Source organism: Ornithorhynchus anatinus, chromosome 11 (assembly GCF_004115215.2).
Source record: "Ornithorhynchus anatinus isolate Pmale09 chromosome 11, mOrnAna1.pri.v4, whole genome shotgun sequence".
NCBI classification, from domain to species: domain Eukaryota; kingdom Metazoa; phylum Chordata; class Mammalia; order Monotremata; family Ornithorhynchidae; genus Ornithorhynchus; species Ornithorhynchus anatinus.
The window spans coordinates 12,376,562-12,490,274 of record NC_041738.1 but is presented as its reverse complement, the minus strand read 5'-3'; the positions used below and the strand labels follow the sequence as shown (position 1 = coordinate 12,490,274).

The following is a 113,713-nucleotide window of genomic DNA, read 5'->3' as shown; positions in this document are numbered from 1 at the left end:
TCCTATGGGGTCCCCCCCATCCCCGAGCAGACCGGTCAGTCCTCGGGAGGTTCTCTCCCACCCCCACCCCTCTCTCCGGGGAGTCTGTGGGGTCTCTGGCCCTGCCGCAGTCTCTCTGTCTCTGAGCCGGTCGTTCTGCCAGTCCTTGTTCGGGGGGTGGGTCTCCTCGTCTCTGTCTCTCGCTGTCTCTGTCTCTGTCCTTGACACCCCCCTCCCCCCTGCGAGAAACAGGGAGTCTGTCCAATCCCCACCTGTATATTCTCTCCCACGGCTTACTACAGTCCTCTGCACTTTAATAAATATTATTACAACTGCCACTATTCCTTCTATTACTATAAGCCCCGGGGGGGGGGGCACCTGATTACTTGGTACCTACCTCAGCGCTTAGAACAGTGCTGGGCACATAGTAAGCGCTTAACAATTACCTTTATAATTATTACTACTACTGCTACTCCCAGGGCTTAGTACATTGCTCTCCACTTAAATATTATTACAACTGCTACTATTCCTTCCACTGCTATAAGCCCCAGAGGGGACCACCTGATTACCTGGTACCTACCTCAGTGCTTAGAACAGTGCTGGGCACATAGTAAGCGCTTAACAATTACCATAATCATTATAATTATTATTATTACTGCTCCTGGTACTCCCAGGGCTTAGTACATTGCTCTGCACTTAATAAAAATTATTACAACTGCTACTATTCTTTCTACTGCTATAAGGCCCAGGGGAGGACCACCTGATTACCTGGTACCTACCTCAGCGCTTAGAACAGTGCTGGGCCCATAGTAAGCGCTTAACAAATACCATCATCATTATAATAATTATTATTATTATTACTACTGCTACTCCCAGGGCTTAGTACATTGCTCTGCACTTAATAAATATTATTACAACTGCTACTATTCCTTCTACTGCTATACGCCCCAGGGGGGACAACCTGATTACCTGGTACCTACCTCAGTGCTTAGAACAGTGCTGGGCACATAGTAAGTGCTTAACAAATACCATTATCATTTATTATAATCATTATTATAATTATTATTACTACTACTGCTACCACCAGGGCTTAGTACATTGCTCTGCACTTAATAAATATTATTACAACTGCTACCATTACGTCTTCTGCTATAAGCCCCAGGGGGGACAACCTGATTACCTGATACCTACCTCAGTGCTTAGAACCTTGTTGGGCATATAGTAAGCGCTTAACAAATACCATCATCATTATAATAATTATTATTATTATTACTACCACTGCTACTCCCAGGGCTTAGTACATTGCTCTGCCCTTGATAAATATTATTACAACTGCTACTATTCCTTTTACTGCTATAAGCCCCAAGGGGGACAACCTGATTACCTGATATCTACCTCAGCGCTTACAACAGCGCTGGGCACATGGTAAGCGCTTAACAAATACCATCATCATTATAATTATTATTATTATTATAACTACTACTACTACTGCTACTCCCAGGGCTTAGTACGTTGCTCTGCACATAGTAAGCACTTTAATAAATATTACAACTGTTACTATTCCTTCTACTGCTATACGCCCCAGGGGGGACAACCTGATTACCTGGTACCTTCCTCAATGCTTAGAACAGTGCTGGGCATATAGTAAGCACTTAACAAATACCATATCATTATAATTATTATTACTACTACTGCTACTCCCAGGGCTTAGTACGCTGCTTTGCACAAAGTAAGCACTTATTATAACTATTATTATTATATTATTACCACTATTATTAGCACATATTATTACAACTATCACCACTACCACTGCTACTATTGAGCTCCATGGGGGAAAAACGGATTACCTTGTATCTACCCTAGTGCTTAGAACAGTGCTTGGCACATAACAAATACCATTATTATTATTATTACTACTACTGCTACTCCCAGGGCTTAGTACATTGCTCTGCACATAGTAAGCACTTAATAAATATTATTACAACTGCTATTTTCACCACTATTGCTATTGTTAAGCCCCATGGGGGACCACCTGATTACCTTGTATCTACCCAGCGCTTAGAACAGTGCTTGGTACATAATAAGTGCTTAACAAATACCATTATTATTATTATTATTATTACTACTACTGCTGCCTCAGAGCTTAGTACATTATTCTGCACATAGTAAGCACTTAATAAATATTAGAAACTACTGCTACTATTCTACTACTACCGCTGCTTTTCACCAGGCTTAGTACAGTGCTCTGCACATATTAAGCACTTAAATATTATTAAACTCACATTAACACATTAAACAGACTCACATTAAACACATATAGATACACTCCACACTCATTCGATGACAGATTAATCCACATCAGCTTCCAGATCATGTCAAACGACCAACTGACCTCAGCATTTAGGGGTTTCACAGCGCTTGAATTGGTGACGCAGTTGACTTGTGACTATTTACGTCTGTTTTCTCATTCTTTGTCCTGCTCTATCGATTAACCTTCACTGTCTCCCCATTGGACAGTCAGCCTTTTGAGGGCAGGGATCCTGTCGTTGCCTTCTACCTCCCCAGTGGTCACAAATAGAACCCTGCACATGGTAGATGTTTATCTACACAATTCTGGTGCCCCTACACTGCACGCGTTTAGACCCAGGCACACACATGCATCCAGAGTTAAGTCCCCAAATACACACACACATACAGTCACACACTATTAACCTCTCCCAGACAGGGGTGAGAGGAGACTGGGAGGGTATCTGGAAAGGGAGAGGCAGAGATGGGGAGTGGGAAAATGAGGAAAAGCCCCAGAAGGGCTTGGGGGGGGGTGTTAATCATAATAATAATAGTGCTGGTATTTGTTCATTCATTCAATAGTATTTATTGAGCGCTTACTTTGTGCAGAGCACTGGACTAAGCGCTTGGAATGTACAATTTGGCAACAGATAGAGACAATCCCTGTCCAATGATGTGCTCACAATTTGTTAAGCACTTACCATGTGCCAAGTACTGCTTTAAGCACCCAGGTAGATAGAAGGTAATCAGGTTGAAACAGTCCCTGTCCCACATGGGGCTGGGGGTCTTAATCCCCATTTTACAGGTGAGGGAATTTAAGCACACGGAAGTGAAGTAACTTGCCTCAGGTCACCCAGCAGATATGAGGAGGAGCAGGGATTAGAACCCAGGTCCTTCTGACTCCCAGGCCCGGGCTCTATCCACTAGACCACGCTACTTCTCTGGGCGGGGAGGTGATCTCGCAAAGAGCCCCGGGTCCACTGAGGGCTGGAAGGGGCTGCTGGTGAGGCCCCCCCCCAGCCCTTCCCAAGCCCGAACACTGGCCTGAGTCCCCAGGGGCCTGGGGCCTGAGGGGTCAAAGGTCCCCCCAGCCCTCAGCCAGGGGAAAGTGCTGAGTGGGGGAAAGGACTTGGTACTTCAAAGGCCTCCCGTTGTGTGTGTGCTTCCTGAAGTGGGGAGGGGGGACAGAGGTGGGTCCCGGAGAATAGAGGCCATCTGGGAGCTGAGCTGCTTAGATTAGAGGCAAGGGCAGACTGGGGAGGAGGGGAGTCCAGGTGGGAGGCCAAGTGTGTATGTGGATGGGGCGGGGAGCTCAGCTGATCTTCCTTTCCCCTCCCCAAATCCCACCATCAGACAGCCGCCCCCCGGCCCCCCATGGTGCCCCCTTTCTCTGGCACCTCCTGAACCGGAACATCCTCTAGGGGAGGGAGAAGGGGTCACCTCCTGCAGTGCTGGATCTTTTATTCAGCAGTGGCGGGGGAGAAGAAGGGGGCGGGGGACTGGAGAGGGGAAGAGGCTGCTCAGGGTGAGAGGGAGGGGGCTGAAGAGGAGGTGGGGCTGGGGGGGGGAGACCTCTTGCCCCTTCCCTGCCCAGGCCCGCTCCCTTGGCCTTGACTGGAACATGCCACCGGAGGGATGGAGGACATTTACCTAGCTGATCCCTGCGTCCAGGGTAGAGGACAATAATAATAATAATAATAGTGGTATTTGTTAAGCGCTTACTATGTGTCAAGCACTATAATGATAATAATAATAAGAATGGTATTTGTTAAGCACTTAGTAGGTGCCAACCACTGTTCTGAGCGCTGGGGTAGATACAAGGTTATCGGGTTGTCCCCCGCAAGGCTCACAGTCTAAATCCCCATTTTCCAGATGAGGTCACTGAGGCATAGAGAAGTTAAGTGGCTTGGCCAAGGTCACACAGAAGACAAGTGGCAGAGCCGGAATTAGAACCCACGTCCTCTGACTCCCAAGCCCGTGCTGTTGCCACTGAGCCACCCTGCTTCTCTGTCAGTCTATCAGTCTATAGGTGGAAATCTTCAGGGTCTTGTTCTCCTCATCTGACCACAACGCACCTCCTCTGAGTCCCCTACAGCTAAATGACCCCCTCTCCCTGCCCCACACCACTTAGGTATATATCTGTCATTTTATTTATTTATACCGATGTCTGTTTATTTCTACTGCTGTCTGTTTCCCCCCTCTAGCGAGCTCCTTGCGGACAAGGGACTGTCACTCTTTATTGTTGCATTGTACTTTCCCAAGCGCTTAGTACAGTGCTCCGCACACAGTAAGCACTGAATAAATTTGATTGAATTAATACAAGCATATCGTGTCGGACACAGTCCCTGTCCCATGTGGGGCTCACAATCTCGATCCCCTTTTTACAGATGAGGTCTCTGAGGCACAGAGAAGTGAAGTGACTCACCCAAGGTCACACAGCAGGCAAGTGGCAGAGCCAAGATTAGAACCCATGACCTTCTGACTCCCAGGCCCGTGCTCTAGTCACTATGCCATGCTGCTTCTCTGGTCACTCTCCTCACCTCCAAAGCCCACTAAAAGCACACCTCCTCTAAGAAGTCTCCCCTGACTAAGCCCTCATTTCCTCTTCTCCCACTCCCTTCTGTCACCCTTAAACCTGGATTTTCCTGTTTACTTGTTTTGATGTATCTATATCTATAATTCTATTTATTTATATTAATGCCTGTCTATTTGTTTTGATGTCTGTCTCCCTGCCTCTAGACTGTAAACCTGGTGTGGGTGGGGATTGTCTCTATTGCTGAATTGTACTTTCCAAGCGCTTACTACAGTGCTCTGCGCATGGTAAATACGTAAATACAATTGAACGAATGAATGAATTTGCACCCTTTATTCACTCTCCCTCAGCCCCACACACTTATGTACATTTCCATAATTCACTTATATTAATGTCTGTATCCCTTTCTAGACTGTACGTTTGCGTTGAGGAAATGTGCGCATCGACTCTGTTATAGTGTACTCTCCCAAGCGCTTGGCACAGTGCTCTGCACATGATTGATTGATTGATGAGGGGTGAGGGGGTGCCCGTGCAGAGGAAGGAAGCCAGAGTTTTGCTCAGCCCTCATTCAGAGGAATCTTCTGACCCTCCGTCTTGGAGCTTCCCTGTCTCTCTTTTCTCGGTTTTGTTCCTCTGAAGTGGGTTGGAGTGGGGTTCGGCCGCTGAAGGGTCGGGGGGTCCGACTTGGTCTCTGTCCTGGGCCCGGGTAGATTTCCTTTCGAGAAGCAGCGTGGCTCAGTGGAAAGAGCACGGGCTTTGGAGTCAGAGCTCGTGAGTTCGAATCCCAGCTCTGCCACATGTCGGCTGTGTGACTGTGGGCAAGTCACTTAACTTCTCTGTGCCTCAGTTCCCTCATCTGTAAAATGGGGATTAAGACTGTGAGCCCCACGTGGGACAACCTGATTCCCCTATGTCTACCCCAGCGCTTAGAACAGTGCTCAGCACATAGTAAGCGCTTAACAAATACCAACATTATTATTATTATTATTTCCTGAAGGCCAAGTGCTGGAAAAAAAGATCTCTCAGGTTGGAGTTAACTCGGCGAGAGGCTTCCCCTTCAAAAAGTGCTATTCTAAATGATAACAGTTAATAATAATCATAATCATTATAGTACTTATTAAACGCTTGCTATGTGCCCAGCGCTGTTCTAAATGATGGGGTAGATCCAAGTTAATCTGGTTGGACATCGTCCCTGTCCACCAATGGGGGTCACACTCTTCTTACAGGTTTTACAGATTTTACAGATGAGGTTACTGAGGCCCAGAGAAGTGAAGTGACTTGCCCGAGGTCACACGGCAGATGTGTGGCAGAGCCGGAATTAGAACCCAGGTCCTTCTGATTCCCAGGCTCCATCCGCCAAGCCAAGCTGCTTCTCACTTATCATTTATCCCATACTGGGAGACCGACTGGGGGGTGAAGCAGGAGTCCTCCCCATTTCCCAAGTGATGAAACTGAGGCTCAGAGAGGTAAAGTGACGTGCCTGAAGCCCCCCGGCAGTCATGAAGCAGCGCTGGGGCTAGAATGGGGGTCTCCTGATTCCAGTTCTCTGCTTTTTCCACTACATCCACCCCCCACCCTCTCCCACCTGATCTTTCTCTAGGCCCGTGAAGGCACTTGAAGGTGTGACTATGTGTGAGGGCCCTATGTGGGTGAAGCCGCCTGTGAGGGGTGGTGAGGATTTGTGCAAATTAGCGAGAGGGCAGAGAATCTCCTTTCTTTCCTCCCCAGCACTCACTCCAGCCGGGTGTATATGCGTCTGTGTGTATACGTCCTGCTACCAGACTGGCAGACCCGCAGAGGGAGGGACAAACCTTGATCTCGCCTGGCTCGCCACCGGCCCCTCGCACGCCACCGGCCCCTCGCCCACGTCCTGCCTCTGGCCTTGAACGCCCTCCCTCCTCGTATCCGCCAGACAATGACTTTCCCCGCCCTCAAAGTCTTACTGAGTCCTCATTTCCTCTTCTCCCCCTCCCTTCTGAGTCACCCCAACTTGCTCCCTTTATTCACTCCCCTCCCAGGCCCACAGCGCTTATGTCCAGATCTGTCATTTATTTATTTATCAATATCTGTCTTCCCCCTCCAGATCGTAAACTCACTGTGGATGGGGAATGTGTCTTTTTAACACGTTGCATTTTACACTCCCAAGTACTTAGTACAGTGCCCTGCACACAGTAAGTGCTTAATAAATATGATTGATTGTTTGAAGGATGGATTGACCTGGGTTTCTCCTCCAGAGAAACTAGAATAAGTTCGTTATGGGTAGGGAATGTGCTTATTCTCTCGTATTCTCTCAAGGGCTTAGTACAGAGCTCTGAACATAGTAAGCGCTCAATAAACACCACGGTTTGAACAGAAGGGAGGGTGATGAATGTGGTAAGAGCAGGATGATTTGAGGGACTTCGAGCCCCAGGTCCGAGAAGCAGCGTGGTCTAGAGGGTAGAGCATGGACCTGGGAGTCAGAAGGACCTGGGTTCTAATCCCAGCTCTGACACTTGTCTGCTGGGTGACCTTGGGCAAGTCACTTTACTTCTCTGTGCCTCAGATACCTCATCTGTAAAATGGGGATTAAGACTGTGAGCTCCATGTGTGTGACAGGGACCGTGTCCAACCCGATTAGCTTTTATCCACCCCAGCACTTAGGACAGTGTCTGGCACATAGTAAGCACTTAAGAAATATCACCAATATTATTATTATTATTATTAAAAGGTTGTGGGGTGGACAGTCCAACCTACTGGAGCTTTGCTTAGAACAGTACTTGGCACATAGTAAGCGCTTAACAAATCATTCTGTTTCCGGGTCCAGACCTCCCACTCGCCCCTCTCCCAATTCCCAGCTTGACTGCACAGACCTGCACTCGCTAAATCCCTGTGTGGGGGGCAGGAGTAGCATGCTAGGGATTCAGACCCTACCCCTTTTTTTATGGTATTTGTTCATCGCTTACTATGTGTCAACCACTGTGCTAAGCGCTGGGGGTAGTTCCAAACTAATCAGGTTGGACACAGTCCCTGTCCCCCACGGGGTCACGGTCTTAATTCCCATTTTGGAAACGAGGGCACTGAGGGCCAGAGAAGCCAAGCGACTTGCCCGAGGTCACGCTGTGGGAAAGTGGAGGAGCCGGGATTAGAACCCAGGTCTCTTTGACTCCCAGGTCCGGGCTTCATCCGCTTGGAGATGTTGCTTCTCTGCCTCACTGCCATCCAGATGTTAGGGAGTCTATTATCTTTCCCTTGGGGGAGGCGGGGACAGACTCTGACCGCTTCCCCACTTCCCTCCCCTGGCAGCTGGGCAGGATGGGCATCAGCTTTGTCCCCAGGAATGGCTGCGTCAGAACGAACATGAATAATTTAGAAAGACACACAGGCTCACGAACACAGGGGCCGAGGCAGGGAGGGGGAAGGGGAGGCGGGCTCAGAAGCGGAACGTCGAAGGCAGGCAGAGATGCCAAAAGCATCCGTTCATTCATTCATTCATTGTCATATTTATTGAGCGCTTACTGTGTGCACAGCACTGTTCTAAACACTTGGGAGAGGACAGCAGAACAGTAAGCTTACACAATCCCTGCCCACAACAAGCTTACAGTCCAGAGGGAAGGGACCGTGTCTGCTAACTCTGATTGACTATATTCTCCTGAGCGCTTAGTACAGTGCTCTGCACCAAGTAAGCGCTCGATAAATAGAATTGATCGATCGATTGATTGCTACGATCATATGAAGCGTGGCCCAGTGGATAGAGCACGGGCCCAGGAGTCAGAAAGAGCTGGGTTCTAGTTCCACTTCGCCACTTGCCCACTGGGTGACCCTAGGCAAGTCACTTTGCTTCTCTGGGCCTCAGTTCCCTCATCTGTAAAATGAGGATGAAGACTGGGAGCCCCTCGTGGGACAACCTGATGACCTTATATCTACCCCAGCACTTAGAACAGTGTTTGGCACAAAATAAAAGCTTAACAAATACCATCATTATTATTCAGCGCTCAGCACAATGCCTGGCACAGTCAGCGCTTAACAAATACCATCATTATTATTATTCTTATTATTTTCTGGGCTTTGGTTACCTCAGCTGTAAAATGGGGATTAAGACTGTGAGCCCCACATGGGACAGGGCCTGGGGTCAATCTGGTTTGCTTGAATCCACCCCAGTGCTTAACACAGGGCCCGGCACATAGAAAGCGCTTAACGAATACCACAATTATTATTATTATTATGTGTCCTCTGTTCCCCTTCAGCTTCTCTCTCCTGAATATCTGACTTCTGCTCCACATTCAGGACCCACACTCCCAGCTACATACTTACATGTGTGAATTTATGTGCTCATACATGTCCACTCTCTCACGTGTGCCCACACAGACACACCCATACAATAACATGTGTGCACATGTGAACTCACACACATGCACTCCATACTTATACACCGTAATGTGCAGTCATGGGCGCAACATCCACATTCACAACAGATGTACCCAAATACATGAGTACTCGTGTAATAATAATAATTACAGCACTTGTTAAGGTACGTGCCAAGCACTGGTCTAAGTACTGGGGTAGATACAAGCTAATCAAGTTGGACACAGTCCCTGTCCCACATGGGGCTCACACTCTTAAGCCCCATAATAATGCTGGTATTAAGCGCTTACTATGTGCCAAGCACCATTCTAAGTGCTGGGTGGGGGTGATAAAAGGTGATCAGGTTGTCCCACGTGGGGCTCACAGTCTTCATCCCCATTTTACAGATGAGGTCACTGAGGCACAAAGAAGTGAAGTGACTTGTCCAAAGTCACACAGCCGGGATTAGAACCCATGACCTCTGACTCCCAAGCCCGGCCTCTTTCCACTGAGCCACGCTGCTTCCCACAGTCACCTGCAGGTCCAACTCTTCTTTGTATGCCAATACAAGTGGCCACTCACACGTTCACAATCTCCTGCCTGTGCGGACATATCGACATGAGTGTTCCTGTGTACACGCTCACCCTCCCTCACACGTTCCCCCATGGGGTCCAGGCACCTCCCCACTCGGTTTCTGGAGAGAGGTTGGGTTCTAATCCGGTGGGAGGGTTCGGTCAGTACAGTCAGTAGTATTTACTGAGCGCTTACCGTGTGCAGAGCACTGTACTAAGTGCTCGGAAGAGTCTTACGCCAACGAGTCTTTTCCGGCCCATGGTGACCCCACGGACACCTCTCTCTGAGAAGGCCCCGCTCTCCACCTGCAATCCTTCTGGTAGTGGATCCACAGAGTTTTCTCTGTAAAAATACGGAAGGGGTTGACCATCACCTCCTTTCTCTCAGTAAACTCGGGTCTCCGCCCTCGACTCTCCTTGGGAGACTCCACTAGAAAAATATAACAGACGCATTACCTGCCCACAGTGAGCTTACGGTCAAGAGGGGGAGGCGGACGTGAATAAAAATCAATAAATGGAGAATGTGTTGAGGATCTGCTTTTCACTACCTGGCAGAATCTGGGAAGGGCCGCATCTTGTGGCGGTGGGGAGGTGGGAGGGAAGACAATCAAGGAGCGGCAGGACCTGGACAACAGGCCACAGGGACATTAGGAATTGGGTCTTGGCTGGGTTTCCCTCTCCTTCCCACCCCCCAAACCCTCCTGCTTCCTGCCATCACCCCCGACCCGACCCTCGGATCCCGGAGGGTATGAAGGACCTTAGAGAAGCAACGTGGCTTAGCGGCTAGAGCCCGGGCCTGAGAATCAGGAGGTCATGGGTTCTAATCCCGGCGCCACCACTCGTCCTCTGTGTGACTTGGGACAAGTCACTTCGCTTCTCTGGGCTTCAGTCTCCTCATTTGTAAAATGGGAATGGAGACCGTGAGCCCCACAAGAAAAAGGGACTAGGTCCAACCTGATTGCTTGCCAGCTCTTAGTACAGTGCCTGGCCCAAAGTAAGCGCTTAACAAATACAAATATCAGTGTTCTTATCTGTAGTAGGAACATGTCTGTTTATTGTTAGATTGTACTCTCCCAGGCCCTTAGTACAGTGTTTCGCACACCGTAAGCTCTCAGAAAATACTTGTGAATGATTGAACGAATGAATACAGGGCTCGGCACATAGTAAGCGCTTAACAGAATACCACAGTTATTTTGTATATTCTATTCCTGCCCTCGAGGAGTTTACGGTCTAATGAAGATAATTCACAGCCCTCCCACCAGGACAGAACCCAGGAGGTCTTTAATTTAGACTGTGTCCAATTTGATTTGCTTGGATCTACCCCAGGACTTAGCACAGTGCCTGGCACATACTAAGCACTTAACAAATACCTTAGTAAATAAATAAAAGATTTTTTAAAAAAGAGGCCCTGCCACGAGGCCCTGCCGTCGCCTACACAGGTTGAGGCTGGTGAGGAGGGAATCCTTTGGCCAGAAAGGGGAGATCTTTTCAGGATGCAAACACCAGACAGAGAAGAAAGATTTGTAGATTAATTTTAGCCTCCAACTTGTGTTTGTCTTCAAAGGCGTTTTTTCCGAAGGCCTGAGAGCTTTCTGAGCCAGGTCAGGGCTGACCTGAGGTTGAATCTGCTGAGCTCCTGAGATCAAAGAGGCCCAGGATGGCCCGGGATTTGAACTTGCAGCCTCCCGGGGGTGGGGGGAAAGGATCCTCTGGTTCACACAACGGCTCTTGGGTCAGATGGCTGCATCTAGGAGCAGGGGCTCCGGGGACCCCAGAGGGAAGGATGAGTGGTCGCTGGGTAGACACCCCGCAAATGTCTCTCGTTTCTGTTTATCGTTCTGTTGTACTCTCCCGAGCGCTTAGTACAGTGCTCTGCACACAGTAAGCGCTCAATAAATACAGCTGATTGACTGACTGAATCCCCAATTTTCAGATGAGGGAACTGAGGCCCAGAGAATAATAATAACTATGGTATTTGTTCTAATCCCAGATCTGCCACTCGTTTGCTGTGTGAAAATAATAATAATAATGGTATTTGTTAAGCACTTACTATGTGCCAGGCAGTGTACTAAGCACTGGGGTAGATGCCAGGTTGGACAGAGTCCCTGTCCCACGTAGGGCTCGCAGTCTTCATCCCCATTTCACAGACGAGGGAACCGAGGCCCAGAGAAGTGAAGTGACTTGCAACAGGTTCGTGGTGGAGCCAGGATCAGAACCCAGGACCTCTGTCTCCCAGGCCTGTGCTCTTTCCACTAGGCTACGCTGCTTCCTCCAGCAGCCGGAACAGTTATAAATAAAATCTTCCAGTGCGTCAGCGAGGAGTCCCGAGATCGGCACTTTTCCAGATGCCAGAGGAAATGATTTCACTGGTGCAATTACAGAAGCGATGGAGAATTTACCGACTGACGGGCTTTTCCACGTCCGCTGGGTCATCGTGACTGTGAGCTGTGAGCTGGGTCCAGGCCTCTCTGCTCAGCGGATGGAGTCTTACGGCCCATGGGGCCCCGGTGACCAGGATGAACATCAAACAGGAGTGAAATTTCCTTGGAAAGGGTGGCTGGCCTTCAGGGAGGGTGGAGAAGGGTGCTAGCCCACATCAAACCCGGAACTCCATCGACCTCTGACGCCCACAGCTAATCAATCTGAACACTCGGTGATTTATTTGGACCGTTCCATGTGTCATTTCTTCAATCGTATTTATTGAGCGCCTACTGTGGGCAGAGCACTGGACTCAGCGCTTGGAAAGTACAATTCTATGTGTCAGTATTTTGATGTCTGTCTCCCCCACTCAAGTGTCAGCTTGCTGTGAGCAGGGAACTTGTCACCAACGCTGTTATATTGTACTCTTCCAAGCGCTTAGTACAGCACACATAGTAAGTGCTCCATAAATGGCACTGATTGATCAATTGGACTTTCCCCAATGGGGATTCAATAAATGTCAGTATTACTGAGAAGCAGCGTGGTTCAGTGGAAAGAGCCTGGGCTTGGGAGTCAGAGGTCGTGGGTTCTAATCCCGGCTCCGCTGATTGTCAGCTGTGACTTTGGGCAAGTCCCTTAACTTCTCTGTGCCTCAGTTACCTCATCTGTTAAAATGGGGATTAAGACTGTGAGCCCCATGTGGGACAACCTAATGATCTTGTGTCTACCCAGTGCTTAGAACAGTGCTTGGCACATAGTAAATGCTTAACAAATACCAAAATTATTATTATTATTAATTCATTCATTCAATAGTATTTATTGAGTGCTTACTATGTGCAGAGCACTGTACTAAGTGCTTGGAATGTACAGTTCGGCAACAGATAGAGACAATCCCTGCCCAATGATGGGCTCACAGTCTAATCAGGGAGACAGACGGGCAAAAACAGGACAACATAATCATGATAAATAGAATCAAGGGGATGTACACCTCATTAATAAAATAAATAGGGTAATAAAAATATATGCAAATGAGCACATTACTCTCAAGATCAAAGAAGCAGGTAGAGGAATTTTACCTCCATTTTACAGATAGGGACACTGTAGCCCAGAGAGGTTATATGAGTCAGCCCGAGATCACACAGCAGACCTGGGATTAGATTCCTGACTTTCGGACCTAGGCTGCATCCCTGAGAGGCTTCACTTCCTTTCAACCAGTTGCTGGTTACTCTCCTCGACACTCATCCTCCTGGTTAGAGATAGACCACCGCTCTCTACTCCATCTCTAACTCTCCCTCTAGGAACTCAGCCTAGCCCACCCAACACCTCCATCTCTCCCCTCTCCATCCCTGACTCTCCCCCAGTGATCCAGCCTGGACGACCCAAAATCCCTAACTCTGTCTAGTACCCCACTGTAGATCATCCAACACCACAAACTCTCCCCTCTCCACCCCTGACTCCGGTGACCCAGCTTGGACCACCCAACATCAGTCAATCGATCAATCGTATTTATTGGGTGCTCACTGTGTGCAGAGCACTGCTCTAAGCACTTGGGAAAGTACGATATAACAGAGTTGGTAGATTCATTCCTTGCCTACAATCCCTCTCCCCTCTCCATCCCTGACTCTCCTCCAACCCTAACTCAGCCTGGACCATCCCTAACTCACCACTTTTCATCCCTAACTCTCCCTTTACTAATAATAACTGTGGTATTTGTTTAGCACTTACTCTGTGTCAAGAACTGTACTAAGCACCGGTGTAAATACAAGATAATCAGGCCCATAAGGGGCTCACAGTCTAAGTAGGAGAGGGAACAGATATTGAACCCTCATTTTTGCACCTGAGGGATCTGAGGCACAGACAAGTTAAATGACTTACCCAAGGTCACACAGTAGGTAAGTGGCAGAGCTGGAATTAGAACCCAGTTCCTCTGACTTCTAGGTCTGTTCCCTTTCCCCTGGGCCATGCTGCTTCTCTAGTAACCCAGCAGAGACCACTCATCTTCTCAAACTCTCTCCTTTCCATCCCTGACTCTCCTCTAGTGGCCCAGCCAGGACCACCCAACACCCCAAACTCTCCCCTCTCGATCTTTAACTTTCCCTCCTGGACCTGCTCATCCATGGATCTACTCAACCCCCTGGATCTGCTGACATTTGTAACTGTACAAGTTTCCTGTAGGAATGAATTCCATGTGGTTGCCACTTGTCTAGAAGTGTTTCCTTTTCTTGGTTCTGAACCTGCCCATTTCAAGCTCCAGTAGGTACCCATTATCTGATTGATGTGCGATTTGTTGAACAACAATTCTGCTTTACACCATGTTAAGCCCCGTGTAACTCTTTCCATCCTTCTACAGAAGCTCTCTGTTTCCTCCTCCTCCTCCTCTGCTGTACTTTTGCTGAACCGAAGTTCCAGGAGCAGGGTGGCCTAATGGAAAGAGCACGGACCTGGGAGTCAGAGGACCTGGGTTCTATTCCCAGCTCTGCCACTTGTCTGCTGTGTGACCATGAGCAAGTCACTTCACTTCTCTGTGCCTCATTTACCACATCTGGAAGATGGTGATTAAAGCTGCGAGCCCCGTGTGGCGCAGGGACTGTGCCCAACCCGACTAGCTTGTGTCTTCCCAGCGCTTAGAATAGTGCTTTCATTTATTCCTTCATTTGATTGTATTTATTGAACACTTACTGTGTGCAGAGCACCGTATTAAGAGCTTGGGAGAGTACAATACAACAATTGACACATATTAAGTACTAAATAATTACCATAAAATAATTAAAAAACTGCCCCGGGTGTTCCCAGTGGGGGTGGATTGGGTTTTAGAGAGTGGTGTAGTTATGGCGTAAAGTCTGGCATTTTGGGGGCCTTTTTGATTGCTTGCTGTCACGCATGGGTCAGACTGCAGCCTGAAACCTCTTCTTAAAATGTCTCTCAGCACAGGTCTCTCTTTTCCTCAAAAACCTCCAGTGGTTACCCGTTTCTTTCCACATCAAGGAGAAACTCCTTACCACTGTGTTCAAAGCTCGCCACCCTTCACCATTTTGCATAACAGCTCTTTTTCACCCCTTAATTCCCAGTTTGCACCCTTTGCTCACCTTATTACTGTCCCTCTGCTCTCTGGCCTCAGATCTTACCCCTTGCATGAAACTCCCTCTCCCTTCAACGCAGCCAGACGATGGCTCTCCTTATCCTGAAAGCCCTTCAGAAAACCCACCTCTTCTAGGAAGCTTTCCTTAATTTCCTCTTTCTAAACTTGTGGCACTCCACCGGCCATCCTTAACATTTATGTATATGTCAATATAGCTACTACCTACTAGTATTCATTCGTTCAATAGTATTTATTGAGCGCTTACTATGTGCAGAGCACTGTACTAGGCGCTTGGAATATACCATTCGGCAACAGACAGAGACAATCCCTGCCCAATGACGGGTTTACAGTCTAATCGGGGGAGACAGAGGGACAAAATGAAGATAACATAATCCCGATAAATAGAATCAAGGGGATGTTCACCTCATTAACAAAATAAATAGGGTAATAAAAATATATACAAATGAGCACAGTGCTGTGGGGAGGGGAAGGGAGAGGGGGAGGAGCAGATATAGGGGAAGCCGCGTGGCCAAGTGGAAAGAGCACAGGCCTGGAAGTCAGAGGACCTGGGTTCTAATCGCAGCTCTGCCACTGGCCTGCTGTGTGACCTTGGTTAACTCACTTAACTTCTCGGGGCCTCAGTTCCCTCAACCGTAAAATGGGGATTCAAAACCTGTTGTCCTTCCTACTTAGACTGTGCTCCTCATATGGGACCTGATTATCTTGTTTCTAACCCAGTGCTTAGCCAATGTTTGGCTCAAAGTAAGCACTTAACAACTGCAATCATTTTTTATTATCATTACTGCTGATGGTATTCATTCTTCCACATGCTTAGTACAGTGCTCTGCACATAGTAAGCACTCAATAAATGTCATTGATGATGAACTTTCCATACTCCCTCTGCTACCACTTGCATCTTTTGTTCTCGTTCCAGCTCCCTTTCAATCAATCAGTGCTATTTATTGAGCTCTATGTGCAGAGCACTGAACTAAGCACTTGGGAGAGTGTAATACAGCAGAATTAGCCATCATATTCCCTGCCCATAATGAGTTTACAATCTAGAGGTCTACAGTCTACAATCCATAGACTGGAATCTCCTCAAAAACCCCTCTAGACTGCAAGCTCGTTGGGGATGGGGAATGGGCCTGTTTAATAATGTTGGTATTTGTTAAGCGCTTACTATGTGCAGAGCACTGTTCTAAGCGCTGAGGTAGATACAGGGTAATCAGGTTGTCCCACGTGAAGCTCACAGTTAATCCCCATTTTACAGATGAGGTAACTGAGGCCCAGAGAAGTGATGTGACTTGCCCACAGTCACACAGCTGACAAGTGGCAGAGCCGGGATTCAAACCCATGACCTCTGACTCCCAAGCTCGGGCTCTTTTATTGCTATAGTGTCCTCTCCAAGCGCTTAGTACAGTGCTCTGTGCATGGTAAGCGCTTAATTAGAGAAGGCTTAGTGGAAAGAGCCGGCTTGGGAGTCGGACGTCGTGGGTTCTAATTCTGCTCCGCCACTTGTCTGCTGTGTGACCTTGGGCCAGTCTCTTCACTTCTCTGTGCCTGTTTCCTCCTCTGCAAAAATGGGGATTAAAAAAATGTGAGCCCCGCGTGGGACAATCTGATTATCCTGTATCTCCCCCAGCGCTTAGAACAGTGCTCTGCACAGAGTAAGCGCTTAACAAATACCATTGTTATTATTATTATTGATCAATACGACTGAATGAACGACCCCCTATTCTACTCTTTCTAACAAGATATTGATCGATTGACTTTAGTGGATCATGGGCTCCATGGAGGGCAAGGTTGCTCCCACCTGCACCATCCTAGTGCTCACCGGGGTTGCCTTGGAAACGGGGGGGGGGGAGGGAGGAGGTCAGGAGAGCGGTCAACCTCGCCCCCAACCGGAAGGACGCAGCACTGCAGGGGGCGGGGTCAGGCTCACTATTGTTCTACTGTCCTCTCCCATACGTTTAGTACAGTGCTCTGCACACAGTAAGTCTTCAGTGAATGCGACTGGAATATGAATGAATGCATGCATGCATGAATGAATAAATGCATGCATGAATGAATGATTCCAGGGCCGCGGACAAGAGCGGGCGACGTCGTCGTCCTGGAAACCGAACGGCGCCGTACGTCCTCCGTGACGTCACATGCGTCGCCCCGCGTCCCCCGGGCGTGTTAGGCGCATGCGCACCTGTTACACGGACTCGGGGGCCTCGAGGCGGCCCCGCCTCCTTGCATGGAGGGCCTGCGCATGCGTGTTCCCGCTGGGGCGGGAGGCAGACAACTGTCATGTCATGTCCTGTCATATTCGACACATAGTTGCTCTCCCTTCCTTTAAAGCCTTATTGAGGGTACTTCTCATTCATTTATATTTATTGAGCGCCCACTGTAATAATAATAATGTTGATAGTTCTTAAGCGCTTACTATGTGCAAAGCACTGGTGGGGATACAGGGTAATCAGGTGGTCCCACATGGAGCTCCCAGTTTTAATCCCCCTTTTCCAGATGAGGTCACTGAGGCCCAGAGAAGTGAAGTGACTTGCCCACAGTCACCCAGCTGACAAGTAGCAGAGCTGGGATTCGAACTCATGATCTCTGACTCCCGAGCCCGGGCTCTTTCCACTGAGCCACTGTACTAAGCGCTTGGGAAAGTCCAATGCAACAATGCACAGTGACAATCCCTGCCCACAATGAACTGGCAGTCTAATAGTAATAATGTTGGTATTTGTGAAGCGCTTACTATGTGCAGAGCACTGTTCTAAGCACTGGGGTAGATACAGGGTCATCACATTGTCCCACGTGAGACTCACAGTCTAAGCCCCTTTTTACAGATGAGGTCACTGAAGCACAGAGAAGTGAAGTGACTTGCCCACAGTCACACAGCTAAGTGGCAGAGCGGTATTCAAACCCATGACCTCTGACTCCCAACCCCGTATTCTTTCCACTGAGTCACGCTGCAGGCTAGAGGGGGCCGACAGACATCACTACAAATAAATAAAATGATAGATGTGGACATAAGTGCTGTGGGGCTGGCAGGGGGGAAGAGCAAAGGGAGGGAGCCAGGGCGAGACAGAAGGGAGTGGGAGATGAGGAAAAATGGGATTTAGTCTGGGAAGGCCTCCTAGAGGAGATGGGCCTTCAGTAGGGCTTGGAAGAGGCGGGAGTCATTCATTTAATAGTATTTTTTGAGCGCTTACTATGTGAGCCTTTCATTGGGCAGGGATTGTCTCTACCTGTTGCCGAATTGTACATTCCAAACGCTTAGTACGGTGCTCTGCACATAGGAAGCGCTCAACACATACTATTGAATGAACAAATGAATATGCACAGCACTGTACTAAGCGCTTGGACCGTACAATTCGGCAACAGATAGAGACAATCTCTGCCCAATAATGGGCTCACAGTCTAAACGAGTCATTGTCTGTGGGATTAGAGGAGGAAGGGCATTCTAGGCCAGGGGCAGGATGGGGTCTAGGGAGTCAATGGCAAGACAGGTGAGATAATAATAGTAATAATGGTATTTATTAAGTGCTTACTATGTGCAGAGCACTGTTCTAAGCGCTGGGGTGGATACAGGGTAATCAGATTGTCTCTCGTGGAGCTCACATAGGGCTTCAGATGGAGGACAAGTGAGAAGATTAGCACTAGAGGAGCGAAGTGTGAGGGCTGGGTTGTAGAGGGAGAGAAGTGAGGTGAGGTAGGAGGGGACAAGGGAATTGAGAGCTTTAAAGCCAATGGTGAGGAGTTTTCATTCAATAAGGAGGTGGATGGGCCACCACTGAAGTTTTCTGAGGAGGGGGTGACCTGCCCGGAACACTTTTGTAGAAAAATGATCTGGGCAATGGAGTGAAGTATGGACAAGAGTGGGGAGAGACATGAGGCTGGGAGGGCAGCAAGGAGGCTGATGCAGTCACCCAGGCGGGATGGGATGAGTGATTGGATTAACGTGGTAAAAGTTTGGATGGGGAAGAAAGGGCGTATTTTAGCGATGCTGTGAAGGTGGGACCGAAGGATTTGGTGACGGATTGGATATGTGGGTTGAGTGAGAGAGAGGAATCAAGGATAATGCCAAGGTTCCAGGCTTGTGAGACGGGAAGGATGGTGGTGCCGTCTACAGTGACGAGAAAGTTGGGAGGAGGATCGGGTTTGGGTGGGAACGTAAGGAGCTCTGTTTTGGAAATAGTAACAATTACGGTATTGTTAAATGCTGACTATGTGCCAGGCACTGTACTAAGCGCTGGGGTAGATACAAGGTAATTGGGTTGGTCGCAGTCCCTGCCCCACATAGGACTCACTGTCTTAATCCCCATTTTACAGATGAGGGAACCGAGGCACGCATTGGACACGCATTTGCCCAGGGTCCCACAGCAGGCAAGTGGTGGAGCAGAGATTAGAACCCAGGTCCTTGTGACTCCCAGCCCCCTGTTTGTATAATTAGGTGAGTATCTGGGTACACCTGTTTGCAGCTGGAGATCTGGGTGTGTATTGTGTGTCCAGGATGAGGGCTGGGTTCCCCAGTTTATCATTGTCTGTCCCCCTCAGTGGTATAGTGGATAGACCACAGGCCTGAGAGTCATAAGGATTTGTATTGTTTTGTTGTCTGTCTCCCCCTTCTAGACTGTGAAACCATTGTTGGGTAGGGATGGTCTCTATCTGTTGCCAAATTATACTTTCCGAAGGCTTAGTACAGTGCTCTGCACACAGTAAGCGCTCAATAAATACCACTGAATGAATAAGGTTTTAATCTTGGCTCTTCCATTTGTTTGCTGAGTAACCTTGGGCAAGTCACTTCACTTCTCTGGGCCTCAGTTACCTCATCTGTAAAATGGGACTTGAGACTTTGAGCCCCATGGAAAACAGGGACTGTGTCCAGCCCAATTTGTATTCACCCCAGTGCTTAGTAGAGTGCCTGGCATCTAGTAAGCGCTTAAACCATAAAATACTATAAATTGTGGGCAGGGACCCTGTCTATCAATTCCATTTTATTGTCCTAAATGCTTAGTACAGTGCCTTGCACCCAGTAAGTGCTAAATAAATATCACGGCCTAATGGACTGATCCCCCGGAGGCCCAGCCTCCCTCCTGGCCGGCCCTAGCAGTGGGGGGCCGCCTGGGCCACGCCCAGGCCTCTCCCAGGCCTCAGTTTCCTTCTGGCTGCTCCTCTCCTTCCCCCCAACAACTGCTAGGAAGGGACAGGGCTGAGTCTCCGCAGTGTCAATCAATCACCTCTCAATCAACCAGGCGTATTTATTGAGCATTTACTCTGTGCAGAGCCCTTGGCGGGGGGAAGGCGACAATATAACAAAGTTGGCCGACTCATTCCCTGCCCACAACGAGCTTCCAGTCTCTAGGGTGGATAAATGTCCTCAGAGAAGCAGCGTGGCCTAGTGGTAGAGCCCGGGCCTGGGAGTCAGAAGGACCTGGGTTCTAATCCTGAATCTGCTGTGTGACTTTGGGCAAGTCTCTTCACTTTCCTGGACCTCAGTGACCTCATCTGTAAAACGAGGATTATGACAGTGAGCCCCATGTGGGTCTAGGACTGTGTCCAATCTGATTAGCTTGTATCTACCCCCAGTGCTTAGAACAGTGCTTGGCACATAGTAAATGCTTAACAAGTACCATTATTATTATGATCATTTATTCAATCATATTAAACGCCTACTGTGTGCAGAGCACTGTATTAAGTGCTTGGGAAAGTACAATCTAACAATAAACAGTGACATTCCCTGCCCACGACGAAGCTCACAGTCTAGTGGGGTCGGGGGGGAGACAGACCTCAATACAAATAAAATGACAGATATTCATTCAATAGTATTTATTGAGTGCTTACTATGTGCAGAGCACTGTACTAAGCACTTGGAATATATAATTCGGCAACAGAGACAATGGACATAAGTGCTGTGGGGCTGGCAGGGGGGAAGAGCAGAGGGAGCAAGTCAGGGTGATGTAGAAGAGAGGGGGAGATGAGGAAAAGTGGGGCTTAGTCAAGGAAGGCCTCTTGGAGGAGATGGGCCTTCAATAAGGCTTTGAAGGTGGGGAGAGCAATTGTGTGTGGGATTAGAGGAGGAAGGGCGTTCCAGGCCAGGAGTCGGTGGCGAGACAGGCGAGATCGGGGCCCAGGGAGAAGGTTAGCAGTAGAGGAGCGAGGTGTGAAGGCTGGATTGTAGAGGGAGAGAAGTGAGGTGAGGTAGGAGGGGGCAAGGGGATGGAGGGCTTTAAAGACAATGGTGAGGAGTTTTTGTTTGATAAGGAGGTGGATGGGCAACCACTGGAGATTTTGGAGGAGGGGGGTTGACATATCCCAAACGTTTTTGTGGAAAGATGATCAGGGCAGCGGAGCACAGTGTGGACTGGAGTGGGAAGAGACAGGAGGTTGGGAGGTCAGCAAGGAGGCTGCTGCAGTCATCCAGGCAGGGAAGGATGAGTGATTGTATTAATGTGGTAGCAGTTTGGAGGGAGATGAAAGGGCCGATTTTAGCGATGCTGTGAAGGTAGGACCGATGGGATTTGGTGACAGATTGAATATGTGGGTTGAATGAGAGAGAGGAGACAAGGATAACGCCAAGGTTCCGGGTTTGTGAGACTGGAAGGGTGCTGGTGCCGTCTATAGTGATGGGAAAGTCAGGAGAAGGACAGGGTTTGGGTGGGAAGATGAGGAACTCGGTTTTGGACATGTTATAAATTTGAGGTGACAGGAAGATATCCAAGGAGAGATGTCTTGAAGGCAGAAGGAAATAGGAGACTGCAGAGAGGGAGAGAGACCAGGGTTGGAGATGCAGATTTGGGAATCATCTGCCTAGAGATGGTAGTTGAAGCCATGGGAGCGAGTGAGTTCTCCAAGGGAGTGGGTGTAGAGAAGCAGTGTGGCTCAGTGGAAAGAGCCAGGGCTTGGAAGTCAGAGGTCGTGGGTACGAATCCCGGCTCTGCCACTTGTCAGCTGTGTGACTGTGGGCAAGTCACTTCACTTCTCTGGGCCTCACTTACCTCATCTGGAAAATGGGGATGAAGACTGTGAGCCTCACGAGGGACAACGTGATTGCCCTGTATCTACCCCAGCGCTTAGAACAGTGCTCTGCACATAGTAAGCGCTTAACGACTACCAATATTATTATTATTAAATGGGGAATAGAAGGGAACCCAGAACTGAACCTTGAGGGACCCCCACAGTTAGGGGGAGGGAGGCAGAGAGGTCCACGTTCCCCACACAGCCCCCTGCCAAGGGGACACCCCCTTTTCTCCTCCCCACCCCACCATCCTCCATTGCTCATGGGGATGCACGTGTTGCAGAAGCCCGAGGCAGAGGTGGGCAGGGAGAGGGGCCTGGTCACCCCCACAGTCTGGTCGCCCTCTCCTATATCTCTTCGCCTCCCAGGATGCCCCCGGCCACCTGGGAATCTCTCGCGCAGGACTCTCGTCCTCCATCCGCCTGCCAGGGCCCAATAGAGCGCTTTGAGATCTCCACCCTCCCACCCCCAAACCCCCAACCCTTTAGCCTCCCGATCAGCACCGGCTCCAGCCACCAGGTGGCAGCCAAGGCTCGGATCCATTCATTCATTCAGTCGTATTTATTGAGCGCTTACTGTGTGCAAAGCACCGTACTAAACGCTTGGGAGAGTACACAAGAACAACCCACAGACACATTCCTGCCCACAACGAGCTCACAGTCTAGAGGGGAGTGGGCTGGGGCAAGCCCTGGGCTGGGATGGGGGTGATCCCCGACTAAGAACAATAATAATGATGGCATTTGTTAAGCACTTACTACGAGCCAGGCACCGTACTAAGCGCTGGGGTGGATACAAGCTAATCAGGTTGGACACAGTCCCTGTCCCAGGCGGGGCTCACAGTCTCAATCCCCATTTTACAGACGAAGGAACCGAGGCACAAAGAAGTGAAGTGACTTGTCCAGTTTAGAACAGTGCTGGACACATAGTAAGCACCTAACAAATATAATTAGAATAATCACAGCAACAACCAAAAAGGAAACGTAGGCCCAGAGAGGTTGTGACTTGCCTGAGGTCACCCAGCAGGCCATGACAGGGACTGGAAGTCAAACTCAGATCTCTTGGGTCCCAGAGCATTTCTCTTTCTTCTAGGTAATGTTGCCTCCCAAGCCAGGAGCTGAAGAAGATGATTCTCGCGGCTGCCTGCAGAGTGGGTGGAAGCAGAGGAGGCTGTAGTTATATTGTACTCTCCCAAGCGCTTAGTACAGTGCTTTGAACACTTAGTCAGCGCTTAATAAAAGCGACTGAATGAACAGATGACTGGAGGCAGGGAAATCAGCAGGGTGGCTGATACAGTAAGCCAGGCAGAAAAGGATGAGGGCATCAGACCAGGAGTGTAGGATAAAAGAAGTGTGGCTTACTGGAAAGAGCCCAGGCTTGGGAGTCAGAGGTCGTGGGTTCTAATGTTGGCTCGGCTTTCTCGTCGGCTGTGTGACTTTGGGCAAGTCACTTCACTTCTCTGGGCCTCAGTTACCTCATCTCTAAAATGGGGATTAAGACTGTGAGCTCCATGTGGGACAACCTGATTATCCTGTATCCTCCCCCAGCACTTAGAACAGTGCTTGGCACATAGTAAGCACTTAACAAATACCATCATTATTATTATTATTATTATTATTAATTGCCCACTAACATAGCATCTCCTCCAAGAGGCCTTCCCTGCCTAAACCCTCCTTTCCTCTTTTCCCTCTCCCTTCTGCGTCACCCTGACTTGCTCCTTTTATTCTTCCCCCCTCCCAGCCCCACAGCACTGATGTCCACATCTATCATTTTATTTATTTCTATTACTGTCCGTCTCCCCCTCTAGACTGTAAGCTCTTCATGGGCAGGGAATGCGTCTGCTTACTGTTATACTTTGCTCTCCCAAGCGCTTAGGACAGGACTTTGCATACCGTTAAGCACTCAATAAATAATGATGGAGAAGGATCCAGATGTCAAGAAGAAAGCAGACCAGCAGCAACACCTTACTTGAGTCAGACCCAAGGACCACCCAGCCCATTTGGGGAAAGAAGAGAGGAGAATGGTTGAATTTCCCCATCCATCCACCCCGAATGGCCTGAGGTTGCATCCTGAGGAGGGGCTTTGAGATCCTCAGACAGGTTGCCAAGAAGGCAGGATGGTCAAGCACCCCCCAGGGCTCCACGGTTGACCTTCAGCGGGCTTTCTTCTCCTCTCTGCCGAGGGGTGGGGTCTGAGAAGGCTGTGGACATTAGGGAGCAACACTCCTACCGCCCCCCCACCCTTCTCCCCAGTCCTCACTTTCCTCTTTCTCCTCCTGTTCCAGCCCACGGCTGGTGACACACGTGGAATTAGCCACTGCCAAAATGGGTCGTCATGGAAACAGAAGGGAAAACTGCTCCTCCTCGCCCCTCCTCCCATCCCTCCCCTCCATCCCCTCAGCTTGGCTGGACGAGGGGGCTGAGCCAGCGGCAGCAGGTGAGGTGAGGTGAAATGATTTGCCCAAGGTCACAAAGCAGACAAGCGGCAGAGCCGGGATTAGAACCGAGGTCCTCTGACTCCCAGCCCTCTGCTCTTTCCACTAGACCACACTGCATCTCTCCACCCTGCAGAGTAGCCCAGTTCTTTCAATTTCACACATAAGAAAGCTGTCCCAGAAGCAACAGCATTTATTTTCTGGATGTCTACAGGGTGTTGAGCACCGTGCTAGGTACTAGAACCATGAAAGTAAAAATCCCTGCCCTTGAAGGTTTTATAATACTAGTGGATGAGACAAACCAAGTCAGACAAATGGAAATCCGGAGACCTGAGTTCTAATTCCAACTCCACCACTTGCCTGCTGTGTGACCCTGGGCAAGTCACTTAACTTCTCTGTCCCTCAGTTGCCTCATCTTTAAAATGGGGAATAAGACTGTGAGCCCCATGTAGAATATGGATTTTGTCCAACCTGATTATCTTGTATCTACCCCAGCATTTAATAATACCTGGCATGTGGTAAGCGTTTAACAAATACAGTTTTGTTTTTTTTAAAGAAAGAACAGAAGTTGCCAAATTTATGTGAGGTAAATGAGTACAAATGGTAAACACCCAGGGAACCAATTAAATGATTATTATCATTATTGTTGTTATTAATAGCAATACTATTAATAATAATATTAATAAAATGTGGTATTTGTGAAGTGTTTACTACCTAACTGTGGGCAAGCACTTGGGTAGATACAATACATTTAGATGAGACACAGTCCCTGTTTCCCAAGGGGCTCACAGTTTAAGGCGGAAGAAAAGGAGATGCTTAATTCCCAATTTAGACTCACTCTATCAATCAGTGGTATTAATTGAATGCTTACTGTGTTCAGAGCGCTGTGTCAAGGGCTTAGAAGAGAGTAATTCAAATGAGTTGGTAAACACATTCCCTACCCCCAAGGAGTGTATAGTCTAGAGAGGGAGACAGATGTTAAGATACATTTTGGATATAATAATAATGATGGTATTTTTAAGAGCTTATTATGTGCCAGGCTCTGTTCTAAGTGCTGCGTTAGATACAAGGTAATTGAGTTGGACAGAGTCCATGTCCCACATGGAGCTCACAGTCTTTATCCCCTTTTACAGGTGAGGGAACTGAGGCCCAGAGAAGTTGTGACTTGCCCACGGTCACACAGCAGACAAGTGGTGGATCTGGGATTAGAACCCATGACCTGATTCCCAGGTCCGTGATCTGTCCACTAGGCCATACTGCTTCCCGTATGTGAACATGTGTGCTATGGTGCTGAGTGGCGAGGGCTGAATATCAAATGTTTAAAATGAATAAAGGGAACAAGTCAGGGTGATGCAAAAGGGAGAGGGAAAAGAGGAAAGGAGGGCTTAGGCAGAGAAGGCCTAAGATGTTGGAGGAGATGTTGTCTTAGTGGGCAATTTATAACAATAATAATAATGATAATAATAATGGTATTCATTAAGTGCTTACTATGTGCCAAGCACTGCTCTAGGTGCTGGGAGGGATGCAGGGTAATCAGGTTGTCCCACATGGAGCTCACAGTCTTAATCCCCATTTTACAGATCCAAGCGCATAGGTGACACAAATGGGAAATGAGTAGGAAAAATGGGGGCTTAGTCAGGGAAGACCGTTTGGAGGAGATGTGATTTTGGGAGGGCTTTAAAGGCAGGAAAGGTGGGTGGTCTGTCGGCTTTGAAGAGGGCCGGCCTTCCAGGCCAGAGGCAGGACTTGGTCGCGAGGTCGGCAGCCAGAGAGACAAGATAAAGGCATCGCCGACTAGATTGCTGTGGCAGTCCTTGAAAACAATCACTGGTTTATTTTGAGGCAAAATTTGAGTTCACTCTGTAGATGAACTCTATAGATGATACCTGAATCCTGGCAAATTATTCTTTACGACCTAAGCTCTTAGGCCTGGTTGATGTTGAGGAGATAGCAGTAAAACAGACCAGTATAAAGGCTGCATGTGTAGGTAGTTCCACAATACCAAGGGATAATAAATGTCATAGGGATATAGTATATTTCCTATGTAATTGGGTGCAGTTTAGCAGTAGAATATTGTTTTTCCTACAAAACAGATCCAGGTGCTCTCAACTTCTAGATCTGAGTTTAGCTGTGGAGGAAAGAGAAATTGGAGGTGGAGAAAAACCAGGGAGCACTTGGTATTCACCCCTTCCTCAGCCCCACAGCACTTAGAAACATATCCATAACTTATTAATTCATATTAATGTCTGTCCACCCCTCTAGACTGTAAGCTTGTTGGGTATAGGGAACGTGTCTACCAGCTTTGTTATATTATACTCTCTCAAATGCTTAGCATAATTTTTTTTCATGGTACTTGTTAAGCATTTACTTTGTTCCAAGCCCTGTTCTAAGTGCTGGGGAAGATCCAAGTTAAGCAGTTTGGATACAGTCCCTGCCCCACATGGGACTCACAGACTTAATCCCCATTTTACACATGAGGTAACTGAGGCCCAGAGAAGTGAGTTGACTTGCCCAAGGTCACACAGCAGGCAAGTGGTGGATCCTGACTTAGAATCCAGGTCCTTCTGAATCCCAGGCTCAGGCTCTATCCAATACCCCATGTTGCTTCTCCAGGGAAAAGGAAACTTTTGGATTTATCTGTGCGTGTGGGTTTTTCATCATCTGTGGGGGCTCTGGCTGAGAAGAAGAAACAGGCCAGAGAGCAGGACTTGGGTGGGTGGGTGGGAAGGCAGAGATAAAGGCAGTCGTGGAGGTGGGAGGGGGCATCGGTGGAGAATAGAGTAGGGTGTGTGAGCGAGGGAGAGGGTGTGCGTGCTTGCACGCGTGTACTCTGCAGAGGGCCGGAAAGTAGGTCAGCGCAAGGCCGAGCCTGGGGGAGCTCACGGCAACTATCGATCCGGGGCGGGTGGCCGCAGCCGTGGCCGGGAAGGGCGGGTTGGCCGGTGGTGGCGGTGGCGGTCAGGGGATGGAAAGGATGAAGGTGAGGGACAGTCTGCTCTCAGTGCCTGGGGGTGCTCTTTCCAGCAGCCTAGTCTATCTCCCTGATTCCCTTTCTGAGGCTGGAAAGCAGCATTTCTTGTGTAGTCAGAGGTCCAGGTGGTAGCCTGGGACCCAGGTTCATTCATTCTTTCAGTCGTATTTATTAAGCGCTTACTGTGTGCAGAGCACTATACTAGACCCTTGGGAAACTTCAGTACAACAATAAGCAGTGACATTCCTTATCCACAATGAGCTGACAGTCTAGAGGTGGGGCGGCGGACATCAATACAAATAAATAAAATTACAGATATATACCTAAGTGATGTGGGCGTTAGTGGAGGGAGGAGGAAGAGCAAAGGGAGCAAGTCAAGGTGATGCAGAAGGGAATGGGAAATGAGGAAAAGTGGGACTTAGTCTGGGAAGGCCTCTTGGAGGAAATGGGCCTTCAATAAGGCTTTGAAAAGGGGGAGAGTCACTGCCAGAATTGAGGGAGGGCGTTCCAGGCCAGAGGCAGGACGTGGGCCAGGGGTCGGCGACGAGACAGGCAAGATGGAGGCCCAGCGAGAAGGTTAGCATTAGAAGAGTGAAGTGTGCGGACTAGGTTGTAGAAGAAAAACGAGGTGAGGAAGGAGGGGGCAACGTGATGGAGGGCTTTAAAGCCAATGGTGAGGAGTTTTAGTTTGATAACAGAGGTACATAGGCAATGACTGAGGATTTTGAGGAGGGGGGTGATGTGCCCTGAACGTTTTTGTAGAAAGATGATCCAGGCAGTGAATCAGGTGGTAGCCCAGGGCCCAGGCGGTAGCCTGGAACCCAATTGGCAGTCCAAGGCCCAGGACCACGAGTTGAGGGGAACCTAAGGCTCGGAGCTCTCTGGGCTGACTCTCGCCTTTGGAGTTGGGAGGTGAGGGTAATTTCCATAGCAGCATTCATTCATTCATTCAGTCAATAGTATTTATTAAGTGCTTACTATGTGCAGAGCACTGTACTAAACGCTTGGAATGTACAATTCGGCAACAGATAGAGACAATCCCACAGTGAACCTGTCACTTGCTCCTCCGGTGGGGTTGGTTGCCTTCTTTGGGAGATGGGACAGGTGGACAAGTAAGCGCCCGGGTGGGGCCGGGTGGGTATGTCGGACTACAGAGCCCCCCACCAACCCACTCCTCGGGAGGGTGGTGAAACCACCTGCACCCAAACCCCCGGGCCCGGCTGGTGCCAGGCTGACGCCGGGCACAGAAGCTCTCCTGAGTGGGTGGCAGTTTCTGGCTGGGCCCCAGGCCCGGTGCAGCCCATGCTCCTCGCCCGCCACCTCCTCCCCCAGCCCAGCTGGGGCTGCGGGACTGCCTCCCCCAGTGCCAGCTCAGGGCCCCCGCCAAGCGCCAACGCTTAGTTGGCTGCTGACCCACGGACCCGTCAAGGCCAGTGGTGCTTCCAACGCCCGCCCCCTTCCTCATTCACCATCTCTCCTCAGGTCTCTGCCACCAACCCCCCCCCCCACCCCCCAAAAAAGCTGGGAATCGCTGGAAGTGCTGGGGGAGGGGGAGGGGGAGGGGGAAAGGGAGTGGGGAAAAGAGGAAGGGGGAACAGAAGGGAGGAAGGGGAGAGGGAGGGAAAGGAGAAGGTGGAATGGGAGGGGGAAAGGGGAGAGGAAGGGAAAGGGAGAGGAGAAGGGGAAGGGGGATCAGAAAAGGGAGGAAGAGGGAAAAGGGGAGGGAAAAGGGGAGAAGGAGGGGGGAAAGGGGAGAGGGAGGGAAAGGGGAAGGGGGGATGGAAAGGGGGAGGGGGACAGAGAGGGGAGAGGGAAGAAAAGGGGGAGAGGGAGGAAAAGGGGGAGAGGGAAGGGGAGGGACCCACCCTGGAGGTGGGGATGTTTCTCTGTGACTCAGGTCCCACTATGGCTCTGTGAAGCCTAGGCTCTGTGTGGTGGGTGGTCCCTGGGAGGGTCAGGCCTTGCCCCGTGGAGATCTCTGCAACTCAGCCTCCTCTGAGGAGAGGAGGGATCCAGGCTGCAGAGAGACATCCCAGCTCCCTGAAGCTGACTTGGGCTGGGGCGAACCTCTGGCAGAAGTTCTGACCCCCCAAGCTCTGCCCTCTTTGCTGAGTCCAGCCTGTTTCTTGTAGCTTTCCATCCCTGTTGTTTATCCGTCTCTCACAGATCCCCTCCCCCATAGCCCCCCCCTTCCTGGGCCTTGCAGTCTGCCATCACGCTGCTGTCTGTCGCTCCTCAAGGCCATGGCTCCGATTTGCATGTTTAATATTTTATTGTGTGTGTGTGTGTCGGGGCAGGGACAGGGACCTGGCAGGAATGTCACGGCCGCTATTTTATTCTTTTTATGATATTCGTTAAGTGCTTACTATGTGGCGGGCGCTGTTCTAAGCGCAGAGGTTAATGCAAATTAATTAGGTTGGACACAGCCCCTGTCCCACACGGGGCTCACAGTTGCCACCCCCAGTTAATAGTTGAGAGAACTGAGGCCCAGAGAAGTAAAGTGATTTGCCCAAGGTCCCGCAGCAGATGAGTGGTGGAGTCAAGATTAGAACCCAGGTCCTCCTGGCTCCCAGTCCCATGCTCTATCCACTAAGCGATGCTGCTTCTCATTTTCTGATCACTTATGTTGTGCACAGCACTGTGCTAAGCGCTTGGGAGAATACAGTAGACAGAGTAGACCGGCTCCCAGCCCTCTGGGACCTGACAATCTAGTCCCTCCTTCGTGGGGTTGGCCAGAGGACAGATAGACCCAGGGCGAGCCAGGGAGGAATAATAGTATTTATTAAGCTCCTACTGGGTTCAGAGCCTTATTCTAAGCAATGGGAGAGAATACCCAGTAGGAAATTAGATCCAACCTCTGTCCCTCAGAGGGCTGGTGTTCTAAGGAAGGATTAACACGAGGGATTCTAGGAACATAGGGAAGCTTGTTGTTGGCAGGGAGGGAAAGGGGAAGGGGTGGGGGGAGGGAAAGCCTGAGGCTGGGGTGGGGGTGGGAGGCAAGGAGCAAGGAAAGGACATCTCTGTTTCGGCCCCCGCTGGGGATGCACACAGACACTGCGGCTCTTTTATTTCAGCTCCTGCCTGCCATGAAAGGATGAAACGTCCGATTGTGGTCCTAGATCTTCTCCCCCAGGCCTGGGGCTGGGAGGTCAGGATAGCAGGCGACGACGACGCAGGGAGCGGGAAGTGGGGGGCACGGGCAGGGGGAGCTGCCCTCCCTCCTGGGAATAAGGTCTCGGGGCTCCGGCCAGGCAGCGTGGCTCATTGGATAGAGCACGGGCCTAGGAGTCAAAAGGACCTGGGTTCTGCCATATGTCTAGTTGTGTGGCCTTGGGTGAGTCACTTCACTTCTCTGTGCCTCAGTTACCTCATCTGTAAATTGGGGAAAAGAGCGTGAGCCCCATGTGGGACAGGACTGTGTCAGACCTGATTAACTTGCGTCTACTCCAGCGCCTAGAACAGTGCTTGGCACTTAGTAAGCGCTTTACAAATAACACAATTGTTATTATTTATTATGCCGAGACAGAGAGGCCGCTTCTCGGTGGGGGCTGGGGGAAGATGTCCTTTCCCAGGAGTTTTGGGGAGATTTGAAAAGGATTAGACTGGGGTGGAGGGGCCTAGGGGCATGGAATCCCTCTAGAATCCAACACGATCTGTGCTGGTGATGTGCCCCACCAGATCATCTTATCCAATCCCCTGCTTGGGGGCAGAGCCTCACTCCAGGATGGGTCTCTCTAGAAGGAGGGCACCTCCCTCTCCCCCATCACTGCCCCCCTGCCCAATTCCCCCATCCTCATTGGATCCACTGTCTAACCCCACCCTCTGGGTCAGGATGTCCTGGCTGTCTAATATCTATCCCTCCTGCTGCAGCTTTCCCTGAGAGGTCCATCTTCTCGGGAGATGGGGACCAACTGGGAAAGAGGGCACTCCCCCACTTTGGGGTGCTGAGACTGAAAGACTGCGGGGAGGAGATGTACAGCTCCTCCTATCCTCATCCACTCCTTGCCCCCAAACTGGGTCTGTGCCCTTCCTGGGAGGCAGGTAACTCTCACACCTCCGCCCCACCTCCACATCATCCTTCCCCCCCGACCCCAAATTAATATGACTGAAGACAGGGTACAGATGGGGACAGCTAAAATATCCGTGACATATTCCAAACTGGCCTACTTTCTGCTCCTGGGAGAGAGGGAGAGCCCGGAGGCGGGGAAGGGAGAAGCCTGTTGTCACCCCAGCTCCATTAGCTAAAAGGATTGACTGTTGGGGAGGTTTTATCAAGCTGGTCATACCAGACTCCTCCCTCCGACTCCCTCAACGGGATTCTCCCGAGCTCTTGCCCCACGCCCAGACCCCCTCCTGTCCCCCCCGACCTCTGCTCCCCATCGGTCCAACACCGTGACCAGCCCTCTCTGCTCAACACCTGCTGCCTGGACAGGTTCCAAAAACTGGCCTCCCAGCCGCCACCAGAGTGGCCAGATGGATGGTTTTGTGTTGTAGGGGTGACCTGAATGTGGTCTCTGTGGTCATGAGCTGCTTTTTTAAAAAATGGTATTTGTTAAGTGCTTACTATGTGCCAGGCACTATTCTAAGTGCTGGGGTACAAGGTAAACCAGTTGGACACAGTCCCTGTCCCACATGGGGCTCACAGTCTTTATCCCCGTTTTCCAGATGAGGTAAGCAAGGCCCAGAGAAGAAATGTCTTGCCCAGGGTCACACAGCAGACAAGTGGCAGAGCCGGGACTAGAACCCAGGTCTTTCTGACTCCCAGGCCCATGTTCTAACCATTAGACAATGCTGCTTCTCACAGAAGTAGACCCCAGGGCCGGGCCACAGTTTCCAGTTTTGGGAGGTATGGGGGCTCAGAATAGATCCAATTTCTCTCTCTGCCCACCCCTACCCAGATCTGGGGGGGTCGTGAGGGCAAAAATGGGAGCACTGTGGCATTTTTTCTATTACTGATAGGTAGTCTGACCCGAGGCCACTGCAGACAGGACTCTGGTCTGGAGGCTGTTCAGGGACAGAGAAGAAGATACAGCTTCCGCCCTCAGGGATGACCTGTCTGTTGGAGAGACAGAACACAAGCTCACACTCTCACACATATGCACAAAACACACTTGCACACACAAATATACACACTGTACTGAATCCTGGAGGTAGAGACGGAAGGGACAGGCACACGGATAGGCTCAAGATACAACAAATTACAGAAGACAAAAGAAACCTGACTGACCCATAATTGCAAAAATGCCCCGAAATTTTGGGACAGGTGAAGGAGAGTCGATCAGGGGAGACTTTCTAAAAGAAGTGGGCTATAGTTGAGTTTTGAAGGAGGGTAGGAATGTGTCTTGGTGAAAAAGAGTGGGGAAGACACACCTCCCTGACCTCCTCACGTCTATTTGTGCCACTGATCATCATCATCATCATAACAATAATTATGGTATTTGTTAAATGCTTACTATGCGCCAGTCACTACTGAGCACTGGGGTGAATACAAGCAAATCGGGTTGAACACAGTCTCTGTCCCATGTGGGGATCACAGTCTTAATTCCTTTTCTACAGATGAGGTAACTGAGGCCCAGAAAAGTGAAGTAACTTGTCCAAGGTCACACAGCAGATACGAGACGGAGCCTGGATTAGAACGCAGGTCATTCTGATTTTCATGCTGCTTTGCATCATCATCTTCATCATCATCATCATCAATGGTATTTATTGAGCCCTTACTGTGTGCAGAGCACTATACTAAGCAGCTGGGAGAGAGTAATACAGTAGATCTGGCATTACTACTGATGATGATAGAGATTTCCCTGGAGATCTCAGAGCACCACATGCTGGGCTCACATCTCTTCCATCCCCTTGAAGAGGAATGAGAGGTCCCACTGCCCATTGCACAGATGGGGAAAGCCGAGAACGGGGAGGAGTTAGGAAATTGCCTTCAACTCCCCCAGAGAAGCCAAGGGAGAGAGAAGAGGGGGAGAATGCAGAAGAAATCTCACTGGGGTGCCAGGCCTTCTCGCTCCCTTTCCCTCCCCGCTTCCCAGGCTGTCTCCACCAGCCGTGAATTTGAATCATCTCCAGCACCGGCCTCAAAGCTGCGTCCTTGCCAGAGGCTGGTGGGATTTGGGATTTTTTTTTTCATTTCTGGAAAGTGAAAGCCTCTGAAGGTGTTGTTTCTTTTTTCCAAATTTCCCTCCCTCTCTCTTATTTTGAAAAAACAAAACAAAAAACAACCAAAAAACCCAGGAGCATCTTCCCTGCAAGGGATGGTACAGTGAGAGGCTGGTGATTGGCCATATTGACCTCTTAAAGGCCTATGGTTGGAGGATTCACTTTGCCCCTGAGTAGTTGTGTGTCTCCTTCGCTCCTGAAACCCAGCGGCGATGAGGGTCCGTAGGCTAGGGGCAGAGCTGGGATTAGAACCCAGGTCACCAGATTCCCCATCTTGTGTTCTTCCCCCTCTAGCCTGTAAGCCACATGGACAGGGAATGTGTCTACCAACCCTGTATATTGTACTCTCCCAAGTGCTCAGGTCGGTGTTCTGCATACAGTAAGCGCCCAATAAATTCAATCGATTGGTTGATTTCCACACCTCCACACTGCCACAGTTTGCTTTTCGTGGCTGATTCCTACAGCCCGTGGATCTTCCGACCTGCAGGGGTTGGAGTGAAGGAAGCCAATGGTAACTGGCCAGTTCCCCTTTGTCTGGGTGCCTGGGTTAAATCCTTCTGGTCATCAGCTGCGCGGGGATGCCAGGCTTTGCCAGTCCACTTTTGGACGAGGGAGGCCATGGTGGGCAGCCGAACTCCCACTGGCTCCCGAGGAGACCCCAGACACTTTCAGTCAGTCAGTTGATCGTATTTATTGAGCGCTTTGCGCAGAGCACTGCACTGGGCGTTTGGGAGAGTACACTAGAACAATAAACAGGCACTTTCCCTGCCCACAGTGAGCTTGAAGTCTAGAAGGAGCTTACAGTCAGAGCTGGAATGAGCTGAAGGGACTCCCCTCATGTCTCCCCTCTTCCCCCCAAGACTGTAAGCTTGTCGTGGGCAGGGAATGTGTCTGTTTATTGTTGTATGGTCCACTTTCAAGTGCTTAGTACCGTGCTCTGCACATTAAGCACTCAATAAATGATGAATGAATGCTGGTGATGTTAGTCCCAGCAGGGTTTTAGGGGTGGGGGGTTGGGGTGTCTTTCTGCAGCCCAGCCCCCCAATCCAGTGAGTCTCCGCGGTCCATCTGGGGATCTCTACAGCTCAGGCTCCTCTGGCTGGCGGGGGCAACGGTCTCTGAGGCCCAGGGTCTCTGGCACCGGAGCCTTCCAGGAGATCTCTGTAGCCTGGGTCTATCTTGGGGGCGAGGGGGGGTCTCCCTATGGCTTGAGTCCCTCTGCAATTCCCTGCACACTTGGGTTCTTTCCCTGCACTTGAGGAGCAGCATGGCCTAGTGGGTAGAGCATGGGCCTGGGAGTCAGAAGGTTGTGGGTTCTCATCACGGCTCTGCCACTTGTCTGCTGGGTGATCTTGGGCAAGTCACTTGGCTTCTCCGTGCCTCAATTTCCTCATCTGTAAAATGAGGACTAAGACTGTGAGCACCACCTGGGACAAGGACTGTGTCAAACCTGATTTCCTTGGATCCACCCCAGCATTTAGTACAGTGCCTGGCACCCGGTAAGTGCTTAACAAATACCACAATTATTATTATTATTCTGTAGGAGGAGAGCAGGGGCGTTCTTATTCCAGCCTTTGGCCCTTGCCCTTCCCCAGGCTACTCCTGCACCTCTTAGGTTTTGCCCTGCTCTCAGTCACAGCCAGCTGCCCTCTGCCCCCGTTACCTGATCCTACTGGCCCCTGTATGTCTCTTCTCCCAGCTACCCACACTGTGCCACTCAGTTTATAGCTGCCATCTCCAGAGTCGGTCAGTCATATTTATGGAGCGTTTACTGTGCACTGTACTAAGCGCTCTGGAGAGGACAATATAATAGTATAACAGACACATTCTCTGCCCACAGTGAGCTTACAGTCTTTTCAAAAGCCTGGCCTCTCTGCACAGAAGGTGTCTTTGTGGAACAAGTTGGATTCTTCCATTCTTCCAAACTGTGTGGTAAAGGATGTTTCACCAAATTTCACGCAAGATTGAACCCAAAGTATATGTCGCTGATACTGATTTCCTGGAATTATGAACTTGATTTTGAAAAAAATATATATATTTGCTTGAAATGCAGTTAGGGGTCACATCCCAGCCTCTGAACTCCCCCACTCAATCAGTCCCTCGTTTGTAAAATGGGGATCGAGACTGTGAGCTCCATGTGGGATGGGGACTGTGTCCAACCTGATTTGCTTGTAACCACCCACTCATTCAATCCTATTTATTGAGCACTTACTGTGTGCAGAGCACTGTACTAAGCGCTTGGAAAGTACAATTCGGCAACAGATAGAAACAATCCCTATCCAATAACGGGCTCACAGTCTAGAAGGGGGAGACAGACAACAGATCGAAACAAGTACCCGTCGCTTAGTACAGAGCCCGGCACACAGTAAGCGTTTAACGAATATCACAGTTATTACTATTATCAGTGGCATTCGTTGAATGTTTCCTAAGCACTTGGGAGAGTACAATACTACAGAGTTGGTAGACAGGCTCCTTGCCCATTACAAGCTTACAGTCTAGAGGGGAAGACATATTAATTTAAATAAATTATGGATATGCTCAGAGAAGCAGTGTGGCTTAGTAGAAAGAGCCCGGGCTTGGGAGTCAGAGGACGCAGATTCTATTCCGGCCCTGCCACTTGTCTGTTGTGTGACCTTGGGCAAGCCACTTAACTTCTCTGGGCCTCAGTTGCCTCATCTGTAAAATGGGGATTAAGACTGTGAGCCCCACGTGGGACAATTTGATTACCTTATATCTATGCCAGTGCTTAGAACAGTACTTGGCACATAGTAAGCGCTTAACAAATGCCATAATAATAATTACTATAAGTGCTGTGGGGCTGAGGATGGGGTGAATAAAGGGTGCAAATCCCTTCCCTCCCCCAGACCCCGCTCCCCACCCTTCGACTAAGGGATCGGGGACCCAGGGTTGGGTAAAGGGCTGAGCCCAGACAGGTGGGTGGGACCATGCCAGCTGCTGCTCCTCCCTCCCTATCAGATACCCATGCCCCTCCTCGCCCCACCTGCCAGAGGTGCCTAGGTATTTCCTGGAGAAGCGAAGAAGTTTGCCTGGGGGCGGGGCGAGGGTGAGCCCAGCGGGAGGTGACCGGACTCCCAGCTCCGTCCTGGCTCTCTGCACCTCTCTAGTCTGAGGGTAATGATAATAATCAATGCGGCATTTGCTAAGCGCTTACTAGGTGCCAGGCACTGTTCTAAGCGCTGGGGTGGATACAAGCAAATTGGGTTGGACACTCTACCTGTCCCACATGGGGCACACACTCTTAATTTTCATTTTACAGCTGAGGCATAGAGAAGTTAAGTGACTTGATCCAGGCCACACAGCGGACAAGTGGAAGAGTCAGAATTATTCATTCATTCAATCGTATTTATTGAGCGCTTACTGAGCCCCGTACTAAACGTTTGGAAGAGTACAGTATAAGAAGAAATGGACACTTTGCCTGCCCACAAGGAGCTTACGGTCTAGAGGAATTAGAACACAGGTCTTTCTGACTCCTAGGCCCGTGCTCTAACCACTAGACCAAGCTGCTGGAAGCTATCTGACAGTCATCCATCTCTGTCTCCTCCAAAACCTCACCTCCAGCCACCACTTATTCTCTCCATGATGGCAGCCCTAAGTGGGGGGCACGGTGGTGGCGGGGGGAGGGGGGAGGCCGGAGCGAAGCTGGGGGTCTCCACTGGGAGAAAAGAGAAAAAAAATTCCACCTGAAACCAGTCCTGTCCTGACCAAGGGTGGCGATCTAGACTGTAAGCTCGTGGGCAGGGAATGCATCTACCAACTTTGTTATATAGTTACGTTGTGCTCTCCTGAGCGCTTAGTACAGTGCTCTTGCAGAAGTGGCTAGAGCCTGGGTTTAGGGGTCAGAAGGACCTGGGTTCTCATCCCTGCTCCACCATTTGTCCATTGTGTGACCATGGGCAAGTCTCTTCACTTCTCTGTGCCTCAGTTTCCTCATCTGTAAAATGGGGATGAAGACTGTGAGCTCCATGTAGGGCAGGCACTGGGTCCAACCTGGAAGGTTCCGGGCAGAGGTGGCTGACCGGGGCTGGGCTGCTGGAGAAGCAGCGTGGCTCAGTGGAAAGAGCACGGGCTTTGGAGTCAGGGCTCATGAGTTCGAATCCCAGCTCTGCCACTTGTCGGCTGTGTGACTGTGGGCAAGTCACTTCACTTCTCTGCGCCTCAGTTCCCTCATCTGTAAAATGGGGATTAAGACTGTGAGCCCCACGTGGGACAACCTGATTCCCCTATGTCTACCCCAGTGCTTAGAACAGTGCTCGGCACATAGTAAGCGCTTAACAAATACCAACATTATTATTATAATTAAGTGCCGCCGAGTCATTTCCGATTCACAGCGACTCCATGAATATACTTTCTCCAAAAGTCCAGTCCTCTGCCATAATCCTCAACCTTTCTAACGGCTCTTCCGTTATCGTTGTTATGGTCTCTATCCATCACAGCTGCCAGTCCGCCGCTTCCAGCTTCCAGCTTGGACTATTCCTAGCATGAGGGTCTTCTCCAGAGAATCAGTCCTCCTGATTATGTGTCCAAAATATGCTAATCTAAGTCGAGTTACTTGGTCTTTCAAAGACCACTTTGGTTTAATTTGCTCCAAAATCCATTTGTTTGATTTTCGGGCCGTCCATGGTATTCGTAAAAGCCTTCTCCAACACCACATCTCAAAAGAATCGACATTCTTTCTATCCTGTTTTTTCACCATCTGGCTTTCAGATCCGTACCTTGTCACTGGCAACACCAGAGAGTTGACGATTCGTATTTTTGTAGGTAATTGTTACATCAGCACATTTCGTGACTTTTTCCTGGCTCTTCATAGCAAGTCTTCTTAACGTTAATAATAATAATGCTGGTATTTGTTAAGCACTTATTATGTGCAAAGCACTGTTCTAAGCGCTGGGGGATACAAGGTGATCAGGTTGCCCCACGTGGGGCTCACGGTCTTCATCCCCATGTTACAGATGAGGGAGCTGAGGCACAGAGAAGCTAAGTGACTTGCCCAAGGTCACACAGCTGACAAGTGGCAGAGCCGGGATTCGAACCCATGACCTCTGACTCCCAAGCCCGGGCTCTAACGTTAATCTTCGGTGTAATTCTTGGCTACTGGCTCCAACTAGTTCCTACTAGCTGGGGCTGCGTGGAGACAGGGAAACTCCAGCCCCTTTCCCAGAGTTAAAGGGGGGACGGGGCAGAAGGTTGGCGGGTCCTGGAGGAGCGAGAGAGCAAGGACCTCTGGATTTTGAAGTGAAGTGGATGGCAGATTGGGGAGGGGGTGGGGGCCTGCTCCCTTCCAAACCTTGTCCCATCACTCTCCAGGGTTCCCCATGTGGAGCCCCAGTTAAGGGTGCCTTTCCCGCCTGGAACACTGCCCCCCTCCACTTCTGCCCCCTTCCAGGGCCTTCCCCGCCTCCTTGGGCCATCCGCCTTCCTGAGCCCCCTCCTCTTCTGGGCCCCCCTCCTCTCTGGGCCCCCCGCCAGCCGCTGGCTCCGGAGCCAGGTCCGGGCAGCTCGGACCAGGCTGGTCACCTGCAGCCGGGCAGAGCCGGCCAACTTGGCAGCGGGCGGCAGAGCGGCGGACGGGCGGGCGCAGGCTGGCAGGCTGGCGGCGGGCGGCTGGGCCTGTGAGAGACGTTCTGTGGCTACCTCTCCCTCCTCCTCCCCAGCCCCCGGGACCAGCCTGAGCAATTCACTAATCCACTGTCCAGCTCAGGGAGCCGAGGGCCGGGGGAATAATAATAATAATAATGTTGGTATTTGTTAAGTGCTTACTATGTGATGAGCACTGTTCTAAGCCCGGGGGTAGATACAGGGTAATCGGGTTGTTCCACGTGAGGCTCAGTCTTCATCCCCATTTTACAGATGAAGTAACTAAGGCACAGAGAAGTTAAGTGACTTGCCCACAGTCACACAGCTGACAAGTGGCAGAACAGGGATTCGAGCCCATGACCTCTGACTCCCCAGCCCGGGGTCTTTCCACTGAACCATGCTGGGTTGGGGGAGAGATGAGGGATAAGGGGGAGGGGGAAAGAGAGAGGGGGGAAGCCAAGGAGGGAGGAAGAGAAGCTACCAGGAAAGTTTGGATCGGGACAGGGCCGTAGGGCTGTGGGCCGTGAGGCCACCGGTCTGCCCTCGGGCACATCTGTTCTGCTCCATCCTGGCATCTCTCCTTTCTGTTGCCCTCCCAGCCCTTCCCGAGGATAATAATAATAATAATGATGATGATAATGGTCACTGTACTGAGCGCTGGGGTAGGTACAAGGTTGGACACAGTTGGATACAAGGATTGTTCACAGTCCCTGTCCCATTATTATCATCATGGTATTTGTTAAGCACCTACTATGTGTCAGGCACTGTACTAAGCACTGAGGTGGATACAAGCAAATCAGGTTGGACACAGTCGCTGTCCCACACGGGGCTCACAGTCTCAATCCCCGTTTTACAGATGAGGGAACTGAGGCCCAGAGAAGTAAAGTGACTTGCCCAAGATCACACAGCAGACGAGTGGCAGAGTCAGGATTAGAACTCATGACCTTCTGACTCCCAAGCCCGAGCTCTAGCCACTACGTCATGCTGCTTCTCCGCATCAACAGGACCTTGTGCCCTAGTACCAAGGGACATGAGGAGTGGCCAGTGTCCCCTCACCCCCCCGACAAATTTAACTCGGTGGGTGGGGGTTAACGGGGAGAGAGGCCCAAGTTACACAGGGATCGGAATGTGGATAGGGATTATTTCGAGGGTCCGGACCAGAGCAGGGAGTGGGGACAGGCAAAAGCAGCGGAGAGGATGCTGAGGACCGGGGGCTGGGCACAGGGCGTTGGTGGGGGGTCGGGGGAGGGCGATGGGCTGTACTTAGTGACAATGTGACATTCCCCCCTTCTAGACTGTGAACCCGTCGTAGGCAGGGATTATCTCTATTTGTTACTGAATTGTACTTCCCAAGCGCTTAGTACAGTGCTCTGCACACAGCAAGCGCTCAATAAAATACGATTGAATGAATGAATGAAAGATGGAGGGGCAGAGGGATGTAGAGAGGTGGGGAGGAAGCCCCCTTTGTCCAGAAGAAAGAGGTGGGGGAAGCTGGCGGCGAGGTGGGGGTGGGGGTTGATATTGGAAGATAGCGGAGTGGGGGGGCGAGATCCAAAAGGGGACAGGAAAGGCTTAGCCGAGAATTTCTGGGGTGCCAAAATTGCAGCCTCCCTTGAAAACAGCGGATTTTAACCCCCCCCCCCCCCACTCCCCTGGGACAGTCCGGCCTAGCCATGGTGCTTGCGCCCCAGCCTTAATTCTTTTTCAGCCCCTGCTCCCTATGCCCCGCCCCCTCCCCCGCTTTTCCCATTCTGGAAAACCTGTACATCTCTGGTCTATTTCTAAAGACGGGAGACCCTCGGTAGAAGGGATCCGCGGCGGCTCCCTCCTAAGGGGTGACCCTCCTCCTCCTCCTCCTCTTTGCTTCCCCCACACCTGGATCTGGGTTTAAAAATAAAGCCCGTGGGGGTGGGTGGAAGGATGGTCTATCCCACAGATCTCAGCTGACCCCTTCTTCCTCCTCCTCCTCCTCCTCTTCTTCCTCCTCCTCCTCTTCTTCCTCCTCCTCTTTGTTTCCCCCGCATCTGGGCCTAGGTTTAAAAATAAAGGCTGTGGGGGTGGGTGGAAGGATGGTCCGTTCCACAGGTCCCAGCTGACCTCCTCCTCCTCCTCTTCCTCCTCCTCCTCCTCCTCTTCCTCCTCCTCCTCTCCTCTTCTTCCTCCTCCCCCTCCTCTTTGCTGCCCCCGCACCCGGGTCTGGGCTTAAAAATAAAGGCTGTGTAGGTGGGTGGGAGGATGGTCCGCCCCTCAGGTCCCAGCTGACCCCTTCCTCCTCCTCCTCCTCCTCCCTCTTCCTCTCCTCCTCCCCCTCCTCCTTTATACGGCGAGCTCCGTCTCCGGCGCGCATCCCCCTCCCCCCAAAACCGGGCGCCCCCGCACAGGCCCCGCATCCCGGCTCCGGCTCCGGCTCCGGCCTGGCCTGGCCTGGCGGGCCCCCAGCCGCTCTGAGGTCCTTCGCCCCCGGCCCCCGGCCCCCGGAGGGGGAGAAGAGGGGCAGGGCAGGGGGCTGGCGAGAGGAGGAGCAGGAGGAGGAGGAGGAGGAGGAGGAGGAGAAGGAGGAGGAGGCGGCGGTGGCATCGCAGAGCCCAGCCCCGGTAGCCCCGGTGGCCCCGGCGGGGACCGGCAGCGCCTCGCGGGGCTCTCCCCGGGCCCGACGCCCTCCCGCCCCATGGGGAACTCTCCGTCTCAAGGCATGTGCCTGTCTCTCTCCCTAATCACTGCCTCCATGCTTAAGTGGCAGGTATCTCCCGTTTTCTTTGTGTGTTTTCCCCTCGGCCCGGGCCGGCGCGGGCGGCCGCGGGGGGCGGGGGACCCGAAGGACCGGCCGCCGGCGGGAGACGATGGGGATGCGGGAGGCGATGCGGGTTGCTCGGAGGGACAGGGAAACGGGATGGGGGCCACGGGGAGGAGATGGAGGGGACCCGTCGTGGTGGTGTGTGGGGGGGTGACCTGGGGACGGGGGTGGGGCGGGGGGTACCGGCATGGAGATGGCCGAGATGGGGAAGGGGAGGGGGTGCAGGATGCTCTGAGGGACAAGGAAATGGGATGGGGTGAAGGGGAGGAGATGGAGAGGACCGGTCGTGGGGGAGGGTACCGGGATGGAGATGCTGGAGATGGGGAAGGGCGGGGATGCAGGATGCTCTGAGGGGCAGGAAAGCGGGATGGGGTGAAGGGGAGGAGATGGTGGGGGCCGGTCGTGGTAGGGGGTCCTGGGGATAGGGGTGGGGGTGGGGATGGGGTAGCGGGATGGAGACGCTGGATATGGGGAAGGGGGTGGGGTGAAGGATGCTTTGAGGGACAGGGAAATGGGATGGGGCGAGGGGGAGGAGATGGAGAGGACCGGTCGTGATAGGGGGTCCCGGGGATGGAGGTGGGGCGGGGGCACCGGGATGGAGATGGGGAAGGGGGAGATGCAGGACGCTTTGAGGGATAAGGAAATGGGATGGGGTAAAGGGGAAGAGGTGGAGAGGACCTGGAGGAGGGGACGGGGGTCCTGGTGATGGGGGGGTGCGGTGGGGACGGGGGTACCGGGATGGAGATGCCGGAGATGGGGGGCGGGGCAGATTCCGGCGATGGAGGAGGGGGGGCTGAGCCCGGGGAACCGAGACGGGAGCGGGGGGGGCGGGGGGACGGTGGGTACCACCGGGAGAGATGGAGAAAAGGGGGCGCCGGGAGGGAAGGGGGGCAGGGGCAGAGAGGGGGGCGGGGGAAGAGAGAAGGGGAACATCCGAGGTGAAGATGGGGGGAGGGAGGGGAAGATGGAGGAGGGGAGGTGGGCGGGGGTCGGGAGGCCAGATGGGAGCAGATGGAAAATTTGAAGATGGAAATAGAGGCCTAGTGTGTATTTGTGTGTGTATGTGTGTGTGTGTTTGTGGGGGGCAAATGCGGGCAAAAGCGGGGCGGGGGGAGAAGCGTTGCCGGGGGTCGAGGCGGAGACCCTCCCCCTGCCCCAGGGCAGGACCCCGGCCCGACCTCAGAGACCCCCGGGGGGGCGGGGAGGCTCCCGCGTTGCCGGGAGGTGGGTCTGGGCCTCCCGGGAGCGGGCGGGACCTGTGGGTATTTACCAGCCCGGAGCCGGGCACCGGGGAGGGGGCGGGGGCTGCCAGGAGGAGCCGCCCCCTCCTCCCGAGCGGACCGACTCCCCTCCCGTCACTGGGGGAGGGGGGAGTAGGGGGGAGTAAGGGGGAGGGGGCGTCCTGGCCTCTCCCCTCCGACCCAGAGCCTGCCGGGGAGGTGGGGGGTGGAGGGGGTGGGCTGGAGGGTCTTCCAGGAAGGAGGGAGGGGCTGGAAGCGGGTGTCCCCGCCCCCGGGGGGACGTCAGCCTGTCCGGGGTCCGGGGAGGGGGGAGGGGAGGTGTTGGGGAGGGGGCGGGGGCGAAGATGCTGGTGACGGCGGCGAGGCCCCGAGGCGCAGATCGCAGGAGGGAGGCTGGGGGCGCCCGGAGCCCCCGACCCCGCGACCCCCCGACCCCCCGACCCCATGCACCCCTGGCACTGCCTCCGCCGCTTGGCCCTCACCTGGTGGGAGCGGGGGGCAGAGGGCAGCCCCCGGGGGGCCAGGGAGGACCCTACCTCCCGCGACCAAGGTGAGGGGGACGGATGGGGGTCTCCTGGAGTCTGGGGTGACTGGGGGCAGGGGGCGATCAGGGTACCAGGGTCACCCTCCCCCGGGATGGGGTCGGGGACAGGAGAGGCCGATGGCCGGGCCGGGTGACCTTGAGATGACTGCCTGGCCATCTCGTGCCGGGCCTCAGTTTCCCCCTCCAGCCCCCGGTGAATGGCGCCCGCGCGCGTTGAGGGGGAGGAGGGTTGGGGGAAGTTGAGGATGGGTGTGAGTGTGTATCTGAGATACGGATCGAGATGGTGTGGATGGCGGGGGTCGGGGGCCGTTTGCGATCACGGGTGGGCTTTTTGTGTGGTTGAGCTTGTCGGTGATTCCGTGGGCACCCGAGAACCGATTCGTGTGCGGGGTGGTGACCGATGGACTCGCGTGGATGTCCGATTGTGTGGTGGTGCGGGACTGTGTGGGACTCCGCCTGACCATACGCAGTCGTGATAGCGCGGCGGCATTATGGCGTGCGACTGGATGTGGGATTGGGTTTGCGGATGTGTTTGGCTTTGCCCGGCATGCGATTGCGATAGCGTGGGAGTGTTATCGCGTTTCTGCCATAACGTATGATTTTTGAGAGTGTTGGACGAGTGGTGCTAGCGGTGGTGAAAATCCATCGGTTCCTAGTCTTCGAATGCCCGGAGATCCTTTTAGCCCGAAGGGGCAGCCAGTGGAATGGTGGATTTTCGGGGAGAGTTACCCCTAACTGTGTGTGTTTGTGTGTTTCTGGATTGTGAGTTCACTGTGGGCACGTGTGTTGACTCCATGTGTCACTCTGGGTTTGTGTTGTATGTGCTTGGGATCTGTTACTCTGTATTTCTCAAAGTCACTGTGTATAAGGGTGACAGTGTATGCACGGAGTCAGCGTTCAGCTTTGAGCGACTGAGAGTTTGTGTGATTGGGTCTGGGGGTGTGAGTCACGGGATGTGTGTGAGATTCTAGTTTTGTGTGTATGTCATCTTTTGGGCGTACGTCTGCTTTTCTGTCGGAAGACGTTCGTGGTTTGTGTCTGTGTGCACCTGAGTGTGTGTCTCTGGGTCTGTGGGTGAGGTTCACTGTGGATGTGTGTGCGTGCGCGATTGTGTGTCTCTGGGTCCGTGTGAGGGTTCACTGTGGAGGGGTGTGTGTGTGTCCGTGTACAGTATTCTCCGTGGATATGTGTGTGAGACTAAGTGTGTGTCCCTGCATCTGTGTATGAGCATGTAAGAGTGAGTGTGTGTCGGTCTGTGTAAGGGATTCACTGCGATCGTGCGTGTGTGTGTCTGGGTCTGTGTAAGGGATTCGATGTGGATGTGTGTGAGACTGAGTGTGTGTGTCTGGGTCTTTGGATTGGGTTCACTGCGGATGTGTGTGTGTTAGGCTGAGTGTGTGTGTTCGCATATGGGGTTCACTATGGATGTATGTGTGTGTATTTGTGTGGTATTGAGTGTGTTTCCCTAGACCTGTGTATGGGATTCCGTGTGTGTGTGAGATACTGAGTGTGTGTACCCAGGTCTGTGCATGGGGCTCACCGTGGATGTGTGTGTGTGTGTGTATTTATGTGTGTGATACTGAGTATGTGTGGATGTGTGTGTAGCCCTGAGCGTGTGTCCCTGGGCCTGGGTACGGGATTGGCTGGGGATGCAGGTATCCCAGGGCATGACTATGTGGGGAGGGGGTGGGAAGGATGTGCGTGCGTGAGACTGAGTGTCTCTGGCTCTGCGCATGGCGTTCCCGATGATGTCCCCTTCCCCTCTCCACCCCAGGCCCTCCTTTGCCCACCGCTCACACGCAAACACACCCGCACTGGACCTGGCCACGCCAAAGTCTTCCCTGGAGCGGGCTCCCACCAGCGGCTCCGAGACAAGAGGGCGTTTGTGCCCTCACCCTCATCCCCCCCAGCTAGGGGCGGGCTGTCGGTTTGGAGGGCCCAGGATTAGCTTCATGGGTTTGGGGGGGCGAGGGGTTTTGGTTGAGGCCGGCAGGGGATGGCCCAGTTGCCCAGCGGGGGACCGGGAGGCGGCAGCCTCTGGGAAGCCAGGGGTCAGAGCTCACGGCCCGGTCAGTCTGGAGAGGAGGGGGCGGGAGCCAGGGCCCCTGACCCCGGGCACCGCACCCCTCCCACCCTCCGTGCCCTGTACACCTTCCTGGCATCTGGCGGGCACAGGCCCACCCCCTTCCTCTGTCCCTGCTCCATCTGGGGGGCCAGAAACTCTTTCTGATTTAGAGTGGGGGCGGAGGGGGTGGGGAGGGTCTTGTCTACTCCCGCGACCCATCCAGGCTCAGGGAGGGACAGGCCGTCCCCCCCGAGGCCGCCCGGCAAGGCAGAGGGGCTGAGGGATGATGGGGACCCCAAGTCCCCGGCCTCAGCGGCGCCCCCGGCCCAGCCCCCTCCTCCCCAGGCTGGCACGGCCCCGGCGCGGGGGCAGCTGGCTCGCTAAGCCACTCAAATGCTGCTTGAAAAATCATTCATCTGCTGCCCGACAGGGCCCCTGGGCCAGAAATCCCGCGTCAGCGGGTTTGAGGGTGACCCCTCCCCTCGCCCTTCTCCTTCATCCTCTCTCCTGCCTTCCGTCCTGCCCCACTGCCCAGCCGGTGCCGGCCCCCTCTGCCCTCCCCTCGGGGGATGGGGCAAGGGATGGGAGCGGGGGCGGCAGCCGGGTAAACCGGGTAAACGAGCCGAGCTGTTTCCCGCCCCCCTGCTCCCCGACCCTTGACTGATCGATCGATTGATGGATTTTAGTCTCCTGCCATCGCCCCCACGCCAACCCTGACCCCTGACCCCTCCCGTCCATCCTTCTGCCCCTCCGTCCACCCCTTCTCCCCCAAGATGTGCCCCAGCGCTGGTCCATGGGGGGGGGGAGGCAAGCTGGGCCGGGGTCGGGGATGGATGGGGGGCTCGTGTCCCCGGCCTCCAACTTCCAACCCCTCCCCCGGTCCTCCTCCTCCTCCTCCTCCCGATGAGCAGGAGAGGCAGAGTCTCTTTGCTGTGACATTGCGCTGTCCGCTCCCACCGTCCCTCTCCCCGCGTCCAGAGACTTCGGTTCTGCCCCCGGCCGGGACCCTCGCTCTGCCCGGCCCTCCCGGCCAGGGGAAGGGTCCCCTAGGGCCACCCAAGCCAGGTCCGCCTTTGCCTCCCTCCCCCACCCCGGCAGAGGGCTTATACCAGGGGCCCCCGGCCCTCCCGGCTCCTGCTGCCACCGAGCCGCGAGCGGTCAGCCCGGCTTTGTCTACAGTGACGGGGCGAGGAAGGGGTCCCGGAGAGAGTCCTCCAGCCTCCGCCACCCCTCCTCCCTCCCACCGATCAACCAATCGATCGGCGAAGTTCACTGAGCGCTTACCGTGTGCCGAGCACTGGACTGAGCGCTCGGAAAAGGACAATAGAGTTGGCAGGCGGGATCTCTGCCCACAAGGAATTTAAAGTCAAGAGGGGGAGACAGGGCCCCGCCCCCCTACCTTTCCCTTTCACTCTTCTCCCCGTCTCCTCTCTCCTTTTCCCCTCTCCATCCTTTTTCTCTTCCCATTTCACAGGTGGGACAAATGAGGCCATGCCTCAGCGTGGGCTCCAGGAGTCCAGGCCCCCAGCTCCCCCTGCTCCCATCCAGCTGGGGGCACCTCTCCCATCCCCCGCCTCACTCGCCACCGCTGGTCGTGCCCACTCAGAGGGGCCAGGGGGTGGGAGGGGGATGCCAGGGTAGGCAGAGGGCTGGGCCCGGAGGGAGTGGCCTGCCCGAAGCCCCTCCTCTGCTGGAGCAGGTTGGACCAGGAGTCCCCTGGCACAGGTGAGGCAGGGGGAAACTGGGTGTGGGGGACCCAGGGGCACAGCTGACCTGATGGGTCAGATCCAACTCTGTCCCTCCCTTCTCCCCTCCGTCAAGTCCTACCTAATGCCAACCTGTTCCGTTAATCTTTAAGCTCACTGGGGGCAATAAATGTGTCTGTTTATTGTTATAATGTACTGTCCCAAGAGCTTAGTACAGTGCTCTGCACACAGTAAGCGCTCAGTAATGATTAAATGAATGAATGAATGAACCCCCTCACCCAACCAATGTGGTAGAACAGAGCCTCCGCTGCCCACTTTCTCTTAATCTTCACCACATATTTTTTTCTGGCCTCACCTGTCACCTTGTTTCTCTTTCTTTCTCTCTGCCTGATTTCCCTGGGCTCTTCAGAGTAGTAGTTTGTAATCCCCCTTCCCCTTGTCATCATAATAATAATTGCGGCATCTGTAAAGTGCTTACTGTGTGCCAAGTACTGTTTAAACCCTGGGATAGAAGCAAGGTACTCAGATTGGACACAGTCCCTGTCCCATTCTGGCTCACAGTCCTTAGGCCCATTTTACAGATGAGGTACCTGAACAACAGAGAAGTGAAGTGACTTGCTCAAGGTCACACAGCAGACATATGGTGGAGCTGGGATTAGAACCCAGGTCCTCTTCCTCCCAAGCCCGTGCCCTTTCCACTAGGTCATCCTGCTTCTGCCTTATCCTACACCCTCCTGAGGAGCAGGACCAGAAAGTCCCCAGTTCCTCAGCAAGGGGGGTGCGGCCTTGGGGCAGGGAGCCACGGGCTTCAGCAACCTCCCTTTTCCCTCTCCCACCCCACCCATCATTGATTGTTGACCCAGAGGATACTGCAACCAGAGGGATTTAGGTAAAACATCACACAGAACTTCCTGACATTGCTGGGGGTGGGAGAAGGGGTGAGCAGGGAATGGAATGTCTGTGTGTGTTTGGGAGGGTATCGCTAAACACAAAGTTGATATTCTGGGTCCTGCCCAGAGGCAGAGGGATGATTGCCATGACTTCTCAGTGTTCCTATCATTTTGGGAGAGATGAGCCGAGACTGGAGAACTCCCTCCACTCCTTCCAAGTTCACGGCTTCTGCCCCCAAGCCTGGTGCAGACGGCCCTGAGGGGGGATTTGGGTGCCATTTCAGGGTGGCAGAGGGGTAAAAGGAGCCACTTCGTGTCTGCCTAGAGTTCAACCTCCAACCCTGCCCCTCGGAGCCCCCATCTCCCTCCCACACTTGGCCTGTAGGCCCTGTCCCAAGTAGTCCCCGGAGCCATTTCTCCCCCAGCGCTACCAGGATGGTTCATGCTGAGTTAGTGGGGAAAGGTCAGGAGTGGAGAGGGTAGAGTCAGGAGTGTTAGATGGTCCATACTGGGTCACTGGAGGGAGAGTCAGGGATGGAGAGGGGAAAAGTTGGAGGTGTTGGATGATCCATACCAGGTCAGTGGAGGAGACTCAGGGATAGAGGAGAGGAATTAGGGGTATTGGATGGTTCATGTTGGGTCACTGGAAGGAGAGTTAGGGATGGAGAGGGGAGGATTTAGGGGTATTGAATTGTTAGGAGTATTGGACGGTCCATGCTGGGTCACTGCAGGGAGAGTCAGGGATGGAGGGGGAGGAGTTAGGGGTGTTGGGTGGTCTGTACCTAACGAGTTTGGGGGAACAGATGGGCAACCAATTCAGAGTTCCCGCAAATGTCCTGGTGCCACTCTCGGAGAGAGAGAGAGCCGTAGGCTGGAGAAGCTGTGGAGCTGAGCTGCTGAGCAGCCTGATGGAGCTCAGCCCCTGATATATTTTTTTCATGGTATTTGTTAAGTGCTTACTATGTGCCAGGCACTGTACTAAGTGCTGGGGCAGGTAAAAGATCATCAGGTTGGACCCAGTCCCTGGCCCATGTGGGGCCTCGCAGTATCAATCCCCGTTTTCCAGATGAGGTAACTGAGGCGCAGAGAAGGAAAGTGACTTGCCCAGAGTCCCACAGCAGACAAGTGATGAAGCCTGGAATTAGAGCCCAGGTCCTTCTGACTCCCAGGCCCGTGCTCTATCCACTAGTCCATGCTGCTTCTTCTATTCTCTTTAGCCCTCACGTCCAAGGGGCTGGGGCTACTAAAATCACATCTTCTCCCAAAATTCCCTGATTAAACCCTCACTTCTGCAACACCTATACACTGGAATCTGTACCCCTTAAGCACTGGGTTTTCTCCCCACCCCCAGCTCCTTATACTCTCCCATTTCCCCCATCTCTAATGTATTTTAAGGTCTATCTCCCCCTCTAGACTGTAAGCTCCTCGTAGGCAGGGATCATGCCTACCAATTCCACTGTATTGTACTCTCCCAAAATCTTAGTACAGTGCTCTGCCCACAGTAAGTGCTCAGCAGCGTGAGAGAAGTGTGGCGAAGTAAGTAGAGCATGGGCCTGGAAGTCAGAGGCACCTGGGTTCTACCCCTGGCTCTGCTCCTCGTCTGCTGTGTGACCTTGGGTGAGTCACTTCACCTCTCTGGGCCTCAGTTCCCTCATCTGTAAAATAGGGATTACGATGGTGAGCCCCATGTAGGACAGGGACTGCGTCCAACCTGATGAGCTCGTACCTACTCCAGCGCTTAGTTCAGAGCCTGGAACACAGTAAGCACTAAACACATACCATAAAAGAAACCCAAAACAAAAAACAAATTGCTTGATTGATTGATTGAGGGAGGCCACAGCCAAGCACAGCCTTCAATCACTTCATCGGTCAATAATGTTTAGCCCTTGCTCTGTGCAGAGCACTGTACCGAGTGCTTGGGAGAGTTTGTAAACATGATCTCTGCCCTCATGGAATTTACAATCAAATGGGATAAACTGACTGAAACAAGTTACAGGGAGGAGGAAGCAGTGGAGTGTAAAAATGTGTCCTAAGTGCTGTGGAAAGGGAATGAAGTAAATACCTTGGGCCCCTACGTGACACGGAAGGGTTTAAGAGGCAGTTGGCGGTGAAATAGGGTGAGGAAGATTAGAAATTGATCAGGGAAGACATCCTGGAGGAGATGTGATTTCAGAAGGACCTTGAAGATGAGGACAGCAGTAATGTTAATCACCATTATTCATCCAATCCTATCTACTGAGCCCTTACTGTGGGCAAAGCACCATACTGAGCGCTTGGGAGAGTACGATACAACAACAGACACATTCCCGGCGCACAGGGAGCTCACAGGCACTATCATTATTGTTATTATTGTTGTGTTTGTTATTGCTATTATTACTATCTGTCAGGTATAAAGGGGGAGGTCGTTCCAGGCAGGACGGAGGGAGGGAGTGAAGAAGAAGTTGGCACTGAGAGAAAAGATTGAAGCCCAGTAAGTAGGATGACTCGAGGGGAGTGAAGCGTTGGAGCTGGAGAGCTGGGGAAGAGGAACAGAGATAAGTAAAAAAAAAAAATAAAATGTTGGTATTTGTTAAGCGCTTACTATGTGCCGAGCACTGTTCTAAGCGCTGGGGTAGACACAGGGGAAGCAGGTTGTCCCACGTGGGGCTCACAATCTTAATCCCCATTTTACAGATGAGGGAACTGAGGCACAGAGAAGTGAAGTGACTTGCCCACAGTCACACAGCTGACAAGTGGCAGAGCTGGGATTCGAACTCACGAGCCCTGACTCCAAAGCCCGTGCTCTTTCCACTGCGCCACGTAGGAATGAGAGAACTGATTGAGTGCCTTAAAGCTGTGGGTCAGCAGTTTCTCTTTGATGTGGAAAGGAGTGGACAACGTTGGGAGGTTCTGGGGAAGTGGGGAGGCAACAGAGCAGAGTCAGGACTGGAGAGGGACGAGGCTGGAGGCAGGGAGGTCTCTGAGGAGGCTAGGTCGTAGCAGTTTGGATGGAGAGGATGGGGCAGATTCTGGAGAGATCGGGAGGGAAAAATCAACAGAATCTGGTGACAGACTGAACATGGGAGAGAGGAGTCGTTGGTGTTGTCAAAGTGATGGGAAGCTTAGGTGGAGGAAATCATTTGGGAGGGATGATGGGGAGTTCGGTTTTGGACATTTTTTTAAAATGATATTTGTTAAGCGCTTTCTATGTCCCAGGCAATGTCCTAAGAGCTGGGGTGGATACAGTCCCTGTCGCCCATGGGGCCTCATGGACTTAATCCCCATTTTACAGATGAGTTAACTGAGGCACAGAGAAGCAAAGTGACTTGCCCAACGTCACAGAGCAGTTGAGTGGCAGAGCAGGGATTAGAACCCAGATCCTTCTGACTCTCTGGTACGTGGTTTAACCATTAGGCCATGCTGCTTCTCATTAAACGAGGTGCTGGTGGGATATCCGTGTAGAGGTGACATGGAGGAAGGATATGCGAGGATGCTGAAGAGGAAGGAGAGAGGTGGGGCTTGGAGAGATAGATTTGGGAGTCATCCACATAGAAATGGCAGCTGAAGCCATGAGAGGTCCCGAAGCGGGTGGGCGTAGATTGAGAAGGGGAGGGAACCCAGAACTGAGCCTTGAGGGACACCCAGAGTTAGGCAATGGGACACAGAAGAGGACTTGGCAAAGAAGATTGAGAAGTCTCCACCAGACAGGTGAGGGGAGGAGGAGTAAATTGTGTCCGAGTACTATCGATCAATCGGTGGTATTTATTGAGCACTTACTGCGTGCAGACCACTGTACTGAGCACTTGAGAGAGTACCATGCAATAGAGTTGTTAGACCAGACCCCTGACTTCAAGAGAAACAGCATGGTCTAGTGGATAGAGCACAGGTCTGTGAGTCGGAAGGACCTGGGTTCTAATCCTACCTCTGCCACTTGTTTGCTGTGTGACCTTGGGCAAGTCACTTAACTCCTCAAGGCTGTAAGTTTGTTAATAAGAATAAGAAAGGTATTTGTTAAGGACTTGCTATGTCTGTGTCAAGCACTGTTCTAAGCACTGGGGTAGACACAAGCTGATCAGGTTGGATGCCAATCCCTTTCCCACTTGGGCCTCACAGTCTTAAGACTCCTTTTACAGATGAGATAATTGAGGCATAGAGAAGTAAAGTGACTTGCCCAAGGTCACTCAGTAGACAAGTGGCGGAGCCGGGATTAGAACCCAGGTCCTTCTGACTCCCAGACCCATGCTCTATCCACTAGGTCATGCTGCTTCAGGCGTCTGCTAATTCGTTGTTTTGTACTCTCCCAAGTGCTTAGTACAATACTCTGCACAAAGTGAGCACTTCATAAATACCATGGACTGATTGATTCTCTGTGCTTCAGTTACGCTATCTGTTAAATGGAGTGGGAACCCCAAGTGTTACAGAGACTGTGTCCAACCCGATTACCGTGTAGCTACCCCAGTGCTTAGCACAGTCCCTGGCACATAGTGAGCGCTTAAAAAATACCTTTTAAAAAAAATGGCTGCCCGCCACCGCCCGCCTCCTGCCTGAGTCTTGTCTCTCCTCCGGTGTCCGGTGTCTCGTCTGTCCTCCCCCGTCCCGTCCGAGTGTCCGCGTCCATCTGCCCTCCCCTCCTTCCCTCACCCACCACCCGTCTCCCCGGAATACCGGGGTTCCCGGAGCCTCGGTCTTAAGTGTCCTCCTTTCCTGTCCTCACCCAGGGCTCCGGCACACGGCGGGAGACAAGCAGCCTGGACTCTGTTCCCTTTGTTTAAAGTCTCCAGGTCAGTAAGCGTGGGGAGAGACCCAGCTCCACCCGACTTCTCCACTGTGGGCGTCAGCCCCGTCCTCCACCCCTCACCCCCTTCCCACTGACCCCGCAGGGAGAGGAGGGGGCGGCCAGGGCAGGGAGGTGTGTCAGCCTGGAGTCAGGCCTGCAGGAGAGCACGGCGGTGATGATGATGGTATTTAATTCATTCCATTCTATTTATTGAGTGCTTACCGTGTGCAGAGCACTGTACTAAGCGCTTGGGAGAGTACAATACAATAAACAGACCTATTCCCTGCCCACGAAGAGCTTACGGTCTTGATCGGGGGAGACAGACATCGATACAGATAAATAAATGACAGATATAAATCCTGTGGGGATGGGGACATAAATCCTGTGGGGCTGGGAAGGGGGTTATAAAAAAGGGAGTAAGTCAGGGTGACGCAGAAGGGAGTGGGAGAAGAGGGAAGGAGGGGCTTAGTCTGGGAAGGCTTCTTGGAGGAGATGTGCCTTCAGTAAAGTTTTGAAGGCAGGGAGAGTCATTGTCCGTGGGATTTGAGGAGGGAGGGCGTTCCAGGCCAGGGGCAGGATGTGGGCGAACGGTCGGCGGCGAGATAGGTGAGATGGAGGTGCAGTGAGAAGGTCGGCATTAGAGGAGTCAAGTGTGCAGTTGGGTTGTAGAAAGAGAGTAGTGAGGTGAGGCGCTTACTATGTGTCAAGCACTGTTCTAAGCGCTGGGGGAGATTCGAGATAATCAGGTTGGACACAGTCCCTGTCCCACATGGAGCTCACAGTCTTATTCCCCATTTTACAGATAAGAGAGCTGAGACCCAGAGAAGTGAAGTGTCTTGTCCAAGGTCACCCAGCAGACAAGCGGCCCGTCTCCCCCTTCTAGACTGTGAGCCCGTTGTTGGATAGGGATTGTCTCTATCTGTTGCCCAAATGTATTCTCCAAGCGCTTATTACAGTGCTCTGCACACAGTAAGCGCTCAATAAATGAATGAAAGTGGTGGAGCTGGGATTAGAACTCAGGTCCTCTGACTCCCAGGCCCAGCTTTTTCCACTAGGCCATGTTACCTCTCTTTTAGCAGTTTCCATAGTTAAAAGCCTCCCGATTTGTGCAGTTGGACACCTCTCTGAGCCGGCTCAAGCTGGGGTGTGGGCTCCTCCCTCTTCTCCTCTCCATCCTCTCCCGTCTGTCCCCCCCCCCCATCCTCAACCCCCTTTTCCCTTCTTCCAATCCCTCCCCCTGTGACAAGGCAAAATGGGGTGGCACCCAGTCTGTTTGCTCCTCGTTTCTGCTGCCATGACCAGGGCCTGGTAGGGGATTGGGCAGCTGAGGCCGGGAGGCGAATGTTTGGCTCTTGGAGTAACTGGGGAGTGGGGAGGAAGGGGGTCAAAGCAGGCCTGGCAGGCTGGGAAAAGGGGGGGGGCCTGGGTTCTAGTCTAGGCTGTGGCGTGCTGGGTGTGGCCTAGTGGGTAGAGCACAGGCCTGGGAGTCAGAAGGACCCGGGTTCTAATCCCAGGTCCACCACTTGTCTGCTATGTGACCTTGGGCAAGTTACTTCACTTCTCTGTGCCTCAATTACCTCATCTGTAAAATGGGATTGAGACTGTGAGCCCCCCAGAAGGACTGCGTCTAACCTGATTTGCTTGTATCCACCCCAGCGCTTAGTACGGTGCCTGGCACATAGTAAGTGCCTAACAAATACCATACTTATAATTATTATTATTTGGGCAAATGCACACCTGCTCTGGGCCTGTAAAACAGGGGCAACAGTCTCTCCCTGGCTGCCCCCCGGGACTCCAGTGGGATGGACCAAGGTGGGGAGAGTAAGAGAGGTAATACGGCCTGGAGGCAGGGGGTTGGGTGATATGACCTCTCTGGGTCTTCATCTGAGGAATCGAATTTTGGAGTGGAGCGGGTGTAGAGGCCCCTTACTGATTCTTCTTGCTCTTGCCTCTGGAGGAATTCGGACTCCTCCGGAATGGCAGGTCAGGAGAGACAGGGATGGGAAGAGCAGGGCCTCAATTGGCACTAGGCTTCTCGGACCCTCCTCCCAACCCAAGGGTCCCAGCCCAGGGCAGCCCCGCAGCTGGACCATGTGTCTCCCAAGGGTTTGAGCTCTGAGTGCTGCTTCCCTAATAGGAAGTAGTCTGCTTGGGAAGGCGCACTGTGAATGGAAATCTTCCTTGTCTGGGTCCTCCCCCTCCTGCCCCCTCCATGAAGGGGGTCCTCACTCCCCCCCCAACCTCTTCCTGGCCTCCTACAGCACTGCTCTCCCCTTCTCCCACGGGCCGGGTGTGCCCGGGGCAAAGACCTCGGCCGCCCATCCACCCGCCTGCCATCCTTGCCAGCCCCGGCGGGGTGGAAGAACTACCAGTGCCAATGGGTTTTTAATAACTCGGAGCCCGGAGACAATTTGTAGCGCGTTTGTCTGCCTCTTAATTAAAATTACCATTTCCTAAAAAAGTAAATAACCTGCCACTTCCCTCCCCCGGCAGAGGATCCTCTCGCAGCTTACTGCGGCGGGCACCCTTCTCTCCATGCCCACCTCCTCCCTGCACCCCCTCCCCAGCCAGAGCAGCACGGTTCGGGGATGGGATTCTGGCTTCCCTCCAGCTCCTGCTCTGCATCGCTTTAAGAAAATAAATTGATAAAAGAATCATTAGTCTCAGCAGGGATTGAGGCGGGGTGGGGATAGGAGGGCTGTGAGGCTGTGAGGTCAGGAATGCTCTTTATTTCCTTCTCCAAGACGGATCCACTCCGGAGCCCCACATCAGAGGATGGAGGGACACCTGGGTTCAGATCTTTTCCCCCTGGCCCCCAGCCGGGTCTCCACTGGTTCTTCCCTTTCTCTGAGGAATTCTGGGTGTGTGTTGGAGGTGTGTGTCCCCTATGCTGACCACTGCTCAGCCCTTTGAACATATCTGTAATTTATTTATTACTATTAATGTCTGTCTCCCCCTCTAATCTATAAACTCACTGTGGGCAGGGAATGTGTCGGTTATATTGTTCTGATTTATTATTATTACTATTACTACCATTATGATTATTGCTATTAGTAATCAAAGTACAGCACAGGATAAATAATAATGATGGTATTTGTTAAGCACTTACTATGTGCCAAACACTGAGATGTGCAGCAACAGCCCTTGGGGTGAGGTTTTCTACCTTGTTCTCAGGGTGATTACACCCCACCCCACCCCCTAAAGGAGTAGTTTCGTCTTGTTTTCAGCTACACCTTTCAGAAATCGTAGAGAACACCGACGTGTTATGAACTTGACTGCCACTTAGAACAGTGCTTGGCACACAGTAAGCGCTTAACAAATATCATCATCATCACTGCCTTGGTAACCAGAGGCGATCAGGCGGGGCTCCAGCTGAAATGGTTCAGAGGAAAAAGGGCAAATGCAGGACCTTGACCATTATGTTTCCACAGCTGACAGAGTGACATGATCAGAGAGGAGGGATTAATCGTAAAGAAGCAGCATGGTCTAGTGGATAGAGCACTGGGCTAGGAGTCAGAAGGGCCTAGGTTCTAATCTCGGCTCTACCACTTGTCTGCTGGGTGACCGTGGGCAAGTCACTTCACTTCTCTATGCCTCAGTTCCCTCATCTGTAAAATGGGGATTAAGACTGGGAGAGCCATGTGGGACAGGGACTGTGCTCAACATGATTAGATTGTATCCATCCCAGAGTTTAGTACAGTGCCTGGGACATAGTAAGTGCTTAACAAATACCGTTAAAAAAGGGCCTCCTGGAGGAGGTGGCTTTTCAGAAGATGTTAAAGCCTTACTTTCTCTCCCTGCTGCGTCACTTCATTCAATTGTCTTTATTGAGCGCGTACTGGGTGCGGAACACTGTATAGTAAGCTCTTGGGGGAGCACAATACACCAGTAACAAGACACATTCCCTGCCCACAACGAGTTTACAGTCCAGAGGTCGAGCAGGTCCTTACACCTTAAACACTGAGTCATTCTTACCCCACACGGTAGCTATATACATATTCTTGAACTCGGTTGCTTTCCCTCCCTGACATTTATTTTAATATCTGCCTCCCCGACTAGATGGCAAGCTCCTTGAGGGAAGGGCAGTGATCAGGGCTACTTATTCTATCGTATAATCCCGAGATCTTAGTACAACGCTCTGCACCGAGTAAGTGCTCACTAAATACCATTGTTTGATCGATTTGATCGGGCGGAAGAGTTCCAGGCAGGGGAAAGGGTGAGGACAATGGATCAGATGGGAGTATCATGAGGGAAGATCAATAAGAAAGTCTGCTAGAGAGAAGTGAAGAGGAGCAGGAGCTAGGATGTTGGGGAAAAAAGCAAATCTCCTTCAAGAGATTTTCCCTGACTAAGCCTTCAAATTCCTCATCTCCCTCTCCCTTCTGCATCATCCTTGCACTTAGATTTGTAAACTTTATTCACTCCACCCTCAACCCTTCAGCACTTATGTACCAATCTGTAATATATTTATCTATATATTCATTGTTAATCATATTTATTGAGCGCTTACTGTGGGCAGAGCAGGTTTGGAACCCAGGTCCAAGGCCGTGCTCTTGCCATTAGGCCATGGTGCTTCTCAGCAGGCAAGGAGAGGGGGTCCTTGAGGTCTAGAACTGGTGAAGGGAAGCCCTCCCTTTAGTGGCCTGGATCCACCCCCCCCCCGCATTTTAAGGGGTTTCTGCTCCAGAGATAGGCCATCCACCTTTTCCAGGCTCTGCTCATTCTGACTCAGGTTTCTCTCCCTGGTTTCACATGGCTATTTCAGTCCATTTTCTCCAAATACCCTTCCATGGACGAAGAACATCGCTCTTTACAGAGACTTCCCCAGCTTTCTCTTCTCCTGTCCACCTCTCCCTCTGGACTGTAAGTTCGCTGTGGGCAGAGAACGTGTCTACCAACTCTGTTGTACTGTACTCTGCCAAGCTCTTAGGGTTCGGCACACAGTAAGCGCTCAATAAATACTACCGATTGATCGATTGATCGTGCATCCGAGGGACACCATCCTGCCAATGCCGAGGGGTGGTGCCCAGAGAGGGGGCCTTTAGGCGTTTAGAGGGACCACCATCGCTGCCAACCTCCTCCCCACCCTCTCCTTTCTTCTGCCTTCATCCTCTCCCCGCCCCACCCCCGCTTCCTTGCTCATCGCTTCAGACAGACGAGGCACCGCGGGGGGCTCCCGTGCCAACCCTGCCACCGTCTGGAAATCTGTGAGTCACGGTGCCTGTCTGGTGGCAGAGATCCGCTGTGCGTCTGAGCTGGTGGACGGCGAAAGGGTGTGCGTGCCGGGGCTGGGTGTGTCTGGGTTTGGGGCCTCGGCAGCAGATGTGTTTGAGGGTCATTGTGTCTGTGAGGGTCAGCAAGTGTCTCTGTGTGTGTGGCGGGGGGAGTGTGTTTGTAGAAGTGTATCTGTGGAGTGGTAGGAAATCCATGTGTGTGTTCCTGTGTGTGTTGGGGGCATCTGTGTGTGTGGGGGGGGATGTGTTTGTGGGTGTGTTTGTATCTGTGGGGTGTGAGTAAATGTGTGCATGGTGGGGGGAGTGAGGGAGCCCATGGATATGTGTGTGTGTGTCTGTGCATAAGTGCCATAATAATTATGGCATTTGTTAAGCTCTATGTGCCAAGTTTGGTGGGGGTGGTGTTGGGGGTGGGGACGACTGGGGGCAATGGCCCTCACAGCAGTGTGAGCCAGACCTCGACCTTACTCATTCCAGGCCTCTGACATGACCCGAGTTTCCGGCTGGACCTGAAATGATCCAAAAGAGCAGCCTTCTGCTCGCTCTTTGGAAGCCTGTCACCTCCCTGTCCACCCCCGCGCCCTTAAAGTCCTGCCCCCTCCCTATCCACCCCACCGAAAAGTCCTGCCCCTCCAGTCCACCCCACCCTCTTAAAATCCTGGCCCCTCACAATCCACCTCCCTTTAGAATCCTGTCCCCTCTCGGTTCCACCCTCCCCTTAAAATCCTGCTCCATCTTGGTCCACCCCACTTGAAATCTTGTTCACTCCTAGTTCACCCCTCCCTCTTAAAATCCTGGCCCCTCCCGGCGCCCCTCCCTCATTTAAAATCCCATCCCCTCCAGTCCACCCCCACCCCTTAAAATCCTGTCCCCTCCCCATTAAAATCACGTGCCCCTTTTCACACCTGCACTCATAATGAAAAATGGCACTTAGTAATAATGATTACGGAACTTGTTAAGAGCTTATTATGAGCCAAACACTGTTCTAAGCACAAATTAATGAGGTTGGGCACAGTCCCTGTCCCCCATGAGGCTCACAGTCTTCATCCCTATTTCACAGCTGAGGTAACTGAGGCCCAGAGAAGCGAAGGGTCTTACCCAGAGTCACACAGCAGACAAGTGATGGAGCCAGAATTAGAACCCAGGTCCTTCTGACGACTCCCGTGCTCTATCCACTAAGCCACGGTGCTTCATTAAGCCACACTGCTTAGTGCCTTATTGTGTGCCTGTGCCTCTGTGTGTGTGTGTGTCTGTGTGTGTTTGTGTGCATTGGAGAGTGCTCTGCCCTTCTTCTGGCAGAAGTGATGTTCCCTGGACAGTCTCTGGCCCGTACCCCAAAGTGGGTTGGGTCCCAGGGCCCCCAGGTTGGGCCCTAAGCCCTGCTCCCTGCCTTCGGCTCCTGGGTCTCCTCCCCTGCCTCAACTGCCCCCAGTTCTTCCTGGTGTCTAACTCCCATCCTTCCTGCTGCGGCCTCAACTTGCCTCCTCCTAGTTCCTCCCAGTTCCAGCCCTTTGAGGCGCCCTGGGGCGGGGGACACCATGTGGGCCAGGTGGGGGTCTTGGCTGCTCCTCGGCTGGTGGCCACCTCCCAGCTGGCACAGGATATCTCTATTGCACACGGTGCCAGCGGGCCCTGGGCCACGTCTCCCGGGCAGGGCCAGCCTTGGGAGACGCTGCTGCCATCCGGGCAGCCGCTCGCTTCCCTGCTTCCACCCCTGATCCCCCACCCCCACCCCACCTTCTTTGGTGTCTTCTTCCTCCCTTCTTCTCCCCTCCCCAAGTTTGCCTGCTGCTGTCTCTAAACTTCTCCAATCAATCAGTCAATCATCTTTATTAAAAATAATAATAATTATTATTATTATTATGGTATTCGTTAGCACTTACTATGTGCCAGGTAGCACTGGAGTGGATACAAGCAAATCAGGTTGGCTCCATGTCCTACATGGGGCTCACAGTCTTAATCCTCATTTTACAGATGAGGTAACTGAGGCACAGGGAAGCAGAGTGACTTCCCCAAGGCCACACGGCAGAAAAATGGCAGAGCCGGAATTAGAACCCATGACTTTCTGACCCCATGCCCCTGTTCTATCCGCTACATCATGCTCCTTTATTCATTCATTCATTCAATCGTATTTATTGAGCGCTTACTGTGTGCAGAGCACTATACTAGAGAAGCAGCATGGCTCAGTGGAAAGAGCCTGGGCTTGGGAGTCAGAGGTCATGGGTCCTAAATCCGGCTCTGTCACTTGTCAGTTGTGTGACTTCGGGCAAGTCACTTAACTTCTCTGTGCCTCAGTTACCTCATCTGGAAAATGGGGATGAAGACTGTGAGCCCCATGTGGGGCAACCTGATTACCTGCATCTCCCCCAGCGTTTAGAACAGTACTTGGCACATAATAAGTGCTTAACAAATGCCATCATCATCATTACTATTATTATTATTACAATACAACAATAAATAGACACATTCCCTGCCCACAATGAGCTTACAGTCTAGAAGGACAGAAACCCATTCTGGAGGCTTTGGAGAGACAGACGGAGATTCACAGGATGTTAGAGACAGAGACACAGAAACAGAGAGATGGGGGGAGAGAGAGAGAGAGATGGAAAGAGACTCTGACAAAAAGAAGAGGGGAGATGCTAACTCTACTGTTCTCTTCCAAGGCCCTCGTGAGCAGGAAAAGTGTCTGTTAATTGTCGTATTCTACTCTCCCAGGCGCTTAGTACAATGCTCCGCACATAGTAAGCACTCAGTACGTACGATTGAATGAATCCAGTGTTCTACCTGCAGCAACTACTCAATAAATACCGCTGATTGACTGATTCGACAGAATGGCAATGGGACAACAGAGAGAATGAGACAGAGTGATGGAGGCAGAGACAGCCATAGGGAAAGAAAGTGAGACAGAGGAAAGAGAGGTGGAGGGAGACCAGGGGAGAATGTGGGGAGAGACAGGGGCGAGTCAGAGGTAGAGAGAGGAAGAGGGATAGTGAGGAACGGGGAGAGGACACGAGTGCGAGGGAGTGAGCTTCGAAAGCTCCGGCTTGGGTCTGCCAGGATGTGTCAGAGTTATATTAAGCTGCCTGGGCCCTGGTCTCTGGAAGAAAGTGGTGAGAGAAGAGACAGGCACTTAGCAGGGCGCTAATGAGCGGGGCCTTCATTTATCCTGTCACCGAGAAAACAGCACCAGCCCCGAGGCCTGGGCCCCATGGAAACCAGGCAGCGGGCTCCAATGGAAACCTGGCAGCGGGCGTATTAAGTTACTAACTCTCCTCTCTGTGGTCCCTTTTCATGGGACCGTGTATGTGTGTGTGTGGGGGGGGTCTTTGGACGGGGTACACGGGGGCTGGGGGATTCAGAGTGTGTTTGTTGGGTTTTCTAAACTGAGAGATGTGGTGGCAGGAGGAGGGGGCGAGGCTGAGCCGAAAAGGAAGAAGCGAAGGGAATTTTTATGGCTGAAGGCAAGTGCTTTGGACGGTGCTCTTCGGGGTAAGCTCTCATTAAGTACTATTGATTGACTGATGAGTGGAAAGGGTTTGGACTTGGTTATACAGCTGGGGTGAGGGGATTCTGGCTAGGTGGAAGACCTCAGAGAGGAGTATTTGGTTGGCTTTGGGTGGAGTTTGAGAGAATTCTAGGGGTCTCTCTTCAGCCCAGGCCCCTCTGGGGGTGGGGGGCAGAGGTCTCTCAGCAACCAGAGTCCCTCGAGGGATCTCTCTAAAGTCTAGCTCCATTTTTCTAGGGCCTCCCCATGTTGTGGTGGTGGGGGAGGCGGGCTAGGGTTTCCAGCAGCGGTTAGTAATGCGGGTCAACCTTTGTCTCTGTTAACTTACTGCCCTGGTGGAGGTCATCCTGGTCATCCCCCTGGCTACCCCTTTCTGCTCCTTTCTGATTCTCTACCTCGGGGTTTCCTGATCCCAGCCCCACGTCCCCTCCCTTCCCCTTCGCTGCCCCTCTCCCCCCAGGGGGCACAGCAGTTCCCAAAGCAGGGAACCAGGTGTTTGGCTTGTGGGACTCTGCTAATCTGCCTCTCCCCGAGGTGGCCCTTCCCAGAAGCCTGGTCCCAGAGGCAGGCTCTCCGAGCCCCGTTTCTAGGATTCGCTCTCTCGGTGACTCTCCTGAGAGGGTGGGAGATGAGGAGGAGAGGCAGAAAGAGTGGCCGTAAGAAATCTGCAGCGCCTCACCTTCCCTGAGGCCAGGGCAGTAGGAATCGATCTGAAAAGACATCGTGAGGAATCTGGGTTGGACTACAAGAAGGATTTTCCCATAGCGGTGGAGCCCGGGTCTCAGAGCCGGGTGGGAGGGAGATTCCACTGGCCTGGAGGCGGGAAGGTAAAGGAAGGTGACCTCTGAGGTCAACTGGAAACCCCAGGTCAGGCCCCTCTCCCCATAGGACCAGGTCCCTCGGAGGAGCAGCGTGGCCTAGTGGGTAGAATCCGCGTCTGGGAGTCACAAGGACCTGGTTTCTAAGCCGGGCTCCGCCACTTGTCTGCTGTGGGATCTTGGGCAAGTCACTTAACTTCTCTGCGCCTCGGTTACCTCATCTGTAACATGGAGATTAATGCTGCAGGCCCTGTGTGGGACATGGACTGTGTCCAACCTGATTACCTTGTATCTACCCCAGCGCTTAGAACAGTGCTTGGCACATAGTAAGCCCTTAACAAGGACCATTAAAAAAAAAAGTCTGGGCTGGGGAGCGGTGGGGCGAGATGAGAGACGATCACTCCCCTCATCTCTTTTCTGACCCAGAGGGTGAGGACAGTGTCTAGAGAAGCAACATGGTGTAGTGGATAGAGCACGGGTCTGGGAGTCAGAAGGTCATGGGTTCTAATCCTGACTCTGCCACTTATCTGCTGTACAGCACCTGGCACATAGGAAGCACAACAAATTTCACAATTATTACTCATTATCATTTTTACTATTATTACTATCTGTACCCCCATCCTCCCTGTGGTATAGACTCTCAGTCTGAGGCAGAGACCCCTGGGGTCCCCTATCAGGTACCGTCCCAGGGGTTGCTAGGAAATAAAGGCTGTTTTGGTTGCAGAGAGCAGCCGTGGGCCTAGGTTAGGCAGGGGATGGCGAGGAGAGGAGGGAAGGGGGAAAAGCGAAGCGAAGTGAGCCGTGGAGCGAGGGGCCCTCGGGGATTCTTCAGGAGAGGGTAGGAAGCTGGGTTGGGGGGGCCCTGTGTTCAAGCTGCCATCTCTGGAGCAGGTGAGCCCCATCCCCAAACAAAACCCTCTGATTAGATTGCGCCTCGTTTACCAGCTAAGTGGCCTTGGTTGGGTTTTAAATCTGTGCAGATCAGTTTGTGTTCTTCCTCTCTGTGAGACGCCACCGCGCTGCTGCTTCCTCACCCTCCCTTTCCGGACCCGACTCCCGCCAGCTGCTCAGAGCTCTCTCCTTCCCTCCCGCTTCCCTCCTCCCCCCAACTCACATCGTCCTCGTGTCCCGTGGGCGGAGTCCGGGGGTAATGGCGAGGGTTAGAGGGGTGGGAGTCCCTGAGTGCCTCAACACATCTTGGCCTCATCTCAGTGCTGTGTGACCTTGGGGAAATTGCTTAATCTCTCTGGGCCTTGTAAATCTGATCCAAAAATCTGGGTTCACTTCCCCATTCCCTGGAAAGGAGAAAGGCACAAGGGTTGGAGGAGGGGAGGGACTGATGGAAATCGGGCAATGGGCCCGGGCAAAATAAGGCAGCGGGCCAATGGGAAATCAGGTGATGAGTAGTAGAGATCAGGCCGTGGGCCAAGGTGAAATCAGTGAGTGGGTCTAGTAGAAATCAGGCGGTGAGGAGAGTGGTCATTTAAGGCTGGGCCCCACCCCCGGGGACCCCCACTCTGTGCAGAGGCTACGTCCCAATCAATCGATCAATCAATCATATTTATTGAGTTCTTTTCATGTGGAGAGTACTGTACTTGGGAGAGTCCAAAATAACTGAGTTGGTAGACACATTCCCTGCCTACAAGAGTCTTGTAGTCTAGAGGGAGAGACAGACATTAAAATAGACTATGGGTATGAACACAAGCTCCGTGGGGCCGAGATTGGGGTGAATAAAGTTGGGGCCCTTCCAAGGCCTGAAAACTCACATATTTTACCTCTGGGCAGTGGGATTTGGGGGGCTGATGTCTGGTCTGGCCCTCCTCCATCATCTCCCTGCTCCACCCCCCCGCCCATCCTGCCTTTGACACCCTCTTATGAGTAGCTGTTAGCCCCTCTGCACCCCATCCCCTGCCTTTATCCCTCCCTCGTCCCTCCAGCCTAGCATCTGGGCCTCTGTAGGAGCTGAGACTCTCAGATCTCCCCCATCCCAACATTTCCCTCCCCCCGCCCCCTAATCTGGGCATCAAGTGTCCAAGTGACAGGCAGGCCCGGCTCACTCGGCGCGGCATGGTGTATTAGCAATTTGGGGGGATATTAAACAGGAATGTTTACAGAGAGGCAATTGCTCGGAAAATGACTTTGGTGGCTCTGCCGTGGCGGAAAAGATGGTTTTAGGATTTTAGTAAACATGCATAGACATGCACACACCCAGTGCATACACATTCACATGCCCATATCTCACCCACCTGCGTACACACACATATGGTACACAAACATTCACAAGACCAGTTCTCTCTTTCTCTCTCTCTTTCTCTCTCTCTCTCTCACACACACACACACACACAAATACAGACAGGGGACAACACACCAGATTAAGGGCCGGGGAGGGGCTGGCATCTGTGCCCTCCGATTAATGTCACCATCGGAGGTCCTTCGAAATGCTAGACTAGAAGCAGCAAGGTGTAGAGGATAGAGCACAGGCCTGGGAGTGAGAAGGTCATGGGTTCTAATCCCGGCTCTTCCACTCGTCTGTCGTTTGACCTTGGGCAAGTCACATCAGCGTGGCTCAGTGGAAAGAGCCCGGGCTTGGAAGTCAGAGGTCATGGGTTCTAATCCCGACTCTGCCACTTGTCAGATGTGTGACTTTGGGCAAGTCTTTTAACTTCTCTGGGCCTCAGTTCCCTCATCTGTAAAATGGAGATTGAGACTGTAAGCCCCACGTGGGGCAGGGACTGTGTCCAACCCGATCTGCTTGTATCCACCCCAGCGCTTAGTACAGTGCCTGGCATATAGCTAAGCGCTTAACAAATACCATAATTATTATTATTATTATTACATCACTCCTCTGTGCCTCAGTTACCTCACTTGTAAAATGGGGATTGAGAGTGTGAGCCCCATATGGGTCAGGGACTATGTTCAAGCTGATTAAAGTGTATCCGCCCAAGTGCTTAGTACCCAAGTACTTAGTACAGCACCTGGCATATAGTGAGCGTTTAACAAATACCATTTTTAAAAAATGCCATAAAAAAGTGAGGCTTGGGAAGAGTGGAGAGGCTTAGCCGTGGAGTTGCAGGTGAAGAGCTGAAATGTAAAACGAGGAGAGTCGGGGGAGAGACTCTGTGTTTGTCCTTAGCAGTCGATGTGGGTGTCTGTGTGAGACTCTGAGGGTGTGTGTGTGTGTGAGTTTCTGTGTGTTTGGGTGGAGTGTGTGTGTGCATATACATGTATGGCCCTGGCTGGAAGTTGTAGTCCGGGATCAGGCAGGCACAGTGTTGTTTGGGGGCAGATGCGATCCCAAATGGGGACTCGGGGATTCCCACCCACCTCTGCCTCAATTCCTCTGTGTGATCAAGTCGGGGAGGGGGGGGAGTGTTTTGGCTTCCAAGACACTGCCATCCCTTCCAGTTTTGCCCTTCTACAGTTCCGTGGTGCTCCTGGCCCCCGCCTGCCGGGCGAGGAGACAAGGGTAGGGCCTGATCTCACTGGGTAATTCCCTTCCCTCCCTTCAGCGGCTCCCTGCCCCGGCCATGGAAAGGTGTATTCGGCCACGGAGGGTGGGGGTCTCTCAGAACCGGGGAGGTGGCACGGCGGGACGAGGAGGTCAGCCAACGTGTGTCCTTGGAGTTTCCGGTGCCCCGGCCACTGCCCCCACCTAGGGAAGGAGAGGGGATCTAGCACCGATGCAGCTGCAGCAAGAGGGATCGAAGGAGGTCAAGAGGAAGGACTGCCGTGGGCTGCCCTGGATTCTAGGCCGCCAGCGTCCTGTGAGAAGGGGTTCTTTCCCCACATGGGCCAAAGAGGAGAGCACCAAATTGGACATTCATTCATTCAATCGTATTTAATTGGGCAGCGAAGGGAGGGACAAGTCAGAAGGCCCATCTCATCCTGCACCCCCTCCCCTCACCCCCGATTGTTGCTGGCTCAGCAGAGGGTCTGTCGACCAGAACCAGCCGGGCGAGGGAGGAGGAGAGGCCTCAGGGTGACCTCTCTACCCCAGGTCTATCCCCACCATGGGAGACTCGGCCTCAGCAGGGTGAGGGGTTTGGTGGTCCCCAGCTTCTCCTCCTCTCTCTCAGGGTGGGAATATAAAGGGTCAAGGCCACCCCTGGAGGCCCCAGGGTAGGACTGGGGAGATCTCCACCTCTTCCCTCCCTTTCCACACCCCCCTCTGTCACACCTTCCCTAGTCTGGGACCTGAAGATGGGTGGGCCTGCAACCGAGAAGGATGGAAGGTCAGTCACCTCTCCTGGAGTCCGTCCTCTGTTCCCCCTCCTGGGAGCACCCTGCCCACTCCCCAGTTTCGGCCACTCAAATTGGGGTCACCCTTGCCGAGCGAGGAGAGATAGAGAGAGAGGGACAGAGAGAGTCTGCAGGACCGATTTCCCAATCCCCCACCCCTCTATCCCACATACCTCTCCCCAGCTGGACCCCCAGGGTGGTGGGCTGGAGTCCAGGACAAAGAGGGCCACACCCCAGTCAGTCCCTAGATGAGGGACCCCGGCAATCCCCCTCCCGCTCCCAGGCCCAGGAGGATTCAGCTTGGACAACAGAGAGTCCCTTGCCATAAACCCCCTCCCCTACTTTGTTGGTGCCTGCTAAGCTCTTGGGGGATCCAGGAGCTGGAGGGGAAGATATCTGGGGACCCCTTCTGACTTCTGGTGTCTGTGGGAGGGGAAAGGGGGAGATGGGGGGAGCTAAGAGCCGGTGTGGGGGGGGATGGATGGGAGGAGTATCTGGGCGCCATTTGTGGTGGGGAGGGGGTGTCAGTGGGGACAGGAAGTCAGGAGAGAAAAGGACATCCCTGCTGCCGCTCGCCCGCCTGCTCTCTGTCTGTCCCGCTTTGTCCGTGTCACCCCTATCCCCCTATCTGTCCAGCTTTCCGGCCCGTCTGACCTGGTGGACTGGAGAGAGGGAGGGAATGACCTCCTGGACTCTTTTCTGTCTCGTCTCCTTTTTTTCCTCCTCTTCTTATTTCTTTCCGTGCTGATTTCCCTCCGTCGTCTTCACCAGGCCTCTTCCATCCGTCTGTCTGTCTCTCCAGAACGGAGGTGGGCCCCGCCCCCAGGCTCACCCTCCTTCTCCTGCGAGTTTCTCGCTCAGAGTCCGGCATCTGGGGAAGAAATCTCTTCCCCTCCCCTGCCTTCAGACCCCCTCCTTTCCCCCAAGCCGAGGCTGCACCCCCTCCCTCCCATCCTACTGATGGCAGACCGGCTAAGGCCGTGATGGCGAGGCACAAATGGGGAGAGAGGAGGGTACTGGGGGGATGCGAGCCCCCTGCCCCCTCCCCCGGCGAGGAGAAGGGTCCCAGTGGGCTCTCCTGGCAGAGTGGCCCGCACTGCCCCTCCCCTCCTTATGTGCCCCCCTCCCGCTAGCCAGAAGGTGGGAGGGGGTTCAGGGCGAGAAGCCAGTGCCCTCCGTCGCCTTGGTCCAGAAAACTGGCACCGGGGCCCGTCCCCGCCCCGGGGTGCCAGAGGGCGTGAGGGGCGGGGGGCTGGGTGCCCGTTCCCCGCCCGGCTGACCGTGCCCCGCCGCCCCTGGCAGATTCGGAGCGGACCAGCCCGCACATGATCTCTGCGGCCGACGATGCCGAGTACCCGCGGGAGTACCGGACGCTGGGCGGCGGGGGCGGCGGGGGCGGCGGCGGTCCCCGTCGCTTCTCCAACGTGGGCCTGGTGCACACGTCCGAGCGGAGGCACACGGTCATCGCCGCCCAGAGCCTCGAGGCCCTCACCGGCCTGCAGAAGGCCGACATGGACCGCAAGCGGGACGCCTTCATGGACCACCTGAAGAATAAGTACCCGCAGCACGCCCTGGCCCTGCGGGGGCAGCAGGAGAGAATCCGCGACCAGGTAAGTCGCCGGTGGGCACCACGGGCCCGGCTGGAGCCATCGGGGTGGGGGGAAATCCCAGGCGCCCGGAGGCGGGGGGCCGGCACCTTTAGCCCCTGACCGGAGGGTCCGGGAAAGGAGGGGTTGAGGGGCATCAGGGTGCCAACCGGTCCCACTCTACCAGCTTGAATTCAACGAGGAGGGGCCGGTCAGGGCCATTTGGGTAGTCCCGGCTTTCCCCACCCCCCCCGCTTACCTCCCCCCCGGGGGGGGGGGGTCTGGGGAAAAGTCCAGTGCATCGGAGGATTGGAGGGGGGCGTAGATTGGGTTGTTTGTGGGGTCCATGCGGGGCCCCCTTTAGGTGGCATCAGTTTTGGGGGGAAGGGCACGGCCTCCGGGGACCCCGCTTCAGCGAGGGGGGGGGGACCGTCCCTGGACGAGGGCAGGGCTAAGGCTCCAGAAACGCATCCACTAGGGGAGGGGAACGGGGACTGGCCCCCGGTGAGAGTCCGCCTTTTGCTGTGTGACCTCAGGCAGGTGTCTCTCCTTCTCTGGGCCTCGATTCCTCCGCCCCATCCCTGCTGGGAAATGAGGTCTGCGGCCAGAGGGGATGGGGAGACGGCGGGACACGCGTGGCTGGAGTTTGGGGTGCGAGGGGCGGAGAGGAGCCGTGTTTCTGGGGAGGGGAGCGAGTGGGAGGAATGAAAGGAGGAACCCCCCACCCTCAGCCCCCTTTCCACCTGACCTGACCTGACCTACCCATCCCACCGCCCCCTCTCTCGGGGCGCCCCGCGTTTTCCAGTGCCGAGTCCGCCTTGCCCGTGGGGTGGGTTACTTGGGGGACCCCGTTCTGTCCTGTCTGTGTCTCTTGTCTGACGGTGGGCGCGGAAGGAAGGGATGACGGGGGCGTAGGGCCCGGCGACCGATCCGCAGAGCACAGGTTTAGAGGATCCAATCCGGTAGCGACCTCTGGGTCATCTCATCCATCCCCCTGTCTCCTCCTCCTCCTCCTCCTCCTTCCCCCACGCCGTCCCCTCCCCAGCCCACATCTCTGCCTCCGCACCCGGGGACTCCGCGACCTCGTGAGCTCCAGGATTTCCCCGCCTTGGCAAGAAATCCTCACCAAGAGCTCACCCCCGTCCTTCCTGCTGCCATTTCAACAGCAGGGGTGACTCAAGTTAGATTTTTAGAAAGGTTTATGAGGATTTCCCCCCCGACCCCACCCCACCTCTCGCCCCCTCGCCATCCATCTTCAGCCCAGAGTGGTGCAGGCCGGGAAGGGATTTGATGGTGATGATGATGGTATTTGTTAAATTAGTATGTGCCAAGCACTGTTAGTATGCGCCAAGCACTGTTCTAAGCGCTGGGGTAGCTCCAAGGTCATCAGGTGGTCCCACGTGGGGCTCACAGTGTTAATCCCCGTTTTACAGCTGAGGGAACTGAAGCCAGAGAAGTTCAGTGACTTGCCCAGAGTCACACAGCCGCCAAACGGCGGATCCGGGATTAGAACCCACGACCTCCGACTCTCACGCCCGGGCTCTCTTGGTTCATCCATTCAGTCGTATTTATTGAGCGCTTCCTGTGTGCCGAGCATTGTACTAAGTGCTTAACGATGGTATTTGTTAAGCGCTTACCGTGTGCCAAGCAGTGTCGTGAGCGCTGGGGGCGAGACGAGGTCATCGGGATGGCCCATTTGGGGTTCACAGACTAAATCCCCGTTTTACAGCCGAGGGAACAGAGGCCCAGAAAAGTAAATGATAATAATGTTGGTATCTGTTAAGCGCTTACTATGTGTCAGGCAGTGTTCTGAACGCTGGGAGCGAGACGAGGTCATCGGGTGGTCCCACGTGAGGCTCCCAGTCTAAATCCCCGTTTAACAGCCGAGGGAACTGAGGCCCAGAGGAGTTAATGATAATAACGTTGGTATCTGTTAAGCGCTTACTATACGCCAGGCAGTGTTCTGAGCTCTGGGGGCGAGACGAGGTCATCGGGTGGTCCCACGTGGGGCTCCCAGTCTAAATCCCCGTTTTACAGCCGAGGGAGCTGAGGCCCAGAGAAGTTCAGCGACCTGCCCAGAGTCACACAGCTGCCAAGGGGCGGAGCCGGGATGAGAAGCCCCGACCCCCGACTCCCCGGCCCGGGCTCCCGCCACAAAGCCAGGCCTCGGCCGATCCCCTAGCCCCTAGCTAGCCACCACTCTCGCCCCTAAGCCACGCTGCTCCCGGATCTGCGGCCGGGGAGGGGCAGGGTTTGCGAGCAGGACCCCGTTGGGCAGCTGGCCCGGGCGGGGGCGGGGGGTCGCGCCCCCTGCCCGGCCCTGACGGGGTGTCCGTCCCCCTATCCGCACACAGGTCGGCGGCTGGACGGTGGACCACGTGTGTCTCCTCAGCTCCCTGTGCTCCCACCTCCACTGCTACTCCGCCCCCCCCCGCGGCCGCCCAGCCCGCCGAGGTGAGTCCACCGCCCCGGCCGGCCGAAAGTTCACCCGCTCACCCCCGCGCAGGCCTACGGCCGCGGGACCGGGGGGTCGTCACCTTTGGTCCAGGGAGGAGGGGCCCTGGCTGCCGTCCAGGGTTGCCCCCGGACCTTCCTGGGTCTCTCCCTCTCCGCGGCAGCCGAATGTCCCCAAGGACGCCCGGGGGGGGCGGGGGTCATCCTCCCTTTTGCCCGCTGCGTCCCTCACGGGCGTCTTTCGGGGTCTTCAGGGAGCCGAGGCTTCCCTCTTTGACCCGCTCTGAGAGGCGGGGGTTGCCCCCTTTCTCTCCCTCCTCCCCCCCATGCAGCGCTACCCTCCATCCCTCTTGCTGCAGGTTGAGGTCAGGTGACTCCGCCCCTAAGCCCCAGCCGCCGCCGTTCCCTCCTCCCGCCCCCTCGACGCCTGGCCGGAGAGGGGTCATCCCGGCTCTGATGCGCCCCTGCCCTGGCCGGACCTCAGTTTCCCCGCCTGGAAAATGGATCTGACAGGAGGAGCTCAGTCTGGGGGCAGGATGGTGGGGGGGGGGGGGGCGAAGTGGGCCGCTGCGGAAAACCCAGAGAGGGGGCAAAAGGTCTCCGGACTCGCGGGGAGGAGCAGCGCCCCAGGCCCCTGCAACCTTCCTCCTCCTCCTGGACCTGGTCCTGGTCCTGGAACCAGGCAAAGCGGGGAGGAGGAGGAGGAGGAGGAGGAGGAGGAGGAGGAGGAGGAGGAGGAGGAGGAGCCCGGGAAGGTGTGGCAGCAGCAGATTTGGGCCTAATGATGGTGATGATGATGATGATGATGATGATGATGACTGTAATTAACAGCCTTCCCCCGCCTCACGTTTCATTTGTCTCCCCTCTGGGCCCGGGAGACAGGGCGCAAGGCCAAGACGTGGACTGTGCCCTGTGCGCAGGGAGATAAACTGAGGCCCAAGAAGGTGAAACTGGGGGGCGGGGCGGGGTCTCCATCCCCATAGCTACAGGGACGCTCTCTGCGAGTAAGAAGCGAGGCTCCAACCCAAGAGCAGTGAGCGCTTTGCCCACAGACCTGGAATACTGCGAAGAGACAGGGAGAGACAGAGAGAGAAAAAGAGGAGAGAGAGAGAACAAGAGAGAGGAGAGAGAGGAGAGAGAGAGAAAAAGAGGAAGAGAGGGAGAGACAGAGGGGGAGAGGCACAGAGACAAAGACAGAAAGAGGGAGACAGAGACAGAAAGGGAGATATAGAGGGTGAGAGAAAGAAACAGAGAGAGAGGCAGAAAGAGAAAGGGAGACAGAGGGAGAGAGAAAAGAGGGAGAGAGAAAGAGAGGAGAGAGGCAGAGAGAGAAAGAGGCAGAAATAGAGACAGAGGGAGAGAGAGATAGAAAGAGGGAGAGACAGAGAAAGAGACAGGGAGAGAGAAAGAAGAGAGACAGAAAGAGAAAGAGAGAGAGGGGGGAGAGAGAGAGACAGAGGGAGAGAGAAAGAGACAGGGAGATAGAGAGAAGAGATACAGAAAGAGGGAGAGACACAGACAGAGAAAGAAAAAGACAGAGGGAGAGAGAAAGGGAGAGAGACAGAGAGGGAGACACAGGGAGAGACAGACAGAGAGAGGGAAAGAGAGGCAGAAAGAGATGGAAGAAGAGAGAGAAAAAAAAGAGGAAAGAGACAGAGAGAAGAAAGAAAGAGACAGAGGGAGATGGAGACAGAGAGGGGCAGGAAGAGAGAGAGAGAGGCAGAAAGAGACAGAGAAAGAGAAGCAGAGGGAGAGAGAGAGGGAAAGAGGGAGGGAGACAGGCAGAGACAGAGACAGAGACAGAGGGAGGGAGGGAGGGAGAGGGGAGAAGGAGAAGGTGAATACGACCTCTCCTCTCCTGTCCTCTTCTGTCCTGTCCTCTCCTCCTGTCGTCGTGTCGCGCTGCCCCCCTCCCCAGCCGGGACATCCGCTCTAACCTCCATCCCTCCTACTGCAACGACCCGCCCCCCCGCCCTCCAGCCGAGGCCCGGGCCGGGGGGGGACACAAAAGAGGCGGGAGGACGGACGGACGGACGCGCCCCCCAAAGCCCCCCCTAAGCTCCCCCGTGCGCGTGCGCGAGGGCGCGCGACCCCCACGGCTCCGTCCGTCCGCGTGTCCGCGTGTCCGTGTGTCCGTCCGTGTGTCCGGGGGGCGCGGGGGGGCGTGCACACTGCAAAGGACAGGTGGAGTCCCGGTTGCCGTGGCGACCGTGCCCTAGGAGACGGGGGCGGGGGGGGAGGGGGCGCGCGGAAAAAAAGGGGGTTGGAGCCGGGGGCGGGGGCGCGCTTGGGGGCGGGGGCGCGCACGGACGGGGGCGCGCGCGCGGAGCGATGGTGACCGCGGCCCGAGCGGGAGGCTGCGGCGGCCCCCGCACCCCCGCCCCCCGCCCCCATCCCCCTCCCCGCCCGGTGAGCGGCCCCCGGACACCCTGACACCTGTGGCTGCAGGTAAGGGGGGAGGGGCGGCCCCTTCCCCTCCCCCCCACCGCTCGGGGGTCGTGACCTTCGTGGAGCCGTAGTGCGGGAGTGGGGATGGGCATGGGGATGGGGATGGGCATGGGGATGGGCATGGGAGGCCCCGCCGGCCCGCCCCCCTCCAGGCCACCGAAGAGGGGAGGGGGCGGGCTCGGGGGTCAGCGGGGTGTGGGTGCGGGTGTGTGCGCACAGGTGTGTCCGGGGGGTCCAGTTTGCATGTCCTTGTCCTGTGGCCGTGTTGCGTTGGAGGGAGGTTGGGGGTCCCCCTGGGACGTGGCTGATCCCCCTCCCCATCCCCGCCGCCCCTTGTCCGGCCCTGGCAGATGTCCGATCTCTCGGGACGGGCCCCTCCTCGTGGGGGGGTCGCGGGGGAGACCCCGGCCAGGGAACCAGCCTCTTGCCCACCCCCTCCTCTCCCTCCAGCCGCCGGTGCCCGGGACCCCCTCTCCCCCGCCCCGAGACTGTGGCCCGGCCCCTCCCGGAGGGGGCAGGGGGCTCGGCCCGGCTGGACGCCGCCCAGCCCGTCCTTCCTCCTCGTTGCCCACCGGCCCGGGGGGGCGGAACCTCGGCCCCGGCCCCCTGAGGCCTCCGGAGACATCTGTCACCTTGGCAGGGGGATGGCGTCCATCTTGTCCTCCCCTGGCATCCTGGCGATTCGCCTGGGGCAGGACTGGTCACCTCCGGCCTCTCGGCAGTGCCCAACGAGGAGGGGGGATGCTGGTGGAGAGGGAGGAGGGCAGGGGTACGCTGGCACTTTGGGGGACAGAGGCTGGGACTGGTCCCCCCAGAGCCAGGCCTCCAGGGTTCCTTTCCCAGGATCTGCCACCTGACAGTGGTTTCTTAAGGGCTTTGAGATTCCCCTAAGGGCATCCGGGATTCGGGAATCCCGATCTTTCCCCTTCTCCGCCCCCCACACCGTTCGTTCATTCATTCGATCGTATTTATCGAGCGCTGACTGTGTGCAGAGCACTGTACTAAGAGCTTGGGGGAGGACAATATCACATTAAAGAGACCCATTCCCTGCCCACGGCTAGCATACAGTCTAGAGGGGGAGACAGACGTTAATAGAAATAAATAAATGGATTACAGATATCTACATAAGTGCAATCCATCAGTTGTATTTTTCGAGCGCTTGCCGTGTGCAAGCGCTTGGGAGAGGACACTAGAACAATGTTCCCTCCCACAAGGAGCTTACAGTCGAGAGGAGGCAGGTATGAATATAAAGAAAAATAAATTAGGGAGGGGTGGAAAAAGGGGAGCAAATCCTAATGCAAAACCCAAGCCCCCACCTCTTGGCGCCTCTGAGTTATTTATTCTTGCCGCTCCCAGGAAGGGGACCCCACTCAATATTTCCTCAGAGAAATTGCAGCAGGAGAGAGAGGCAGATGATTTACTAGGAAGGATTTCCAAGGGTTCTGTGAGCTGCTGGGACCGGGGGTCCGAGGGAAACCGACCCGTCCCCTGCTTCGGAGACTTAGCGCAAGAAGGGAGGCTTTCAGGGTCTGAAGAGGCATCATCTTGCCCAGAGGCAGAGGGATGGATGAGACGACCTTAACCTGTCACTCTGGGAATCCAGGGTGGAGGGGTAAGATCCTAGAAGCTCTGGTTCCAACCCGGACCCGCCCCAGCCCTGAAGAGATGGTTTTTCTGCTCGCTTCCCTTTTGCCCCCACTGTCACCTGGCAGAAGAAATAATACTAATAATCATGGTACTTGTTAAGTATGTAGTATGTGCCAAGCACTGTTTTAAGCACTGGGGTAGATACAAGTTAAACAGAATGGACACAGTCCCTGTCCCACGTGGGGCTCACACTCTTAATCCCCGTTTTACAGATGAGGTAACTGAGGCCCAGAGAAGTGAAGTGACTTGCTCAAGATCTCACAGCAGACACGTGGCAGAGCCTCGATTAGAACTCATGGCCTTCTGGCTCCCAGGCCCGTGCTCTGTCCTCTACGCCATGCCGTGTGTTGGGGAGGAGGATGAGGGGGGCACTGCAGCACCCCCCCATCCCCACCCCATTCCCACGTGCAGACAAATGGTGCCGAATCCAGCCCCTGCCAACCTGAGTGGTCGACTGGCTCCCCGGGGGATGTGCCAGGGGCGGGGTGGCACCATCCAACGTCAGACAGAGGGGGTCTGGGGTGGTGCGAAGGAGACGCCCCTCTCACCCTGCTTCTCCTGGTCTCGATGCCCCACTGGGTTTAGTGAGTTGGGGATTTGTCAGGAGATGCCCAAGGTTTGAGCCCGTGGATAGCAGGGGTACCAGCTTCCTCCCACGCCCCTGGGGACAAAGGGGCAGGGGCCTGACTCAAGAAACTGACAGCGGACTCTCCTGGATGACGCCTGGGCAACCCTTTCTGGTGCCAGGAGGTGATGGGCTATGCCAGTTGCTGCAGTGGGCATTGAGAACCCCGGGATGCCGGGCTCCTTCCGTCTCTTTAATCCACGGGCCCCATCCTCTTGTCCCGTGGCATCAGGAACTCCGAGAATTCCACCCTCTCCTCACTCTGAGTGTGCCCAAGGTCGGAAACTACGGCATGCTCTCTACCAAGCCAGTGCCCTCGGAGCTGCTGTCCCCCAAGTCGGTGCCACTTGAGCAGTGGTGGGGGGTGACGAGGAAGGTGGACACAGCTTCATTCATTCAATCGTATTTATTGAGCGCTTACTGTGTGCAGAGCACTGTACTAAGCGCTTGAGGGCAAGGCTGGGCCGGCCCAACCTGGTGGGTACCCCTTCTCCCCCTTGGGGGGTCAGCCAGGACTGGTAACATCTGGATCGTGGGCAGCTGTTCTCTGGTTCTTCAGCCTTCAGAAGACTCCACCGGGGTGGGATCCGGCCTTGGGTGAAAACCCCTAAAGGGGAGACCCCAGCTTGGACGATCGTAACTCGCTTTGGGGCCGGAGAGAAGGGAGCTCCCTGGCCTGGCCACTGGGGCAGAGAACCTGGTTGCCGCTGTCGCCGCCGGGGCATCTCTGGGACTCCGTCTAGGGGCCCAAGGCCTCGAGGGTCTCGGAGACACGGCCGCCCCCCGCCCAGTGTAGAGGGCAACGAGGCTGCTGGGACTCTGGAGAGGAAGGGGCCTCAGAGGCTCTGGAGCCGCCCCTCCCCACCCTAAAGTGTCCTACCCACTTCATGGACCTCGATCACCCCCTCAGGGAAATGGGCTGATGAGGTGGGCTATGGTCAGTATTGGGTGGGGGGGCTGCTCGCAGAGGCAGGGTTGGCATTTAGCCCCCAGCTCTTACCCACCCGCCGTCTGGTTTCTTTACTCACCTGTCGCCTCTTTTGGGGTTTTTTTTGGGGGGGGGGTTGTTTCCCTCTAACCCGCCGACATTTCTTCCAGACGTCTAGTATGTAGGCACCTCATCGGCAGGGGAGCAGGGGCGACGTTGTGTCATTTTGTCTGGTTGTGACTCTATGTGTGTGTGTGTGTGTGTGTGTGTGTACGTGAGACAGTGGGTGTGTACATTGGTAGCATTCCTGTCTCCATCTTGTGTCTGCGTCTGTGTGTCCCGATATTTCTCTGCGTGCCTCCGAGTGGGTCAGCGATTCTGGGTCTTTGTGGATTTGTGACACTGCGAGTCTGTTTCTTTGTGCTCCGGCTGTCGCTGGGAGTCAGTTTATAATTGTGGACTTGCGTCTTCACCCCTATTGCATTCGATAATATTTATTGAGCAGTTACTGTGTGCAGAGCACTGTTCTCAGCGCTTGGGAGGGTACGACAACAATAATCTGTGCAGGTGACTCGGAGTGTCTCTACGTGCGTACCTCTATCCGTTTGCACCTCTCTCCTCCGTCTCTGAGTGTGTGAAAATCCGTCTCTGTGGGTGTCAGGCCCTGCGTATGTATGCGTGGGGGGGTGTGTCTCTGCGTGTGTGAGTGTCTGTGTGTCTGCCTGTGTTTCTTTGGGTTTGTGTGTGTTTGTGTCTCCGCTTCTCTGGGTGTGTGTTTCTGCCCTTTCGTGTCTTCATCTCTGTCTCTGACTGCCTCTATGGGCGTATGAATGTTTGTGACAGTGTGTATCTTGGTCTCTGAATGTGTGGGACTGTGTCTTGTGTGTGTGCGTGTGTCTTTGAGACAGTATTCATCTCGGTCTCTGTGTCCTCAGCCTGCCTGTGTGTGTGTTGTGTGTGTGTGTGTGTGGATTCGTGACAATCCGTAGCCGGGCCTGCCCGTGTGGTGTGTGTGTTTAGGAAGCCGTCCGTCCTCTGCAGGGCCTTTCATCACTGCTCAGCTGAGCGGACATGACTCTCATTCCAATCATCTTGGAGGCCCGCTCCGGCCCCTTCTGTCCTTCCACGTGCTCGTCACGCGCCCCTTGCAGCCCCCACTCCCCGGAGGCGGGGAGGGGGTGGCCCACGTGGGTGCCGGCTGCCCCCCCTCCCAACCCACCCGGCAAACCCGGTTCGTTGGCCCCGGACTGCCGTCGTTTGCCATTGCCCGTCCTCACCCCCAACCCTGCATCTTCCCTTCCCCCCCAAGACCCAGGGCCCCGCCCTGGCACAGTGTCCTCCAAGCCTCCCCTACTCCCCGGCCTTGGGTGGGCCGACTCTGGGGGGTTGAGGGGCAGAGGTGCCCGGGGTAAGGGTGTCCCTGGCGGGTCCCGCCCGTGCCAGGCCCCCGGAGGGGCTGCCGCCATCTGCCGCCTCTCTCGTCCTCCCGCCAGCAGGCAGGTTTTGTTTGGCCTGGCACAGGCGGGCAGAGGGCCCGCTGTCGTTGCCAAAGCCTCCGGGGCCCGGAGCTTACCGCCTTCTCGTCCGGCTTTGCCCCTCGGCCCTCTCTCCCGGCTCACTCAAATCCGGATCTGGGGGGTCTAGAGGGAGGCTGCTGACTCTTGGGGTAAAAGGGGATCTGCTGGGAGATCCCCACCTAAGCCCTCCCAGGAACAGGAGGAGGAACGGATTCTTCCCTTGCGGGGGGCACGGGGGGCAAGACCCCCTCTTCCCCATCCCTTCTCTGAATTTAGGGCGCTGTCCTCACCTTCCCCCCAGGATCAGTCTTTCCCCGGCCTTGGGGGCGCTCCGGGGAAGAGCCAGATGTCCTCCCCCAGCCCCGCAAGCCCCTTACCAAAAAACGGGGTCTTAATGGTGTTTTCTCTCATTTCCGTTAGCAACCCAACTACTGGAGCTTTAAGGTCAGTATCTCCGATTTTTCCCGCTTCTGGGCCCAAGCATGCGCTTGCCCCCACGCGTGTGTGCGGGCACAGGCTGGCGTGTGCGGGACGGGGCCTGGTCGGGGTGCAGGCTGCGGGGGAGGGGGACGGGAGGCCGTAGGGCGGCTGTGGCTGCGGGGAGGGGGGCATCAGTGGGGGCTGACCCGAGGAAGAGGGGAGGCTTCATCCCCGAGCCCTGCTGCTGCCGCTCACCCACTCCAGCCCAGGTCGGAGGCAGGGGAAGAGCCGGGATGACCTCTGAACCCTGGCGGGACCACCCACCCTCCTTGGCGGTCACGGCTGACACCCACTAGGCTAGGAGAAGCAGCACGGCCTAGTGGCAAGAGCCCGGGCTTGAGAGTCAGAGGTCGTGGGTTCTAACCCCAGCTCCGCCACTTGTCTGCTGGGCGATCAAGTCACTTCACTTCTCTGTGCCTCAGTTACCTCGTCTGTAAAATGGGGATTAAGACCGTGAGCCCCACGTGGGACAACCTAATTACCTTGTATCTACCAGCGTTTAGAACAGTGCTTGGCACTTAGTAAGCGCTTAACAAATACCGTAATTATTTTTACCACTCTGATATCACTGCCCCTGATGGGAGGAAGTGCCTGGCCTGTGTTGGATGCCTTGCTCGCCTTCGCATGTGGCATTGGGGACATCGTGGCTTGGGAGGGGGGAACAGCCAACCTCGAGGCTCCTTCAGCTGGGGGCTCGGGAGGAAACTGAGGCTAGGTCGCCTCCCCACCCACTCACCATGGGGAAGGGGAAACACAGGCCGTAGTCATTTCCTGGAGCAGGGAAGTCACGGGCTCCCTCCCTCTGTCCCCCACTCTCTTCCTCTCCCTCTCCTTTTTTTTTCATAATAGTATTTGTTAAGCACTTACTATGTAGCAAGCACTGTTCTGAGCGCTGGGGTAGATATAAGATGATCAGGTTGGACACTGTCCCTGTCTCACTTGGGGCTCACAATCTTAATCCCCAAGTTTACAGATGAGGTAACTGAGGTCCAAGAGAAGTTAAGAGATTTGCCCAAGGTCACCCAGCAGACAAGTGGCAGAGCCGGGATTAGAACCCAGGTCCTTCTCACCCCCAGTCCCTTGCTCTATCCATGAGGCCACACTGCTTCTCCCCGCTCCTCTTCCCCCGTCCTCGCAACAAGATAATCCTGCTGAGATTCTTACTTCCACCCTTCCCCCTGTAGCTTCAGTGGGGAGCAGAGAGGGGAAGTGCCCGGTCCCAGGGCAGGTGCCACCCGTTTCCCCCGCACCCCACCCCATCTTGGGGGTCCGGGATGGGTCAGCGCCCACCCACCCCCCGCCCCCAGTCCCTCCCAGGGTGGTTTCGTAGAGTCATAGGCCCCCCACCCCTGGTCCCAGTCGTTTTCCCCCTCCCACCCCCCACCAATTCCACGGCCTGATACCCAGCTCACCCTGGCAACCGGTGACCTTTCAGTTGCTTAGCAACCCCAGCCTCATACATGCTGGGCACCATGTGCCCGGGGTCTGGCTACTCCTCTGCCCCCTCCCCTCCGGCCCGGGCCCTGAAGGGTTTAGTTGGGAGCAGCTTTGTTTACCTCTGTGCCTCTGGGCAGGACTTGAAGAGGTTGGGATTGTGTGTGACAGCAGGGAGGGAGACAGGCTGGACCAGGCCCCCCTGCCAGCCCATTACGGTGGCATCCAGCGAAGGATGCCAAGCAATGCCCAACTCCTCTGCCTCCGGCTCGACCACTGGTCTGCTGGGTGACCTTGGGCAAGTCACTTCACTTCTCTGTGCTTCACTTCCCTCATCTGTAAAGTGGGGATCAAGACTGTGAGGCCCACGTGGGATGAGGACTGGGTCCAACCCGATTTGCTTGTATCCACCCCGGCGCTTAGTACAGTGCCTGGTACATAGTAAGCGTTTAACAAATACCAGAATTATTATTATCGTGATTATTATTATTCTCTGGGCCTCAGTTCCCTCATCTGTAAAATGGGGGTTAAGACTGTGAGCCCCATGTGGGACAGGGACTGTGTCTAACCTGATTCACATGTATCATCCCAGCGTATAGTACAGGCAGTGCACATAGTAAACACTTAACTAATACCATTTTTTTAAAAAAAGAAAGAATAGACAAGGCCAAATTCCCAGCTCACTGCCTAACCCGGCCCCAGGAGGGTATGTGCATAGAGGATGCTGGAGCCTGGGGTGCGGTTATGGGGGGCCGAGGGGGATCTTAGCCATGGGTAACCCCGACTCCTGACCCACGTCTGGGGATCGGGGAGATGTTCCCCTGTGTCCCCCTGCCATCCGTTCCGGGTGTCCCGGCCCACTCACATCTGCCCAGTGCACTCAGCTGGAGGTATTCCCCCCCCCCCCCCCCCCCCCCAGCTCCCCACGATCTCCCACGATCCCCCATGATCTCCATGATCCCCTTGGGACCGGGGCTAATCGGATTGTCACATTAATCTCGTTAACATGAAGAGGAAGATTAATGCTGAGCTAATCGGGATCAGGACCCGAGGAGCGAAAACTCAGCTCCAGGGGTCCGGGAAGAAAGGGGTGGGTGGCAGGAAAGTGGAAACAGAGGGGCTGCCGGCGGACACCCCCTACCCCCAGACCCGCGCTCTCACAGCTGTCCTAACCCCATCATGGGCAGTGAGGATCCCAGAGCACCACCCTGACCCTTTTTGGCAACATCCCTGCCCTCTGCCCCCCCCCACCAGCCCCTTCCCAGCATCCTCTCTGCCCTCTGCCCCCCACCAGCCCCTTCTCAGCATCCTTTCTGCCCTCTGCCCCCCATCCCCTTTCCAGCAGCCTCCCTGCCCTCGGCCAGTCCCTTCCTGTAGCACCCCCTGAATAATTCCTCACCCTCTTCTCAGCTGAAGGGAGAACAGCTGACTGACCCAGAATGGAGATCTAAAATAATACCTAGAGGGGCAGAGCAAACCTGACCAGAGCAAAATGACACCTTGTCATTAAGGGACAACATGGTCTAGAGGAAAGAGCACAGGCCCAGCAGTCAGAGGACCTGGGTTCCGATCTCAGCTCTGCCACTTGTCTTCTGTCTCAGTTACCTCATCTGTAAAACGGAGATCAAGACTGTGAGCCCCATGTGGGACATGGACTGTGTTCAACCTGATTGCCTTCTGTCGATTCCTAGTGTTTCGGACAGTGCCTGGCACATAGTAAGTGCTTAATATATATATATATATATATTTTTTAAAAAGGGACGTAGCTGTGCGTGAAAGAAAACAAGTTACCCTCATTCTCCTTTGCCAGTCTGAAGGCAGGACTTGTGCCTACGAATTCTAGTGTGCTCTCTCAAGAATTTAGTACAGTGCTCTGCACTCAGTACGTACTCAGTAAATACTACTGGTTGATCATTAAACCCCCAAGAAATTTCGGTGATTTCGGTCAGAGGATGTGGGTTCTAAACCCGGCTCTGCCGCATCTCCGCTGTGTGACCTTAGGCAAGTCATTTAATTTCTCTGTGCCTCAGTTGTAAAATGGGGATTAAGACTGTGAGCCCTATGTGGGACGGGGACTGTGTCCAACCTCGTGTCTACCCCAGTGCTTAGAACAGTACTCGGCACATAGTAAGCGCTTATCGAATATTATCGTTATGCGGCCTGCCCAGCTAGAGAGGACGGTGGAGAAGGGATGCCTCTCTGCGTTTGAGAGAGACAGATCCAGGGATTAGGAGAGAGAGAGAGAGATCCCGATGGAAATCTCGGCCCTCGTTCCAGCGTGCCCCCACCGATCTGGAAATCCGGTTGCCCTTCACCCTCCCCTCCCCGTTCTGCCGCCCCCTCAGCCTTGTGTCACTTCCCCTGGTCTTCGCCAAAGTCGTCGGTTTGGGGGATTATTTACGGCGGGAGCACCCCGGGCCCATAAAGAACCGCCAGATTAATTAAAGTCTGGAATTAATGCCCAATTTACAGAACGATTAGGGTTGTTAGCTGTGCCATGCTGATTGCTTCATTGGTGTGAGCATGGGCTGGGAGGAGCGGGCTCGCACCTCTCCCTCCGCCCGTGCGTTAGGCTCCTGCCTCTCTCCGCTGCTTTGCTCGCTCCTCCAGGCCTGGAAGCTAAAAAAAATAGTAATAATAATAATGATGATGATTCCAGCGACACCAGTTCCGCCACTTTTTTTACCCCAGGGCCCAGCGCAGATGGTCGCTCGCTGGCTTGCAGCACGGCTCTCCTGGGTCTGCCTCTCGTCCCTCTGTCTGAGGCTTGTGTCTGTTTCTTTCACCGTCGCTCCGATCCTCTCCGCTCGACCGGCGCCGGCTGAGCGCAACGTTCAGCGTTTCCAGGAGCGGCATGGCCTAGAGGCAGGAGCCCGGGCTTGGGAGGCCGAGGACGTGGGTTCTGATCCCGGCTCCGCCACTTGTCTGCCGAGTGACTTTGGGCAAGTCACTTCTCTGGGCCTCAGTCACCTCATCTGTAACGTGGGGATATGACCGTGAGCCCCACGTGGGACAAGGGACGGTGTCCAACCTGATTACCTGGCATGAACCCCAGCGCTTAGGACAGTGTTCGGCACGGAGGAAGCACTTAACCGATACCATAATTATTATTAGTTATTTATTATTCCTGCGTTTCTGACTCTACCCAAAGCTCCCTAAACCACCTGGGTTCCTTCATCACCACCCCCTCATCTGCAGCTCCTGCCCCAGCTGACGCCATCTAGCTGTTTGAATTCCCCCTCAGCTTCTAACCCAAGTCCCTCCTGCTGCAGGTTAAAGACCATTTCAGAGGGTCATCAGTGGAGTCGATGGTCAGAATGATTGGGGGCCTCATCATACCCACGACCCACACGTTTCCGTCCAGAGCAAACCATGCTAGTGGATGGAGCCCGGGCCTGGGAGTCAGAGGACCTGGGTTCTAATCCCGGCCCCGCCACTCATCCGCTGTGTGACCTGGAGCGGGTCACTTCACCGGACCTCAATTCCCTCATCTGCCAAAAGGGGATTCAAATTTTTGTTCTCCCTCCTACTTGGACTGCGAGCCCGATGAGGGATCAGATGATCTTGTTTCTCCCCCAGAGTTTAATGCAGTGCTTGATACATAGTAGGTGCTTAACAAATTCCACAACTGGGGCTGGAATTCTTTGGACAGTTGGAGTGCGGAGTCGGACGTGAGGGGTGGTCAGAAACCACAAAGGAAGGGGCGAAACTGCCTAGGGGAGGCGGCCCCAGCCCCCAGATGTTCTATGGGGGACTGGAAGAGGGAGGGGAGGGTGGATCCGGGCAGATTGCAACGATCGGATTCAGGTGGGATGAATCTGGGCCGGCCTTCTGGAAGAGGGAGTGGGAGGGGACTGCTTTTAAAGTAGACCTTGGAAGCAAAGAGCTGTGAAGTCGCTGAGCTCACTGCGCTTTCCCTACAGAGGAGCAGCGCCCTTGCCCAGTGGGGAAACTGATGAGGCCAAGAGAACTTTAGGGACTTAGCCAAGGTCACACAGCTGGGCGAGGGGGAGCTAAACTGGGATGAGAAGCTGGGTATTCTCTCTGGTTCCTTTGCCAAAGGCTTCCGGGGTCCTCTTCTGTATAAGGGAGGAGGAAAATGGGAGGGACGTTCCTCGTGAGCTGTGGGGGCTCCGGTGGTCTGCGAGAGGGCCTCAGCCCCTCCCGGTGGCCTACTCTGGAGGTTCAGTCGCCTGGTGCGTTGGGCAAGTGTTGCCTCGTGTCTAACTTTGCTCCTTCCTGCTGTAGCTTGAGCCCGTTTCTCCTGGTTCTGGGTCGGGGGAGGGGATGACATCCCGGCCACGACGCCGCTGACCCTCGCTCTCCCTGCAGACCCGCAGTTCCCGGCACTCGCAAGGGACCCAGCCCGGCCTGGCGGACCAAGCGGCCAAACTGTCCTTCGCCTCGGCCGAGTCCCTGGAGACCATGTCCGAGGCGGAGCTGCCCCTCGGCTTCAGCAGGATGAACCGATTCCGGCAGAGCCTGCCCCTGTCCCGCTCCACCAGCCAGACCAAGCTCCGCTCTCCAGGTACCCGAACGGTGCTCTGCCTGGGTAAATGCTCATGAGCACTGAGAGAAGTACTCATTCATTCAATCGTCTTTACTGAGCGCTTACCTAAGTGTGCAGAGCAGGCCCATTCCCGGCCCACAGTTGTACACCGCAATATGTTTCTGTTAAATGGATCTAGCTACTTCATTCATGCACTCAATCGTATTTATTGAGTGCTTAATGTGGGCAGACCGCTGTACTCAGCGCTGGGGTAGATACGAGCTGATCAGGTTGGACACAGTCCGTGCCCCAGGTGGGGCTCACAGTCTTAGTCCCCATTTTACAGATGAGGTCACCGAGGCCCAGAGAAGTGAAGTGACTGGCCCCAAGTCACCCAGCAGATACGTGGCAGAGCCGGGGTTAGAACCCAGGTCCTTCTGACGCCCAGGTCCGGGCTCTATCCTCTGGGCCACGTTGCTTGTCTAGCACCCCGGTTGTTCAGGGGAGGGAGAGCTGGGGAGGGGTCGGTGCCCCCTCCCCCCGGGACCCCAGCCTCTGCCCCCGACCCTTCCAGGGGTGCTGTTCCTGCAGTTCGGGGAGGAGACGCGTCGCGTGCACATCACTCACGAGGTCAGCAGCATGGACACGCTCCACGCCCTCATCGCCCACATGTTCCCCCAGAAGCTCTCCATGGGGCTGCTCAAGTCTCCCAACACGGCCATCCTCATCAAGGACGAGGCGCGCAACGTCTTCTACGAGCTCGAAGATGTCCGGTGCGAGAAGGCCCCGGACCCCTGGCCCCCCAGCTCCCGTCCGGGGCGTCTGTCTGGAAAACCCTCCAAAGACGTCGGACTCCCGGCTATCGCCTGGTGGTGGAATGGGAGGGCTAGTGGGGAGACCGGAGGGCAGACCTGCTGGACACCCGCATCTTCCCTGGGCTGTTCTTGCTCCCCTCTGCCCTCCCCCATCCCGAATGTCCTCTTCCCCCAACCCCCGCCCACCTAGCCTGAGGTTGAGGACCCTTCTTCAACCGGTCGATCGTACTTGAGTGCTTACTAAGGGCAGAGAACTGTACTAAGCACTTGGGAGAGTACAGTATAACAAACACATTCTGATCGCGTTTACTTATTCTACTACACTGTCATCTCCCAAGCGCTCTGTCCAGTGTTCTGCACCCAGGAAGAGGTCAATTAATAGCACTGATTGATTGCTTTCTCTCGGCAGAGACATCCAGGACCGAAGCATTATCAAGATCTACAGGAAGGAGCCGCTCTACGCCTCCTTCCCTGCATCCCACATCAGCAACGGGGATCTGCGGGTAAGAGTGGGGCAGGAGGGCGGAGAGGGGCCCTTTCCGGTGGATGTGCTGGGGAGGGGGTCAGGGGTCCAGCCTGGAGGAGGGAGTTTTGCGGATCTGGGGCTTGACTAATTCACGACGGGGGAGGGTGTCCGTCCACCCTAGCCCCAGCCGGCTTGGCTACCTTGTTTCTATCCAGAACATTTCCCCCCTCACCACAGTGGGAGGAAGGCTGGAGTGTCTGGGGTGTATATAAGGGTATGTAATAATAATAATGGTATTTCATAAGCCATTAAGTGCCAGACACTGTACAAAGCGCTAGGGTAGATACGAGGTAGTTGGGTTGTGCACCGTCCCTGTCCCACATAGGGCTCACAGACTTAATCCCCGTTTTCCAGATGAGGGAAAAGAGGCCCAGTGAAGTGACTTGCCCAAGGTCACACAGCAGACGTGGTGGAATCGGGATTAGAACCCAGGTCTTTCTGACTCCTAGGCCCGAGCTCCATCCATTAGGCCACGCTGCTTCTCCGTGCCTGTGTATGTGTCAGGGGCCCTTGCATTAAGAGGGAGAGAAAGAGAGAAAGAAAGGGAGGGAGATAGAGAAAGAAAAAGAAAGAAAACGTACCCACAGTGGACCAGTATAGATCAGTCAAGGAGTCAGGGCTGTTCTGCCAGGCTAAGGGAAGACTGCGAAGCTGCCTGGACCACCAGCTCGCCAGTGAGTTGGAGGCCCCTCTCCACCTGGAATGAGAGACAGGAATCGGGGGAGAAAGAGGCAGGGGGTCCGCAGCAATCGCTCAGGTCCCGGGCCGGGGGATGGGAGTTGGGGAAGGGTCTTCTCCCTCTATCTCCCTCCCTCCCTCCCTCCCTCCCACTAACCAGCCATGTGACTTTGGGCAAGTCACCTCACTTCTCCGTGCCTCTATTCCCTCCTCTGTAAAAAGGTGATAAAGACCGTGAGACCCTAGTGGGCCCACCCGTTGACCTTGTATCTCCCCCAGCGTTTAGAACAGGGCTTGGCACATAGAGTTTTTAGCAAATCCCATTTATGATGATGATGATGATTACTCCCCTCCACCCCGCAGAGGGAGATGGTGTACACGTCCCGCGACTCGTCCCCGCCCCGGCGGCTGAACCACCTGGCTTCGAGCTCCCCGCCGCCGGGCCTGTCGTCGTCGTCGCCCTCCCGCTCCCGCACGTCGTACGCGGGCGGGCGACCCCCGTCCTACGCGGGCAGCCCGGTCCACCCCGCGGAGCGGCTGGGAGGCGTCTCCCCCAGCCCCAGCGCCATCCTGGAGCGGCGGGACGTCAAGCCGGACGAGGACCTGAGCGGGAAGGGCGTGATGCTGCTCAAGGGCGAAGGCCTTTACGCCGACCCCTACGGGCTGGTCCACGAGGGTCGCCTGAGCATCGCCTCGGCCCAGGCGCTGGCCGGAGGGCCGGGGGGCGTGGGGGCCGGGCCGGGGGGCGTGGGGGCCGGACAGGGGGTCGGCGACCCCTTCCCCTACCCGGGCGCGTTGTACAAGCGCGGCTCGGTCCGCTCCCTGAGCACCTACTCGGCGGCCGCGGAGCTGGAGGAGTCGCTGTACAAGGCCGGGGGGCCTCTGTACGGTGACCCCTACGGACCCCCCGGCGGGGCCTTCCGACACCCGCCCTCCTCGCCCCAGAAGATGGGCGACGGGCCCCCGGCCGGCCCGGGCCCACACAGCCCCTACTCGGGTTCCCCCAGCCGCTGCTCGCCCGTCCGACAGTCCTTCCGCAAGGACTCGGCCTCCTCCGTCTTCGCGGACAGTCCCGGGGCCAAGCCACCTCGAGGTTCCGGCTCCTCCGCCGGGGTTCCCGACCTCTTTCCCGGGGGTGGCGACCGTCCGCTCTCGGGGTTCAGCTCCCCCGGGCCCGCCAAGGACGCCGAGACCAGGCAGGTGACCCCTGACCCCCTCGTCCCCCCGGAGACCCTGAGCACCAAGTCCTCTGCCCGGCCCTTCCTTCCCCAGGACAAACTGGGCGCTAGCCCACGGAGAGAGGTGGCCCGTGGGAAGCGATCCTGGGTGTGGGAGGCCCCGAGTTGGAGGGTGGGATGGGGTGGAGGATGGTCTCGGTTCTAGGTGGCTCTTTGGGGCGGGGGCGGAGGCTCTGTGCATTTTGGTTCTCCCACTTCCACTGCCCCTCTGAAAGAGGTAACGGGGGATACAGAACAGACAGAGGAGGCAGAGGGAGGCTCAGGGGAGGATTTCCCCCACTTCTGTGGCTCTGAGGGTCCTTTGGGGCCATCCTCTGCCCTTTCTCTGCCCCCCTTCCCCCCGCAAACACACCCACCCACCCACCCTGGAAAGTAGCAGGCCTAGTGGAAAAATCCTGGGTCTGTGAGTCAGGGAACCTGGTTTCTGCTTCTGCCTCTAACCCGCTTTGTGACCTTAGGCAAGTCCCTCCTCTGTGCCTCAGCTTCCTCATCTGTAAAATGGGGATGCCACCCCTGTTCTCCCCGTCCCTTAGGCTGTGAGCCCCCCGTGGGACGGGGACGGTGTGGGACCCGATTATCTGTGTCTACCCCGGACCTTGGTACGGTGTTTAGTATATAGTAAGTGCTTAAGCCAGTGCCATTATCCTAATCACCGTCATCGTCCCCCGCACTTCCCCGCCAGGGAACGGATGGAGGCCATGGAGAAGCAGATTGCCAGCCTGACCGGGCTAGTCCAGAGCGCTCTGCTCCGTAACTCCGACGGCGAGACCCCCAGGTGAGAGACCCGTGGAGACATGTTCTCCCTCCCCTTCCCCTGGGGAACGGGGCAACCGGATTCGAACTGGCTTTGCTTTGTGTCCCCAGAGACATATCTTAACCTCTCTGGGTGGGGGGGGGGGGAAGAGAAGGGAAAAAGCCTCGGGTCCTGGGGCTTGCAGTCCTCCCTGCAGACAATCAATAGATGGTATTTATCAATCAATTGTATTTATTGCACGCTTACGTGCTACGTGCGAAAAAGAGCACGTAGAGAATACGACAGCAGGCATGTTCCCTGCCCATAATGAGCTTATGGTCTAGAGGGGGAGACATTAATTCATTCAATCGTATTTATTAATTACTGTGTGCAGAGCACTGTACTAATACCTTGTACAATAGAACAATAATCAGAAACATTCCCTGCTCACGATGAGCTTGCAGTCTAGAGGGGCATTAATATGAATAAATAATTCATATAATAAAGATATGTACATAGTGGTCTCCAGCCCTCTTCACACATCTAAGGGAAGACCTCCCCTTGCCTCTCTCCTTGTCCCTCCCCGATCCAGTGAGAAGACAGAAGGCACTGATGAAGCTGTGATACCTTCCCCCAGTGAGTAGAACCCTGCTACTTGGATGGAAAGATGAAGGGGCCTCCCACATCTTTTCTTTTTTTTTATGGCATTTGTTAAGCGCTTACTATGTGTGCTAAGCGCTGGGGTAGATAGAAGGTCATCAGGTTGAACTCGGTCCTTGTCCCGCATGGGGGTCACAGTCTTCATCCCCCTTTTACAGATGAGGTACCTGAGGTCCAGAGAAGCAAAGTGACTTGCCCAAGGTCAGACAGCAGACAAGTGGCAGAGCTGGAATTAGAACCTAGGTCCTTCTGACTCTCGGGCCCACGGTCTAGCCACTAGACCACGCTGCTCTTCGGCTCCTATTTGGGTGGGGAAGCCAGGGGCCTGTTATTCCAAAGTGCTCTTTTGGCTCATCCTTTAACCCCTTGGGCTAGTACTATTACTACTACTAATAATAATGATGGTATTTGTTAAGGGCTTACTATGTGTCAAGCCTTGTTCTAATCGCTGGGTGTAGATACAAGGTAATCAGGTTGTCCCACATGGGCCTCACGGTCTTAATCCCCATTTTACAGAGGAGGTAACTGAGGCCCAGAGAAGTGAAGCGACTTACCTAAAGTAAGACAAGCGGCGGAGGTGGGATTAGAACCCACTCCCAAGCCCGGGCTCTTTCCACTGAGCCACGCTGCTTCTCGTATTGTTCTGTCCTACTTTGGCCCGGGCAGGAGGGGGCTTGGCCACCGGCGACTTCTCAGCCTGGGAGCTGGGGCGGAGAGACACATAATTCTCCCCGACTCTCTGAGTGAGGGGATCGTTCCGTCGTGGCCTCCCCCGAGCCCACTCCGCTGCCCCGTTCCCTCCGCAGTGTCCGGGCACGGGCCCCGCGGCAGCAGTGGGGTCACCCCGGTGCCCGCACCCCCGCCCGCCTCTTCGGGCAGCACCCCGGCCGGCCAGCCCACTGCCATCACCCGCCTCCACATGCAGCTGCACCTCCACGACCTACAGCACAACGCCAGCGACCTCCGCAACCAGCTGCAGCAGCTGCGCAAACTCCAGGTAATAATCATAATAATCCCTGTGGCGCTTACTATGGGCCGGGCACCCTCCCAAGCGCTGGGGTGGACACGAGGGGCTCACGGTCTCATTCCCCATTTTACAGATGAGGTGACTGAGGCCCAGAGAAGTTAAGATACTTGCCTAAGGTCACCCAGCGGACGTAGGGGGAGGTGTGCCTTGGTCTCAGCCTGGCATGTGCCTCCTTCCGTCAGACAGCCCCTCTTGCCAGGGCAGGTTGACGCGCCCCACACCAGGCACCTCTGCCCGGTGGGAACGGGCCCAAGGGGAGGCAGCTTGGCCAGCTGTCCGGCTGAGGGTTGGATTTAATAACAATAATAATAATGATATTTGTTAAGAGCTTACTATGTGCCAAGCACTATTTTAAGTCCTACGGTAGATACAAGGTTATCAGGTTGTCCCACGTGGAGCTCAATCTTTATCCCCATTTTACAGATGAGGGAACTGAGGCACAGAAAAATGAAATGACTTCCCCAAAGTCACACAGCTGATAAGTGGCGGAGCCAGGATTAGAATCCATGATCTCTGACTCCTAATATGCGTTTTATTCAAATTATATTTACTGAGCACTTACTATGTGCAAAGCACTGTACTAAGTGCCTGGTAGAGTACAGTACAACAATAGATACATTCCCTGCTCAAAACGCACTCACAGTCTAGAGGGAGAGACAGACATTAATATAAATAAATAAATTACAGATCTTTACATATGTGCTGTGGGGAACGGAGAGAGGATGAATGAGGGAGTAAGAGCGGCGCAGAAGTGAGCGGGAGAAGAGGAGAGGAGGGCTCAGTCAGGGAAGGCTTCCTGGAGGAGGGAAGACTTCCTGGAGCACACAGTAGCAGCTTTTCATTTATTTTTTTATGGTATTTATTAAGCATTTGATATGCATTAAACACCATTCTAAACACTGGGGTAGACACAAGATAATCAGGTTGGACAGTGGGGCTCACAGTCTCAATCCCCATTTTACAGATGAGGGAACTGAAGGCCAGAAAATGAAGTGACCTGCCCAAGTTCACATAGCAGACAAGTGGCAGTCAGGATTAGAACCCAGCACATCCATTCATTCATTCAATTGTATATAGTGAACACTTACTGTGTGCAAAGCACCATCCTAAACATTTGGGAAAATACAATATAACAAAAACAGACACCACCTTCTGACTCCTGGGCCCACGCTGTGTCCATTAATAATAATAATAATAATAATAATAATGTTGGTATTTGTTAAGCTCTTACTATGTGCAGAGTACTGTTCTAAGCGCTGGGGTAGATACAGGGTCATCGAGTTGTCCCACGTGAAGCTCACAGCTAATCCCCATTTTCCAGATGATGTAACTGAGGCACAGAGTTGAGTGACTCGCCCACAGTCACACAGCTGACAAGTGGCAGAGCTGGGATTTGAACTCATGACCTCTGACTCCCAAGCCCAGGCTCTTTCCACTAAGCCACGCTGCTTCTCACGCAGCTTTTGAACGCTGCATGAGCAGGACGGGAGCACGGGTTCGGGAACATGGGAGGGAAAGCCGTAGTTACCAGTCAGTCAACCAGTCGTATTTATCGAGCGCTGTGTGCCGAGCACTGTGCTGAGCACTTGGAAGAGTATAGTATGACAGAAACATTCCCTGCCCACAGCGAGCTGATGGTCTAGAGAGGGTAGGTGCAAACTAAACAGGTTGGACGCAGTCCCAGTTCCAGGTGGTGCTTAGGGTCTTAATTAGCACGCACTGCTCCACCTTGGTGAAGGCTCTAACAACCATCGCTTCCTGCCTCAGGATTCGTCTCCCGCAGACTGACCGGACGTAGGCAGGATGGGCCACGGGGGTGCGGGGTCAGAGGTCGGGGAGTTGAACAGAGAAGCAGCATGTTATAGTGACTAGGGCCCGGGCCTTGGAGTCAGAAGGTCATGGGTTCTAATCCCGGCTCCACCACTCGTCTGCTGTGTGACTTTAGGCAGGTCACTTAGTTTCTCTGTGCCTCAGTTTCCTCGATTTAAAATGGGGATTAAGACTGTGAGCTCTATGTGGGACAGGGACTGTGTCCAACCCGATTATCTTGTATCTACCCAAGCACTTGAAACAGTGACTGGCACATAGTAAGCGCTTAACAAATTCCGTAATTATTATTATTATTATTATTGTTGATGCCTGTTTACTTCTTTTGTTGTCTATCTCCCCCTTTCTAGACTGAAAGCCCGGTGTGGGCAGGAATTGTCCCTCTTTGTTGCTGAATTGTAGTTTCCAAGTGCTTAGTATGGTGCTCTGCACACAGTAAGCGCTCAATACGATTGAATGAATAAATACTATCGAATGAATGAAATGAATTATTATGGTATTTAAGCGCTTACTATGTGTCAAGCACTGTTCTAAGCACTGGTGTAGATATATGTTAATGAGGTTGGACGGAGTCCGTGTCCCACCCGGGGCTCACGCTTTTAATCCCCATTTTACAGATGGGTAACTGAGGCCCAGTGAAGTGACTTGCCTAAAGTCACACCGCTGTCAAGTGGCGGAGCCGGGATTAGAACCCATGACCTCTGGCTCCCAAGCCCGGGCTCTTTCCACCGAGCCACGCTGCTTCTCTAAGTGACCTGCCCATGTCCCACAGCAGGCTCGTGGCAGAGCTAGGATTAGAACCCAGGTCTTTCTGCCTGCCAGGCCCGGGCTCCAGCCACTAAGCCACACTTCCCAGTCCCCTCCAGCTGGGAGCCCTGGGCCTCTGCCCCCCGCTCCCCGCGTCTGACCGTGTCTTCCCGCCGGGACCGCAGCTGCAGAACCAGGAGACGGTGAGGACGATGCTGAAGAGGACCGAGGCGGAGCTGAGCCTGCGGGTGGCCGATTCCATGCGCAAGCAGGAGGACCCGCTGCAGCGCCAACGCACGCTTGTGGAGGAGGAACGGCTCCGTTACCTCAACGAGGAGGAGCTCATCACGCAGCAGCTCAAGTGAGAGGCTCCACCCGGGCGTGGGGGTTGTTTTTAATGGCTTTTGTTTAGCCCCTACCTCGCGCTAGGCACTGTACTACACGCCGGAGTAGAGACGAGGTGATGGGGACGCATAGGCCTCATGGTGTTTTGGTTCGGTCTTTTTGTTATGGTGTTTGTTGAATGCCTACTATGTTCATAGAAGCAGTGAGGCTTAGTGGAAGGAGTGGGGAGTCAGAGGTCGTGGGTTCTAATTCCGGCTCTGCCACTTGTCAGCTGTGTGACCTCGGGCAAGTCACTTCACTTCTCTGGGCCTCAGTTACCTCATCTAGAAAAAGGGGATTGACTGTGAGCCCCAAGTGGGACAATCTGATGACCTTGTATCTACCCCAGCTCTTGGAACAGTGCTTGGCACATAGGAAGCGCTTAACAAATACCATCATCATCATCATTCATTCGATTGTATTTATTAAGTGCTTACTGTACAAAGCACTGTACTAAGCGCTTGGGTAGATACCAGCTAATGGGGTTGGACACGGTCCCTGTCCCACATAGGGCTCACAGGTTTTTTTTGTCATTTTCTTTTTTTATGGTATTTGTAGGGTACTTGCTGTGTGCCAGGTACCGTATTAAGTGCTGGGGTAGATACAAGTTAAATGGGTTGGACGTAGTCCCTGCCCCCACATAGGACTCACAGTTTTGTTACGTTATTTTTTTTAATAGTATTTGTTTAGCGCTTACTATGTGACAGGCATCGTCACATCGTCCTGGGGTGCATCGTGCTGGGGTAGGTACAAGATAATCGGGTTAGACACAGTCCCTGTCCCACACAGGGCTCACGGTCTCCATCCCCATTTTTCAGATAAGATAACCGAAGCACAGAGAAGTGAAGTGATTTGCCCAAGGTCACGTAGCCCATGAGTGTGGGACTGTGTCCAACTTGTATCTACCCCCAGCGCTTAGTACCGTGCCTGGCACATAGTAAGTGCTAAACAGATATCATAAAGAAACAAATACTATTGAAAAAAAAAGAAAAGAGGCCAAAGGAGGTGGGAAGGTAGGTTGGGGGTGGCAGAGGGTCAGGTGTGGTTCCCAGAGAGAAGCCTGGGAGTGATCTGGGGTCACCCCCCGGCACTTCCCTCTCCCCTCCCCTCGCCCGCCACCTGGAATGGCTGTGTGGTTTCAGTGACCTGGAGAAATCCGTGGAGAAGATCCAGCGGGATGTCCTCCACAGCCACCGCCTCATCCCGGTGCCCGAGCTGGAGGAGAAGGCCCTGCTGCTGCGGCAGCTGGGGGAGACGCTCACCGAGCTCAAGGGTGAGGGAGTGGCGGGGGGCTGGTGGGGAGGGCCGGGGGGGCCGGGGGGAGCCGAGCTCCCCAGGCCTGACCCCGACTCTCGCCCGGCGGCCCGCAGCGCACTTCCCCGGCCTGCAGAGTAAGATGCGGGTGGTCCTGCGGGTGGAGGTGGAAGCCGTCAAGTTCCTGAAGGAGGAGCCGCACCGCCTGGACGGGCTGCTCAAACGCTGCAAGAGTGTGACCGATGCCCTGGCCCAGGCCCGCAGGTCGGCCCCCTCCCCCCCCCCCACGCCCACGTCGGGACCCCTGGAATGGCCCAAGCCTAAGGGCGTGCTCCCCCTCCCCCTATGCTGACCCTGGACCTCACCTCAGACCCCATGGTCCACCTGAAGGGGAAGACCAGAACAGAAGGGAAAGAGAGGGCCCAGAGGGAGTGGGCAGTGATATTCCAGGGAGGCTTCCTGGAGGGGGAGGCCGGGAGCCGGGCCGCCCATCAAAACGTCCCTCCCCACCCTGTTCCCCCCCGTTTCCTCCCCCAATACTGCTCTTCCCCATCCCTCTCTCTTTTTTTTCCACCTTCTCCCCTCCCCCCTCCTGACCCGGGCAGGCACGTGGATGAGGGGGCGTGGCCACCCCCCCACACCTTGCTTAGTCAGTCCCCCAAGAAGATGGCAGCCGAGAACGACTTCGGCAAGAGCCTGGACTTCGAGTTGCCCACCAGCCCCCCACTGGCCCTTCATGAGCTGGGTGGGCAACTGGAAGGCCCACATGCCCCAAAAGGAAGCAACCCCGCCCGGGGCCCCGATACCATGCCAGCGAAGGTGACCAGTGGCCCGGACGCTCCTGGCAAGAGGAGCGTGGACAAGGCCGTGTCCGTGGAGGTACCTGGGGATGACCAACGAGCCGGGGCGTGGGGAACCGTTCCCTCCTTCTTCTCCCGAGGACTGGGGCCAGTTGACCGTTTTTAGTGAGCGCTTACTAAGCACCGAGCACTGTGCTAAGCTCTGGGGAGAGTACAGTATAACAGAGGTGGTAGTCACTCTGCCTGCCCGCAGTGAGTTTACGGTCTAGAGGGGGAGACAGACTTTAATATAAATGGGTATGTGCGTGTGTTGCGGGGCTGGGGGGGGGGGGTGAATATCAAGGGCCTAACGGTGTAGGTGACACAGAAGGGAGAGGGAGATGGGGAACTGAGGATTTAATCGGGGAGGACCTCTAGGAGGAGGTGTGATTGGAGTGGGACAGAGTGCCAGATCAGAGGGAGGATGTGGGCGAGGGGTTGGTGGTGAGATAGATTGAGGTACAGTGAGGTGACTTTTGGAGGAGTGAAGTGCGTGAACTGGATCGTGGCAGGAAATTATGGAGGTAAGGTAGGAGGGGGCAAGGTGATCATCTACTTTAAAGCCGGCTTTTCCGTTTGATGCGGAGGTGGGTGGGCAACCACTGGAGGGTCTTGAGTGGAAAGATGTGGACTGAACCGTTTTTTTAGCAAAATGATCCAGGCAGCAGAGTGAAGTGTGGCCTGAAGTGGGGAGAGACGGGAGGCTGGGAGGTCAGCGAGCAGGCCGGGTCACACCACGCTTCCCTCCCCCTCATCCCCGGCCCACCTGCCTCTCCTAGGGTCTTAGTCCAAGTCTGTCCCCACCCTTCATCCTCCCCCAGGGGCGGGAGCCAAGACTTGAACCATTCTGGACTTTTTTTATGGTATCTGTTAAACGCTTACTACGTACTAAGAACTAAACGCCGGGTAGATACAATCTAATCAGGCTAAGACGCAGTCCGTGTCCCACATAGGGTTCACACTCTTAATCCCCATTTGACAGATGAGGTAACTGAAGCCCAGAGAAGTGAAGTGACTCACCCAAGGTCACCCGGCAGTCAAGTGGCAGACCAGGTTTAGAACCCGGGTCCTTCTGACTCCCAGGCCCCAGGTTCTGTCCAATGGGCTTCGGCTGCTTCTCCTTCTGGGCGCTTTCCTCCTGTCCTCTAGACTGTAAACTCAGTGTGGGCAGGGAATGTATCTCTGTATGGCATAGTGGACAGGGCACAGGCCCGGAAGACATAAAGTCATGGGTTCTAATCCCACATCTGCCACTTGTGTGCTGTATGACCTGGGGCAAGGCAGTTCACTTCTTTCTGCCTCAGTTACCTCATCTATAAAGTGGAGATAGACTGTGAGTCCCACCTGGGGCGGGGATTGTGTCCAACCCGATTTGCTCGTATCCTCCCCAGTGCTTAGTACGGTGCCTGGCACGTAGTTAAGTGCTTAACAAATACCGTAATTATATCGTTCTCTCCCAAACGCTTAATACAATGTTCTGAACACCGTAAGCGCTCAATGAGTACAACTGACCGACAGACTGACGTAGAGAGGGGAAGGGGCCGGTCCTAGGTCCGGGATCTAGGATTCTCACACATTCTCCCTATCATCCCGAGTCGGAGCCGGGGGAGCGGAGAGGGTGAGGGCTCGGGCCGGAGCTTGGGGGGGCAGGGGTCGAGCCCGGGACCCCTCCGTGCCCGCAGGCAGCGGAGCGTGACTGGGAGGAGAAGCGGGCGGCCCTGACGCAGTTCAGCACTCAGGACATCAGCCGCCTGCTGGAGGAGACGCAGGCCGAGCTCATGAAGGCCATTCCCGACTTGGACTTCGCCAGCAAGCACAAGGCGGGCAGTGGGGGCAGCCCTTCCCCCACGCCCGAACACAAGCCCGCCAAAGCCCAGCACGGGCAGAAGGCCAGCGCCCGCGTGGAGCCCAGCGGCCGGCGGGGCTCAGGTGTGCGGGGGACGGGTGGACGGGTGAAGCGGGAAGACCCGGTGGCAGCCCCAACGCGGTGGGCGACTCTGGAGTGGGCCAGCTCCGGGCAGGAGGACGGGCTGAGGAGGTTCTGGCATCTCCCCAGGGGAGAGTGTGCCCGGCCCCGGAGACAGGGGCAGATCAATCGATCAGTTATAATAATAATGGTATTTGTTAAGTGCTTACTATGTGCGAGGCACTGAACCTAAGCCCTGGGGTGGTTACAAGCAAATCGGGTTGGACACCGTCCCTGTCGCATGTGGGGCTCCCAGTCTCAGTCCCCATTTTACAGATGAGGTAAAAGAGGCACAGAGAGGTGAAGTGACTCGCCTAAGGTTACGCAGCAGACAAGTGGCAGAACTGGGATTAGAATCCATGACTTCTGACTCCCAGGCCCGTGGTCTATCCACTAGGCCATGCACGGTATTCATTATGATTATTATCATTACTATTAATGAATACCGTTAGCATTAACGTTAGCAATTAATATCAATTATTATTATTATTATTATTAACATAATAGTATTTGTTGAGCATTCACTCTGTGTCCAGCACTGTTCTAAACCCTGGGGTAGGTACAAGCTAATCAGGTTGGACGTAATCCCTGTCCCACGTGGGGCTCACAGTCTTAAACCCCGTTTCACAGATGAGGTAACTGAGGCCCAGAGAAGTGAAGTGCAAGGTCAGACTGCAGATAAGTGGTGGAGCTGGAATTCGAACCCGGGTCCTACTGACGCCCAGGACCGAGCTCTGTCCTCTAGGTCATGCTGCTTCTCATGTACTGAGCGCTTACCACGCTCAGAGCACTCTTCTAACCACTCGGGAGAATACGATTTAAGAGAATTAGCAGAAACGTTCCCTGCCCGTAATGAGCTTACAGACCACCCACTGAGTGTGTGATCCTGGGCTTTCTGATATTGTTATACCGTTCTCTCCCAACCGCTTAGTACAGTGCTCCCCATACAGTGAGAGCTCAATAAATAAGACTGATTCTGCTGGGAGTCAGAGTCGCCTTAGGAGCCGGGGAACCAGACCCCCGCCCCAGCTCGGGCCACTGAGGCTGGCACCCTGACAGCCCCCCTTCCATCGTGCTTTCTGCAGACGAGCTGACGGTGCCCAGGTACCGGACGGAAAAGCCTTCCAAGTCGCCGCCCCCACCCCCTCCACGCCGGAGTTTCCCCTCCACCCATGGGCTCACCACCACCCGCACCGGCGAAGTCGTCGTCACCAGCAAGAAGGATGCAGCATTTATCAAGGTACTCCTTGCCCGGGCCCTGCCCACCTGGGTCCTCCCTGGGGACCAAAGGGGGCCCTCTGCACCCCATTCTCTGCACTCTGCCCCCAGCATTGAACACTTGACATCAAGGGGGGGCATCTTTCTGGCACCCAGGGGTGGCATAGGGGCACCAGTGCCAGGGTGGGCGAGGAGCAGCGAGGGCCATCGGGGTGGAATGGGGTGTAATGGGCGCTGACGGTGGGGCGACTCTCACAGAAGGCGGAGTCGGAGGAGCTGGAGGTGCAGAAGCCTCAGGTGAGGCTGCGCCGGACGGTGTCCGAGGTGGCCCGCCCGGCCTCCACGCCCCCCATCATGGCCTCCGCCGTCAAAGACGAGGACGACGAGGAGCGGATCGTCGCCGAGCTGGAGGTGGGTCTGGGGTCCCCAGGCGTGGCCGTGAGGGGTGCAGACCGTCCACCCTGCACCTCCCGCCCGGGCCCTGGGGAGGCTGGAGGGGCAGGGAGGGGAGAGCGGGAGCCCCGGTCCCGTCCTCAGCTCTGCCCCGTGCCACCGGACGGCCTGGCCTCCAACCCCATTTCGGCCCCGCTCCCCTGGAGGTCCGAACCCGGGGCCCCGGCTCGGGGGCCCAGGCCGAAACCCACAAGGTGGCCCTGGGGAGGGGTGGGGATCTTGGCCCCCGGGCGCTCAGACGTCCAAGGAACCTGCCCTCGAGGGGTAGACCGGCTCGGATGGGACAGGGCCCAGGGAGTCGGGGGACGAACCTTCTCCGCTGGGGAGGGGGTGGGGTCTCACTCCACTTTCATGCCCCCCATCCACCACCCCCTTCCATGCCTCCCTCTTTCTCCTCCTCTTCCACCTCCCTGCCCACTCTTCCTCCTCATCCTCCCTGCCCTCTCCTCCACCTCCCTGCCCTTTCCTCTTCCTCCTTTCTGCTGTCTCCTCCTCCTCCTCTACCTTCCTGCCCATCCTACTCCTCTTCCACCCTCCTGCCTACTCCTCCACCACCCTCCTGCCCCCTCCTCCTCCACCTTTCTGACTCCTCCTCCACCTTTCTGACTCCTCCTTCTCCTCCACCTTTCTGACTCCTTCTTCTCCTCCACTTCTTTGCCCCCTCCTCCTCATCCACCCCTCTGCCCCTCTCCTCTTCTCTACCCCCACAATGAAACTTGAACCAAAGACCCCGGCACCCAGCCCCCCGCCACCACCTCACCGATACTCTTGGCCCTTCCCTCCTCAACCTCCAAACCCGTGGGCGGCTGGGGCCCTCCATGCCCATAAGCAGCTTTGCCCATTCTCCCCCCGGGCCGGCCCCTATGAGTTGTAGGTGGAGGGTCCTGCCCCGTCTGGGACTCCCGACCGCCCCTCTGCCCTCAATGCTCCCGACCTCTGACTTCCCAGGTGTTTGAGAGAAGCTCCATGCCCTCCCTACCCCCCATGCCCCGCTGCCAACTGCTCCCGGCCTCCAGGCCCCTCTCGGGGCCCCCCAGGGTCTCGGCCCTGGGTCCCGGATGGAAGGTAAAACCGCGCCCCACCCCCCAACTCCTGCCACCTCCCCGCTCTGCTGCTGCTCCTCTCACTGACCGGCGTCACCCTCGGCCTCTGTCCTGCCCTTCTCCGGCTCTCGGTTTAACACGCTGACACCGCTCACTGTCTCTGCGTCCCCTCCGCTGACCCCCTCGTGACCGAGACGGGCACTAGACTCCACACCCCCTGGGGACAAGCCTGCCTGTGCCCTCCCCGGCCTGGCACAGCCCCCTACACCTCTTCAGGTCTTGAGATCTGAAAATGACCTTTGAGCCCAGGATTTAGGAAGGGCACTGCTGGGCGCTGGGTAGCTGTGCCTGGGCCAGTGACTGCCTCAGCGGTGCTCTTTGCCAGTGTTCCTTTCAGCAATGGCAACCAGGGAAGGTATCTCTTAGCCTCCGTTCCCAAGTTCTGCTGGGTCCTCACTGGGGTCCCTCTCCCCATACTTCTTATGATCAGGAACTCCTTCCTGTTGTGTAATTTCTATCCCTCCTGCTGCAGTCAAATCGTCTTTCCTCTTACTCTGTCCCTTGTGCAACTTGAGGGCTGGGGTTCCTGGCCCTGCATGATGGTTTTGCAGTTTGGGGTTTGGGAGGAGTGGGTTGGGGGCGAGGGGAGGGTGTGTGTGTGTGTGGGTTGCGTTCAATCATATTTATGGAACACTTACTGTGTGCAGATCACTGTACTAAGCGCTTGGGAGAGTATGCTATAGCAATAAACGGACTGATTCCCCGCCCACAATGAGCTTATGGTCTAGAGAGGGAGGCAGACATTAATATAAATAAATGACAGATATATACATAAGATCCCCACTGGGATCTTACAGAGGCCCCTGACAGCTGAGGGTACAGTGTGCCTGGGGCAGCTCCCAAGGATCAGAGGGCACTGCCAGGCCTCTTTGCTGTCCAAAGTGGTGTGCCCAGGAGGGGAGCAGGGCAGTGCCTGCTCAGAGTGCTGGACAGCTGGTGAGAGATGTGCCCATTCTGGAGAGCAGTGCGTTGGCCCTGGGCTCCCTTCCAGAGTTCTCTTGGCCTGGCAGCTTTCCTGGTCCGCCCGGGCCTTGTCCTCCGTTGGGAGGTCTAAGCCAGGTCGGTGAGACTGGCCCCGTGGACGTGGTTGGGCTCAGCTGCAATACCGAGGACAACTCTTCCCTCGGGCGCTGCCCGAGGTCCTGGGGGGCAAAGGCAAGTTAACCCATCTGCGCCCCATTGTGCCATCAGGCAGTGGAGACTGGTGGGCATCATGCCAGCATGGGCATCCTCACCGGGAGCCTTCCACGAAGCTTTGTCTCCCAGGCCGGCCAGGTAACTCCATGGCATGCAGGGGGGAGGGGGGATGTGCCCGCGTCCGGGTCTTCAGCCGGAGGGAGGCACTAGATATCCGGCTACCTCAGCTTGAAGACATCCTGTCGTCCGAGGGATTTGGGTTGCCGTAGAGGTCTGAGGGTGGCAGGGCTTCACCTAGGGATGCTGGTGCCCACGGTCCGGCTCGGGTGCTGGGGGAGGTGGGGAGCGGGAGAGGGAGACCCGGCCTTGGTTGCCAGGCAGTGCGTGCCAGGCAAGGTTGGCAGGACCAGCTAGGAAGGCTGTGGTGCCACCCCGGGAGTCGCGGGTGTGGGGGGGTCTCTCCCCAGCCTCCTCACTCACAGTTCCCCCTTCGTTCCCCCTCCAGGCGTCTTCCCTCCCCAGAGCCTTATGTGTCCCCCAGATCGTTCTCACTCTGTGTGACCCCGTCCCCGCGACGCCCCCAGAAGAGGTGGGCGTGAGAAGATGCGACACCCTGCCCCCGCGGGCACAGAATGACATGGAGGAAGAGGGTCATAAGGTGGGGACTCCAGCCCATCTGGGGGGCAGCACGTCGCTCGGCCTACTCTTGCCAGCTGCAGCACTGTTGGCCCCGCCGTGCCATCTGGCGGCCCCTCACACCCCCGAATCTGGAAACGGCGAGCTGCCAGAAAAGGAGATGGCAGGATTCGGGGCTACTGGCACTGAGATCTGGGCACCGATGGAGCATGACGCCCGGCCGCTCGGAGAAGAGGGAAGGGCCGATCCTCGTGCCTGGAAGCCCGGAGATGGGGAAGATGGGGACCGGACCTCCAGCGTCCAGAACCCGGGCACCTCCCTGGGTGAGGACCCCGCCATGGGGGCCCTGGAAGAGACCGGGGCTGCCCGGACAGGAGACCGAAGTCAAACGATCCCCTTGGAGGAGGCCGAAGGGGAGCCTGGACCCTTTCCAGACCAAGGTGCCCGCTCCCGGGACCCCCGGGTCACCCTGCTGCCTGGCTCAGGCAAGGGCAGGGGCGAAGTGGGGACGTGGCCTGAAGGTGGTCCCCCTGTGCCGGTCCCGGCCAGACAGCCTCGTAGCCAGCGCCTGGACAGTCTGGAGGAGATGTTCTGGGAACTGGAAGCCACGCTGAGCAAAATGGAGGCCGGGACCACCGCTGCCCTCCACCCCGTCCGCTCGTTGCTGCACACCCCGACCCCGAAGACGGCACCGCCAGGGGCCCGGACCCCTTCGCTGCGTTCCGAGGGGCCCGCATCCCACTCGCCCTGCCTGCAGGTGGATGCCCATGTGTCTCTTCTCCTTTCACTGTGCTGTTTTTGGCCTCCTCTTCTGGAAACCCTCTCCTTCCAAGCCGGCTGGGGTTCCCTGCTGTCGGGGGGCAGGTGTCTGGGAAGCTAGATTCTTCCCCCCAACTCTTCCCCTCACAAGGTCTCCCCGGACCACTCAACCATCCACCAGGAGCATCGGGAGCCGGGACCTCCGACCCCCTTTCCTGCCTCAGGCCCACCTGCCCCTCTCCACCTCTCTTCTGTACCCACCGTGCCCCCTCAGGAAATAAAACTGCTGCTTGCCCTCCACCCACCGCTCCCCCACATCTCCCAACTTCCCCGGCTCTGTCCTTTCTTCTCCTCGTCTCTGTCTCTGGCTCCGTTGTCTCCCGCTTTTTGCCTCTGCGGTTCTCCTCTCTCAGCCACCTCCTTTGGCTTGGTAGGTATCTCTCCTCGGAGCACAAGAGTTCTACCTCGGGATGCCAACTGGGGCACCTACAGGGTGCTGTTGAAGTAGGGTAGCGGGTAGTGGCAGAGAGAGAGAGAGAGACCCCGTGGGAGCTGGGTTGTGGGCAACTCTGTGGCCCATCCCAACCTTCCTCCCACGTCCTCTGTCTGGGAGCAGATGCCCTTCGGAGGGCTCCTCTCCCTTCCCGCCCCCCATGGGAAGACGGCCTTTTGCGGACTCTGCCCGGTGCCGCTCCAGCCGCTCGGGGCGACCCAGGGTGGTCCCTACCTCCCTGCCTCAGGTGAATGCTGACCCGGCCGAGAGGGAGACGGGAGGCCTGGGCTTGATTTCCCAGAGCAGATGGGTGCGGTCCGGAGGGCCCAGGACCTCTCCAGCCCGCCCGCAGAACCTCTGCTGGGGTGGGCTGGGTGGGGCAGTGGGAGGGCGCCCACCCTACCACCCTGTTCCCCTCTCCCCCCGCACCACCAGGCACTCCCGTCCCTCCCCTGTCTCCCTGCAGGGCGGTGGCGGGGGCGGGGGTCCGGTCCCTCCGGCGAAGATGGGCAGCCCGGCTGGCTCCCGGCTGAAGCAGAGCCCAGCCGGCAGCGGCCCCGACAAGGGCAAGCACGGGAAGCAGCGGCTGGACTATCTGCGGATCCAGGGCCAGCCGCCGCCGCAGCCGCAGCCGCAGGTACCCGTCCCGGCGGGGCTCGGGGTGCCGGGTGGGAATCCCTTGGCGGCCAGGCCGCGGGACGAGGGGGTCCCTCGTCGCTTCAGGCGGGCAGGGTGAAACGAGAACTTTGTCCCCAGGGCCCACCCTTCCACCTCCCTGCTCTCCCTCCCCCTCACCTGCACCTTGTCCCCTTTCCATGTTAGCCCTCCCCCCCCCCCCCCCGCTGCCCGGTCCTTTAACATTCCCTTTCCCTCTGCCCTTCCTGGGAATTTGGCCGGACACTCCCAGGGACCCCCTAGCCCAGTCGGACCGGGGGATGGATCTTCTGCCCAATTCTGCTGGGCATTCCCAAGGATCGCCTCTGGAAGGGGCCACCACTCCACCCAGACCTCAGTTTACCTTTACTTCTGTGGGCCTCACCTTCTTCATCTGGGAAATGGAGTTTAACTATCTGTTCTCCCTCCGCCTGAGGCTCTGAGACTCGTGTAGGACAGGGACTGTGTCCCACCTGATTATCTTATATCTGCTCCATCTCTTAGTATAGTGTTTGGCACATAGCACTTAACAAATACCACAATTATCATTATTGCAATACCTTGCGGCCCTGCGATGCACACTCGTACTCACGACCAACCATTCACACTCAAACACACACACACACACACACACACATAAGCACAGGAGGCAGGAGGAGACTGATGCAGAGTCAGGGTGAGATGTGGGTAACTGCTAAAATCGGTGTGGTAGTAGATTGGGTGGATAGGAAGGGGTGGACCCTAGAGATGCTGTGAAGGTAGAACTGACAGGATTTGGTGACAGACAATGTGTGGGTTGAATGAGAGGGATAATAATAATAATAGTTGTGGCATTTGTTAGGCACTTACTGTGGACCAAGGACTGTACTAAGTGCTGGTGTAGATATAAGGTAATTTAGACAGAGTCCCATTCCAAGCGCTTAGTACAGTGCTCTGCACATAGTAAGCGCTCAAAAAATACTACTGAATGATTGAATGGGGCTCACGGTCCGAGTAGGAGAGAGAACAAGTGTTGAATCCCCATTCTATTCATTCATTCATTTACTATTAATTGAGCACTTACTATGTGCAGAGCTCTGTACTAAGTGCTTGGGAGTGTACGATGTAATAATAGACAAAGTTCCCTGCCCACAGTGAGCTTACAGTCTGCAAATGAGGAAACTGAGCACAGAGAAGTGAAGTGACTCATCCAAGATCACACAGCAGGCAAGTGCCAGTTCCGGAACTAGAACACAGGTCCTGCGACTCCTGGTCCCGTGCTCTTTCCTCTAGGCCGTGCTACTGTCTCAGCGTGAGATAAATCAAGGAAGGTTTGGGGCGTGTGTGGGGCAGGGGAGATGGTGGTGTCTACAGCGATGGAGAAGTCTGGCTGAGGTCAGCCTTTTGGGGGGGAGATGAAGAGTGCTGCTTGGACACATTAAGTTTGAATTAGTAGTAATATTCTTAAGCGCTCATTGTGTGCAGAGCCCTGCACTAAGCACTGAGAGAGAATACATGGGTGAGAATTAGACACGGCCCCTGTCCCTTTAAAAGGCTAAGTTTGAGATATCACTGGGATTCCCAAGCAGCGATGTCCCTGAAGGCAGGAGAAAATGCAAGACTGTAGAAGATAGAGGGCAGGACTAGAGAGGCATATTTGGAAATCATCTGTATAATTGAAGCCTTGAGAGCGAATGAGTTCTCCCAGGGAGTGGGTGTAAAGGGAGAATAGAAGGGGACCCAGAACTGAGCCTTGAGGGATTCCCACACATAGGGAGTGGGAGGTAAAGGAGGAGAAGCTTGTGAAAGAGACTGAGTGGTCAGAGAGCTAGAAGGAGAATCAAGAGAGGACAGAGCCAGTGAAGCCAAGGTTGGACAATGTTTCCAGGAGAAGGGGGTTGGTCCTCAGTGTCAGAGGCAGCTGAGAGGTCAAGGAGGATTAGAGTAGAGTAGAGTAGAGGTTGTTGGATTTGGCAAGAAAAGGAAGTCATTGGTGACCTTTGAGCGAGCAGTTTCCAGGAAGTGGAGGGGATTTTCCGGCCCCTGTGGACCCATAGAAGAATACACCATCCTTTGTCAAGGATAAAACACAACTATGAAGGAATGCTTTGCACACACAGGTATGTACGTGCACACACACACACACACACACACACACACACACACACTATACCCCCCCACCTACCTACACACCTGATCCTTAGCTGATCTCACCCCCCCCCCCCCCCCCCCCGAGGCAGGATGGCCACTGCTTCACCCATCTGGGCCAGGGGGCCAGCAGGGTTCAATTCAGGAAATCACTGTTTGTGCCAGGCCAGGGGAGAGGGTAGGGGCTTCTGTCCCCCTCCACGAGGCTGGAATCCTCAGCATCCGAGCTGCCCCCCGTCCCCACCCTTCCCTCGCTCCCCCTAACTTCCCCACCCCAACTAACTGGACTGTGCTGACCCAGTGCTGTGCATGCTCAGTGTCTAACATTTCACTTCTATTTCCTCCCCTCCTCCTCTTCCTTCCCCACCACCTTCACCCCTTTTCTCCTTTCCCTCCCCATCCCTCCCCTTGCCTGGGTGTGCATGGCCCGGGGTTGCTTGTGTCCTCTGTGTGTATTTGTGTGTGTGTGTGTGTGTGCGTGCGTGTGTGCGTGTGCCTTTCTGGCTCTCTGTTTCCTCCTCTTTGATTCGGGATCCCCATGCCACATGCCTCTTTGGGTTGGTTTGAACGCCTCTCTCTCCTCGGGGGTGGTCTCTGTCTCGGTGTCTTTCTCTGTGTCTCTGCCAACTCTCCTCCTCTAGTAACCCATGTGTGTCGTCAGTCTCCCCTCATGCCTTGCCAGTTCCTGTTGGTTCAGTCCCTGACCTCAGGCCCCAGCTACCGCCAGATCCATCTGCTTTTGGGCTTTTTTTCTTTTTTCTGTTTTAGTTTCTATTGATCAGTTATGGACTCTTCTTCCCCACCTTTCTGGGGCAAGTGGTGTGACCTCCCCCTCCCTTCCTCCCGCCTCCTCCTCCTCCTCCTCCTCCTCCTTGAATCTTGCTTTTCTTTCTAGGCCACTAGAACACCTAAAGAGACTAGCGGACTGAATGAGACCCCGAGTCCAGTCTCAGAAAAACCCTCCTCGTCCAGAACCTCCATCCCTGTATTGACTTCCTTTGGGGCAAGAAATTCGTCTATTTCGTTCTAAAGGCTCCTTGCCAGCTCTTCCTCCTCTCCCCCCGCCCCTCCTCCCTTTGCCCCGTCGATCCTTCTCGTCTCCCTTCCTTCCTCCCTGTCCTCCCGCCCTCTTCTCCAGACTCGGTGGGAGGGTTTGCCACGGGTCCTTCTCCTTGTCTTGGTGTATTCGGTGTTTTGGTGGGTTTTTTTTAATTATTCACTTGTAATTACACTTCTTTTTTGTAAATGAAAGGAAAACCAAACACACCAGGCGCACCAATGTCCCATTTCAATATGGCCGACCCTTTGGGTCGCTTTCCGTTCCAATACGGCTGACCCGTCTGGCCACTTCCCATTTCCATACGGCCGACCTGCCATTCTCTGTTTCTCCTCTTTTTATCCTCCTCCTCCTCCCTCTCTTCCCCTCCCTACCACCAACACTTCCTGTTTTTCCTCTGACCACCCTCCCCCATCCTCTTCTCTGCCCTGGCTCACCGGGAACACCGAAACGAACTTCCGCCTGGACCTATGACCGTCAAACAACGAGGACTCAGAGTCGTGAGGCGCCCCTTCGACCCTCTGTGGAGAAGGACTGGACGATTAACTTAAATAATGGGTTCTGGGGTGTGGGAGAGAGGGCAGGGACCGGAGGGGAGGGAGAGCCGGTCCGGGGAAGAAGTGGATAGAGGTGGACCTGACTCCAAAGACGTCTCCCAGAACTGAGACCTCTACTGTTTAAGCCTGCCTCTGCTGCAGCACCTTTCCCACATTCCTTAGAATTTGTTGAAGCTCAGTCAGATGGGCAGGGGCCTGGGAGTGGTGAAGGGGTCTGTATCTCCCTCAGGGACTCTGGGAGGGTCGGGGGAGTGCGAGCCAGCCGGAGTGAGCCTCCTGTCTGTCTGTGAGCGTCTGGATGTCAGTGCTGCAGCAGGGGTGAGGAGAGCAATAAAGAGAGGCCAAGGGCCTTCATCCCTGGCCCAGTTTGGAGTCGGGGCCGGCCAGGCTGCAGTTGGCTAGTGGGAAGGGGGCTGCCGTCTTGGATTTCTTCCAGGCCGAGGCCAGTGGTTGGACCTGTAGAAAATGGCTCGGGCGAGCGGGGGCTGGGGCTCGACTCCGAAGTCGTCCAGGCTGTGTATCTGGGCTTCTGTACCTTAAGTTTCATAATTTAGCACTTTAATGGCCATTAACTTACTTTAAAAGGGGTCGAGGTGAGTGGTTTGCTGTGGGGAAATAGGGGCGAGGATAGCAGTGGGGAAGCAGGTCTAGGCAGTATAGGAGAGGGGAGGTGGGAGAAGAAGAATGGATAGGGGAGAGGGAGGCAGGTTAGCGAATCAGGGTTCCCGTCTTGACCCGTGACGCTGAGTACGCCCAGTGCCACCTTCACCCTGTCTCTCCTGGGCATGCCCCTTCCTTCCTCCCCTCTCTTTTACTGACTGTGTTCAATCCATCCCCTACAAGAGCTGGGAGGCCGAGTTGGCCAGGTAGAGAGATGACAGTGAGGGAGTTGAGGGCTTTTTGAAGTAGGAGGTGGAGTGGGTCTAGGAGAAAGGGGTTTGTGAGTATGGGGCGAGGGAACGTGAGGCTAGTCAGCAAGGGTGGGACTGTCTCTCCCCTCCCCTAGTAACTAATAATATTGTGGTATTTATTAAGCACTTACTATGTGCCAGGCACTGTACTAAGTGCTGAGGTGGATACAAGCAAATCCGGCTGGACAGTCCCTGCCCCACGTGGGGCTCACAGTCATATCCCCATTTTACAGATGAGGTAAATGAGGCAATGAGAAGTGAAACGACTTGCCCGAAATCACAGAGCACACAAGTGGCAGAGCCAGAATGAGAACCCAGCTGCCTCTGACTCCCAGGCCCATGTTCATCCACTAGGCTGCTTCTCATTTATTGAGCGCTTACTATGTGCAGAGCGCTGTTCTAAGCGGTTGGGAGAGTGCGGTACAAGAGAATGGGCAGGAAAGTCCCCTGCCCATAATGAGCTTGGACTACCCACGGAGTCTGTGATCCTGGTCTTCGGATATTGTACTGTACTCTTCCAAGCATGTACTACAGTGTTCTGCGTACAGTAAGTGCTCAATAAATATGATTGAATCTGCTGGGAGGAGCAGGGCATTCAATCCCCTTCCCCACCAAGAGTCAGAGTCGCTGTAGGAGCTGGGATTGGGTGCAAAATGGAGAACACAGATGGAGAGAAGTCTGGGGTCTCAGTTAAGGAAAAGTGGGAATGGCGTGGGAGCGGAGGATTCGGGCAGAGAGCGGCTAAATGGGGGGAATTAGAGAATGGGCGGAGATGAGGAGGGGTCCCTGTGTCCCAGGGTAAATAGCGGGGCAGGCCAGAAAAGGCACAAGATGGAGGTGGCTGAGGGGGTGGGCATCCCCAGTGAAGAGGTGGAGGAAGGAAGGGTGTGTAGGGAACAGAAAGTTTCCAAACGCAAGAGAATGAGCACAAAAAGTGATGAAAATGAAGAGTACGACAGGGCATCGGGAAGGAGGCAGGTCAGTACATATAAGCACAGGGGTGGAGGGCTCACGGGGACCAAGCCCCCTTTCCTTCCCCCTCACCCGACCCCCCACCCCCAACCTCCCAACCTGAGTCTCCCTGGCTCGGCCCTAAGGCACCTGCCGGCAGACACCCCTTGGTTTGCCGCGTCTAGATCTTTAACCTTATTTCATTTTCTGGAGAATTCTCATTTCGTTTTGTTTTATTTGATTTTATAGATTCCCTTCATTTTTGTACAAAGCCGAGCGAGTGTTTTGGAAAATAACAAAAGAAGAAAAAACAGTAAAAGGAAAAAAAAAATCACAGACAAATAAGGGACTCCTGATGCAATTAGTACTAATTGCAAAGCAACTCTTTACATTGAAGTGAAGTGTCTTAACATTTTATATTGTTTTAAAAGATATATTTACATATTATATATATAATATACGTAATATAAATATATATATAAATATTTAAAAAAGAGAAAAAGCGACAAAAAAGAGCTCTCTTCCTGTCTGGTGTATTGGGGAGTTGGGGTGGGGGGCAGACTACGCCCCCTCCCCGCCTCTTCTTCTTCACCTCGTCCTTTCCTCAGCTGATGTTTGTCGTTGTTCAGTGTAAATGGTTTGGAAACGGTTCAGTTTGACTGCTCAGAAATAGCCGCAGGAGGGAAAGGGTGGGGGACCTGGGGGGTCCAGGGTAGGTGGTGGATGGGACCTACCCTCGCCCCTCACTTTGTTTTCCCCCACCCCTTCCCCCCCACCCCCAGCCAACTTGCTGGCTCTCCCCTCTCCTGCACCCCTGCAACTCCCGTTCGGGATGCTAGGTAGAGGAGTTCTCCTGTCTTGGTTTCTCATTTCCTGCTGGGTGGTAAATAGAGGTGGAGGAGCAAGCTGTCTGTAGCATCTTGAATCTTCTCTGGCCTCTGGCCGCATCCCTCGCTGACCACCAACCCGCCGCCCGAGGCCAAGGCTTTTGGAGAGTTGCCTTCTGCCTACCTCTGCCGTCTCTCTGGGTCTCCCTAAGAGGGCTTTTCAGCTGACAGAGGCCTGGGGCCTACAGTCCAGCCAGTCCCACCTCACCTGCCCGGACTCTGGCCATCCCACCGAGCGGCCGCTTTCACCCCCCGCCAGAAGCAGCTGCATGTTGTTGGGGAAGGCCGACGGGAGACGCCTGGGGAGGAAGAGGGAGAAGAGGGTAGAAGGGTCCCACTCCTCCTGAGCGACCCTGAGATCAGGGGCATCAGAGACCCCACCCCCAAAGGGAGGATCGGGGCTGGATGAGCTTGGGGATCCAGACACCTTCAGCTGGCACTCTCCGATCTGGCCAGATGGAGGTGGGGAGATGGTGTATCAGGCTCCTGTTATTGTGCTGGGGGGGGGGGGGGTTCTATTCTGGGGACCACCTCCATGAGAGTTCAGCTGGCTCCTCACCCTTTGCAGTGGTCATAACTTGCTGTTTCCATTTCTAGTGTAGAACCAAAGTTTTCTAACCAGGGGAGGGGCAGGCCAGACTGGAGGCATGGGCGGGGCGGGGGTGGGGGGCAGGGGTGCCCTCCTGGAAGGGGGCAAAGGGGCTGCCATGGTCCCTGGCGGCTCTCTCCCCATCCTGACTTCCAGGACCGTCCCAGGTGGGGGCATCAATCCGGAGCCCTCCCTGACCCTGGCAGAGGGGAGATGTGGGCACCCCATCCACCAACTCCTCCCAGCCTGGTTCCTTACCAACCCCCTGCCCAGCCCGCTCTGAGTGCTTGTGTGCACCGCCCTCCCCCAAAACCCAGACAGGCAGAATTACATCTATACTCCCCCCTCCAGAGCAGGGTAATTACCAGCTGCCCCCTCTGTACCAGCCCCCTCACCCCGCCCCCTGCTCTGCATGCCAATCGATCCCCCCCCCCTCACCGCCACCCGGCGTGCTGCATGCTTTCCTCCCTGCTTTCTCTCGTCCGTCCTTGTGGTTTCTAGAGCAAAATCTAAAAGTTTTCAGGACCCTTCCGGGGAGGGGGGCCGGAAGCTGGAGCTCTTGCTTGGACTTTTCGGCCTTACCTTTCTCCTCCCTGCCCTTCCCTCCCCTCAACCCCAACCCCTGCTCACGTGCCCACCCCCCCCAACCTCGGAGGCTCTCAGGGGGATTTCGGGCCATGGGCTCCCCCAGTGGGGTCGTGTTGGTGTATGTTGTGTGACTGCCTCGGGCATTCTGTGACAACTGTCGGCATTGTATTAGGACAATTTCTAAATGGCAAAAGGTTACTGTTTGACTTCCCTCTCTCCTTCTCTTTTCTAATGCCTCTCTTTCTCTCTCTCTCTGGGTTTCTCCCTTTTCTTTTCGGTTTTTCTATTGGAGTGTTTGGCTTTAATAAAACACGTTTCCTTTCCCCTCCTGCACCTCTCTTCCCCCCTCTTGTAAGGGGCTGGTGTCTGACTGGTTTTTTAATCGAGGGCGCCGCCAGATCCAACGGGTTGGGGGAGTGTGCTTTTTTGGAGTTCCCGATGAGCTCTTGAGGGGGGTAAGTTGCCTTCAGGTGGGGGTGTGCAGAGGGAAATCCCCCCCTTCCCCAGATCGCGGAGTGGGGGAGAGTTAACGCCATGGGAATATCAGCTAGTGGAAAAAGTGTGGGCCTGGGAGTGAGGAGACCTGGGTTCTCCTGGATGACCCATGCTAAGCACAGTGCTCTGCACACAGTAAGTGCTCAGCACAAACCACCGATGGATTGGCTTTGGACAAGTCACTTCACCTCTCTGGGCCTCAGTTTCCTCATCTATTAAATGGAGGTTAAATATCAGTTCTCTCTCTCAGATTTATCCAGATTGCAGGCAGGGACTGTGCCCCATCTGATTACTTTGTATCCCTCCAGATTGGCACCGTAGTAGGTGCCTAATAGACACCAGAGCTAGAGTGTCCATACAAGATGGACCCCAACCAGGACACTGTTGGCAAAACTTAGTCACTCTTCTTTCCCAGCCTCCTGCAAAGCAGCCCATTCATTCATCATTCAGTGGTATTTATTGAGCGCTTACGGAGTGCAAAACACTCAGTAAGGAGTCCATCCTGGATGCCCCAAGGAGAGGGACCCAACAGCAAGTCTTCCCTTCAGTTTTGACTTTTCAAGTTGCTTCCACTCCCTCAGAGCTGACTGTGGCCTAAGCAGTCTGATTTTCACATGTGGACCATCTTTGAGGTGACTTTTTTTAATCCCTTCCATTTGAAAAGGAGTCAATCCTTGGAAAAGCACTGAATTTTGGGGAACTCTTACAGTTTAAGAAGGTGATGGGGGAGGGAAACACCTCGAGCAGAACCATCAGGCACAAACGACAGAAGCAGCGTAGCCCAGATAGAGCCCAGGTCTGGGAGTCAGAAGGACCTGGGTTCTAATCCCAGCTCTGTCACTTTTCTGCTGCATGACCTTGCACGAGTCACTTCCTTTCTCTGGAACTCGATTCCCTCATCTGTAAAAGAGGGATTAAGACTGTGAGCCCCATATGGAACCGGGTCTGCGTCCAATCCGATTAGTTTGTATCTACCCCCGCATTTAGTTCAGTGCCTGGCATATAGTAAGCACTTAACAAATATCATAAAAAAAATCACAAGCCAACAGCATTGAATTCAGCAGCTGGAGGTGCAGGCAGAGGGGACAGCCCGCTGGGTTCTCTCACCACGGCCTGACGGCTGCGGTCCGGGGTTCCGAACGGCCACGGCCTCCCCGCTACCCTGAGTAAGAGAAGGGAAACGGAACAGAAGCTCCTCGCCGTTGGCTTTAAAGCAATCAATCACCTTGCCCCCTCCTACTTCACCTTGCTACTCTCCTACCACGATCCAGACTGCACACTTCGCTCCTCTAATACCAACCTTCTCACAGTCTCCAATCTTGACTGTCTCGCCGCCGACCCCTCGCCAACTTCCTGCCTCTGGCCTGGAACGCCCTCCCTCCTCACATCCGACAGATGACAACTCACCCCCACTTCAAAGCCTTAAGGGAGGCCCATCTCCTCCAAGAGGCCTTCCCTGACTAATCCCTCCTTTCCTCTTCTCCCCCTCTCTTCTGCATCGCTGACTTGCTCCTTTTATTCATCCCCCCTCCCAGCCCCACAGCACTTATCTCCATATCTGTAATTGATTAATTTATATTAGGGTCTGTCTCCCCCTCTAGATTGTCAGCTCCTGGGCAGGGAAAGCAGGAATTGAGAGTGTGAGCCCCATG

The 113,713-nt window shown here is 54.7% G+C and overlaps 1 protein-coding gene across 4 annotated transcripts; it reads left to right on the top strand.

Moving 5' to 3' along the window:
• Nucleotides 1–41,882: 41,882 nt before the first annotated feature.
• On the top strand, nucleotides 41,883–108,690 carry SRCIN1 (SRC kinase signaling inhibitor 1). 4 transcript variants are annotated; one of them, XM_039913493.1, is made up of 21 exons: nucleotides 41,883–42,092; nucleotides 53,290–53,352; nucleotides 68,447–68,754; nucleotides 78,770–78,793; nucleotides 84,596–84,791; nucleotides 85,327–85,525; nucleotides 85,977–86,070; nucleotides 87,135–87,967; nucleotides 88,692–88,784; nucleotides 89,335–89,378; nucleotides 90,209–90,399; nucleotides 93,189–93,364; nucleotides 94,530–94,660; nucleotides 94,758–94,905; nucleotides 95,247–95,520; nucleotides 97,163–97,409; nucleotides 98,532–98,686; nucleotides 98,923–99,075; nucleotides 100,066–100,182; nucleotides 103,712–103,882; nucleotides 106,922–108,690. In XM_039913493.1, exons 3-21 carry the CDS (start codon nucleotides 68,470–68,472, stop codon nucleotides 107,054–107,056), a joined length of 3,666 nt encoding a protein of 1,221 aa, XP_039769427.1. In that variant the 5' UTR covers nucleotides 41,883–42,092; nucleotides 53,290–53,352; nucleotides 68,447–68,469; the 3' UTR covers nucleotides 107,057–108,690. The 4 variants fall into 4 exon arrangements, with proteins under 4 accessions (XP_039769427.1, XP_039769429.1, XP_039769428.1 ...); XM_039913495.1 differs by lacking the exon at nucleotides 106,922–108,690 and adding an exon at nucleotides 106,668–106,787; XM_039913494.1 differs by lacking the exon at nucleotides 100,066–100,182.
• Nucleotides 108,691–113,713: the final 5,023 nt, after the last annotated feature.

Coding starts and splice junctions, on each gene's coding strand:
- SRCIN1 (XM_039913492.1), top strand. CDS start 84,689: ATGTCCGAGGCGGAGCTGCCCCTCGGCTTCAGCAGGATGAACCGATTC. Junction 94,906..95,246: donor GCCCTGGCCCAGGCCCGCAG/GTCGGCCCCCTC, acceptor TGACCCGGGCAG/GCACGTGGATGAGGGGGCGT. Junction 101,496..101,862: donor TTGTCTCCCAGGCCGGCCAG/GTAACTCCATGG, acceptor TTCCCCCTCCAG/GCGTCTTCCCTCCCCAGAGC.